Source organism: Nicrophorus vespilloides, unplaced genomic scaffold (assembly GCF_001412225.1).
Source record: "Nicrophorus vespilloides isolate i.1.1-1 unplaced genomic scaffold, Nicve_v1.0, whole genome shotgun sequence".
In the NCBI taxonomy this organism is placed as follows: domain Eukaryota; kingdom Metazoa; phylum Arthropoda; class Insecta; order Coleoptera; family Silphidae; genus Nicrophorus; species Nicrophorus vespilloides.
In genome coordinates, this window is record NW_017099628.1 from 1 (window position 1) to 111,319 (window position 111,319).

General features: G+C 28.6%; 2 protein-coding genes and 1 non-coding gene across 3 annotated transcripts; all 3 read right to left on the reverse strand.

The window, feature by feature from the left end:
- Positions 1-933: 933 nt before the first annotated feature.
- On the reverse strand, positions 934-106,810 carry LOC108564907 (Ca(2+)/calmodulin-responsive adenylate cyclase-like; the record flags this gene model as incomplete). The annotated part of the gene is made up of 6 exons (XM_017924105.1): positions 106,255-106,810; positions 79,647-79,725; positions 67,321-67,392; positions 36,465-36,532; positions 4,119-4,529; positions 934-1,266 (listed from the first exon to the last, which is right to left on the reverse strand). Coding segments are annotated over exons 5-6 (549 nt in total), but the record flags the coding sequence as incomplete, so codon positions are not given.
- Positions 58,083-58,154, reverse strand: Trnag-ucc. Its single transcript has one exon. It is a non-coding gene; the product is annotated as a tRNA-Gly (tRNA).
- Positions 106,811-107,353: 543 nt separating the features above from the next.
- Positions 107,354-108,001, reverse strand: LOC108564908 (uncharacterized protein C6orf203). Its single transcript, XM_017924106.1, has one exon. The coding sequence runs from the start codon at positions 107,952-107,954 to the stop codon at positions 107,379-107,381; it is 576 nt and encodes a 191-aa protein (XP_017779595.1). The 5' UTR covers positions 107,955-108,001; the 3' UTR covers positions 107,354-107,378.
- Between the last annotated feature and the right edge of the window lie 3,318 nt (positions 108,002-111,319).

The window sequence follows — 111,319 nt, forward strand, 5'->3', positions numbered from 1 at the left end:
CTGCTACTAATATTCGCGCCTCCCCTAAGACTAGTCCACGCCTCCCCAGGGAGGCGCGCCTCACAGTTTGGAAAACGCTGATCTATATCAAATAATAAAAGTTATTGTCGGGATTTTCAGTGTCCGGATTATGGTTGTCGAGATTGTCGGAAATTTGGATGTCGGGATTTTGATCCTAACTGAAATATATTATGCATTAAAAGCTGAATTCTTGTAGTCTATAAATTATTCAAAATTTAAATTATAAAAACCCTTAAATTATGTTTTTTTTTTGTTGAAAATATTATTCTACATTTTCTCACTGGTTGCAGTACGAAGATGAGCATATAGACGAAAGATAAAACGAACTGCGGTCGTTGCACCGAAGAAGGATGGAGAGAGTGCAAAATGTTCTAAGATTTATACGAGATTACACTTTAACCGAGGTGTGTCTGGATAATAATGCAGTTCACAAACATATTACGTGTCTTTAACCTCCTCCTCCTCTGGGACGTCGTGAATTTCAACGGTGCTTTTAACCATAAAAGTTCGACACCTTCTAAACCATTTTATAATGCTCTTCTCAAGTATACCATTAATATTATAGATAGTTTTTCAGTGTGTGTGAAGTTCGGATCTATATCGAAATCCCAACAATTGTAATCTCGACAATCAAATTCCCAATATTCGAAATCCCGACATAGTGACATACATAATACCGACAGTCTTAAAATCCCGACAGTATCAAATTTATTTGGAAGCCATATTTATTTGTATAATTTGGTGAAATAATCTATATACAAACATAAAGGTATACAGTTATGAATTGAGAACAACTCGTCCTCCCTTTAACACTGTCCAGATTATGGTTGTCGGGATTTTAATTGTCGAGATTTTCATTCGATTTTGAACCGATTAATATTATAGATATTTGAGTATGTGTGAAGTTCTTACCTGTTGCCATAGGAGATGTGGGAAGTCCTTGGCGAAAACTACGGCAACTGCGATGTGCGCGGAGCATAGAAGTAGACCGAAAAGCGCTGCAATCCATGCTTTTAACGGCATCATTGCATAAGCTAGGAACACCACGAAGACGACTTGCCAGACTCCTTCTGCTGCGACTCTTGCAGATCCTCCGTACACCGGTAATGCAAGAGCGCAGAATGTTGCCAGGAAGAAGAGGACCGCGTAGCATACCCACAGAAGGTAAGCGTCTTGCATGAGTCGAGTGTGCAGGAATCCGAGCAGCAGGATGAAGAGTATACAATGAGCCGCATGATAGACAACCTGAAAAACAAGAAAAATAAGTAAACTATAAATAAAGGGTGTCCACAAGATTTGAATTTGTCGCCATTTGTGCAATGAAGTGTCAAATTGTTTTCTTTTTTGCACAAATGGCGGAAAATTCAAATCTTGCGTTAATTTTGGGACACCGTTTATAATTTTCAATAAAAGAATAAAATTTTTGTTTAATTGATTAATATTTTTTGTTGACTTTGATAAGGTTCAATTAATGCTTAAATTCTCTAATATTACTATAATTATCTGTAAAATAATGAGACTAAATGAGAAAAGTAAGTTTTCTTGTTTCAAACTAATTAGAATTGACGATTTAATTCAAAGAGAATCAAAGAGAAAAATAAGTAGTTTATAATAGACAACAATTAGTCAAAAAAGGCGTGAGTTTCAACAGTAATTTATTAATTGATTCATATTAATTAGTAATTTATGAATTAAATTCTTCAAATTGTTGTTTTTCTTTTATAATTTTGCGATTATGTATGTTTTTGATTAACAAGTTTATGATGTGATTAATAATGTATAAATTATGATTCAAGGATTAACTGATTTTGATGTGAATTTACGTCAGTTGTATAAAAAAACGTATGATAAATTGGATTTTCGTGTAATAAATAATCGAAATTGCAAACTCACAAACGCATAAAAAAAATGTGACACGGCCAAACGGTGTGTTATTAAAACATAAAGTATTGGAAATAGGAGTCAGCTGTTGCCATGCAAAAAAATATTGGACTTTTCCCCATACTATAAATGAAATAATGCAGGAGTATTGAAAGCGATAGTGAAACTGTTTTCGAAAAGTATTCATTTTCTATTTTAATTCTTGAAATAATGTAAGGTTCAAAGAATTGATTGAAGGATTTGTTTAAGAAAATATTGGACGTTTCTCATAATCACAAAAAAATAAAATAATTAAGTAGGATTGAAAGTGATGGTAAAAAGGATTATAAATCAAAGCATCCTAGATATAAATCATTGATGGAAGTTGTAAATCATTGATTGAATGTTTGGTTAAATTTATTGCACTTTTTTGTTTATAGTTACTAATAAATTAAAGTAGTATAAGGATATAATGACGACATTTAACAGTTTATCGCAAGAAAATGGTAAATATATCTAATATTATAATAGACTCATTGGAAAGTCCATAGTTTTGTCTTTAATTTGCATATTCTATTATCTAATTAGCGTGTGTGGTTATCAAGTATTTAAATAAAAGATGTGATAAAGATTTAAACAATCAACAGCAGTAAAATACTTAATTTTCAACTTTGACAGTTTATCGCAAGATAATGGTAAAAGCCATACATTTGATAATAAGCTTATTGAAAAATCTATAGTTTTGTCTTTAATTTGCATTTTCAATGATGTAATTAGCGTGTGTGGTTATCGAGTAATTAAATAAATGATGTGATAAAGCATTACAAAATTAACAATTAATATTAAGTAAGCTGCAATTTCAAATTTGTCAGTTTATTACAAGAGAATGGTACAAACCACACATTTGACAATAGTCTTATTGAAAAATTTATAGTTTTATCCTTAATTTGCATATTCCATGATGCAATTAGAGTGTGTGGTTATAGAGTAATTTAATAAAAGATATGTTAAAGATTTATACAAATAACAATACTTCATTTTCAACTTTGACAGCTTATTGTAAGATAATGGTAAATGCCACACATTTGATAATATGCTTATTGGATAGACTATACTTTTATCTTTAATTTCCATGTTCTATGATCTAATTAGCGTGTGTGGTTATGGAGCAATTAAATGAAAGATTAAAAAAAATACAATTAAAATTATGTAAACTGCATTTTCCCCTTTAACAGCTTATTGTAAAGTATATATGTTTGTCCTTAATTTCCATATTCGATGATGTAACAAGAGTGTGTGGTTATCTAGTAATTAAATAAAAGATGTGATAAGGATTTAAAAAATTAACAATTAATATTATTTAAACTTCATTTTCAAATTTGTCAGTTTATTACAAGAGAATGGTACAAGCCACACATTTGACAATAGTCTTATTGAAAAAATCTATAGTTTTATCCTTAATTTGCATATTCCAAGATGCAATTAGAATATGTGGTTATAGAGTAATTTAATAAAAGATATGTTAAAGATTTATACAATTAACAATACTTGATTTTCAACTTTGACAACTTATTGTAAGATAATTGTTAATGCCACACATTTGATAATATGCTTATTGGATAGACTATACTTTTATCTTTAATTTCCATGTTCTATGATCTAATTAGCGTGTGTGGTTATGGAGCAATTAAATGAAAGATTAAAAAAAAAATACAATTAAAATTATGTAAACTGCATTTTCCCCTTTAACAACTTATTGTAAGAGAATGGTAAAAGCTACACATTTGATAATAGTCTTATTGTAAAGTATATAGGTTTGTCCTTAATTTGCATATTCGATGATGTAACTAGAGTGTGTGGTTATCTAGTAATTAAATAAAAGATGTGATAAGGATTTAAAAAATTAACAATTAATATTATGTAAACTTCATTTTCAAATTTGTCAGTTTATTACAAGAGAATGGTAAAAGCCACACATTTGATAATAGTCTTATTGAAAAATCTATACTTTTGTCCTTAATTTGCATATTCCACGATGTAATTAGAGTGTGCGGTTATAGAGTAATTTAATAAAAGATGTGATAAAGATTTATACAATTAACAATACTTCATTTTCAACTTTGACAGCTTATTGCAAGAGAATGGAAAATGTCACGCATTTGATAATAGGCTTATTGGAAAGGTCATAGTTTTGTCTTCAATTTAATTCATCAACGTCTTTAAGTATTAAACCTTACTTGTGCTGTTGCGGCTTGGGCGTAGACAAGTCCTAGACTCGCCAGGATCGCCGTCAGGATGACGAAGAGTGCGACGACGGCGGCGACGCTCGAATGCTGCAACTTGCAGATGTACCTCTGATAGAGCAGTTCCAGTTCGTCGTTCTCGAAGCGATGTGGATTGAGGACGCGAGACGCGATCCTCGGAGATGTCATCGCCTTCACGCTGTGATCCATGGTTGTCTGGTTGTGTCGAGGCGATTAAGCCTCAAACGCAAGGAAAAAAAAAACAAGGAATAAAACAAAGGACGAGACAATGAGGATACGGATTTGATATGCGAAAAGAGTATATATAGATATAGTATATAAAAAGGAAAGGATGATTCCTCTACGACCCTTCTTTGTGCTTCTGCTTTCTACGTCGGGCCATCACTGAAACAAACAAAAAAAAAATGAAATTAGCTTCGATATACGCATTATCCTTTTGTTGGATGATGAATATTTTTCTTCTTTTTTTGTTACTTTCATTTAGATCAAAAGCTGGACAATGCGGCTCAGAGTATAATAGTTTGTGATGTATGGAAGCGCTTCAATTTATAGTGTAACAACACTCAATTTACCTGCAAAGCTTTGACCTAAATTATATTCATAAGGGTGATATATTTACGTAATCACAACAAAATAAATACAATTTATATATAAATCTGTTACATAGACAAATTTAATAATATTAAATGAAATTCATCTTAGAATTTCAATCAACAACAAAAAACAAGTACAGTCATAACTCGGTTAACGTTACTTTTTGATAACGAAACTTTGATATAATGAAGTTTGCAATTATCAGAAAATCTTGATAGTTCTTGGAAAGAAGTTGTTAAAAGAAATGTTTGGCGCAAAATATGCTCAGAAGTTGTATTAAAAGAAGAAATAACATCCAACCATTAGAAGTACATACTGACAAAAGCAATGATCTTATTACAAAACTTTTTTTTGTATATGAATTAATACAAGTTATCAGCACAAAACCAAGAGTGGACAAATCGAAAGCAGCGACCTCCAAGTTTGAATTATTAAGAATAAACATTCCCGTGGGAAACGCTTAGTCGACACATATGAATCAAATCCTACTAAATCGCAATTAATCAACTAATAATTAATATTATTAGTTGATATCATAAAGCACTTTGCCTTTGAGCCCTAGTGGTATCATGACGAAACCACCTTTTAAATAATTTATATTGCAATGTCTTATAGGTAATTTACTGAAAACACACTCTTAAACGTTGATTGTTAGAACCAGAATAAATGTAAACCTTTGTGGACGAGAGGCGGATATGGTTGCCCTATTATTTACAAGAGAAATTAAGGATTGATGATCATAGCCACTTTATTTTCAACATTCATTTTTTCTGTATACCGTGTAAATTGGAAAACGTGTAAAAGAAATAACGTGTAAAAAGAGAGAAATGTATTTTATTGAAACCGTTTAAAAGCGAAAACATGTAAAAAATAACAGGTAAAACGAGGGATAGGTTTTTTTCATTTATTTTTTTTTAAACCGAAAAAGCGAAATCGTGTAAATAGAGTACCGTGTAAAACGAATGTTAGATGTAAATAAAAATAATTATTATTATTTTTTAAAAAAATTTTAATGATTTGGCCATAGGTTGTAGAAGCACATTGTATCAAAGAGACGAAACTTTGATATAATAAAGTTTGCAATTATCAGAATATCTTGATAGTTCTTGGAAAGAAGTTGTTAAAAGAAATGCTTGGCGCAAAATATGCTCAGAAGATGTACTAAAAGAAGAAATAACATCCAACCATTAGAAGTACATACTGACAAAAGCAATGATCTTATTACAATACTTATTTGTATATGAATTAATACAGGTTATCAGCACAAGACCAGGAGTGGACAAATCGAAAGCAGCGACCTCCGAATTTGAATTATAAAGAATAAACATTCCCGTGGGAAACGCTTAGTCGATACATATGAATCAAATCCTACCAAATCACAATTAATCAACTAATAATTAATATTATTAGTTGATATCATAAAACACTTTGCCTTTGAGCCCTAGTGGTATCATGACGAAACCACCTTTTAAATAATTTCTATTGCAATGTCCTAAAGGTAATTTACTGAAAACACACTCATAAACGATGATTGTTAGAACCAGAATAAATGTAAACCTTTGTGGACGAGAGGCGGATATAGTTGCCCTATACTTTACAAGAGAAGTTAAGGATTGATGATCATAGCCACTTTATTTTCAACATTATTTTTTTCTGTATACCGTGTAAAATGGAAAACGTGTAAAAGAAATAACGTGTAAAAAGAGAGAAATGTATTTTATTGAAACCGTTTAAAAGCGAAAACATGTAAAAAATAACAGGTAAAACAAGGGATAAGTTTTTTTCATTTATTTTTTTTAAAGCGAAATCGTGTAAATAGAGTACCGTGTAAAACGAATGATAGATGTATATTAAAAATAATTATTATTATTTTTTAGATTTTTTTTAACGATTTGGCCATAGGTTGGAGAAGAACATTGTATCAAAGAGAAAGAAAATTCATTCATCGTTTCACCGAACAATATGTATTTGCCCTTACGCAAGCATTAAATCCATATGTACGGTGGGCTTTAGTTCGCCCACCCCCGTCCTCTGGTCTCAGCGTGCCGTATCGATCCTTCCTCTTCCTTTCCTTCTCATGTATTATATAACCTATAGGGAAGAGTATGTGTGTGAGTGTGTATCATTCGACCAAGTTCAATTCGCAATTACGCGTTTTTTTGTGCGAAGTCTGCGCATTATTTAATCCACATTGTGCAAACTGCAGCGATTTGCAAAATTGTGTTCGAAGTTATTTATTTATTTTGGATGGATGATGCATATTGCAGCAGGTTTTTCACCCCCAAAGTCCTTTTTTTTATTCACACACACGCTCATTTCATGGAAAACTTCATCCAATTAGTGTTAAATAATTTAGTGGATTCACTTGTTGTCTGTTTCGTGCTCTAACTACACGAATGTCGCTTCTCGTGCATTACAAGATAATAATGAATGTAGTAATTCTATAAAAGAAATTCATCAGAAATTTTAAACTTAATTAATGAAATTATCATTTTTTCAATATATTTTTTTGTATACGAAAATTATATACAGAATTTTTTCAATTTATTTAATTTGAAAGTAATATTTGATAATAATTATTTCAATTCTAAACGCAAATAATTGAAAATGTATGCATTTTTCAATTATTTTTAAAGTAAAATTTGTATTGTTTGTGTTAAATAAGTCGTTCGTTTTTTCTAAGAAAAGATTCAGAAAATGACTACAACATATTCCAAACATTTAAATTATTTATTTCTTGTAAACACAATGAAAATAAATTAAGAAAACTTTTCTAAAAATTTTACATTTCCAACAGATTTTTTATTGTGTTTTTCATTAAAATAATATAAAAAAAACATAATTAAATTATAAAAACCCTTGTCTGTTTACACAATTAATAATATAAAATTATGTAATTAATAAAATTCCTAAAATGTTTCGTTATAATCCCTTTCTTTTAAGCTTAATAAATGTAATCAAAATTAATTTATTTCGTCTATGATATGAAAATTACTAATTATAAAAAACATTAATTTACAACTTTTATATTTTATCAGAATTTTTCATTCAAACAAACTTTGGTAGCTTAAGCAGAAGACTGATTACTCCTCCAGTTATATATAAAAAAAATTGGAGTAACTTTCCATAAAATTATTCACGAAGTTTTTTTTTACATTACATTATGTAAAAATAAATTTCAGAAGCAAAAGTTATATAAGTATTAATGTTTTCTGTATAATGTAGTGTTTTATGCAGGCGAATGTTAATTAACAGATATTTAGTTGTTAAAAACTATTTTTTTGCTGAAACTTTGTAATGGTTTTAATTGGCCATCAACAATTATCGCGTCCGAATATACGATTATTCGACCATGAAAACGATCGTTACTTTCGGATCTAAACACGAAATGTGTGTATTTCGGACGACGCGCTATTAACGTTAAAAACTATAAAAAGCGGACATTGTATTACCAAATAAAATGCAGAGATTTTCAGTTAACAGAAATATAAATTTCTATTCATATATATTTAACTCTTCGTTAAAAACGGATACATTATTAAAATTAATTAAAATGAAATGATTTTGTGTTATAAAGAAATTCAGATTTCTATTGATATTTGTTGAAAACGGATAAATTATTACTTAATAAAATGCTTGCATTTTCAGTTAACAGTTTAAAATCAGATTTCTATTGATATTTGTTTAATGCTTCGTTAAATTAGATAAACTATTACTTAATAAAATGCAGTTCAAATTCAGATATGATTGATTTTTTTAACGATTCGTTAAAAACAGACACATTATCAAAATGAAAATGCTTGGATTTTCTGTTAAAAGTTATGAAGAAATTCAGATTTCTATTGATATTTGTTTAACGTTTCATTAAAAACGGACAAATTATTACAAAATAAAATAATAAACAAATTCAGATTTCTATTAACATTTTTTTAACGATTCGTTAAAAATGGGCACAATATTACTAGAATACTGAGATTTTCGGTTAATATTTATAAATATAATCAAATTTCTATTGTTTCTTTTTAACGATTCGTTAAAAATGAACACATTAGTAAAATTAGAATACTTGGATTTTCTGTTAAAAGTTATGAAGAAATTCAGATTTCTATTGATATTTTTTTAACGATTTGTTAAAACACAGTATTACAAATTAGAATGCTGAGATTATCAGTTAACATTTATAAAGACAATCAAATTTCTATTTTTTTTTTAACGATTCATTAAAAAGAGACACATTATTAAAATAATAATACTTGGATTTTCTTTTAAAAGTTATGAAGGAAAACAGATTTCTAGTGATATTTGTTTAACGATTCGATAAAAATAGACACAGTATTATTACAAATCACAGGCAGTGATTTTCAATTGAAAGTTATGAAAATATTCAAATTTATATCAAAAAGCATTAGAAATATAATTTTCAGTTGAAAATTTAAAAATTAATCAAATTTATTTTCTTTAACTTAACGTTAAATAAAATTCAGCGATTTTCAGTTACAAATATATCCAAATTTATGAAAATGCAATTAACTTGAAACGAATCAATCGATGCAAAAGGACAAAATAGTTAAAACAGCTGACATTTGAAGCACTCATTAACTAAACTACATCAGAAATAAAGCAGCTCGGAATAATTAACGCATCGACCCTTAATTAATTAGATGTTATTTAATCGGCGCGAATTACAATTAAATCCACTTTTCTTTTCCATTCAGAAAAACACAATTAATTTCATTTTTTTTTATATAATTTTCCGCAGAGTTTTTGCTTTCAATTCCCTGCCGTAATTACACACTTCTTTTTGTATACTCTCATCAAAATCGTCGATTATTGTTTTGAAAATCCAATTAAGACTTTATAATTACACAATTAATTATTTCATTTATATTTCTGATTTGTTACCTCGTGCAAACTGAATTAATTAATTGAAGAAAGAAGAAAAAAAACATTAGGTAAGTAATTAATTTAAAATTAACACTAGTTACGTTCATTTTTATTGAGTTTCTTCATTAATTAGTTAAAATAAAAATTAATATGTTTTCATTAGATGAAAATTCAATACTAAGTTTGATTTTCTTTTGTACTTATGCCAAAGTTTGTTTGAATTCTTAACTTAATATACTTCAGTAATTTTTCTCTTCGTTTTATTGAATTATTTCAGTGTAAAACTGCTTTAAAAATTAATTAGATGAAATTGAGGTATTTTCTACTTGTTAAAGTTGACTAAAGTCTGTATAATTCTTAGATAACATTAGTTCTTTATATATATAAAAATATTTAACTTTTGACAATAAACAAACTTATATTATTTATTTTTTGTTATTAATGTAATAATTATAAAAAGTCGTGTTTTTAACGAAGACATATGAGTGTATATAAAAAAAAAACTTTCCAGTTTATGATCGTGTTTCGGAATTGAAGTGGAGGCAAAGTGAAATTGCCCTTTTGGCCACATTTACTGGTTAAAAAAGGGCTTTGAAATGTGCGGCATGCGGATGGAATTTTGTCGTACGGAATGAGAATTTACATATGTTTTAAGTGCACGCCACTCTGAAAGGACACTTCTTCGCTAATTCACGCAAACGTAATTTAAATTTTAATTAAAATATAAAAAACAAACCGTAACGAGTAAACGAGTGAATTGAAATTATATGAATTTTTTATATGAAAAATAAAAATAAGTAAATTAAAGTTTCCATGAAATTTTACTAATTGTTAATTAATAATTCTACTTCTTTTCTTGTTATTTCATGAATTAAAATCGATTAGGACCAATCAAAAATGTAAATAAATAAACTTAACGTAACTATGGTTTTCTTGTTATTTCATGAATTAAAATTGTAAATAAATACATTAAACGTAACTATGGTTTTCTTCTTATTTTATCAATTAAAATAGATTTGGACTAATCAAAAACAATAAATAAAATTAACGTAACTATGGTTTCCTTATTATTTCATGAATTAAAAGCAATTTGGACCAATCAAAAATTGTAAATAAATAAATTTTACGTATCTATGGTTTTCTTGTTATTTCATGAATTAAAATTGTAAATAAATACATTTAACGTAACTATAGTTTCCTTGTTATATAATGAATTAAAATCGATTAGGACCAATAAAAAAAATTGTAAATAATTATTACAATAAACGTTAACATCTTATTGTGTTAAAATGTCTCTTCTTTAATTATCATTACTAAAAGAAAGGTGTTCACTCTAAATTGAGAGACGGATAAAAAGAGAAACCGGTAACCGCACCGTTTGCGTTTATGCCAGTTACCCGGCGCATCCACCCGTTTCGGAGCGCTGAATTTTAATTAAATTTCCCGAATGAAAACTAGAAAACAGAATACATTTCCAGCGCGAAAACTGCAAATAGACGGAAGCATTTCCACGGAATTACTATTGATCTTCATATTTGTTTGTTCTTTTTTTTTGTACAAAAAGTTACCTTTAAATATGTTTCACGGATTTCCGTAGTTTCACAGCAAATTAATGAAGTTCTTTGTTTATATAAGATAAGTATAATTATTTTTGTTCATTGAATATTATTTAATTGCAATTGAGAATAATTAGATTTAGTTTGTAGAAATATTGGGAATTAAATGTATTCTAATTAAAATATGTTTGTTGCATTTCAGATATATAAACACACACAGAGTTCCAGTTTCTGTGATTTCAGTGCTAAATCGGGAATTCCCGAGACAAATTTCCCGTCAATTTTGGAAAAATATATAATCTGGAAACGTTTTTTTTTTTAATTTAACAGCTATTGATTGATGAACATTTTGTGAATAAAATTACACGACATAAAAAAATCTCTAAAAAATATAGAAATATTGTATATGCACGATAATTATAATTAATGTAATTATTGTTCGCTCACTGCAATAAATATTACAAATTGAATTAATGAATATTCAGTTTCAGTTTGTTAAAAATAATAATATTTCTGTAGGTAAATTCAATTACAAATAATAACAATTTATTGTCCAAACAAATTATATATAAATTCTACAATAATTCATTAAATTTCAATTGATTTTCTGCGAATTTGTGTTACGTGACCTACCTTCATCACCACGTACATACATGTTTTTCTCTTTCTCTTTCTTCTTTTTGCGCTCATCAGTTTTATGTAACAATCCGTGCCCATTTGGGTATGTGATCTGGGTATATTTCCTAGTTGGCAAGTTCAAAGCGGGGAATATCCGTAAGTGATTACACGATCCACTGGTCAAACGGTTATTATATCTGCCCTACACACGCTCACTCACAAAGTGCGGCGTTTGTGGTTTAGAGAGAGAAAGACAATGTTTTATATGCCCATGATTCGGATTATGTAAACCTCATAATCAATGTTGTATTCATACTTTATTAATATGTAAATTATTGAAATAGTTGCTGTATTGTCCCAATAGACTTGAAAGTTTTAAAGTATTTACAATTTTATTATTTCCTTCTGATCATGGAGTGTTTTCTAGAATTGATCATACTCGATACACGTGAAATAGTTGCAAATTACTTGACAAGTTAAAAGTATTATTTATATGTGTTTATATAACAAATTGCCGGTTGAAAATCACTGCAGCCGATTCTTCGTGACAGTTCGCGTCTATTCGTGTTTTCGTGTAGGCAATTTTTAAAACAATCGCCTGATTATTATTATCTATCTAGTGTGCGAAACGCCAGCCCTCTCGCAGATGTAAAAAAGCTTGAAGAACGCTGCTCTAATATTTTATTTCATTATATAATTGGTGCAACAAAACCTCAAGAAGATTTATTACCTGACTTGAAAAAACGTATTAATCTATTATGAAATATTTTGATCGTGGAGTGTTTTCTAGAATTGATGCTACTCGATACACATGAAATATTTGTAAATTACTTGGCAAGTTACGAGTATTATTTATATGTGTTTATGTAACAAATTGCCAGTTCAAAATCACTGCAGCCGATTCTTCGTGACAGTTCGCGTCGATTCGTGTTTTCGTATCCATATAAGGCGATTTTTAAAACAATCGCCTGATTATAATTGGTACAACAAAGCCTCAAGAAGATTTATTAAATGACTTGAAGAAACGTATTAAAATCTATTATGAAACCTTTTGAGCGTGAAGTGTTTTCTAGAATTGATGCTACTCGATAAACATGAAATATTTGTAAATTACTTGGCAAGTTACAAGTATTATTTATATGTGTTTATGTAACAAATTGCCGGTTGAAAATCACTGCAGCCGATTCTTCGTGACAGTTCGCGTCTATTCGTGTTTTCTTACCCATATAAGGCGATTATCTACTTATCTAGTATGCTCATGCAGATATAAAAAGCTTGAAAAACGCTGCTCTAATACTCTATTTCATTATATAATTGGTGCAACAAAGCCTCAAGAAGTTGTATTATGTAACTTGAAAAAAAGTATTAAACTATTGTGACTAGGCAAAACATATTAAATTTAATACCGTGAATTTATTTGCAATGTATTACACAATAAATAGGGTTTGAAAAATACAAAAAGACGGGGCACAAATGGGATGGAATAAAAAGTGAGGTCCTTCTTCCTATCTACTTTATCTTCTTTTTTCATGCGAGCCTCGTGTGTCATTTGTTACTTCTGTCGTCCTTTGTGACGATAACTCAGTTTTTCCTCAAAGCGAAACTCCTCTTTATCGATGACATGAAAATATGTCTGCATGTCGACTATTTGGCTACAGGAAGGACGCAACATTATTTTTTGTAAAAGATGACTCAATAATTATCACAATTGAGGCAACAGAACAGAAAGAAGAGGGCTTTGTTGTAACAACAATGATGATTGAACGCGTACGTGACGAGGCGCTTTCAAGGCTCCGATAATAAACGGTAACGAAATTTCAGGGGCTTTCAGTAATTGGCCGAACCCGAAAATTCCTCGCACGATACCGAACTTTTTGATTTATATCGAATATCTACACGATCACGCAAAATTCCTAATTATAGAATAACCTAGATTATTGCAGCTACAACACATAACAAAGCTTCGATTCCAGATCATAAATCTTTATAGTTTTCGATAATTAACGAACAAAAATTCGCAAAGAATCAGTAGAATATATTTGAAAATCACTCGGACAAATTGACTACTACTTTTTCGAATATTAAAATTCTAATAAATTAAAAATTTAAATACCATGAAAAACGCACACGACTAAACAGTATTATGAAAAGAATAACATAAAAAATCTACAACTAATACAATATGACGAATATGATTATGACTATCGACTATTTTGTTCATTAACAATTGCAGTAAAACCTATTTATGTGCAAAAACGCGCAAAAAAAAACCAAATTATATCATATATAGATATATTATTATTAGTACATAAATATCATAGTTTTTTAATGTTTTTAATGCAATTTACGTAAAACATAAAACGATTATATTCTTTTCTTTTTCTTTTATAATAAGAAGTTAACTTGTTTAATATATTTATTTACTTCATCTGTATAAGGAATGTTTGCTTGACAAAGAAAGAGGAGAAATGTTTCAAACAAAGGTGTGAACTTTTAAGATAATTAATTCGAGGAGGCTCGAAAGGAAACTTTGCCCTTGCAGAGAATGGAAAAGTACGAAGATGAAGAGAAAAAAATGTAGAAGAGAAAGGGTAAACATGGGCGCTCGTTAATGCTGCAGGAAAGATGAAGAAGAAAAGAGAGAGAAAAAAAAAGAGAAACAACAATAAAGAGGGAAATCCCCTTGTATGATGTGTGGGCGCTCGTGCATTTACCTTCTGCACTCATTATTATAAAAAAATATATAATACCGACGTAGACAAAGAATGGAAGAGGAAACACTGCTGCACTCGTCGGATGGAGAAGACGCAATTACATCAAACCTAGTCTGGGTGTACACTAATGGGGTTAATTAATTGCACTGCAACATCTTTCATGCACTTTCATACGTAAACAAAAGTCCATTCATAATAACACCTTTTGTATATATATATACTTTTTTTTTTTCATTATTTCATTAAAATCTATAGCAAAATCATGTTTTAATCAAATTCATTTCAGTAATTATTTAAATATAAAATACATAGAATTTATTAAAATCTATGTCTTATCTACTTGAAATGTATTAAAGAATAAGTGATCATAACAGTTTTATTGTAGATTTATTAAAACTAATGTTTTAATAAAATTCCTTTCAACATAAAAATTATGTCACTTCTAATTTGACTACATGAAAAAAGTCTATGTCTAGTTTTTATATTAAATTGTAGTTTTATTTTGGTATTCACTTAAATCTACTTGAAATTTATTACAAAAATAACTAATACTAATAGTTTTATTATAGATTTACTGAAATTTATAGCAAAATAATGTTTTAATTCAATTCATGCCACTTCTAATATCAATACAGGAAATTTATTAAAGTCTATGGCTATTAATAAGTCATAATAATAGTTTTTTTTATATTATAATTACAGAAATATTGAACAAAATCACGTTTTAATGAAATTGCTTTCAATAAATATTTCATTAATTATTGCAAACTGACACAATTTCAATATCTACATTTATTAAAGTTCCAGTGTCTTCTTTTTCTCTACTTTTAATTATATTTGGAATTTATTGAAATCTATAATAATTTTAATGAAATTGCTGTTTTTAAATGGTAATTTGAACTTTCGACTCCATATAATTATTTCATATTCATTCATTTCGTATAAATTATTTTATATTCATAAACACGAAATAACATTTTTTGGAACATTCACTCGATAATATTTAAATTTTAAAAAAAACTTCGTCTAATTATTAAATGTTCATAAACATAAAAATACTGAAGTTTTTTTCAGAAAAATTCATGATTCAATTACGAAAAAGATGTTTAGTAAGTAGAAAATTATTCTCTTTGATTGGATGGGAAATGAATGAATAAAATTGCTACAAAAACCAAAATATTTTAATCAAGTTTTTCTTATGGAATGGTAATTTGAACTTTGACTCAATCTCTAATTACTAGAATATTTAAATTTAAAAAAAACTTTGTCTAATTATTCCATATTGATAAACATGAAAATACTGAAGTTTTTTCAGAAAAATTCATGATTCAATCACGAAAAAGATGCTTAGTAAGTAGAAAATTATTCTCTTTGATTGGATGGGAAATGAAAGAATAAAATTGCATACAAAAACCAAAATGTTTTAATGAAATTGCTGTTATTGAATGGTAATTTGAGCTTTGACTCGATCTCTAATAACTACAATATTTTAATTAATAAAAAACTTCGTCTAATTATTCCATATTCATAAACATGAAAATACTGAAGTTATTTCAGAAAAATTCATAATTCAATTACGAAAAAGTTGCTTAGTAAGTAGAAAATTATTCTCTTTGATTGGTTTTAATGAAATTGCTGTTATTAAATGCTAACTCTAGTCAATATAATATTTAAATTTAAAAAAACATCGTCTAATTATTCCATATTCATAAACATGAAAATACTGAAGTTTTTTTCAAAAAAAAATCAAGTTTCAATTACGATGAAGATTAGTCTTTTACTTTTAGTAAGTAGAAAATGATGCGTATGGAACGGCTTGAAAGAATAAATTTGCATACAAAAACCCAAATGGAAATCGTAAGGGATGAATTCGTAATTGGAATATATTTATTTATTATTTAGCCCGATTTTTACGGGACAGTAAAAAAGAAACCTTTTTCAGGTGAAATCTCCTTTACATGAAAAAAACAAAAAGAGAGCAACAACAAAACGAATGAAGGTGGGCAAACTAAATGCGAAAGGTCGCCGGCATCGATTCGGACCGAAATAAATTTTACGCCCTCTTCGCTCCACCAACAACACACGTTTTGCTGAAGGGATTCGCATGGGTGGATGATGATGATGATGGTCGGATCACTTCACCGTTCACCGGCTTTTTGTGTCACACCACCCCTTTTCACGGTGAATATATATATATATATAATATTAATAAAACAAGTTCAACCCCAACAAGTTATTGATAAACCTAAAAACAACTTTTTTGTGTAGTAATTTTGTATTTATTTTTTTTTGTTGGTGGATGAAACGACCTTTCGCTATCGAATGGCGATTAGGTAGGTGGTCCTAATTACGGGAATAGATCCAAGGGGAAAATCCGCACACCGAACCGACGAACATCGTCGGTCGGGTCGATCTTTTATGCACGCGGATTTCATCTAAAAATAGAGCCCCTCGTTGAGCTGCTGCTGCTCGCACGTCCTTCGTGTTCTGAATGAAATGTTTGTATGGTATGCGTCTCTTTGGTACACTAGTTCAAGGTGGCTTATGTGCAGCAATGACTTTCCTTTGCTTCCGAGAAAATTGTCCCGAGTCGAGACGCAGCCGTAACAAACGTATTTCCACCGTCTCTTAATAATAATAGTAGTAGTAAAAACACTGTCTGCTACGTCGCTCTTTAATTATTATTAATTAAATCTAATGGTGTTTTTTTGGTAAAATTCCTAATTGATTTTTTACCATTATATTCTTCTGTAATTTGTCAGTTGGCTGTTGACTTCAGTAGTATATTGATGCTCTGCGATTCCACTATTTCCTTTGACTGTGAATCTGCTGCTGTCCTTAACACTGTCATTGTCCATCGACTTGGCTGAACCTTATTCATTTGACTGTCCATCTGTAATGAACGTTGGCCCTATTGCTTTCGAGGGAAAGAGATTCCTACTGGCACATAAATTATAGTAAAGATCATGTCCTATTAGATCCATTCAAGTTTAAATGTTAACTGTTTCAAGGTGATGCGTCTCCTCCATCTGTTTCATTTTGTTTTAATGTAACGTGCGCATTACTAAATTATATAATTTAATGATTAAACATGTAAAGCGTTTCTAATTATACGTGATTTAATATAGTTGTTCGTTATTTACCTGAACTTGGTTGAAAAGGAATAAAAAATGTCTTTGATTTTTTTTTTAAATACATTTAAATTAAGTTGCCTATAAATTTCAGCAATATTTTCAATGAAATAAAAAATGTTTTGTACTTTTTGGTAGAGTCAAGCAATTTTAAGCTTAAGTCGTATAATAAGTGAGTTATACTGATTTAGATTATAAACTTATTAAACTTATTTTGCTATGCAGTTTTCGTTACAACATAAAAAATAACCTATACAGAAGTGAGAAGTATTACTTGAATGTAGGTTTATACTCACTTTATGTTTCCAATTGCAAATTAAATCAATTTTGTATACAATATAAAGTATTAAAGTACCGTTAGACGATAAAGAGTTAAATTCTTTATTATAATGACACATCTACACTATAAATGATTTAATAGCTTTTAAAGTCAATCAAATTCGATGTACAAACATTTACTTGCTGCGCCGCTATGTACAAATGGAAGATATTTCAGAAGGATGATCGAAAATTTCGTGTGTCTTCAATACTAATGTCTTATACATAAAAAATACATATAAATTGATCATTTGAATAATATTATATAAAATTTATTGATTTAGATATATAGATTATATATAGTTGGTTCTCTTTTTATGCGGTAGATACGTTCCACAGGAAAACGCATAAAGATAAATCGCACAAAAAAGGACCAGACACACGTATAAAAATAAAGGATACGTTCCATATTTTTTTAAAACCGCATAAAACTAAATCAATGAGTTACAATATACCGAAAATCGCATAAAAAAGGGTTTATTAAATTTCAGAAAAATAATTAGTCTTAACATATTCCTTCTAAATTTATACGGAAAAGTTTTACAAACAAAAATACAGAAATTTTTTATGAAAGTTAATCTTTCTTCACATTTTTTTCTTTAGAATTATGGTCGCTATATGAGAGTGTTCGTCATAATTTGCGAACTGGTTCGAAATCACTTTCATCACTAGAAGAGATAGTCAGCATATAAGATCTATGTCCTGAAGATAATGATTCTTCACAAGTAAAATTATTTTAAACTTCGCATGTTGATTTTTTCCCTTTGACAATATAATCAGTGGTTAAACTTTGTACAATTCCTGATATCCAGAAATGCAATTCTGAAGCTTGAAACTTGAATGCTCGTTCAGAATTATCATCTTTTTCGATGAAATGGTTTGCCAATTTGTGTCAAAACCTGTCAAAATGGCCTAAAATAGTTATTTAAAAAAAATGCTTCTTGAAATAAAAAGAGTACGCAAAAAAGGACCGAGTGTATATAATATCTTAAAATTTAAAACAATTAATGTAATTATGTCCATTTTTTATGTATTACAAATTTAATTGGTAAAAATGACCCTGTTGTTTACTGTTTTAGCTTTTAAATCCAATTTTCAGCTATGTTCATTGCTTTATTAATTGACAACAATATTTTTATTTTCAACTATATTAATTATTTAATCATTAAAGAGAAAAACAAAAGTTACAGAAAAGTTCAACTATTTAAATTGTATTTTTAACGTTAATTAATACGAAATTACCTTTTATTCTGTAATTTATTGAATCTTTTAATTACGTAAATTTGTGTTTTCTATTCATTTCCATTTCAGTTTCGATTAAAATTTTTAAAATGTCCAATAAATGGTGTAAATGAAGGAAGTGAGAAAATATAAATTTTATAAAAATTTGAAGCACCGAAAGGGATCACAAAAGGCATGGCTTGAGCAGGATTCGAACCGGCTTAACTATTCGGCTATTAGTCGCTCTCTTCATTATTTGGGCCGTTTTTTATATAATAATCATAGTTTAAAAAAAACAACTTTGTAATTGCAACTATCTAATATTGATTATTCAGCAGATATTAGCTAGTGCCTTGAAAATAACATTTTAAACAAAGTCAAAAGGTGAAAAATATTATTGTTAAGTAACTATAAAATGGATGAAAATATGCTGGATTAAAAAGCTTTTTTCAAAGTATGATTTTATTATAGATTTCAGTAAATCTACAATAAAACTGTTATAATTTGTTATTCTCTAATAGGTTTCAAGTAGATTTAAGTGAATACCAAAATAAAATTAAAATTTAATAAAGAAAACAGACGTAGACTTTAATAAATTTCTTGTATTGAAATTAGATTTGGCATATTTTTTCTAATGAAATAATTATTGAAAGTAATTTCATTAAAATATGATCAAAACATCATATAAATTGAGTAACGTATTTCCACGATCTCTTAATAATAATAGTAGTAAAAAAATACTGTCTACTTCCTCGCTCTTCTTTAATTTTTTATGTTCAACTCTAACCGAAACGTTTTCCCATGAACTTACTGTAAAGTTACCCGAAGAAATATTAAAAGTTCTTCATAACGAATTTAATTGCGAAGGAGAAGAAGAAACTTTGCCAGTTCTCTCACGGAAGGTGAAAGCAATTCCAGGCGTTATTATCACACAGACAAAATAATAGTGCAGTAAATTCTCTATATAAATTTGTATACAGTGGAACCTCGCTTAACGAGTTTAATCCGTTCCAAAATTTCCGGATTTTTACTAGTATAGTGAAACATATTCAAAAATACACATTATATTTGTGCACAAGTTTTAAAACTGATACGGGACTTCTCTTCTCATCGTCACTCGTTATGCAAAACGTCATTCGTTAAGTTTACAATTAATTTTGGTCGTTAAGCGAGGTTCCACTGTATCTCAAAATCTTCAAAGTTTCAAAAATTAGTTAGTTAGAAGTGACTAATTAATAATCTGAACTTAATACTCGTTGCATCACATTAACTAATATTAAGATAATGCCAGTACATCATAAAATTAGATATATAGAATGCTTTCATCTTAAGGTTACGCAAGGGTTGCATCTAGTTAATAGACGGAAATTAGATTAATCTTATGGGAATATGCATGATAAATTACATCCACAACAAACTTGCATATTTAACATGATAGATTATGAACTAAAATTAATATTTTATATAATGTGACATTAAGTAATATTTAGGCAAAGCCAAATATTGTATAAAAAAATATTAAAATTAATGAAATTTTTTTCGAAATTTTATTTATTTTTTTTTTGTTAATATTTTCATATTAAAAACAGACAAAAATAATAAAATTTGATAATATTGTATTCTGTAGTTTTGTTGCGAATTGTTCACTTATTAAGTCTTCTTGTTTTTATTTTATAAAAATGCATTTTTTTGTTATGTTTTAATTAGAATATATTAGTTTTTTTTTAATAATTAAATTTCAAGATTTTTACATCAAAAGATGCAGAATTAAATGCTCAATTTCGTAACTTTTGATGATTAATCTACAGATTTGTAGGTAATATTAAATAATCAAGCTTTAGCTATTGAAATATGCCGATTTTTCATTTTTTTTTGCTTCTAATACATCAATTATGTTCATGAAATTTTAACATGATTTTATTATAAATCAGATATTGAAGTGTTAGTTAAGAAGAAAAAAACAAGTAACAAAATGTATTTAACGTATTTTCTTTAATAAATTATTAACTAAAATTGTATATGTAAGTAGTAATCAACTAATAACTAAAAGCAAATACAAACATCTTTAAAAAAAAATGTATAAAATGTTAAAATTAATGATAAATTTATCGAAACTTTAACAAATTAAGTCTCTACTAAATATTTTACGTTTTATTTAATTCTACATCTTTTGATATAAAAATCTGTAAATAATACTAATTATTAATCAATATTTTGCAATTATTAAAAAAAAATCGAGATTTGTCGATTTCTCATTTATTCTTAAGTCTACTCGTTTTATTTAATTACTCGAAAACCACAGATGTTAATTGTGCCAAAATTTAACATGATTTATGACAAAATCAAAGATATTGAAGTGTTTCTTTAAAAATATGATAAAAACGAAGCGACAAAAAGCGAAATATTTAAAGAATTTATATAAATTATTAAAAGTTAGAGAATACAAATTAAGATTTTAATATATAGAAATAATGTTATTTATTCTCTTTAAAAATTGGAAAATGGAAACTGCAAAAAGCGTATTTATATAAATTATTTAAAAAAAAATGTGATTTTATTATATTATAAAAGATATTGATTCTGATAATCGCGTGGAATGAAGGAAGACGACGACGCAGAGCTGCAGATCTATCAATAAAAGTGAACCGTGTAAATGTCATCGTTGTATACTTTTCAGTCTCGACAATGGACGGGGAAACAATGGGACGACGTCGAGACGAATTATCGACGTATTACACGTACGTATATATACATACATCTATATACAAACTGTATCCACGAGAGCTAAGCTTTATCTCTCTTCCTTCACCCATTCTCAGATCTTCAGATCTTATTGCAACCAGACCAAAACAATGAAAATGCTCTCTAAAATATTTACAAAAAATTTGTTTGAAGATTTCTAAACAAAATTTCAATAGAAAAAGTCACAAGTCTTTTTTTATTCAGTATATTTGTATGTAGTTTGAAAGTCCTCGATTAGTCCGGATTCACAAATACATAGTCCTTGTTTCGATCATTCCGGATTCACTACAGTCCGGTTTGAAAATTACTAAACAAAATTTTAATTGAAAAAGTCACAAGTGTCTTTTTGTTCAGTATATTTGTATGTAGTTTTAAAGTCCTCCATTAGTCCGGATTCACAAATTCATAGTTCTTGTTCCGATCAATCCGGATTCACTATAGTCCGGTTTAAACATTCCAAAACTATTTTTTAATTGAGAAAGTCACAAGTCTCTTTTTATGCAGTATATTTGTATGTAGTTTTAAAGACCTCGATTAATCCGGATTCACAAATATATAGTCCATGTTTCGATCAATCCGGATTCACTATAGTCCGGTTTGAACATTTCAAAACTATATTTTAATTGAAAAAGTCACAAGTCTCCTTTCGTGCAGTATATTTGTTTGTAGTTTTAAAGTTCTCGAATAGTCCGGATTATTAAATAAATAGTGCTTGTTTCGATCAATCCGGATTCACTATAGTCCGGTTTGAACATTTCAAAACTATATTTTAATTGAGCAAGTTACAAGTCTCTTTTTGTACAGTATATTTGTATGTAGTTTTAAAATCCTCAATTAGTCCGGATTCACTAATACATTGTGCTTGTTTCGATCAGTCCGGATTCACTATAGTTCGGTTTGAAGATTTCCAAAGTAAATTTTAATTGAAAAAAATCACAAGTCTCTTTTTGTGCAGTATATTTGTATGTAGTTTTAATGTCCTCGATTAGTCCGGGTTCACAAATACATAGTGCTTGTTTCAATCAGTCCGGATTCACTATAGTCCGGTTTGAACAATTCAAAACTATATTTTAATTGAATTCGGCAATTTTATAAAAAATAGTCTTTCGGTTTTGCTTTTTATTATTCATGTAAAGTTCTCGATTAGTCCGGTTAATTTTAATTGAAAAAGTCACAAGCCTCTTTTTGTGTAGTATATTTGTATGTTGTTTTAAAGTTCTCGATTAGTCCGGATTCACAAATACATAGTGCTTGTTTCGATCAGTCCGGATTCACTATAGTTCAGTTTGAAGATTTCCAAAGTAAATTTTAATTGAAAAAAATCACAAGTCTCTTTTTGTGCAGTATATTTGTATGTAGTTTTAATGTCCTCGATTAGTCCGGATTCACAAATACATAGTGCTTGTTTCAATCAGTCCGGATTCACTATAGTCCGGTTTGAACAATTCAAAACTATATTTTAATTGAAAAAGTCACAAGTCTCCTTTCGTGCAGTATATTTGTATGTAGTTTTAAAATTCTTGATTAGTCCGGATTCATTAATACATAGTGCTTGTTTCGATCAATCCGGATTCACTATAGTCCGGTTTGAACATTTCAAAACTATAGTTTAATTGAAAACGTCGCAAGTCTCTTTTTGCGCAGTATATTTTTATGTAGTTTTAAAGTTCTCAATTAGTCCGGTTTCAAACATTTTTGAAAATTTCGAAAAAAAAAATTAATTGAAAAAGTCATAAGTCTCTTATGTAGTTTTAAAGTCCTCGGTTAGTCCGTTTTGAAACATTTTTTTTTAAATTTATAACAATTAAAAGTTAAAAGAAAACTATTAATAATTCGCGTTTTTTTTTTGTAAATATTTCTATTAAAAAAGTTTCTTTCAACCTGTTTTACTTCTAAATATTTATGTGAAAATGTTTGTTGAATTAAATTGAATTGTTATCATTAATAATTTTAAACAAAATGAGGGAATTTCTTTAAGAAATAATGTAAAGAAATTTATTTTGTTGTTACTAATTTCGTTCTATTGTCTGATGTTGCAATTGCGGTTTTGTGTGGTAATAGGTCATTTTGGATCGTGACTGTCGGCTTGAGCGAGTGCACTTCGATCAATTTCAGTTATCCAATGAAGTGATCGAGGGTGTCCAGAATGCAGTTTGCTGCATATTGAACATCATCACCAGAGCAAATACACATTGACCGTCGCGACGTGCATAATTCATCTACCAAAACAATAGACGTCCACTGTTGCAATACACAAGCACCGAAGATCAATGCTAACACCTAATAATCAAAGCTATATAAGCTAAATATACATTTAGGTCATAATCAAAGCTATAACATAATTAAAGACAAGTACTACATATGGGTCAAAATGACCCAATTATTATATATTTATAAAATAGAACAAATCATTAATTTTTACAATAAACACAGAATATTTCTTATTATTTAATGAATTCAACACCATTCCTCATTCTGGTACATGAGAAACCAAAGTTATTCCACTTTGAAATACAAATATTGATGTATTTGCTATAGAAGGATCATTTTGACCCAAAATACTCCTACTGAAAAGTGCACTAGATAATACTAGAATAGCTACTAGAACTCCCATAATTACATTACAATAAAATGCGAAAACATCAAGTGGGTCACTTTGATCCATCCATGGTACTTACGGGTTTGAAACAAATTATATAATTCAAAAATACCGGTTTTCAGGCCTAGACTTTTAATATAGAAATGAATTAATTATTTTAATAATTTCAAAATTATGTCTTGTATAAAACAAGAATATTAGTAAATAGTAAATTTCATGAAACAAAAAGAAAGAAGTCTTAACAGACAAACGAGATGGCCATGATAGAAATATTTACATACATAAGAATGTTTCTCTACGTTTATCAATTGACTTTTTTCTATTTCTGGAAATTTTGTATGGAAAATAAATACATTTTTAAATCATATTTTCTGAGAAAATAGTCATTTATTGTTATTCATTTTTCTGTAATATTCTAGATTTTTATTGTCTGAACTAAGAAAATACGTTGTAGAAATCCATATTTTTTTGGGAAAATTCGAAAACCGGTTTTGTAGAGAAGCTGAGAATAGAAAACCGGTTTTTCTAAAAGTCTTGCTTTTTATATAAACCCTAGTTCAAAACAACAAAAGGAAACTTATAAGCTTATATTAATACACCTAAGCAAGCAGTAAATCGTAAGATTGATACAATTTAATGAAAACAATAAAGTTTATTACCATTCTTTTATGGCGACGTTACATCCTGATATTAGAATTGATTTTTTATTATAACGAAGCTAAACATAATTTAATTAAAAAATTGAAGGTCTCATCCTTGCGAGTAATCTCATACGGAAAAGCGTATCTATTTTCTGCGCTCGAGCACCTTTATATTTGTTCTCCTTCCTTCTTCTTTCATTTCGGTTTTTGTTTCAAAGTTTATTATACCAGACTACCTAGGATCACGTTTCTGCTGCCGCTCCTCTATCGACAAACATTGAACCCCCTTTTCTTATTTTAAAGATCTGCTTTTAGTGCATTGAAATTTACGACTGTTTATAAACTCGGAAACGAAACGAATACAGATTTCCTTTTTTTTTTTGGAGGATGCAATAAAAAATAAATTAACCACGAAAGATCCTTACATGAATTTAATCAGATGAGTACGTTTTTATTTTCATTTAAATCTTTACAATCTTCGGAAGTCTTTCATTACTTAATCACAAAATAAACATTCTTAATCCAAGAATATTTATATAAGTATAATCTTAAAAAGTATTTTAATACTCATATTTGATGATATAATTGAAACGTTAAAATATTGCCCTGATTCTTTTACTCAATTTTTGGCAGCTTATTAAAAGAAAGCAGTACATACCACAAATTTAGTAAAAATCTTATTGAAAACGATACAGTTTTATCTTTAATATGCATATTCCTTGGTTTAATTAAAATACGTAGTTATTGAGTAATTCATTAAAACATGAAAACATTGCCCTGATTTTATTACTCAATTTTAACAGCTTATTAGAAGAAAACAGTAAATACCACAAATTTGGTAAAAATCTTATAAATAACGTTATAGTTTTGCGTTTAATATGCATATTCCATGGTATAATTAAAATACGTAGTTATTGAGTAATTAATTAAAACATGAAAAAATTGCCCTGATTTTATTACTCAATTTTAACAACTTATTAGAAGAAAGCAGTAAACACCACAAATCTGGTAAAAATCTTATTGAAAACGTTATAGTTTTACGTTTAATATGCATATTCCATAGTATAATTTTAATACGTACTTATTGAGTAATTAATTAAAACGTAAAAACATTGCCCTGATTTTATTACTCAATTTTAACAGCTTATTAGAAGAAAGCAATAAACATCACAAAGTTGGTAAAAATCTTATTGAAAACGTTATAGTTTTATCTTTAATATGCATATTAAATGGTTTAATTAAAATACGTAGTTATTGAGTAATTAATTAAAATGTGAAAAAATTGCACTGATTTTATTACTCAATTTTCACAGCTTATTAGAAGAAAGCAGTAAACATCACAAATTTGGTAAAAATCTTATTGAAAACGTTATAGTTTTATCTTTAATATTGGTATAATTATAATACGTAGTTATTGAGTAATTAATTAAAACGTGAAAACATTGCATAGATTTTATTACTCAATTTTAACAGCTTATTAGAAGAAAGCAGTAAACACCACAAAATTGGTAAAAATTTTATTGAAAACGTTATAGTTTTACGTTTAATATGCATATTGCATAGTATAATTAAAATACGTAGTTATTGAGTAATTAATTAAAACGTGAAAAAATTGCCCTGATTTTATTACTCAATTTTAACAGATTATTGGAAGAAAGCAGTAAACACTACAAAATTGGTAAAAATATTATTGAAAACGTTATAATTTTATCTTTAATATGCATATTCCTTGATATGATTTAAATACGTAGTTATTGAGTAATTAAATAAAACGTGAAAACATTGCATTGAGTTTATTTCTCAAATTTAACAATTTATTAGAAGAAAGCAGTAAACAGCACAAATTTGGTAAAAATCTTATTGAAAACGTTATATTTTTTATCTTTAATATGCATATTCCTTGGTATAATTAAAACACGTAGTAATTGAGTAATTAATTAAAACGTGAAAACGTTGCCCTGATTTTATTACTCAATTTTAACATCTTATTAGAAGAAAGCAGTAAACACCACAAATTTGGTAAAAATCTTATTGGAAAGGCTATAGCTTTATCTTTAATATAAATATTCAATAATCTAATTGGTGTATATAATTAAATAAAATGTGAAGACGTGAAACAAATTTTAATTAATTAACGTTACGTAATAGCAATTATCAAAGTAAGCTCGATTGATAAGATGATTTATTAATGGAATTTCTTTTATATTCTATTCGATAAATTGAAAGTTATAGCAAAGATCTTGAAACAAAAACTTGCATTGAATGTAAACTACATTGTTTCGTGGAAAGCATTAAACGTTTCGCACATAAACTGCGTTTTGTATTTTACTGGCTATTATTATTTCAATGGATGTGACACGAATTATGAGAGTAGAATTTCCATGTGAATTATACGATGCACGCAGATGTCTTGATGTTGTCATAAATGCTCACGTAATATGAACACATGTAAATTTTGCTGCAGTTACATTTTCTTTGAACTATTTTCAGTGCATAATTCAAGTATTTTCAGTATAAAATATTCAGCTGAAAGAAAATTGACCAATCTTTACAGAATCAATTTAAATCATATTAAAATACAAGAAAATATTGGATAATTTCTACCAATTTTTTAATCTTTTATTAATAAAATTTAACTTAAGAATTTGTTGAACTATTTTCAGTGCATAATTCAAGTATTTTCAGTATAAAACATTCAGTTGAAAGAAAATTGGCTAATCTTTACACAATCGAATAAAATCGTATTAAATTATAAGAAAATATTTGATAATTTCTACCAAATTTTGAATTACTTAAGAATTAAGCTTATTATAAAATCATTTGACCTTAGAGAGAAACCTTGTGTAAGAAGCAAATGTTTTGAACGCATACGAAAAGTCATTATATACGATGTATTTCCTGGAAACGTTCCAAATCCTCGACTCGCCTTCTTCTTGCAAAGCAGAGAGGAAAAAAAATCTGAGCGATCTCAAACATTGCAAAATGGACCATTAATATCCGTCGCATAAAAAATGGAAATAAATTCCAACGGTGTATTGAATCGTGAGGGATAAGAAGCATAAGCACGTATAAATGCGTGAAAGGAAACCGTCTTTCTTTCTTTCTTAGCTTCTTCTTTGGTCTTTTCATCTTTCGCGGCTTCGAATTTCCCGGTTTCACATGTATTTCGGTCGTGGAAATTGCGGGGTTCTCTTGCGTTTCACCCGAAAGCGAATCTATATTCACGGCAAATTGCCACTTGGCTCTGGGTCTTGAAATATTCACAGAACTATGCATGGAATATTCGTAAACACATATTTTATTTCGAAAATAGAAAGCATACATTTATTAGTGACAAAACATTGACCAGACAATAGACTTATAGTTTTACGTCTTTATTTTCTCTGATGAACGATTATTACAACAGATTTATGTCTACAATTCAGTATTTAGTGTACACTTTTATTTATTTTGATAGCATTTTCATTGATTAATATTGAATATTTTGTATAGAATATGTTTGCAATAATTATGATTAATTTGGTCAATGTAAGTACAGTTAATAGCCAATATCCCCGACTATTCGAAACCGTACTAATCGAGGATTAATTGTAAACTACACTAAAAGATACTTGAATATATAAACGAGCATTTATATATAGAAAAAAATGTATATAAATTCAGTTTAATACAAGATTTTTTTGATTTTGAAAATTTCTATATTTTTTGTATCATAACTTTATGATTTTTCTTTCTTTTCATGGTTCAATTAATTAGACCAAATTTATAATGATTATATAAAAAAAATATTTTGTAAAATAAGTTTACAATAATTATGGATATTTTGATCAATATACATTTTTCAAAGTAAGTACACCAATATCTCACATTGTGCGGGTAATCAGAGACTGTTTGAAGAAACCGGACTAATCGAGGACTTTGTAAACTGCACTAAAAGATACTTGACTATAGAAACGAGCATTTATTTATTTAAAAAAATGTATATAAATCCATTTTTATACAAGAATGTTTTGATTTAGAAAATTTCTATATTTTTTGTATTTATGCAATAAATATTACTTTACTATTAAAATATATACAGGGTGTCCCAAAACACTATTTAATGAGTCATAACTATATGATTTTTCTTTCTTTTCATGGTTCAATTAATTATTAATAACGAGTAGACCAAGATTAACAAATTTATAATGATTATATAAAAAAAAATATGTTGTAAAATAAGTTTACAATAATTATGGATATTTTGATCAATATACATTTTTCAATGTAAGTACACCAATAACTCACATTGTGCGGGTAATCAGAGACTGTTTGAAGAAACCGGACTAATCGAGGACTTTGTAAACTGCACTAAAAGATACTTGACTATAGAAACGAGCATTTATTTATTTAAAAAAATGTATATAAATCCATTTTTATACAAGAATTTTTTGATTTAGAAAATTTCTATATTTTTTGTATTTATGCAATAAATATTACTTTACTATTAAAATATATACAGGGTGTCCCAAAACACTATTTAATGAGTCATAACTTTATGTTGTTTCTTTCATTTCATGGTACAATTAATTGTTAATAATGAGTAGACCAAGATTAACAAATTTACAATGATTATATAAAAAAAATATTTTGTAAAATAAGTTTACAATAATTATGGATATTTTGATCAATATACATTTTTCAATGTAAGTACACCAATAACTCACATTGTGCTTGACTATGTAAAAGACAAAAAAAAACGATCATTTATGGATAAGAAATGTGTACGAAGCCGCACTATGCGAGGTATTGCTGTTTATAAAATTCAGTATAAAATTTCTAATTTTTCGACACAAATTGACAAAATTATAACAATTTTTCATAACACACTAAACTTGAATTACATAAACTTATCAACGATCACATTATTATGATTATATAAATAAAATCAAGTTTTCTAATATCGATTGATAATAAATAGTCTAGCAATTCCATCGACAATTTGGCGCGTTTCCAAATCACGTAATTCTCTTGCAAATATTATTTAATACCTTCTACTTATTCACATTTTTTTTGTTGTTGTCGCTTTTGACAATGCTTGTGACGAACATTCGTTCATAATCAAACTAAATTTTACGCAAATGCACAACGTCTCAATCCACACACGAAACGTTGTCAGAAATCGTTAGAGCGAATTATGCACGGCGTTTAGCGCTATTACTGTAGTATTTACCGAACGCCTCTTCGCATGTGTAATTGAGAAAACATGTTTTCCGTGTAAATATTTCCACACAGTGATGCATCCAAGCAGAAGAAAAGAAAAACAAGTATACAAGAAAGCGTAGACAGTGGATTGATTTGTGTGTGGTTTAACCGATTGTATTAAATCCTATGTAAATTATTACATTGTTTTTTATTGAAAAAGAAACTGAATTTATTTTCAAAACTTTTCAATAACAAAGTCTCAATTTATCACAAGAACATCAAGTATTTAATTGCATTAAGTACAAGTTTTGGAATTCTGTAATGATTCATTTATTATTGTAAATAAGTCTGAATTTATTTATAAAATTTCAATAACAAATTCGCAAATTTATATTCGAAATCTCAATAAGAAAGTTTTAACTTATTTTCATAATCTCAAGAAAATCAAGTATGGGTGAATTTTGTAATTATTAATATGTTATTGCAAAAATGTTAATTAGTTGTAATTTTTTGTATTATTTTCAAAATCTTCATAACAAAATTTCAAAATCTCAATAATCATCAAGTATTTAAATGCACGAGCTTTCGATTTATTTCATGATTAATTTGTTATTGTAAATTGAAGAAATTTATTAGTTTTGAATAAAAAAACATTTACATTTCCATTGTTTTTATTGAAATAAACTTAATATATTTTTGATGAATTCATAGAATATGAATGAATTGTATTTTTTTTTAATATTAAGTAATTTTGATTATAAATTAAAGAAAAACATCAGTTTTCTATTACAAATAATATCATGCAAATTGGGATTATTGAAAGAATCATAATATTTTATGTTGGAAAGAAATTAATGAAAATTTAGATGATTTAGGGCAAAAAAATATGCTTATTAAACTTAAATTTGTTAGTATAAAGATTTTAATTACAAATATTATTATTTTAAATTATCACTTGAAATTTCATGAATTTGCTGTTACTATTCATTAAATTTTGATGTTTTTGAGTAAATTAATAGAATATTGAGGTAAATTATGAAAAATAGTGTAAAACTGAATAATGATTAGTAATTATGTTATTACATATTTGCTATTATACAAATATTAATTAAATATCTGTTCTATTTTAAATTATTGGAATATTTACTGTAAATCAAAGGAAAATATTAGTATTTAATATAAATATTAACGGTTTCATTGAAAAATACAAAAAGACAAATTGAGTGAATTTTATTTTGGAAAATGAATATTAATACATTAAAATAAATATGTTTGTTGAATTTGTGTAAATTAATAGAAATAATGAACTCAAAGAGAAGAATATTGAAGTAAATGAGAACAAAGATTGAAAAATTGAAAAACACGTTTGTTGAAATTGTATTTTGATTCACAATTCAGTATTTCTGAAGTAAATGAGAGTAAAGATTAAAATAAAATGAAAATAATTACAAATTTTTGTTGAATTTGGACAAATCAATAAAATTACTGAGGTAATTAAGAACAAACAATAATAAATTTAAATAAATACGTCAGTTATGAAAAAAAAGTTCATTTTCAACTAATAAAAAAAAAATTGAAATTGGGATTTTGTATAAATAAATTCAATTAATTCCTCGAACATCGTTGATTACATTAGGCAACGCACCGGAAAATATATGAAAACATCAACAACAAAAAAAACTTTACAAACCTGAAGCATAAATATTATCCTTCATTTATTTATTTTTTAATTAAAATGTGTCATTTGTAAGCATATAACATTTCTGTCCATTTACTTTTTTTTTCTTCGTATGTTCATTTGTTTTTTTTTTCGTATGTTCATGACCATCCCTTTTACGTCAATTTTAATTAAAAAAACAAGCACCGAGAGACACAGAGAACACGAATTATATTCACATCCATTTCATTCTATACCATTTTTTTGTATGTGCTTTAACCTTGTGTAAATTCTAATAATATATGCATTTAACAATGAGGAAATTTCATTAGAATTGCATAATTAATATTTATACAGTTCCTAATTCGTTTTTGTAGTTCGTACTGAACTTAATTGTCGTCACTCTCGAGGTCACAAGGTCCTTATCTATCGAACACTATTTATAAACGACGAACAGTAATGACATTGTAAATACAATCGGTTACGCCGCAATCGAATGTCGAACTTAATGGGTCAATTCTATGTTGTTGATATGCTATGCTTTTCGATTAATAATTAATAACTTATAGTTTCGTGTTTCATTGATTTACCGGGAAATTTAAGATTTATTTACAGAAACTAGAGAGTCTAACCGGAACCGACAACCGTAAACCGAAATTAACCGGAACGAAAAATTGCTTAATTGAAAAACCGAAACCGTAACGAAATTTTAATGTGAAACTTGTATAAACAATGTATAAGAAACATCAATGAAGTCTCTTTGAATACTCCGAATTCTTTTTTCAAATAAACAAAATCATCAAGTCCGAATTCCAAGGGAAGGCTTTATCATCAATATAAATAAAGCTTCACCAATCAACCAAAAACTAAAAAGAGAAAATTTGAAGAAGAAAGGGCAAGTACAACTAACATTAGAACAAACTCAAATTAAAGTGACTAAAAAAGGATATTACTGTAAACATGACTGAAGAAACATGTGCATGTGTTGAACTAGTGACTAACTAATTTTTATTTCTTTTGTATTTGCAATTTTATAATTGAAAACAATAGTAAGAATGGAATTTGGTAAATAAAATTAAATCAAAATTTGATATTGGACTCGATTTTAAATTTAACTAAACAATTTAAATTGCTTCTTTTCGATTTTAATTTCAACCGGACAAACCGAAACCGAATGTGGAACGATAAACATTTACTTGAAATGTAACCGTAAACCGGACCGAAATTAATTTCGGTTAAAGTCTCTGACAGAAACTCTGAATATTATTATTGAAATGTGTAAATGTTTTAAGTAGACTTATTTTTCGTAACTAATAACAACATTATTAATAAATGTTATAAATTTGCATTATTTAATTGTTAAGAATAAAGATTTGTAAGACTTTTATTACAAGTAATAATTGTAGTTCAACTAATGTAATTTTACAATTTCAAAAAAAGATTTATATAAATACAAGTGAAAATAAAACTTATACTTATTTAATTTTTGTAACAAATAACAAAATTATCGAAAGAATTAATTAATTAATTAATTGTTAAGTATTTTATTGAGATTAATAAATTTAAAATAAAAAAATTATCAAATTCGATCAAAATTATGTAAAATCATGTTTTGTGTTTCATTGATTTCCTGGAAATTTAAGATTTATTCAGAAAAATTATGAAATGTATAAATATTTAGGAAGAGGTTTTAGTGCGGTAAGAATCCCACAGTACCATGACTCGACCGGTGATCCCTATGTAAAATTTCCTCTCCTGTACAAAAACGGCTTATTTTTCGTAAATAATGACAATATTTTCAAATTGTTTCTTTTTTTTGAAAGAATTTATATAAATGTGTAAAAAATACAAATAAAATTATATTTGTTTAGTAAATAAACACAAAATTATCTATTTCTATAAACGTTATAACTTTGCATTACATAATAGTTTAAACTAAAGATTTGTAAGACTTTTATTGTAAGTGATACAAAAAAAATATCAATCAATTAATGTAATTTTACGAGTGAAAAATAAACTTTAGAACTTCTTATATTTTTTTTGTAAGAAATAACAAAATTATGAAAAAACATAATTAATTAGTTAATTGTTTGGTATTTTGTTGATATTAAGATCAAAAATTATCAAATTCAATGAAATAATTTTGTAAAACTTGTGTAAAAGTCATATTTCCATCTTGTTTTTTTTTGTAGTAAATAAATAAGGCGAAATTGAATTTGCTCTAGTTTTGTTTTCAGTGACTAATTGATTGCTGGATTTAGGAAGACAAATTTGTGGATGGTAAATCCATGCTCCGGCGGATGCAAATCCGTACACTAATTAATAGCGGATGAAATGTTGGTTAAACTAAGTTCTGCGTTTCCATCGTGCTGTAACGATATATTATGCATCTCCTTCGTTATGTTTTAATAGTACCGAAATTCAATTTGCCTTGAGGACTTGAGTGGGTATAAGAGGAAGTTGCGTTAATCCTAACCGACTTTCTGATGAAAAATAAACACGGAAATGAGATTTCTCATTTTTTTCTTTTTCTTTTAGGAAAATATATAATGTTAAGATTATGAAAATCGTTCTGTAATGCAAACAAGTAAACTCATTTTTTTGTAAACCGCAATCACGTTTTATTTATTTTCATGATAAATTTACAAATTAAAGACATAAAATGTTTCATAAAAACATGGGTATTTATTGACGGTAATAAAAATTTAAATATTTTATGCAATTTCTGTTCCAAATTTTGAAATTAACATAACTTTATAAAACATAAAAATATCTTTGATGTATTTTTTAATATGTGTTATTAACTAGTTAAAATTTATAACAAATTAATTAAATTTTTTGATATTTTTTTATAATTTACAAAAAAAAAAATATATTTATATTGTGGATTTTTTTTTTTAAATTTATAAATATTAAGGTCTTTTGCTAATTTTATGTTTTTTTTTTTTTAATTTTATGGTGATGGTAATAAATATTACTATGTTGTGACAGTTATATTTAGATATACGTTGCATTCCCCAACTATTTAACTATCATATGAATTTTTGGATCCATTCTATTAATTATAGTTTCTGAAAAAATCACTAAAATGTGAAGACACTGCTTTTTCGAGTGCTCATTTTCCGTATTTTCATTTTTGAACACGAATTACAGGTTAGGTAAAACTAGGTTAGCTTCGGATAGGCTTCGATAGGTTCGGATAGGTTAGATTAGCTTCGGATACTATTCGATAGGTTAGGATAGTTGAGGTTATCTTGGGATAGAATTTGATAGGTTAGGATAGCTTCAGATAGGATTTGATAGGTTCGATTAGATTTGCTCTGGATAGTATTCGATAGGTTAGATTAGCTTTGGATAGTATTCGATAGGTTCGGATAGGTTAGGTTATCTTCGGATAGGATTAGATAGGTTACGTTAGGTTATCTTCGGATAGGATTAGATAGGTTCGGATAGGTTAGGTTAGCTTTGTATAGGATTCGATAAGTTCGGATAGGTTAGATAAGCTTCGGATAGGATCCGATAGGTTCGGATACGTTAGGTTATCTTCGGATAGGATTAGATAGGTTCGGATACGTTAGGTTAGCTTCGAATAAGATTCGATAGATTCGTATAGGTTATTTTAACTTCAGATAGGATCCAATAGGTAGGCTCGAATTGGTTAGATTGGGTTTACACTCTACTTGACAAATAAGTAAATTTTTAATCTTAAGATAGTCGATACAAAATAAGAAATAATTGTATTTTGTTTTAATTTAAGAAAATAATAAATACATCAGATATACGAGTTATAAACAGACTTAATGTATTTTCTTTGTAATCATCAAAGGTCTAATTGCGCAATTCCATAAATAAAATTATTTCAAATGTAGACCATTAACCCACTAGCCCATAAAAAGATGAATATAAAGTCAAAATTTGCGCCCCTAATATAAGCGCGCCCGTGTCACGCGCCTCTCTGACCACGCCTTAGTTACGGTGCTGCTCAAAAGTACGTTATATTAAATTACTTCTAATAATTATTTAAAATATAGACCACTAACTAAGGTAAGTATGGAAAGTTATGAACTTGCGCCCTTCTAAACCAAAAAAATATATGAATATAAAGTCAAATTTTGCGCCCATAATATAAGCGCGCCCGTGTCACGCGCCTCTCTGACCACGCCTTAGTTACGATGCTGCTCAAAAGTACATTATATTAAATTACTTCTAATAATTATTTCAAATGTAGACCACTAACTAAAGTAAGTATGGAATGTTATTAACTTGCGCCCTTCTAGCCCAAAAAAAAGGTGAATATAAAGTCAAATTTTGCGCCCCTAATAGAAGTGCGCCCGTGTCACGCGCCTCTCTGACAACGCCTTAGTTACGATGCCGCTCAAAAGTACGTTATAATAAATTACTTCTAGTAATTGCATCAGCATGAGTTTAATTAATAATAGTACTTATTAATTAGTACTTACATATTAAAAATTAGCAACATTGTTTCAAATCCGAACTTCGAACGCCATCTTTCTCGAACTTCCAATACCTGAAATTAAAACAAATGATTAGTGATCATGAACAAATTATTAATTAATAATTAAAATAATGAAAAAAAATGTAAACTCTAAATGCAAATCCCTGAATTGTATGTATTTCCTCCTTAATTCAACAATACCTTACATAATCCGGCTTCGATTAGTACGGATTAATTATAGTATTTTTTTTAAAACAAATTAAGTTTTAATTCAGAAAAATACAAAAATAGTACTTTTTTTTTATAGAAAAACAATCGTATTTTCTTTCCTATTAAAGTCCTCGATTAGTCCTGCTTCAAACAGTACGATATATTGGTAAAATCAATCATTTCTATGTGTTAATGTATTTTTTATGTCGATATTGCAATAAAAAAATACTATTAATATTGCATAATATTGTTTATAAATCTATATATTCAATTATGAAATAAAGTATCTGAATTGAAAGATGTAACGTCTTTAAATCAATAAATCTTTCTGCTCGCTTCTGCGAACATTGATATAAAACAACTCAATATCTCTAAAGAATCTGATTTATTTGCTAAGAGGTGAGTAAAAAAAAAACAGAATGCAGCACGAAAGGTACGGTTACTGCGAGCGAGAAGTATGCAATAAATTACATTTTCCAATTAATTTTCGATTTAATAATGGCGATATTAATTGAATGCGTAGAATTCCTTATGAAACGACGCTGCACATACACACACACGTTCCAAGCACGTGAGAGTTAAAAGCAGATTTTATTTGAAATTTCAATTTATGTTAACCGAATAAATAAACTCATTATTATTGGAAAGAGTTTGAAAAACGAGAGACGATGATGATGATGATCATTCAACTGCAGTTCAGATCGATTTATCACCGTTTTCTCTCCAATGAATGCATCATTAATTTATTCATTGGACCACCACCGTCTGTGAGTGAAAGAGAATGACTGAAAGAGGAAAGATTCAAAGGGAAATACAGAAATAGAGAGATGCGTATTTATTTTATTGCCTATTAAATTAAAGTCCGCTTAATTGGATTTACATCCGTAGCTTAGAAATTCATTCAGCACGAAGTCTCTTATTGAATTTGCAAACTACCTGAGTCCTAGGTAGGTTAGGTTAGAGCTGTTCCAGGAAATTGTATAGGTAGTAGCATCGATGCTCAAAGGCATCCGTATAATAACTTCTGGTAATTGCATCAGCATCTCACAGATGGAACTGCTTTCTTTTTGTGCAAATGTATATTGATTCATTTACACTTCGCTGCATTTTCTTCATTGCATTATTTAAGCGGGCTGGAAAATGTCGCGGCAAATATGAAATTCAATGCGGCATGTTTTAAAGATTAACTTCATTACGGAATCATGTAGGTCGATAACCAATTATTGGATCGATGAAGACATTTAATATTTATATTATTCCTCTATTTATCATTTATGCATCACACCAATAACACAACATTTATATGACTCAAGGTTAAGAATTTTTTTTTTCTTTAAAGGCTTTAAAATCTGTATTGAAAGTTTTTGTATTAAGTTTTTTTTCAACTTTTTATATATTTAACACATGCACATATTTTGTCTTAATACAGTTAAAACTACTAAACCTTAACATATTATTAATTAAATAAAATATGTGACGTATTAATTGTCATTGTTAATAAACAAAACGTCCATGATATGACAGATTATGAATAAATAATTAAAAATCACCTGATCTTGTTATCGTTTTAACTTCAATTATTATTGCTGTTTTATTCAAATATAATCACTATAATTTTAATATAGTCTAATGTATCAGTAATTTTTATAAATATTTGTAACACATGAATATATTTTTCATTAATACAATTAAAACCACAACTTAATTAACGTTAATTAAAGAAATATTTTATATAACTTTGACATATAAATATTCGATATGTCAAATATAAAGAAATGTCAGATTGTAATTTGTTAATTGAAAATTTGTCCATGATATGAGAGATTTTGAATAAACAATTTGAAATGATTTTGTTTTTATTTTAACATCTATTAAATAATTTCATGAAATCTTGGCATTTTTAGTTATTTTTAATATAATTCGGTGTATCTGTAACGCCTTCAACACATGTAAATGTTGTTCAAAAATACAATTAAAACCACAACCTTTGAACTTTCACATATAAATATTCGGTGTGTCAAATATGAATAAATATCAGATTGTAATTTGTTAATAGAAAATTTGTCCATGATATGACAGATTTTGAATAAACAATCGAAATTCACATGATTTTGTATTTGTTTTAACATCTATTAAATAATTTCATGACATTTTCATTTATTTTTAATATAAATCGATGTATCTGTAATGCCTTCATTTTATTTATATCTTCAGCGCATGCAAATGTTGTTCAATAATACAATTAAAACTACAAACTTTGACATATAAATATTCAATGTGTCAAATATGAATAAATATCAGATTGTAATTTGTTAATAGAAAATTCGTTCATGAGATGACAGATTTTGAATAAACAATTGAAATTCACATGATTTTGTATTTGTTTTAATATCTATTAAATAATTTCATGAAAACTTGACATTTTTATTTATTTTTAATTTAATTTGGTGTATCTGTAATGCCTTCATTTTATTTTTAACACATCAACACATGCAAATGTTATTCAATAATACAATTAAAACCACAACCTTTGACATATACATACTGGATGTGTCAAATATTAATAAATGTCAGATTGTAATTTGTTAATAGAAAATTCGTTCAGGAGATGGTATATTGTAAATAAACAATTGAAATTCACATAATTTTGTTTTTATTTTAACATCTATTATATAATTTCATGAAAACTTGACATTTTTATTTATTTTTACTATAATTTTGTGTATTTGTAATGCCTTCATTTTATTTGTATCTTCAACACATGCACATGTTGTTCAATAATACAATTAAAACCACAACCTTTGAACTTTGACATATAAATATTCCATGTGTCAAATATGAATAAATATCAGATTGTAATTTGTTAATAGAAAATTCGTTCATGATATGACAGATTTTGAATAAACAATTGAAATTCACATGATTTTGTATTTGTTTAAATATCAATTAAATAATTTCATGCAACCTTGATATTTTCATTTATTTTTAATATAATTTTGTGTATCTGTAATGCCTTCATTTTATTTATATCTTCAACACATGCAAATGTTGTTTAATAATACAATTAAAACTACAACCTTTGAACTTTAACATATAAATATTCTATGTGTCAAATATTAATAAATGTCAGATTGTAATTTGTTAATAGAAAATTCGTTCATGAGACGTAATACATTTAAATTCACATGATTTTGTTTTTTTGATATCTATTACATAATTTTATGAAATCTTAACATTTTTATTTAATTTTCATATATTTGGTACATCAGTTTTTTTTTGGAAATATTGTTTAATAATACAATTAAAACCACAACCTTTGAACTTTGACATATAAATATTCGATGTGTCAAATATTAATAAATGTCAAATTGTAATTTGTTAATAGAAAATTCGTTCATGAGACGTAATACATTTATTTTAACATGAAATCTTAACATTTTTATTTAATTTTCATATAATTTGGTGCATGAGTTTATTTTTTTTGCAAATATTGTTCAATAATGCAATTAAAACCACAACCTTTGAACTTTGCCATATAATCATTCCATGTGTCAAATATTAATGAATGTCAGATTGTAATTTTGTCCGTGAGATGGCAGATGGTGTCCGGTGTCAAAGACCCGCTCTTTATTAGCTATGATCTCAGCAGCATTCTTGCAAATTCCACAACTCTTGACTTTATTATAATATATGAGTCGAGGAAAAGCGATAAAAACGACGACTTGGCGATGTAGGAAAATAATAAATTTCAATAAATTCTCTAGAAAACTATAAGGAAAAAGACAAAATCGATGATTCTACCACTTACATAATTTAATACAATTACAGAATATATTTGCATTGAAGATAAAATAAGATAATTACAATTATTTTCAATGTTTTTTTGTTATACAACAAATTTATTATTATTGATAATTCTTACATTAGATAATATTATGAATATTTAAAATAAACTTATCATTTCTATAGAAAATTTATAACGCTAAAACTATTCAGGATGAAAATAAATATTGCACTTTGCACTAAGTTAAGTATAAAAAAACTACGTTTTCCTTACACAATAAGCTTCGATTAATCTTATTCTCATGATTTCATTACGAAACTGTTTATATAACGCAATTCACTAACATTGATTGATTCAATATTTATACTTTTGATTACAAAACTTAAAGGAAATCCAAGTTTTCTCTAAATATAGATTGTTGTAATAGTTATGTGAGTGTGGACATGCACAGTGTGTCTCAATGAAGCAATATATTTTTGTAATATGTATAACGCCCACCAATATTTATAGAATTTTTGTTACGAAGGACGAGGCGGACCATTAATTGCTCGAGAACAACTTGGTAAATAAATTAATGCACATGTTTTCCTTCTTTGCCATCATTACTCTTTTACGTTTATAAATATTGAGTTAAGTTAGCAACTGTTGACGGTCAATCATTTAATAATCTGAATACACGCACTTATATTTATATACATACATAAATTTGTATTTATACGTGTTTTGAAAATATTTTTAACCTTGTTATTATTATATAAATATTTTTCTCTCTCGACCGCGGCGACACTTCATTAAAAATCGTGAAAATTATTTATTCCTGTCTCCAATCCAATGCCAATTTTTTTTTATTTATACCTGGAATATCTTATTTTTTATCATGTTTTAGTTATTTTTTTTTGCATAATTTATAATTTTATACACTTAACATAGTGCAAAGTGCAATATTTATTTTCATCCTGAACATTTTTAAAGTATTAAAAAATTCCTTAAGCGTTAACAATAAATTTGTAATGAAATATTCAAAAATATATTTATAAATTTTCTAGAGAAATGATGATTAATAAGAATTTTATCGAAAGTTTTTAAAGCAGAAAATAATGTAAAAATAAATTTTTCAACAGAAAAATTATGATTAATAATTTTAAATAAGTTTATTTTAAATATTTACAATATTTAATCTTTTAAGCTTTAAATATTTTATATAATTTGTCTTTTTTTTTGATTTATTCATTCACAATCTGCCAGAATTATGACAATGAGTTGTACAGTTTTTTGACATAGACAAAAGAAGAAAATAAATAGGCATGTAGCGGATCGATTTCTCATCGGAAATCTTCCTATAAACAAGTATAAATTTAACTAAAAGAATAATTCAATGACAATAACAACCCAACTAAAAATTGATTTTGACGACACTATGAAAATTGAATAAAAATATTCACTCTAATGGACAATAAAACGAACTTTTAGATAATTTAATATTTTCCTACTGGCGATGTAGTCATTTTTATCGCTCTTCCTCGACTCATGTATTATAATATAGTCAAGAGTTGTGGAATTTGCAAGAATGCTGCTGAGATCATAGCTAATAAAGAGCGGTTCTTTGACACCGGACACCATCTGCCATCTCACGGACAAAATTACAATCTGATATTCATTAATATTTGACACATGGAATAATTATATGTCAAAGTTCAAAGATTGTGGTTTTAATTGTATTATTGAACAACATTTGCATGTGTTGAAGATACAAATAAAATGAAGGCGTTTCAGATACACTGAATTATATTAAAAATAAATAAAAATGTCAAAGATTTCATGAAATTAATTAATAGATGTTAAAACAAATACAAAATCATGTGAATTTCAATTGTTTATTCACAATCTGACATTTCATGGCCGATTTGAATTCCATTCAAACCCCTGTTCTCGAACAACAAAATTTGTATGCAATTATTAATCAAAATCTTCCAAGTATCAAAATATATCAATTGTATCTATATCAATAAACAATTACCAATTAAAACTAAATAATCATAGAGAAGCAGATTTCTATACGTATGTTGAATCTCAAGAAATAAGCAGATTTTCAGTGTTGGGATTTTAACACTGTCGCATTTTTTATTCAAACCAGTTTTGCCACACGTACGTAGTAAATAAACTCAACATAATCATTTATTTTTATATTATTTACAAAAATGAAAGAAATATTTGTAATTAATAAAAACATTATTTATTTTTATTGATTTATTAGTAATAATTAAGTATTTGATTTAAAGTATAAAGGCATCAAATAAATCGAAATAACGTAAGTTAATTGAATACATGTGTGTGTGTATAAATTTTCAATTAAGTGAATTGTTTGTATCATTTTGTATCAGATGTTTAGTTGTGGACCGCAATTGAAATTGCGTTTAAACGATACGCGTTTAAATTGAAATTTCGACAATTTTGCGGCGATTACATCAATACAATTACGTGCGGGTTTCATACCAAAAGCGAATGCATTATTATTATTTTCACCATAATCAAATACGAATCTCACATCAATTTCCACTGTATGCTACATGTAATTGTGTTTTTTTTGTGTTGCTGTTATATCCACACATCAACACTTAAATTAAATAATTAACAATAATTACTGTGAATGTATTGTACTTTTTTATATAACAAAAAGTAATTTTCTTAATGATTAACAAGGAAATTAACTTTACTGATCTTTTTCAAACATTTAATTAACTGTTATTTGCATATTCAAGTTTTTTATGCTTTATCGAGGGCAACTAATAGCTGAATGGCAATTACTTAGGCCCATCATAACTTATGCGGCACCCGTCTGGTGCACAAAAATAGCGCTGAATCGCGAAAGAGACACTAGAATCACCGACCTAGTGCTAGAAGCTGGAATAGTCCCCATCGATCAGTACATCATTGAAGCCTCCGAAAAGTTTTACAGTTCGCAATTAAATAATAATAGACTGTGTTCAGAAATCACAAATGTGAGAGCTCACAATACTCCCCTACACCTAAAACATAAACTCCCATACCAAAACCTCTCTCTCTTCCACATGTAAATACTCTCCACACCCTCTCCCATCCAACACCATCACTCCTACATAAACAATTGATAAGGCCCTAGAGGTCTAATATATTTTTAATGCATTTTAGAAAAATAAAGGGTTTTCCCACCAAATTTCTTCTAATATAGAAATAGTTGTATATATGTACTAACAACCATATTTAAAATAAAGGGGTTTTCCCACGCAAATTTTCCCTCTAATATAGAAATATTTGTATATATGTACTAACAACCATAGTTTAAAATTTTTTAATCTTAAGTATCCTAAACACTCCAAATGTAAATAATTGCTTCGGCAATTATCTCCATAATATTGTTAAAAGTGTAAGAAATATAAACCGATGCAAACCCAAAACAACTATGTTGAAAGATTTGTAATAAGATAAATGCTTGTACCCTTGCAAATTTGTAAAAGGGTCAATAATTATGTTTGTAAATAAAGTTATTTTTGAATTGAATTTTGAATTGCCCTACCCACGATTTTGTGGGCGCCGGTTCGAATCCTGGTCAAGCCAGGTCCTTTGTGAGCCATCTTGGTGCTTGCAACAATAGGGCCGTCATTTATCACAGATGGACAGTCAAATGAGCCAAGTCGATGGACAATGACAGTGAACATTGAGTAAATTTAAGATCGCGGTTGACATTATGTAGGTAATCTTTCCCGGTGGATAGTTACCATTTTGATACCATTAATAATTACTTAAATCTATATACTAAATCTACTGGTTTGCAACGCTTCAGCCTGTTTGTGGTTTCACTGTTGTCGAGTAGGCCAATAGCCAGAACATTAGTATGTGATTCCAGTCTATCTTGGTATCTACTACTAAATGTTGTTATTGTATCCTCGACCATAGCTATATGAAGATCTTCGTGTATTTGTTTATTCCTGACGAAACATGAAGCACTAATAATATTTCTTTAGCATTTTGATTGGAACCTTTGTATATGTTCGATTTACTGGCCGCACCCCACAATTAGATAACATACGTCCATACTGGTTTCAGTATTACTTTGTATATAAGTAATTTATTTTCCACTAATAATTCCGACCTTTTCCCTAGAAGCTAGTCGAGTTTTCTAAATTTTATTTCTAATTGCTTCCTTTAAGCCTGAATGTGATCTTTCCAGGTCAGTCTTCTATCTAGATCAGCGGTCGGGGAACCGGGGTAAATTACCCAAAATGGGGTAAAAATGAATTTTTTTTTGGGTAATAGGGAAATTTTTCTAATTTCATCTTACGAAACTCAGCGAGCGGTTCTCTGACTACTTTTCAGATCTTGATGTACAAACTGTGAATTGGGTTGTAGATCCTTTTAAATGTGAAATTACTAACATACCAGAAGAACCTCCAGGTTTGGCAGAGGCAATTCTTGAACTTCGATCCAATACTGAAGCACGTATTCAATTTGAGACCAAAGCAAATCTGTCGTCTTTTTGGTTGTCAAATGCTGCAAGGGCTTTCAACATTGCACATGAGGAGGCGGTAAAAAATTGTTTCCATTTGCAACAACCTACCTTTGTGAACAAGGCTTTTCTACTTTAATGAACATAAAAACGTAAAACAGAAATCGATTAAACGCCGAAGACTGTATTCAAATTGCTCTTACATCAAAAAGTCCCAATTTTAAAGTAATTATTGGGGTATTTTGGGGTAATGGTTAATAAAGATTGCTGTGTCATCAGCGAATGTTGCAATCTTAGTATTGTTAGTTTTAGGAATATTTGCCGCGTATATAAGGTAAAGCAATGGTCCTAAACTACTTCCCTGCGGCACCCCTGATTCTATTGGGTGTAAATCGGTGTATTGTGATATGTCTAAAAGGGCAGCCGAGCAGTATCTTTTACTTTCCAGGTCTTGGTAGATGGTATTTACTATTCTGTTTACTTGCTCTATTGTCCTGTATTTGCAACGAAACCCAAACTGATGGTCTGGTATCAGCTTATTTGACGCTATAATAGGTTTTCGAAAACTTTTGATAATATCGGTAGAAGACTTATTGGTCTGTACTACTTGATTTCTTCGGCAGGTTTTCCTGGTTTAGCTCCGCGTTTTGATTAATATGTAGTTATAATTTCAAATTAACTTTTTTCATTGATTAATATCATAATTAGCACATTTTAACGTGAATTTGTAGAAATTAGGATAATTTTAATGGTGTAATATCATATTATTAATAACTAAACATGCGTTTTAGATGATAATGAGTAAGATTTCATGACAATTAGCAGCATTGGCAGTATTGATTTGATACACCGAGTTGCGCATATTGTTGGATGCATTAATAATATCCCAATTCGAGATGCAATCAATGCTCTGCGGATTTCAATAATATTATGACGTTCGCAAAATCCCTCATGGAATCAGAACAGCTTTTGATTTAACCCAAATACTCGACCATGCAAAGCTAATTCCGCGAAGAAGAACGATGAAATTACCTTTGGAATTGGATATCCGCGATAGCGTTCCAAAAAAAAAACTTTATTGATTTCCATAGCAACGAAAATTTAAAGCCGGAGGTTAGAGTTCGCCGTTGTTTTGGGATTAAAAACAAAAACATATTTCAATGGAAGAATGCAAACATTGTATACTATACTTGTTGCTTTTTCTCTTTCCTCGTGTAATTAAAAGGAGGCTGTGGGAATAGCACAAATTGGCCCAACTTTTCATTTATATCATGCATACTCGGCTTTTTTTTTGTTTTTTTAGGAGCTGTAATGTATATAAATTTAAATTTAAAAAAAGACATGAATTTGAAGCACGTAACCGATACGATCGGACAAAAATAAAATTGGAACATCGGTTTTCCAATTGCAATTGTTTCGAACCCCTTTGAAGTCGAACACGTGCCAATTTCGAACCCTTTTCATTACCTCCTGTTTCTGTCATTTGCGCTAATCAAAAAGGCGCAACTGAAAAACGTAATCATTCGATGCGTATATTGTAATTGAATTTCGTGTCTCTGCGATCGATTTTTTTTTTTTTGGTGAAGTAGGTTTTCATTGATCAGTTCGTTGCAGAATCGCTGCAAATCCATTGATTGTCCTCAATTCGGATAAACATTTATGATAATGCAGTCGAGTTCAATTTGTTGAAAGCCTTGTTAATCCTTTTAGTGGTATTTTACAATCGACAACTTTGATGCTCATTCAATTCCGTATACAATTTATTTGTGAATAACATCATCATTTCATTTATATGTATCATTAGTTCATATTAACGTAAATGCAGACATTCTAAAGTAGTAAATATGAAATGGAAAGTTGAAAAAACAATGAACCTAAGTTGTTAAAATTGAACAAAAAATTGTACTTGCTCATTAAGAATTGATATTAATTAGATCAGTTTTGATGATAATTAAAGATTAAATTGTAGCCTTTCCAATGTACCTACTGGAAGTTGTGTATTATTAACTAGTCTTCTGCTATGAGTTGTCAAAATTGAGCAAGAAAATTTGTGTTTGAAAAGTAGCATCTTCCGTTTTATTTAATTACTTGAGAGCCACGTAATGTAATTGTATCATTGACAATGCAAATTAATGACAAAACTATAGACTTTTTAATGAGTTTGCTTTATTTTCCATTATCTAATGCTGTGATTTATTTAATTTAGCAAATTCACGTTTAACCCTTTCACGTTTAACTGCTGTGTAAATGATAGGGCGGATATATCCGCCCGTCCGCAGAGGGTTAAGAAAAAAATGTTCATTAAATATACAAATTAAATAAAAATGAATTAAACTAAATGCAATTACATTTGATTTATGAAGCACGTAAATAAACATCATAAAAATTTGATGCTGAAATACATGAAAAAGTTTTTTGAAAAAAAATATACTGCGATACATTTTTATTTGTTTAATGTGTACGTACAGTACAATATGTTTCATACGGCTTCAATTTTATTTGCGAGTTTGTTGTCATGGTGATAAACCGTATCCCGGGGAGTTCGATAAATAAAAGCACGTAATGAGTTGTTACACACGAAGTTGATATAATAACATAACGGAAAGTTCTGCAAATACCAAAACTGAGCTCGTTGATAAGAATATTGCTCCGTGAATATAATCCGACTACCCTTCGCAGAGGGTGTGAGGGCTGTTGCATAACGACCGAACTAAATAACATCGTTTGTTTCGTAACAATGCAATCTGCTGTCTCTCTCTCTCTCTTTGGGCCCCCGCACAAAACGCCTTGTGTGTTGTTATTCAACGTGCTGCATGTATACGATGAGATAACGTAAAACTGCACGCATTTGCAGCACGACGACGATGATGCAGAAGAAGAAGAAGGGATTACGTAAGAAAGCGCCTTTCTTCGATGAGACTCGATTATTGGGGTCCACGAATCAATTCGGATTTTGCAAGTTTGTTTTGTTTGATAGCATCCTAGTGTTTTCACATAATACGGTTAAATAATGAGTTCACGTGTGCGCTTACGTAAGTCGCGATTGGAGAACGGTTTGCAAACTCGAGATTTTACCTCATTAAATTTAATGTCTTGCATCGAAAATGATAGAAATTTGATTCAATAATGGATGCATCAAATTCAATGATCATTAGATTCGTTATGTAATTCGATAAGAAACTGCTATTAATATATACGAAGAATTTAATTTCATCGTTCATTTATATAATGACTTTTATAATTAAACTTTTAAAATTAAATATTTGATAGGAAACGTCAAAATCAATCATATTCTCATTAAATACAAGAAAATGACAGATGACAAATATTTGACGGTAAACGTCAAAATCAATTATTTTTTAATGTCAAATATTATGAAATATTCATTGAAATCAATACACATTAGCTTTGATAAGTAATTCGATAAAAAATCAGCTTATAATCTCATCAATATGACAGATGACAAATATTTGACAGAAACGTCAAAATCGAAATCAATTAGTGTTAATTATTATTTTAAAAATAGTTTGTTTTTTTATGAAATTACTACTGAAGTTTCTCATTAAAAGCAGCAATACTACAGATGACAAATATTTAACAGAAAACCTCAAAGTTAAAAGGAACTAGTTATAACTAATATGAAATAAGATTCTCAATATGACATCAATATGACAAATGACAAATATTTGACAGAAACGTCAAAGTCAAAATCAATTAGTTTTAATTATTATGAAATATAGCTATTTTATGAAATTACCACATAAGATTCTTATTAAATCCATCAATATGACAGATGACAAATATTTGACAGAAACTTTGAAAGTTAAAATGAACGAGTTTTAATTATTACAAACTATAGATTTTTATATGACAGATGACAAATATTTGACAGAAACTTTGAAAGTTAAAATGAACAAGTTTTAGTTATTACGAACTATAGATTTTTACTTAAGATTTTCATTAAATCTATCAATATGACAAATATTTGACAGAAACGTCAAAGTCAAAATCAATTAGCTTTAGTTATTACGAACTATAGCTTTTTATGAAATTAACACTAAAAATTCTCATTAAATATATCAATATGACAGATGACAAATATTTGACAGAAAATTTGTAAGTTAAAATGAACGAATTTTAATTATTACGAACTATAGATTTTTATGAAATTATCACTTAAGATTCTCATTAAATCTATAAATATGACAACTGATAAATATTTGACAGAAACGTCAAAATCAATTAGTTTTAATTATTACGAAATATAGCTTTCTTATGAAATTACCACTTAAGATTCTCATTAAATTCATCAATATGACAGATGAAAAATATTTGACAGAAGCGTCAAAGTCTAAATCTATTAGTTTTAATTATTACGAAATATAGCCTTTTATGAAATCACCACATAAGATTCTCATTAAATCAATATGACAACTGATAAATATTTGACAGAAACGTCAAAATCAATTAGTTTTAATTATTACGAAATATAGCTTTCTTATGAAATCACCACTTAAGATTCTCATTAAATCCATCAATATGACAGATGAAAAATATTTGACAGAAACGTCAAAGTCAACATCAATTCGTTTTAATTATTAAGAAATATAGTTTTTTTTTATGGAATTACAACCTAATATTATTATTTAATCCATGAATATGACAGATGATAAATATTTGACAGAAACGTCAAAGTCAAAATCAATTAATTTTAATCATTAAAAAATATGGCCTTTTTTTATGAAATAACCACATAAAATTCTCATTAAAACCATCAATATGACAGATGACAAATATTTGACAGAAACGTCAAAGTTAAAATCAATTAGTTTTAATTATTTCGAAATATAGTTTTTTTTTATGATATTATCACTACAGTTTCTCATTATATCCATGAATATGATAGATGACAAATATTTAACACAAAATCTCAAACTTAAAACGAACTTGTCATAAATGATAAATATTTCTCAGAAACGTCAAAGTAAAAATGTGATTACAAATCTAATAAAAAAAATACACAAAAATTGATGTACCAAATGAGTTTGACCAATATTTGACCTGTGTGAATTGATCTATTCAAATTGATTATTCACCTATCGTGGTCATAGTTTAGTCCTAGCAAACAGTCGTTGAGTTAATCAATGATGACACGACCCATCGAACGTTTTAGCTTCATTATCATGTGTATCGCCAATTATAGAGACAACCTTCGAATGCGTTTGAATAAGGTCTTCGATGCAGTAAATATTAGAAGCATTATGTCGCTCATTAATATTAATAGTGAAACTATTATGATTGGTGTGACGCGACGACAAAAGACGATTCGGTTTTCAATTTGAAATTTGCGAAATTGTTCGCCCGTGGGAAACCGGCATTTCGGATAATTACAGTGATTACAGACACACACATGATATATATATTCTCGTAGGCCAACCAATTACAAATTTTAATTTCAGCCTTTGAATATATTTCAATTTCGAACGCAATTTCGCGCTTTAATTATTCACGGCCTCAAGGACACTTCGCTCGTTTAGCGAACTTCCAATACCTAAGTACTCCTCGTGTCGTACAGAGGAGAGTTCTTTGTTGTTTGTTTCCAGAAGTTGAATGTTGTTATTGTGTTTTCTTAATCAACCGCAAAACTCGTTAACTTCATTTTATACTTTCCAAACGTAATCTTCTCTACCAAATTTCTATAATTAAACACACCTCAACGACGTACTTAAAAGGATAAAACATTTGTACTAAATTTCTATAATTAATACACTTTATATAATGCTTTTCATAAAGTAAATTCTGTATCAAATTTCTATAATTAACACAATTTCAAAATAATTGTCTTTTTCCAAAATATATTTTGTATTTTTAATTAACTCACTTCAACGATACAAATGAAATTTGTTTGTTATTCATTAAAAACAAAATAAATATCACAGTTACCTAATTGTAAATAAAATTTAATTACTTTATTGTATACTTTCAAAAGAAATTTCATTGTCATTAATTAAAAATAAATATTTGCTTCATTTTAATTGCAAATAAATATTAATTTATTCGTACTTCATTTTATATAATTAAACACAATTAAACAATGCAAATAAATAAACAGACATTTTGTTGTTATTAAATAAAAAAACAAATATAATTTTCATTTCAATTGATTTTTTGTAATTATTACTTAAAAATTTCCAAACATATTTTTTATATAATAATTTCTATAATTAAAAGCATCTGAATAACATTAATGTAAGTGATAAAAAAAGGTTCTCATTAATTTAAAAATTATATCAGATATGTAAAAAATGTTTATAATTAAATTTGTAAAACTGCGCCGTGTAATGGAGGAAATAAGCAAAGTATATATAATTAGATGAGTTAATTAAGATGTTTGTCCATTTAATTATGAACTTGTTTTCTGCTGCACTCGCTTTAAAGTGAAAGAAGTCTTCTTGTAGTAATGGAAACAGTCGCCTCGGGGTAGACGGAATAAGAGAGGCACATCCTGCTACATGTGATGATGTTGCTCCACCGGAGGAATCGACCCTCGAGGGAATTTCGTTCGTTACGCAACGCAACAGAACTGAACTAAACATTGCTCACCTCCGCATTTGAATCTGGCGAAAGTCATCAATCAATTAATCGTTTCAAACAGTAACCACTAAAAATGTTTACAACTGTAATAAAGTTTGTTGCATTTGATTTGCACGAAATACATTCAACTTTCACAAAATATTTGTATTTCTGTGATAATGTATATTCAAGAAATGTAATACCATAGTCATTATCATTGCTAATACTATTAGTTTCATAGTCTTACTAAAGGGACGACTAATAGGCGAATGGTTAAGTCGCCCTACCCACGATTCCGTGGGCGCCGTTTCGAATCCTGGTCAAGCCAGACCCTTTGTGAGACCTCTCATCGTTCATCATGAATGGACAGTGAAATGAAAGAGGTTCAGCGTATGGACCTTCAGCCAAGTCGATGGACAATGACAGTGTTAAGGATAGCAGCAGGTACAAAGACAAAGGGTATAGTGGAATCGCATAGCATCAATATAATGAAGTTAACCTATAAGACGGCAGTCAACCAACTAAAAACTATAACCAGAATTGTTCGTTGATATGGTGTTGTATGTATTTGGAAGTCAATAATATTAGTTTCATATACTTACTAATAACTATAACCAAAATTACTATGGTATAACTTTTATCTGGAAGTCATTGATTATAAAAACTTTGAACTGAATTATAGGTTGCTATAGTATTGTATTTATTTGTATAACTTGGATTGTTAAAAACTTTGACTTGAATCATCAGTTGCTATGCAATTGTATTGGTTTGGAAGTCTTGGATTGTTAAAAATTAGGATCAGAATTGTCGGTTGCCATGGTATTGCATTTGTTTGGAAGTCTTGGATTATTAAAACCTATAGCTAAAATTGACCGTTGCTATGGAATAGCTTTTGTCTGGAAGTCATTGATTATAAAAACTTTGTCTTGAATTATAGGTTGATATAGTATTGTATTTGTTTCTATAACTTGGATTGTTAATAACTTTTACTTGAATCATCAGTTGCTATGCTATTGTATTTGTTTGAAAGTCTTGGATTGTTGAAAAAAACTATGATCATAATTAAAATTATGTCCAGAATTTGTCGGTTGTTGTGGTATTACATTTATTTGTTAGTCTTGGATTGTTAAAAGCTATGACCATAATCGTACGTTGCTATGGTATTGCGTTTGTCTGGAAGTCTTTGATTATAAAAACTTTAACTTGAATTATCGGTTGCATTGCTATTATATTTGTTTGAAAGTCTTGGATTGTTGAAAAAATGACCATAATAAAAATTATGTACAGAATTTGTCGTTTTCTATGATATTGTATTTATTTGCAAGTATTGGATTGTTAAAAAACTATTATTTGAATTGTTTATTTCTATAGAATTATATTTGTTTATATATATTGGATTGTTAAAAGCTATGAAAATTATTGTACATTGCTATGGTATTGCGTTTGTCTTGGATTATAAAAACTTTGACTTGAATTTAGAAGTCTTGGATTGTTAAAAGACTATAACCATAATTTGTCGGTTTCTATAGTATTGTATTTGTTTGTATAACTTAGAAGAGGTTGCTATATTTGTAGGATTACTGTGGATGTCTGTAGGATTCTAAGAACTATGGGCAGAATTCGGTGTAGAATTCTGGTCGTAGTAGCATATCCTACATAAGTATGATTGGAATGGATCCGGACGAGGGATTCCGATGCGGAGAGCAAAACCGGATCGGGGCGGCGTTTTGTTTGCCAACTCTCCGGCATATTTTCTCTTTCACCGAAGGAAACCCACTGGGACCAATATTTGATGAGAAATGAAAGGCATCATCGAAAAGAACAAGAAAAAAAACCACCGTATAATCCAATTGGAACGTATCATCGACTACAGTAATTTGTAATTGAAAAACCTAAAAGAAAAATTAAATTACATAACAAACAAAAAATCAAATATTTGCAGATTCAAAAGCTTTATAACTACTTATCATGCAAATGACGTTTAAAAATAAATATTTCAAATAACATGTAAATTCTAATTAATTACTAAGATAATCCTTTTTATTTATATAATTGTACGAGTAACGTTTCACATAACGAGTGACGATGACAGGAGAAGTCCCGGATTGCGCGCCTGCTACATCATTTTTAAAACTTGTGTATATATATTATGTGTATTTTTAATATGTTTTTTTAAATTTTGGAACGGATTAAACTCGTTAAGCGAGGTTCCACTGTACGTTTTACATTCTTGATGATTATTTGTTGATTTCAATTTGCAAATGTCAAAATTAAATATTTCACAGAAAACGTCAATGTCAAAACTAATTGAAGGTTAATGATTTTTGGTTATGAAACAAAGAAAAATTGAATTATTTAATTTAAAAGATAATATGCAAATAAAATTGAAAATAATTTAAAAAAAAAACGATCTAAATTAAATATTTGAAAAAAAAAATGATTTAATAGTGAACGTATCAAATTTAATTTTAATTAAGTTTTTCTAATTAATTAGATAAAAAAAACTAATTGTAATATGTAACAAGATTTTTGATTAAATGTTGAGAACATTGACAAATGACACTTTAAATTAAATATTTGACATAAAACGTCAATGTTAAAATTAATAACTTTTATAGATTAATCATTAAGAAATATGAATTTAATTGTTATGTATAACCGTTATTGTTTATATTTCGTACATGTGTATGTATGTAAGTCATTAACACTTAGTACCAATACCACATAGGAAGATCCCATAACTAAAAATTATGTAACGACTATTCTTAATCGCTATTGTTAATCACCATGTTGTGCGCAAATTCACTTAATGATTAGGGGAAGTTAGGTACTATAGAATAGAATATTTATGTAATACAAAGTTAGTCCTACATAGTTTTAGTCTTAGAGGAGTCCCCTCAGTCATAGTTAGACTCATAAAAAACCTAGTAACAATCCTAGCAAGTGGAATCTAGACATAGAAGTTTTTAATAAACTGATGTGAATAATAAAGTGTTTATTATCATAAAAACTACAACTTCACCTCTTGCATTCCTTAAAAACTCCACTAGGACTCCACAACGACATAACTACGAGCTATTCCAAAAATAAAACTAAATTAAACCATTGGTCTTTCTGCCCCAAAGTTATTGATTTTTCTGTTTTTTCAAGATGTAATTAATTAGAAATATTGAGTGGAAGTGCCACAATTGAGCAAGAAATTAAATGTTTGTGAATCAGTCAGAACTGTAACAATTTTCAACATCTTAAAAGTGAAAAGTTATACATTTTATGTAGATTATGTTGCAATTTAAATATTAATTGTATGCAAATAAGAACTGAAGTTATAATCAAACAAAATATATACACTTTTTTGGGACCGAAATTACTAAAAGTCTAAAATTAAGTATGTAAATCTATATGTATATTGCAATGATAACATGCAGTTAAACATTTGATTAAATTCGGTGTATGCAGGTCATTAACAATGTTTTCGTGTTGGCAATAAAATTAATGGATTCAAGTATAATCCTGGCGTTAGGCTGTGCACAGTTTGGCTGCGATTCAACTAAATCAAGTTCATGCTCAATAGACCAAGAGAAATACTGTAAATAATCCTAGATTTAAATCATGCTACCTAATTAAAGCAGTTTACTATATAAATTAAAAAAACAAAACACAAAATTACGAGTTTGTAATTAAACGCAAGAGATGATAAATCATTCGATTTCCTGTAATTATAAATTGGGAAAAAAAATATAGATGTTTCAGCACAAATAATTGTAAAACAACAACTTAATTATTTCGAATAAATTAATAGAAACAAATTTAATTATCAGCAATTATTTTATTTTTAATTGCAAAAATAGGAAAAAAATACATTAAAAATCATTATAATTCATGAATTCTGCATTAATTTATTTAGTCGTTAAAAAATTATTCGATATTAAAAAAAATGGAAAAAAATCGTAACACTGTGGATTGATTTGATCATTAAAGATGTTTTTATTTTGATGTATGTTTAGTAGCACATTCACAGAGATTATTTGGATTTTCATTGCTTCGTAAAACTTTATTAACGGATAAAATACGTCTATGATTTCAATGTGATTCATCGAGTTTCAACAAATCCGTAGCTGTAAAACAAAATTGTTAGTTTAGTTTTTTTTTTAATAAACTCGTTAAATTTTTCAATATTTACTAAAATAATTTATAATTAATTAGTTTTGTTTTTTCAATAATCGGTAAGTTTTCTTTCAATTTTAGATACAATTGAGAAAAAAGATATCTTAATTCATATATGTATACATTTTTAAAAGTAGATCAAGTTTGTTTGTAAGTTGTTAAAAAATAAGTTTATAGTTTAAATAGTTGGCTTAGCATACATTATATCTAACACTACAAGAAATGCTCAAATAACACGGTGTTTTAGTTACACAGTTACTTGAATAACACGGCAAAAAAATGTGCAAACCATCGTATAACACGATTTTTTTAGCATACATTTTTAACCGGTGACAATCGCAAGCCCGACAAACGAAATACCGTCAATCAAATTCCCGACGTTCGAAAACCCGACCTTTGAAATGCCGACTGTATCGAAATCCCGACAACCATAATCCCGATAATATCTAAATCCCTACTATATTAAAACCCCGACAACCATAATCACGACTGTATCAGAATCTAGACAACCATAATCCCGACTATACCAAAATCCTGACTATATTAAAATCCCGACTATCATAATCCCGACTATATTAAAACCCGGACAACCATAATCACGACTGTATCAGAATCTCGACAACCATAATCCCGACTATATCAAAATCCTGACTATATTAAAATCCCGACTGTATCAAAATCGGGATTATGGTTGTCGAGATTTTGATATAGTCGGGATTTCGATACAGTCGGGATTTCAATAGATGGTCTTTCGGTTGTCGTGCTTGCGATATAAACCGATTTTTAACAATTCCTATTCCCATTATATTTCGCTATTGAGGAAAATATTGTACTATTCATTTACAAAAGGCTCTGAAGTATCAAATAACACAATTTTGTAATAGCACAAAATAATTAAACGTGTTATATGAAGTATTTTCTTTCAATTTATAGTTATAAAATCACTTAATCAATGTCTATATTAGAGACCGCCACAATCAAAGAATTATCAGACTTACGTAATTGTATTATTTGACCACAGATTGTAATTATCGTTTCAGATCTACTACCTTATTCAATGTTATAATTGTTAAATTGATGGATTATAATTAACAAATAAATCCTGATCAAAATTCACATTAAATTTAATACGTCAATAAACCACTTTCTTATGCGCACATAAAATTAATTATCGACCATAGATTTCATTTTAAATGCATGACCAACTTCAATATGTTTATGTCATAATAAACAAAAGAATAAAATTTACATTGCTAATCATATACTTATATGCAAATACGAATCACACCAGTTTTGGAGATATTTCACTCAACTTTCTGGTCAAATACAGTGGAATCTAGTGTTGTGTCTTTTAACGAACTCGAGACATTCACGGCGTCTCTTAGTTGCATTATTATATAAACATATACATCAGCATAAAGGAATCTCTACCGTGATTCCAGTTCGATAAACAAAGTGGACTAAACGTAAACATTCCCATCGATACCCCTATAACTTAACTCCGAATTCAAGTCCTTATTATAAACACATAATGATCATTACACGTACAATCGTAATCGAACATCTTTTTCATATAAACAAATGCTTAGGATTTTGTCCCAGTCTTATAATAAATTAAACCACCAAAGCCGAATCCCGTGGGAACGCTTAATCATCAATATATAAAGGGTGTCCCAAAATTAACGCAAGAATAGAAAACACAGTTTTTAGTGTTCAGGTTGTGATTTTTTTTATTGAATCATAAAATACATAGGATAGAGTGTAAAAGTGTAGTTATCATGTCGCGATATCGAGTAACAGTCACTGCTTGACCAGTCTCATTTAAAAAAAAAAGTATGATCCAATGATGCCTCCAGCCCAAAATCCGCCCCAAACAGTGACACGCTGTGGATGCATCTGTTTTTCGACAATCATATGTGGGTTCTCCGGACCCCAAATGCGGCAATTTTGGCAATTAACAAAGCCATCGAGGTGAAAATGTGCTTCATCGCTTTGGATGATTTTGCTCGAAAAATCAGCATCCACTTTTCGATGCTCAATATCCATTCAACGCCCCATTTTTACTAACCCTAACCTCTCAGCTGTCAAATTGTTTATTTTTTTGGGGTTGCCAACACTTTACTGCACAAATGATAGCAAATGCGACTAAGAGACGCTATAATAGCTAAAATTGATCCAAAAGATGGATATTAAAGCTTGAGGAATGTTGTTACTGCAGTGTTATCCATTTGGCATTAAATCACGTTCAAAAAGGATAACTCTCTCGGTTATTGCTGTTGTGTCATCGTTTTAGCCTATACTTCACGTTCAAAAATGACACATTACTTCACTATTTATAGTATTTACACTTTATTACATAAATAAGATTATAAGATTTGGCGTTAACTTAATAGAAACAAAAGAATATGTGCGATGGCCGAGAATCGAACTCGGATCAACTGCTTGGAAGGCAACTATGCTGACCATTACACCACCAACGCCCTTGTAAAACTCTTTGAGGTTATTGCAAATTTGCTAATTTGTTTATAATTAATAATTAATAAAAAAAATATTCATAATTTTACTCTTTCCTATCCGAATATCGCTTTTTAAATGTTTATTTATTATTTAAACTCTCAAACTTATCACTTGTGCAAGATGCCCCAAATACGGCAATTTTGACGATTAACAAAGCCATCAAGGTGAAAATGTGCTTCATCGCTTAAGATGATTTTGCTCGAAAAATCAGCATCCACTTGTTGATGCTCAATAATCCATTCAACTAACAATCCCATTTTTACTAACCCTAACCTTTCAGCTGTCAAATTGTTTATTTTTGCCAACACTTTACTGCACAACTGGCAGCAAATTCAAATCTTGCGTTAATTTTGGGACACCCTTTACAAAGCCCTATTCCCAATCACAACTCCCACCCCGTATTAATAAGAATTAACTTTATAAGTAGAATAAGTATTTAGAATTAGTCTCAGAAAAACCTTCAAACCTCATTTAAATACGTGAAACGTAAGTTTATTAAGTGAAATACAAAGTATTAAAAGGAAGAATGATTTTACAAAAAATGAAAATAAATATAAAAAATAATAATATTACAATGTAAATTTCAAGGTAATTTGATTCGATTCTTGTATATATTCTCAAGCTTTTTGGTCATTAGATTGTGTTCATGACCCTTAACATTTCCTCAAAACAAGAAACGCAATCTTTTAAAATATCTACATTGTCTTGGAAAGGACCCTAAGAGTACCAATTATTATAATAAACTTGTTTAAAACCAATTGAATTATGTAATTCCTAAAACTGAGACTCCACAACGACAACACCAGACAATATTCCACTGTGTCCAGAATTCCATCCCTGGGATACGACATTAACTTAACGAATATTTCGCTTAACGAGTAAAATGAATTGTAAGAATGACTCGCTTAACGAGCGACGTTTCGCAGAAGTCCCGGATTACGCAATTGATACATCAATTTTAAAACTTGTGTACATATATTGTGTGTATTTTTGAATATGTTTCGCTATACGAGTAAATGTCCGGAAATTTTTCAACTGTATTTCATAATATTATCAACAAAAAAATCATGATTAATTTCAATGTTGATTGATGATGATTCAATTTACAAAACAAATTTAACGGTAATAGGAAACATTTAATAAAGAATTAAGAACGAAGAAGATTAAAGGAAGTTGTTTCTCTTTATATTTGTTTTAAGCAATTTCCTAAGTAATTATACATAGGAAAACGAAGACAGAATTGAATTTACTAAAGCAATTTGCGACTTCCAGCGACAATTTCCTCCTCATTAAACCGAGAGAGGAAAAAAAAAGAGACTCAAGAGTGTTTGTCTCAGAACAAAAACGAGAATAGTTATTTCTTTATACTATTCGTTTAATAACGTAATTTATTGTACTCAATCTGGATGAGACCGACGTTGCGTGAATTAAATTTAGATATAAATCTGTTGGAGATTTGTATCGTTTCGTAGCAAATGGAATCGCGGTGTAGACAAGCTTTTTGTTCCTCGTACAATCTCCACTTAATTAAAAGCACAGACTGAAGCGGAATGAAATTTAACAAATGTATAAATTCTGTGACTCGACAATTTCTATCACATTAAACTCTTTAAATTACATGAAATGTAATGTTTTATATAAGCTTTTGTCTATATATTACAGATTATGAAAACTATTGAAAAACCTGATTGTAAAATGAAATCTACTTTTTACTGTACAATATTAATTATCAAGTATATACAAACATGTTATAAAGATTCAGTTATAATTAAGTATACTAAAAGGTATAGATCATCCATCCAAATCCTCTTAGAAATGTTGCTTAACTTTTGTAAGAAGATAAAAATAAAGCAGTTGACATTTGACAAGTGTCATTTTACTTTTTTCAATAGTTAAGCAATGAGTGAGAAGGATTAAATTTAATTGGAAAACCGAAACTTATTAAATCAATTTAATAATACAGTGGAATTTCTCTAATGATGTTTATTTAGAGATAATCCCTTTCTACTTTCGTCTTATTTTCAAATCCATCATTCTGGTAAGATTTTGACAGTTTATAGTTGATATATTTGACAGTTGACGTTTTACTAATTATGTTTAACAGTTAACATTTTACAGTTATTGTTTGACGTTTGACAGTTGACGTTTTGCAATTGTTGTTTTATAATTGATATTTTATGATTCATGTTTTATAACAGATGTTTGACAGTTTCGTTTGACTGTTTTCAATAGTTAAGCAATGAGTGACAAGGATTAAATGTAATTGGAAAACCGAAACTTATTAAATCAATTTAATGATCCAGTGGAATTTCACTAATAATGTTTATCTAGAGATGTACCCAATTTATTTTCTTTTATTTTTATACAGTACTCTTGTAGGATTCTGACAATTGATATTTGACATATATGACAGTTGACGTTTTACAGTTGATATTTGACAATTGACATTTTATAATGTATGTATTGTAATATATATTTTACATCTGATTATTTAAAATTGATGTTTTACAATTGATATTCGACAGTTGATGTTTGAGAAGTGACGTTTGCCCGTTTTTCAAAGTTAAGCAATAAATTAAAAGGATTAAATTTAAATGGAAAACGGAAACTCATCAAATGGAGTAAAGTAAAATTAGCAAAACAAAAAACATTGAAACAATTTGAAATTTAGAAAGTATTAAAAGGAAGAATGATTTTACAAAAAAAAATGAAAATAAATGTAAAAAAAAATAACATTACAATGTAAATTTCAAGGTTATTTCACTCGATTCTTGAATATTCTCAAGCTTTTTGGTCATTAGATTGTGTTCATGACCCTTAACATTTCCTCAAAACAATTTGCTTACAAACTATTACATACAAGACTTTCCAATAAAGTACAAAAATCAAAGATCAAGATGAAATCGTAACAATTATGAATACTCGTATAAATTGTATTATAAAAAAAGGTCATTGCATTGTGATGGCGTTGGTCGCGAATCGCAATTAGATCGCGTTCACGTGCATTCCGTATGCAAATTAATGTCCATTTTTCTTCGGTGCGAATTAAAAAAAATGGACTTCTGCGGAACTGGGGAGAAAAATATTAATGTCGGATAAAGGGAGTGTAAAAAATGTGTATAAAGAAAACGTGGATTACGGTTGAAAGAAGTAATGATTTATGTAGGAAAGCCGGGAATAAATTAATCAAGAGCATGAGAAACAGAACGAAAATATGCTTAACATCAATTACTCCAACGTTATGTGAGCAACAAAGTAAAGAAATATTCGCGTGCTTCGCTAATTATACGATCAATTTTAGTTTATCTATAAGATTCGTTTATTTCTCAGTCATTAAACGACATTACGTAACAATTTTTTATATAAAAATTGACACTTTGAAATGAAATTAATTAATTACTATTGATATAAGATATTTTATATGAAAAGATGCGAAATTTTTAAATTTAATTAGTTAGATAAAGTATGAAAGCACTGAAATATTTCATTCCAATGTTCAAATATGACAAACAGTTCATGAAATTTCTAACAAAATCTTGTTTTATTATTTAAATAATGAGAAGAATCGCTAAATCTTGTTTATTAATTACTATTGCTAAGATTTTTATATAAAAAAAAATGCGAAATTTAAAAAAATTATTAATTAGATAAAGTATGAAAAACACTGAAATACTTCATTCCAATGCTTGACATTGACAGCTTATTACAGAAAAGTGGTAAATATCACAAATCTTCTACTAATCTCATTGGAAAGGCAGAAGTTTTGTCTTTAATCTGAATATTTGATGGTCTAATTGGCGTGAGTGGTCATTGAAAAATCCTAAAAAACGTGAAGGCTTGAAAACTATAAAAAATCACTCATTAATCGAGATTTCGTAATAATTGTTATATAAAAAGGTACATGATTGAAGTCACTTTCTTATAATTGTTAAAAACTGTATTTTTTTATAATTATTTAGTTAATCTGTAAAATAAAGAAAAATTATGAGATTTTTTTAAATATAAAAATAATCTTATGAAATTTTCAACTAAAATAACGGTTTTTCTTTAAATAATTAGATGAATCGCTAAATAGAATTTGTTAATTACTATTGCTAAGATTTGTATGTGAAAAGATGAAAAATTTGAAAACTTTAATTAGTTGGATAAAGTATTAAAATCCTGAAGTATTTTATTCCAAAGCTCAAATTTGACAGCTTATTACAGAAAAAAGGGAAATGTCACAAATCTTGTAGTAGTCTCATTGGAAAAGCCACAGTTTTGTCTTTAAATAGAATATTTGATGATGTAATTAGCATGAGTGGTTATTGAAAAATTTACAAAAACGTAAAGGCTTGAAAAAGGTTAAAAATTGCCTGAACTTAGTCATTAATGAATGTTACATAACTATTCTTATATCAAAAGATGACTAGTGGAAGATCCTTTATTAAGTAATCATAAAATATATAAGCAGTATAATCATTTCCGAATAATAAAAAAAAATTTACTGATATTAAAAAAAAAACTTAAAAATTTGTAAAATAATTGTAAAAATCGCTAAATCTCAATGCGTTCGTTAATTTTCAAGTAATTTCAGTTGAGAAATACAAAATACTAATTGATTTTGACTCTTATGTGATAAATCAATATTGTTTATTTGCCACGCCATCTATTGGTTCGTTCTAGAAGCTTTTCAATTATTTCCTTATTTATCGTCTATCTGTAACTAATGTATGTTTATATGTAATAAATGTGTGTCTTGAATGTAATTATTCTATTTGAAACTATATACATTGAGATTGAGTTAGCTTTAGTTCTGATCAAGTTATGAATTTGTGCAAATGATGTAACTGCATTCGTTCCATAAATGGTAATTCATGATCCCTCTTTTCACAGAGTGTGTGAAGAGATGAGAGAAGATCCGATGCTGAAAACAAAGTACTCTATATGTTAATGACGTCCGACCTTATCATCATGAATATTCCGCACTTGAACTTGTTTTCCAGCCGAGCCAAGTGCCTCCTGCTCCTCCTCCTCCTCTTCCGCATAATTGTTTCGGCCCGGCGCATTGTTGTTATGATTTTCCATGTTGAACATGATAAGCGTGCGATAATCCTGTTCGCATCCGGGCTTTGTGTCCCTCCCTAATTACCCCCCAACTTAACGATCATAATTATGATATACCTTAATAATATAACCGGTAGCTTACGTAATTTATGCATACCAAGAGCGGAGGTACAGAAGAAACTTTCAAAGGACCTTGAGATTTAATGCGGACGGGAATCGTAGTCCTTTCCCTAACTCTGCTCGTATGTAGGTAACAACAACAAGAGTTCACAATTCACATGCTTTCACGAGAAAACGCAACATCGTGCTTTCGATACTGAAGATAAATTGGCGTAATGTCCTGAAAGGATGGCTCCGTAATTGTATCGATATCACTTTGATCCAGTACATTCAATACGAGACATTTCCTAATACAATAAACGAACCGAAACCGCAAACGCAATTTAATACCATGACATCATGGAAATACATTTGAACTGTAATATCAGTATCGAATTTCTCGTAATTCCTAATAATTAAACAAAACTGGTTATTAATCAGAATTACATCAAACGTTACTTAAATTACATAATAATTATATTCAATGTGTTCATTCTATTGACGTTATACTATCAGAACTAGACTTTATATAATTTACCATAATACTAATCAATTAAAGAAACTGTCAATTCATTTGAACTACATCGAATTACGTTGTATCCTAGGTCACTTGACAATGACGTTTAAGTAACGTCATTTTGACAGAACTAGACTTTATCAAATTTCACATAATACCAATCAACTAAAAACAATTGTCAATTCATTTGAACTACATCAAATGACGTTGTTTTCTACGTCTTTTTGACAAAACTAAACTTTCTAGAATTTACCATAATACCAATCAATTAAATAAAACTGCAAATTAACGTGAACTAAATCGAATGACGTTGTTTCCATTTAAAAATGACGTTTAATGTCAACTATTATTTTGACAGAACTAGACTTCATAAATTAATTTGAAATACACCAAATGACGTTGTTTTCTAAGTCAATCACAATTACGTTTAATTAACATATTTTTGATAGAACTGAATATAATTATAATTTACTATAATACCAATCAATTAATGTCGAATGACGTTGTTTCCTAGGCCGTTTAACAATGACGTTTATTTGACATTATTTTGACAGAACTAGACTTTATAGAATTTACCATAATACCAATCAATTAAAGGAAACTGACAATTAATTTGAACTAAATCGAATTACGTTGTTTCCTAAGTCACTCAATTACGTTTAATTAGCATATTTTTGATAGAACTGAACTTTATTTAATTCCAATCAATAAAATAAAACTGCCAATTAATTTCGAATGACGTTGTTTCCTAGGCCGTTTAACAATGACGTTTAATTGACATTATTTTGACAGAACTAGACTTTATAGAATTTACAATAATACCAATCAATTAAAGGAAACTGTCAATTAATTTGAACTACATAGAATAACATTAATAATAATATCATGAATCCTTTTTTAATTGGCATAATTATATTAGAACTAAAATTTCCCATAATAATCAATTTATGGAAACTTCACAGAACTGAACTTTATAGAATTTATCATAATACCAATCAATTAAAGAAAACTGTAAATTAATTTGAACTACATCAAATTACTTTGTTTCTTAGGCAGTTTAACAATGACTAATTGACGTTTTTTGATAGAACTGGACTTAAGAGAATTGACCACAATACGAATCAATTAAAGGAAACTGTCAATTAATTTGAACTACATCGAATAACATTAACAATAATGTCATGAATCCTTTTTAATTGGCATAATTATAATAGAACTAAAATTTCCCATAATAATCAATTTATGGAAACTTGACAAAACTGGACTTTATAAAATTTATCATAATACCAATCAATTAAAGAAAACTGTAAAATGATTTTTTTCCTAAGATACCAATAATAAACGTCATTTTAACTGATAATACATTCTAATTACATGAAATGACATTAACAATGAGGTTACGAATCTTCCTTTAATCGACATAATTGTATTAGAACAAAAATTTATTAAAATAATAAATTTATCAAAACTGAGAACATATTTGAACTACATTAATTAACGTTGTTACATAACAAAAATGTTATGGAGAAATGTTATCCAAACTACATTTTGTCAAATTTCTCATAATAATAATAATCAATTCAACAAAACTGGTAATACATTTGAACTACTTGCTAAATCTAATTAAACCTAATTGAAAATATATTTGAACTATTTTTTGTTACCTAGGTTATATAACAATAACATTATTGAACTTCTTTCTCCTATCGATTACTGTCATTTTTTTGTCGTTTCTGATCTGATCTATAACTGAACTGGACTTTATATGCAATTCAGCGAATAAATAGACTTCGCCATACGTTGTAAATCAAAGAAATGGAATTCATTAAACCGGACGACGTGGAATTATCGCTCATGAATAACAATTATATCCATACATCGGTTAACAGATTTACGAGCGGACAGAACAAAGACTTTAAATGAAAGCACAAAAATAAACGCTGGACTGGGTAATAAAGTTTTCCTGAAAATTATTTGCACCGTGATTTATCCGGCCATACGTTATTAGTGCGCACGTTTGCTATATAGTGTATGATGTGTATACAGTGTATGTAGAGTCTACATTGTAGACCACATATGTAAAATGGCATGTAAAAATATTATCCGAACGGAACGTTAAATAGCGCATCGCCGGAGACGTGAAGGAGGAGCAGAAAGAAGGAACGTTCGAACCGTGTAATTTATGTAACGCTTTTCGCGTACGATTTATATGTTAGCTTTAGAAAACTTTGATATATCCTAGTAACAATGTACTTAATGCGAACTAAATTATTATGAATTATTGCATAAACACGTATAGAGCGGATTTAGTAACAACATCTATAACTTAATTGGAAAAACAAACAAATTAAATTAAAATAAACACCAGAAAATTTAGAGTTTCGTTTGAAGTCAATTGCTTATTCGTTATTACCCATCAAAACTTAAAAAAAGAACACAAGTAAACAATATGTATAGAGACAACTATAAATAGAGGCTATTCCCAACACGATACTTGAGTTACACGGAATCTCGAATAACACGGTCAATATGAGTCCAAGTGGACCACGTAGGGATCTATAGAGTTTATAAAGGGTCTATAGTATTCAAGTGGTTTCAAAGAGCGCAGTATGATAATTGGGTCATTTTGACCTATAGGAAGTACTTATATTTTATTTATTTATTAAACTACTAAAGACGGTCGATGAAGAAAAAAAGGTTGGGAAACAATATGTATAGAGACAATTATAGAGGCTATTCCCAGAAAAAACACGATACTTGAGTTACACGGAGTCTCGAATAACACGGTCAATATGAGTCCAAGTGCACCACTTAAGGATCTATAGAGTTTAGAAAGGGTCAATAGTATTCAAGTGGTTTAAACCGATAACAGCGCTCAGGACAAAAGCGCGCAGTAACAAAAGAGCGCAGTATAATAATTAGGTCATTTTGACCTGTAGGTAGTACTTATATTTCATTTACTTATTAAACTACTAAAGACGGTCGATGTAGAAGAAAGGTTGGGAAACAATATGTATAGAGACAATTATAAATAGAGGCTATTCCCAAAAAAAACACGATACTTGAGTTACACAGAGTCTCGAATAACACGGTCAATATGAGTCCAAGTGGACCACTTAGGGATCTATAGAGTTTAGAAAGGATCTATAGTATTCAAGTGGTTTAAACCGATAACAGCGCTCAGGACAAAAGCGCGCAATATAATAATTGGGTCATTTTGACCTATAGGTAGTACTTATATTTATTAAACTACTAAAGACGGTCGATGTAGAAAAAAAAAGGTTCGATTTACGCCGCTGTGAAATAACGCTTATTAATTGATGATTTTACACTTATATAGAACTTTACCACAATGAAAATATGGGTTCATTTTACGCCGATTCGATTTGCGACCGTTTTTGTAGGAACGGATCCTTGGCGTAAAACGACGTATACCTGTATATAATAAATAAATAGGTCAAACTTACAGTTCAATTCCATGCGTTCTTTGGAAGAAGTAAGTAAACTTTGCACTCTTCTTTCAATTTGTTCCTCCAATCCTGAAAAGAAACATATGTTAATAAATAAGCTTTAACAAATTATACTTTAACGTCACGTTAATAAATGTTAATCACTGTTGATTTTATTAGTAAATGTATAGTAGATTTTCGCAAAATTAATTAAACATTTCTACATCAAACAAAAGTGACAATGAACCGATGATAGAAGAGGATTATAATGGATCTTATCAGCTTAACTAATCACTGTGCAAATGCACAGAGACCCTATTTATTTGTATCTCTTTGTTTTTGTTTACACTACGAATCAAAACAATGCATTCCACACTTCAAAGCACAATATAAATCTATACAATTACTATTATTAACTAAATCCATCTAGACTTAATGAATGCTTAGGTGAAACTCCATAAATACGGTTGTAAAATGTATGGGGGGGAAGAGTTAAATTTAACCATTTACGAGTATGTACATCATCGCAGTCTTGATGAAATTGTGTTTAAACTGTACCTCGTAGCTTCGGTTTATGGCATTCACGTGTTGGCTATCAAAGACACAAGGATTATTGAAGAGTTCCTCCGCTCCTGGATAAAGTCACGAAGTGTGAGCGCACACTCATCATGAATATTTTAATCATAATCGGATTTCAGTCGAAGCTTTAAAACTTCTTTCTTTTGAGCCCAGACATAATAACATACATATATGTATTTACCAAATAAGAAAGTTTCGGGTTTTAATGTTGGGTAAATTATGGTTTTTGGCACATGAAAATTTTGGCAAACTGTACATTATTTCCCCATTCACTTTTATGTATTTATCCGATTGATTTATTAATCTTCTTCTCGAGATTGAATTGACTTTTCAACTGTAAATTTAAATCAATTTGGGTGTATAAATTTCAAAAAGCTAAATTAATATAAAATTAAGTAAAGTCTCATTTAAAAAAAAGCAATTACTTTTTGGAGTTTACATGAAACGAAGTGAATCAAAGCCTATTAAGGTGGAAAGGAACTTTGGTAGGAACACGAAAATAATGAGAATTTGCTGCAAGTGGAAGTCTTGGCTTTATTAACATTAAGGGAGGAAGAGGTGTAACGGCTTCCGGTCCCACGTCTTCAATTAATACAAACGTAATTCTCTTTTGGTATAATTCTTTATGACAGCCTTCACGTTTCGTGACGTGGAGGAAGGATTACGTACATCGTTTTAATCCGTTTCAGATTCTCTGATTTTGACAGGGTCTCATGAATTTTTATTAGCAAATATGCAAATCGGATCAATGCTACTAATCCCACGCATCGGCCTTCGGATAATCCCGAATAAAAAAAACAGAAGTAACAACAAAAACAGTTCAAGCGTGGAATGATCAGAATTGTTTGGAAATCAATCATGAACATTAACTTTTACAGAGTTTTCCGTCTGTTATTATAACACTGAAAACTTTGTGTGTGTGTGTGATTTTCTCATTATTTTTAGATTTATGTGCGTCACGTCAGTTGGAGGCGTTTTTGGCAAGGGATCCGCGATTTTCCGTGTTTTGCGGGAAATAAATCATGCGAAGGCCGTTTTGGCCAACACCTCGATGTCATTTCCAGAGATTCTAGATGTCTATCATTAAGTTAGCTTTAGACTTTTTTCCTCATCCTGAGCAACGTATATAAATAAGTACATTGTTCACGATTTCACAAAATGATTCAACAGTCGCGTTTTGTATTTCATGAAATTCATGAAAACACACTGAAAAATAGCACAATATTTCTTTTTTTTTCAAGAAAACAGCACATTTTTATACTGTAAGTAGGATTTAGTTATGGAAGATCATATTTTTTTGAAGTAATATCAAATTTACATAAAAGTATCTTAATCTAAATTTAATACCTAAAACTTTAAGATGAGTTAATTCAAGACAGAATATAAGAAATATCATTTGTATTTCATGAAAACACCTGAAAAAAATGTGCTATTTTTTCAGGTGTTTTCATTTTCTCATATTTCACAAGAAAACAACATATTTGTCCATACTCTAAGTAGCATTTAGTTATAGAAGATCAAATTGTTGACGTAATATCAAATTTACATGAAAGTGTCATAATAAAAAATTTAATATCTGAAACTTTAAGACCAAAACTTTAATTCAAGGCAGAAATCAATTGCATTGATAGATCATATTTTTGAAGAAATTTTGAATCAAATTTACATCAAAGTATCATAATCTAAATTTAAAATATGAATAAAAAAAAACAATTTAACAAATTAATTAAATTGTAATTAGTTAAAAAATAATCTAAATATTAAAAAATAAAGATTAAATGATGTTAAGACAAAATTAAAGAAATATCAAGTTACTTACAATATTAGTTCTTTAATTGTAGAAAACATCTAACTAATTGACTTTAATTAAAAACGTCTAGTTTTAATTCAAAATTGTAGCGTTGTGTAGTAGTAATACTATAATATTTATGTTGAACATGTTTTTGAAATTATTCTTCTCTTATCGTTTTTCTATGCTCCGAAAACAATAATATTTGTTTAGAGATTCCGAAGTTAGTATGTTCTTTGTTGTTGTCCTTGTTTGTTGATGTTCGGATAAACGTTCGGTTCCGTCACGTGGATTTGCCAAGCTAAACACTTTACGATGTTTGCGCTTCGCTCCGTTTGATCTTAATCCGAAATAGTAGTCACCGTAAGCACCAGAGCATTCATAGAATGAACATAGGAATAAATGCAATTTGACGTTTCATTTGTAACAATTTTGGAATTAGAATTATGACATTCAAATGTCAATTATTTCAACGTGTCAAAATTTGACATTTCAATTATAACAATTTTTAATTATAATTATCATATGGAAACGTCACATGTTCATCAAATTTTGATATTTAAATTGTAACAAATTTTTAATTATATTTATTATATCACATATTTCTTAAGATGAATTTGTGAAAATTTGATATTTCTATATCAATTATTGAAGTAGAATTAGCAACACAAATGTCCATTTTTGAATTATAATTATCATATCAAAACGTCACAATTCTTTAAGATAAACTTGTCAAAATTTGACAATTCTATATCAATTATTGAATTAGAATTAGCAACATAAATGTCCATTTTTGAATTATAATTATCATATCAAAACGTCACATAAATCTTAAGATGGACATGACATAATTTGACATATCAATTATGTCCATTTTTAATTATAATTATCAAATTAAAACGTTACATAATTCATAGGTTGTCAAAATTTGACATTTCCACTATAATATTTTTTTTTTAATTATATTTATCATATCAAAATGTCACACATTCATTGAATGAACTTGTCAAAATTGGACATTTCAAGTATAACAATTTTTAATTATAATTATCAATTGTGTCCATTTTGTTTAATTATAATTATCAAATTAAAACGTTACATAATTCATAGGATGTCAAAATTTGACATTTCCATTATAATATTTTTTTAATTATTTTTATCATATCAAAACGTCACATATTAATTAAATGAACTTGTCAAAATTTTACATTTCTATATCAATTATTGAATTATTAGCAACATAAATGTCCATTTTTTAATTATAATTATCATATCAAAACGTCACATATATCTTAAGATGGACATGTCATAATTTGACATATCAATTATGTCCATTTTTTAATTATAATTATCAAATCAAAACTTTACATAATTCACAGGATGTCAAAATTTGACATTTCCATTATATTTTTTTTAATTATATTTATCATATCAAAACGTCACATATTAATTAAATGAACTTGTCAAAATTTTACATTTCAATTATAATAATTTTTAATTGTAATTACCATAAGGAAACGACACATGTCCCATAGGATGAACATGTCAAAGTTTGATATTTCAATTGTAACAAATTTTGAATTATATTTCTCAAATCACATATTTCTTATGATGAACTTGTCAACATTTGACATTTCTATATCAATTATTGAATTAGAATTAGCAAAATAAATGTCCATTTTTGAATTATAATTATCATATCAAAACGTCACATATATCATAAGATGAAAATGACATAATTTGACATATCAATTATGTCCATTTTTTAATTATAATTATCAAATCAAAACGTTACATAATTCATAGGATGTCAAAATTTGACATTTCCATTATAATATTTTTTTAATTATATTTATCATATCAAAACGTCACATATTCATTGAATGAACTTGTGAAAATTTGACATTTCAATTATAACAATTTTTAAATTAAAATAATCAATACAAATGTCGATGATTCAAATAAAAATTAACATTATTTACCAATTTCTTCAGATTACTCCCACACAATTTTCTTAAAAAAAAACGTATCGATCATCTCTTACAAATATTGAAAGTTAAAAGAGAGCGAGGCTATGAACTAAACGATCGGATTGATTTAATGTTTGGATCTTTAATGTGGGAGAACAACGGACGCATTCATATGTATATATATATCATTTAGTACTTAGCAAACGTTGAGCCTAAAGAGTGCAAATCTTGGATAGTGTCGGTAGGTGCGACCGAATCCCATAAATCTTGTCCGTCGTGCGTGTTCAGTTACAAGGACAACCTCTCCTTATTTATTGCACGGCCACATTTCAAATTACATTTACATGCACAAATCAACGCAATTAAACAATTTCGCAGCGTCTATCACACATCAGATTCAATCTTCAATCTACGAAAGCAAAAAAATAAAACATTAAGATTCAAATCTTAAGAAATTCCTTATTTATTTATATTATTGACCAATAAATGTTTCTTTTTACCGTAAGATACAAATTTATTTGTATTTATAATAAATTTTTTGAACTACTTTTTGACAGTTTGAAAAAATAGTTCAATTAAATTATCATTTTTTATTATTCAATCAAGATTACAATTAGTTTTTTTTGGAAATCAATCATTTTTGAGTAAAACTTGAAACAACTTTTCACAATTTTGAAAAACATGACTCAATTAAATCTGTCATATTTGTTAATTAATTAATTATCAATTTGCTTTATGTGCATACAAATCTGTTTATTGTTTCCATAGTAATTAACAATTTTTGTACTCAATTATCAATACAAATTTCATAGAATGAACATGTCAAAATTTGACATTTCAATTATAACAGGTTTCGAATCAGAATTATCAATAGAAATGTTGCATCATAGAATGAACATCACAAAATATGATATTTTAATTAAAACAATTATTTAGTTAATATTTTCGACACAAATGTCATATCAAAACGTCACAAAATTCATAGAATTAATTTGTCAAAATCTGACATTTTAATTACAAGAATTTTTTAATATTTCATAGAATGAACATGTCAAAATTTGACAGTTATAGCAGGTTTTGAAATAGAATTATCAATGGAAATGTTGCATCATAAAATGAACATCACAAAATATGACATTTTAATTAAAACAATTATTTAGTTAATATTGTCGACACAAATGTCATATAAAAACATTACAAAATTCATAGAATTAACTTGTCAAAATCTGACATTTTACTTACAACAATTTTTTAATATTTCATAGAATGAGCATGTCAAAATTTGACAGTTATAGCAGGTTTTGAAATAGAATTATCAATAGAAATGTTGCATCATAAAATGAACATTACAAAATGTGACATGTCATATCAAAACGTCACAAAATTCATAGAATGAACTTGTCAAAATCTGACATTTTACTTACAGCAATTTTTTAACATTTTATAGAATGAACATCACAAAATGTGACATTTTAATTAAAACTATTATTTAGTTAATATTATCAACACAAATGTCATAATATAAACATGTCATATCTAAACGTCACTTGTCAAAATTTGACATTTCATTTATAACAATTTTTGATTATGACATCAAAACGTCACTTATTTCATAAGATGAATATGTCAAAATTTGACATATCAATTTTTTAATTAGAATTATCAATATAAATGTCCCATATTTCATAGGATGAATTTTGACTATTATATAACAAAATCAAGTCGCCTGATTATAAACTGTAAAAAATGCGTAATTACACCTGTGTCTCGTAAAGCAACAAAAAATAAGCGCTTTTGTAAACATAGATTCCGGTGATGGTAAAAATAAGTAAACTTGAACTAAAAAAAAATATACGAGCAGTCGAGTTATCTTCCTGGTGCATCCAAAAATAGATCGTTAATCTAGAAACAATCTAAATTCGTTTCGCGTTAGGTGAGAGCATAGCTAATCTGATCCATCCTAGTGGGATCAACGAGGTGTATACGCCCAATCCATCTTTCACCATGGTGTTAACAAGTATTAATTAGAGATCTCTCTGGAGATGACGAAGAATCTATTTTTTTTCTTACACTTCATCTCCACAGAATCCGTTTACGTCGGCCTCCCTGTGCAAGTAATTAAAATTAGAATTTCCCGTTTGTTTTCTTAACAACTCCTTCCTCGGATGAACAAAACACGATCGTGCACGTTCACGGTTTGATAATACCTAAAAATAACCTCAAAAAGAATATGTACATTTAAAATAAAAAGGGCGATGAAATTACGACCGTAAATCTCTATACTTTATATATACAACAGAGATACCAGATCTGCTCATTATCAAAACTTATGTTTCCTGTTCTATAATTAATTTTGTATTTTTGCCCCTCAATGAACAATACGTTTGTAACTATTGATGTTATGCTGTATTTATCAGTGAAAAAGAAACGTATTGGAATAGAAACAATAATGTTGTAAATCAAGTGTAGACTAAACACGAGTCGAAATCTAAATCCAATTGCGCCAAACAATTAAACCGCGAACGAAAATAAATGGTATTTAATGGAATCGCAAGTGAAATATTCATCAGCAATTGCAGGAAAATAAATAGACTTTGATTACGAGCTGAGTGCGCGCCGCAATTAAGCGCCAATTGAAAGCGCCTACATGTACCATATGTTTGGCTATAAATAGTTTCATAATTGGAGCGGCATCTTTTTTTTTAAATAGTTTTGAGAGTTCTTCTCAACTTCTCGACATTTGTCAATCTCATTGCGTTTGTCAAAATTTATCAAATATGAAGGGTTTTAATTGTTACATAATCAAATTACATTTGAAAATATGCCAAAACTGCGGCTAATAGTCCGCTGTATGTAGATATACAAAAAGATACGAGTAATTTGTTTTTGTTTGATTTTAGTTTCAAATAGTTAAATTGTTGTTTTGAAATTACCGCATTTCGTAAAAATGACATATGTCAAAATTCAAGTAGTTAAATTAATTGAAAATAAAATGTTCTCTTGAAAATAACGAATTTCATAAAATTGACATATGTCAAAATTATATCAAGAGGGAAGGTTTTTAGTTACGATATGAACAAATTTAAGTAGTTAAATTAGTTGAAAATAAAATGTTGTTTTGAAAATACCGCTTATCGTAAATTTGACATGTGTCAAAGTTTGATCAAGTGGAAACTGTTTTAGTTACGATATAAACAAATGCAAGTAGTTAAATTGATTGAAAATAAATTTTTGTTTTGAAATTACCGCATTTCGTAAAATTGACATATGTCAAAATTATATCAAGAGGGAAGGTTTTGTTACGATATGAACAAATTAAACAAAATATTGTTTTGAAAATACCGCTTTTCGTAAATTTGATATATGTCAAAGTTAAATCAAGTGGAAACTGTTTTAGTTACCATATAAATAAATGCAAGTAGTTAAATTGACTGAAAATAATTTTTTGTTTTGAAATTACCGCATTTCGTAAAATTGACATATGTCAAAATTATATCAAGTGGGAAGGTTTTTAGTTACGAATGAACAAATTCAAGTAGTTAAATTAATTGAAAATAAAATCTTGTTTTGAAAATACCGCTTTTCGTAAATTTGACATGTGTCAAAGTGGAAACTGTTTTAGTTACGATATAAACAAATACAAGTAGTTAAATTTGCTAAAAATAAATTGTTGTTTTGAAATTACCGCATTTCGTAAAATTGACATATGTCAAAATTATATCAAGGTTTTTAGTTACAATATGTGCAAGTAGTTAAATTTATTGAAAAAAAATGTTGTTTTGAAAATACTGCTTTTCGTAAATTTGACATGTGTCAAAGTTTTTAGTTACGATATAAACAAATTCATCTAGTTAAATTGACTGAAAATTAATTGTTGTTTTGAAAATACCATATTTCAAAAATTTGACATGTGTCAAAATTATATCAAGGGAAATTATATTAGTTACGAAATTCAAGTAATTAAATTGTTTTGAAAATACCGCTTTTCGTAAATTTGACATGTGTCAAAATTTGATCGAGTGGAAATGTTTTTAAAAGAAGAGAAATAAAAAATGAAAATAACTCATATTTCAAAAAATTGTGATTTCCCTAAATTTGACATATATCAAAATTATGTCAAGTAGAAAGGTTTTTAGGTATGACATAATGTAAATTACAATAAAAAAAGTCACATTTAAGATTTGTGGTCAAAAAACAAAACAAATAGTGAATCACAGAAATGAATCACCAAGTTTAAAAATTCTCTAGGTTTTTAGTCGGATTACTTTAAATAAAACAAGTCGTATTAAAATTACCGCTTTTCATAAATTTGACATGTGTCAAAATTATGTCAAGGACAGAAATGTTTGTAATGTTTTTTTTAATAGCCCTTTTGGCATAGTTGACATATGTCAAAATTACTTCAAATAGATAAGTTCTTAGATATGAAAAAATCCAAGTACTACAGAGATATTGGTTTTAAAAGTTGTGATATTAAATGTAAAAAATTTATCTAAAATAGAAGTGATGTAATATTAACATAATTATTTAGTTTTGAAACTAAATTTGACATAATTGTAACTTTTGTTTTGAAGAAAATTATGTAAAAATAAAAATGAAAATTACATAAATATCACAGAAATGAATCATCAAGTTTAATAATGACATGTGTCAAATTTATATCTTTAGTAGAAACTTTATAATCTAGAAAAAAAAAATGAAATATTAGTAGTTTTCTTTTTAGTTTGAAATCACTGAAAATAAACCAAATTGTTGTTTTGACAAATGTCGCCAGAAGTGACTCAATTATATTTCATTTCCATTTTAAAAATGTGTAAAAAAGCTGTGACATAATTAAAACAACGTATATGAATACGTTTTTTTAGTCTTGAAAATTAGTTTGAAATCACTGAAAATAAACCAAATTGTTGTTGTTTGAAAATAGGACTTTTCGTAAATTAGCTTCTATTCCCGTCTTACGTGTGTTTAATCTGGAGCAGTTTCACGGTCGCAGATTGATGGAGGAAAGAGAAGCTGTTTAGTGCAAAAAGCACAAACACGCGGAGGAGGAAGAACAAGAAAAAAGAATACCGTGGAATTGGCAAGTGAGGAATAAACAGAGCGGCGATTCCGACTAATCGTTCCTCATAATTTCCTTAATTCCGATGCCTTTTATCAAATATTTACGGAGATCATGACGTAAACAGTCGTTTCGAGAATAGATCGTAGTGTTTGCCGAGCTGCGATGCACAAAACAAAAGCGAAAAAACAAAAGAAGGAAAGGTGCTCCTCCGAGTGTAAATAATGTAAAGGAAGGCTTAATGTGTTTGCATCAGATGCGAAAACAAATCACATGAAAACACCAAGGTTCTGTTTTTATTTTTTGGGTAAAAGACATGCTGATATGCACTTTCAAGAGATTTATTATGACTACCAAGAGAAAACAAATAAAGTTACAATCTCAATGTTTTCAAGTTTTAATTAAAGTCTGGTAGAAAATGTATTTATAAATTGAAATAATGTTTGCTGTGTTTTCATTCAATTTAGTTATATTTAGTAATTATTAAAATATGCATACTTAAGACAAAATTATGACCTTTCCAATGAATCTACTAATAAATTTGTAGTTATTATTGTTGTCCTGTAATTAATTGTGAAAGATGATCAAAGTCAACTTCGAAAATTAAGTTTCTTCACTTTTTGACTAATTACTAAATACTGATTAGATTATCGATAAATGCATTTTAAAGACAATAAGCAACTATCCTATTTCTGATGTTAATCGATCTCCTCCTTTTCAAAGAGCCTACTAGCAAATTTGTGATGTTAGTCATTCCCCTCCAATAGACCGAACAAATTTCTGCAAGGAAAATCTACTTCGGCTATGAAGATTATTCACGTTTTAGTTAATTATTGTATAATTAGGTATGAGATCTAGATGATCGATAATGCAAATTGAACAAAATACTAAGGCCCTTTCAATGAACATACAATCAAATTTATGATATTAATCGTTCTCCTATAATTATACAATAAAATTCTGCTTTGATTATAAAGATTCATCACGTTGTAATTAATTACTAAATAACTATGAATACCAATTAGATGATAGATATAGCAAATTGAATACAAAACTAAAGCCTTTTCAATAACCCTACTATGATTTTGAAAATTCATCACGTTTTAGATAATTATTGTATAATTAGGTATGGGAACTAGATGATCGATAAAGCAAATTTAACATAAAACTAACACCTTTTCAATGAGGCCATTATCTAATTTGTGATGTTAGTCATTCTCCTATAATTATGCAATAAAATTCTACTTTGATCATGAAGATTTTTCACGTTTAGTTAATTACTAAATAACTACGAATACCAATTAGATGATGGATAATGCAAATTAAGCACAAAACTAAGGCTTTTTCAATAAACCTACTATCAGATTTGTGATGTTAGTCGTTCTCCTCTAATAGACTGTAGAAATTTGCGCAAGAAAAATCTATTTCGATTATGAAGATTCTTCATATTTTAATTAATTACCTGATAATTGCGAATGCCAATTAGATGATAGATAATGCAAGTTGAACACAAAACTAAGGCCTTTTCAATAAACCTACTAGCAGATTTGTGATGTTAGTCGTTCTCCGCTAATAGACCGAACAAAATTGTGCAAGAAAATTCTACTTCGATTATGAAGATTCTTCATATTTTAATTAATTACTGGATAACTACGTATACTAACTAGATGATCGAAAATGCGAATTGAACAAAAAACTAACGTCTTTCCAATGAGCCTACATTCACATTGGTCATGTTAGTCGTTCTCCTCTAATAAACCGTACAAATGTGTGTAATAAAAATCTACTTCGATTATTTCGATTCTTCAGGTTTTAATTAATTCTTGGATAACAACTTTTGCCAACTAGATGATCGATAATGCTAATTGAAGATAAAACTATAGTGTTTTATACCGTTTTCCTGTAATAATCTCTCCAAATTGAAAATGCATTCATATCAATTTTAATTTAATTACTCAGTAAATACAGTAATTAGAATTACAGACATTTATAAACTATCTATAAGTTATTACTAATTAACAATTATTAACTAAAATTGATTTTTTTTCTAATAAGATTTTATTTGTTACATAAAAGTGTTATTAATTACATAATTTATTTAATTCCTCTATTAACTTCTGTAACATGATGTTAATCATTAGTTTGGCTATGATTTATAGTCTTCGAAAGTTCAAATATGTTCGTTTCTAAAGGTAATAGGTTTTATCGATCGAAAATGGAATACATATCAGAAGTGAGCGTGCATTTGGGTTTGGAATATATCCAAATAAAATATTTGAAATTCAAGGATTTTACCCCAAAAAAAAAAAGGAAACCTGAAATCTTTCAACTGACAAACTGAATAATAAATCAGCGAAGCTCGGATGGATTAAGTGCCAGCATAAATATGCAATCAATTTCGAGGAAATAAAAAAAACTTAAATTTCGAATAATTCATGAATAAATGATGATTTTAGATGAAGTTAATTAATTGGTCAATAGAACTAAATGATAATTGGTGTTATTTACGTCGATTCTAAAAAGTAGAAGAATTAATCGTAATCCGTGCTTCTGATCGAATCCAATTAATTGCTAAATCTATTCCCAATCTCCCGTTCCGAACTGGATGTACTCAAAGCCAGATTTTATGTGTTCATTGGAGAGGCCATCAACTTAATCCATTAATTGCGTCCAAAATAATAAAAAATTGAGATTGCTGCATCAGGACGAAAATTAAACTTGATTTATATTACCGGTTTAAATTGAATTAAGTGCGCTTAAATAACGGACTTATCTCCCCTTCACCTCTCCTCTTGGGAGACGATAATTCAATTTGCGTTACGCATTTGTTTCATTCTTATTTTGCAGAGAGAAAGGTCTCTTGATCACGTTAAAAAAAAAACATTATAAACGAACAACAGCTTTTACATAATTGATGGAAGCAGTTAAAACGAAATATTATACTTACTTTATACAAGTGAAACCCACGAAAATAAAACTGCACTGCACTTTTCAATTCCTCGTTTCAATCAATTCCTCTTGATAATCTGAAATTCAACAAAAAAACAACAATTAAAGATTATTTATAAATAAGTTTGTTAATTATTAATATTAGAAATAATTAGACTAGAAGTTTTCAAGTTTATTGAAATTCTATCTGTAAATTGATTTGTAATATTTTCAGATAAAATGGTTAAAAATACGTTTGGATTGTGTAAATCATATTTAATGGTACATCTAAGTATAGATCAAAGATATAAACAATTTATAATAGATTTTTTTTAAACTGTGGTTAAATGTGGCTTTCCTAGTGGTTACGTATGATACATCATGATGCGAATATATTCGTCATATGCGCAATATAATAGACCGTGACGAATATATACGACATAACCACTTAAGGAGTTAGTGCTTTTAGGAAAATCACTATTCGCAAACATTATGTGCGTCAAAAAATGCAGTTATGTAATCATAATCAATTTACAATGTAGATGTCATTTGTAAAAGTTGAAGTAAAAACAAAAAATGTTCATAGAAAATTGAAAATTTTACAATGATGATTTATCAAGTACACATTTTACTTATGATGTAATTAATGTGAAAAAACGGAAATGGTCTAATATTAACAGAAGTTTTAAAAATGGGACTTTTCAAAAAAAATTGGCATGTGTCATGATTTTAGTTCTAACAAAATCAAAATTACAATATAGATGTCGCATGAAAAAGTAGAAGTGGAAACATAATGTAAATATTCATAGAAAATTGAAAATTTTACATTGATGATTTGTTAAGCACACATTTTACTTATGATGTAATTAATGTGAAAACACGAAAATAATGTAATATTAACACAACTTTTAAAAGAAATTTGTTTAAATTCACTGAAAATGATACAAGTTATGTTCTAAAAGTGGAACTTTTCAAAAAAAATTGACATATGTCATGATTTTAGTTCTAACATAATAAAATTACAACATAGATGTCGCTTGAAAAAGATGAAGTGAAAAAAATAATGTAATATTGTTGAAAAATTGAAAATTTTATATTGATGAAATGTCAAGTGATATAATTAATGATATAATTAATATGAAAAACGTCTAATATTAACACAAGTTTTGAAAGGAATAGGGTTAAATTCACGGAAAATGATACAGGTTATGTTTTGAAAATGGGTCTTTAAAAAAAATTGACATGTGTCATGTTTTTAGTTCTCACAAAATCAAAATTACAGCAGATATCGCCTGCAAAAGTTGTTGTAAAATGAATGAAAATAAAGGTTTTTCTAATGGTAAGCATCTTCCTTTGATCTTAGAAACATTGTCTGATGTTTAGAACGGAAGCCTGATTTACTCGTGCTTACTTCCACAGACGTTCTTAGTTCAAAAAACCATACGAAAGGCATTCTAAATCCGACATGAACATAGAGAGTACGTCCAAATAAATCAAGCTGTAAATTCCTACGTAATAACCGGAATGCGTCACGTCGAATTCACTTCTTTTTTCCGCTTTTCATTCTCCCCCTCGGCGTTTCCTTATACTTTTTCTTTTTCTGTTCCCCCTTTTATACGTGCATCGAGTTCATCCACGGAGCGTAACGACGCTGTCTCATATCTAAAGAACGATTCACACGCATGCGAATGCTCATAAGACCATGAAGTTTATACATACACGTTCATTTACACCCATTGGATAGGTCATAGTGCGCGATGAAAACAAGAGAAGAGAAAACAACGCATGACAACCATCGCCTTTCAAGGCTCAACTTCTATTAATTCGACGCATTCACAAAGCGTTTTAAATCTGAAGATTAATTATTGTTTGGTTTAGAAAACGATTTGTATATTATTTTATACGCGTAAATCAGATTACGTGTTTTATGAAGTAATATTGTATAGTAAAATTTTATGAATGCGCGCTTCTCACTGTTATTTATATAATAATTCATCGTAAATTTGTAGAAGCTTTGGAAATGAATTAGGATTAAGTAAACCGAAGGAAATTAAAAAGGAAATATGAATTCCTCGAGAGATGCAGATGCAGAAATAGCATCAAGAGATGTCTTGTGTAAATATAGTCAGCAAGCTCCAATATCATCTAAGTTCAAGGCTTTTCCCTTCTTCTCCTTCTTCCTCTTCACTATTCGCGAATGCCATCTTATTAATCGCGCATTAAATGCGCTCGCATAGTTCGAAGTCCTCTTCTCTTCAATCCAAACTGCAGTAAGTTTAAATTAAAACCATTGTTTTTCTTCTTCCGTTACCGCCGCCGCCGACGCTGATGCTTTTAAGTCGAGTAAAGTTTTCCGGGAAAAGTGGGATGGAGGTTGAGGAGACGCACGTGTGCATCCTCCATGCTATAGTTGCAACGAGGTTTCCTAATTAATTTTAGAACTTGTTTACATTTTAGCATGACTTTGTGAAGGCACGGTGAGAACGCGGCGTAGCGTACGCTGTTATTAATGTTATTATACCGAAACTCTAAAACTGTCTACCTTTTCTTTATTGAAGAAGCATCGAGCATCAATTTAACTTCTGCAATAGTTTTTTTGATTGATTTCTACACGAGCTAAAATTTAACTTGCTTTGACACATGATGACAGCTGTCATTTCAACATATTTCTTTGTTGCAGTACGACCCAATTGTTTATTACTTGCTTTGACATAAGGTGACAGCTGTCATTTCAAGATCTAATACAAATAATAATTATTTTTGGGAACGAAAATTGACTTATAACCACAATCATTGATGTCAACATTTATTTTAAAAACAAAAATTGCTATGGTAACCAAGAGAAACGCACATTCATATTTTTCCGATCTAATTAGAATTATTTGTCTACAATTATAAAACAGAGTTTGTCAACATTTTTGTCGCATGATCCAACATATTCGTTTGTTGTATTACAAATGTTTATAAGTTACAATTAACGTGGTTTGACAGAAGTTGACAGCTGTCATTTCACGAACCAATACAAATAATAATCATTTTCATACACAAAAATTGGCTTATAACCACAAACATTGATGTCAAAATTTATTTCAAAAATTAAAATACAAATGAAGTATCACTATGGTAACCAAAAAGGTGACATCTGTCAATACACAAACTAATATAAACCCAATTGGATATAACTTAAAATTGAATTGAATTCACTCTTAGTACAGAATTTATTATATCACATTGAAATATATATTCCGTTAAAAAACTTTATGATAGCTTCTCATAATTGAAATCATTCAGATATTTAGTCTGCAACCCAATTGTATATATTTAAAATTGAATTTGGTTTGACAGAAGGTGACAGCTGTCATTTGATAATGTAATATAAACTCATAGGTTGACAGCTGTCATAAACCAATAAAACCCACATGTTGAGAAACTACTTTTGGATAAAAAACATATTCGTTCATAAAACTTTATGATTGTTATTAATAATTGAAATTATTCAAAGATTTAATCTACAGTTACAAATTAGTTGTTTGTTGCAGCGCAACCCATTTGTTGTAACTTTAAATTGAATTTGGTTTGACATAAAGTGACAATAAAACCCACACGTTAAAAAACTACTTTTGGATAAAAAAAAACATATTCGTTCATAAAACTTAAAGATTGTTACTAATAATTGAAATTATTCAAAGACTTAATCTTCAATTACAACATAGTTATTTGTTGCACAGCAACCCAATTGTTTATAACTAAAAATTGAATTTGGTTTGACAGCTGTCATTTGACAATGTAATATAAACCCATAGGTTGACAGCTGTCATGAACCAATAAAACCCACATGTTGATTAACTACTTTTGGATAAAAAACATATTCGTTCATAAAACTTTATGATTGTTACTCATAATTGAAATTATTCAAAGATTTAATCTACAATTACAACATAGTTGTTTGTTGCACTGCAACCCAATTGTATATAACTTAACATTGAATTTGGTTTGACAAAATGTGACAGCTGTCATTTGACAATGTAATATAAACCCATAGGTTGACATCTGTCATGAACCAATAAAACCCACATGTTGAGAAACTACTTTTGGATAAAAAAACATATTCGTTCATAAAAATTTATGATTGTTACTCATAATTGAAATGATTCAGTGATTTAATCTACAATTACAACATAGTTATTTGTTTCACTGCAACCCAAATGTTTATAACTAAAAATTGAATTTCGTTTGACAGAAGGTGACAGCTGTCATTTCTATAAACTACTATAAACCCATAGGTTGACAAACGTTGTTCTACAATATTAATCACATTACAATTTACTATTGGATAAAAAAAATCAATTCGTTCTTAAAAATTTATGATTACACCTAATAATTCAAATTTATATATTAACTAACCAGATTTTTTTCACTGATTTAATTTAAATGTATTGGCGTGGTAATATTTTAAACTATTGATTAAAAGTGTTGAATAATACGAAAAAACATTGAATAACCTTCAATGAAAACATTCTATTATTTCAAAATTTAATCAAGACCCAAGATATAAAGAGCAGACTTGAAGTGTCCAAATCAGGAACAAGAGGAGAAGAGAAACGGTAACAAAATTGCTGATATTTCCAAATGAAAACGTTTCAATCCGACGTCTCGAGTTGGGAAATGGAACAGGAGAAGTAGAGAAGACATGACGTCTTTTCGTAATTTATTTTCGTTTGTAAGATATATATTCAATATGCCGTGGCTCCGAGTGTTTCTGAATGGACTCACTTCTTCATCGAGATTCCAATTACGTACAGGTAATCTCGTCCGCCCACTTTGCGACGTAGCCTTTTCATTTCTCTTTCTTCTCTCCTAACACATTTTCAGAATGCAGAATGCTAAAGGTTTGCAATTGACGAAATGCCACAAGCTTTATTTTATTGTTTTTGTATTATTATTCATCGAAAATGGGTCAATTAGAACAGCAAACAATGGTAATTAATTCGAGTCGCGCCGCGCCGCGTCACGTATTGCATACACATACACAAAACGTTCGTACCTCTTTACCTATATACTCGTGCATGTGCAAACACATGGAGATATTAACGTATGCGCAAGAACGCGCTGTTGTGTAATTATTGATAAACTATTATGTGTCTATATCGAAATCCCAACAACCGAAATCCCGACAGTATCAAAATTCCGAAAGTTTTAGCGGATTCTCATTCAACTTTGTCAATATTTATGATTATAATTTGGCTGTATTCTAGAAATACAAAAATCTAGCTTAGAACTGTTGAAAGGTATACAGTTGAGATTTTCAGTGTCGAGATTTGTATACTGTCGGGATTATGGTTGTCGGGAATTCGGTTGACACGTTGGATTTGAATAAATCCGTTGCTTAGCAAAGAGTTTGGGTTGCCAAGGTAACCGATCGTAAATTCACGGACGACCCGATTAAATCCTGGCCTGGTATAAATAATAATTGTAATGATCATGTAAAAAAAACTTATAACGCGAAGGAAGATTGAAGAAACGAGGAGGATTCGAAACAGGAAAATCCGGTTCCGCAGGATGATTGACAATCTATGATGTGATCCATTTTGCTCCTTCTTTTCCGTATGTATAAATACAGTTACAGTTCTCTCGCAATTACGCAATAAATTTATATATATATATATATATATAAAGCCGGAGATTGAAATGCGAAAAGTGGCAAGAAGTTCTTCTCTTTGCACTGAGAGAGGAGATTCAATCGGGTAATAAATAACCAAGTACAAATTGCCCTGCAGATGTGTATGTACATATATATATACAGCAGAGTGTATACGTAATGCGTACGTTTATAACCGAATAAGAATATAATTCATACACTTTACCGCATTTTATTTACTTCGTCCTAAGCGCAATCAATTTGTCCCAATCGTCGTTCTCCGATCTACAAACGTACCAATTTACATTTCACGTGTTTATTTTCATATAAATACTTACATAATGCATGTTTTATTTATGTTGAAACACTTAAAGTTACCACACGAAATAATTCTAGGAACCGTAACCCATTTATTTTTAATATTCATCATTTCCTGGAGGGAAAAACTAAATTTCTTCAAACTACATCAATTCTAACCATTATTTGATAAGTGAATTAGTAAGTGAAAATTTATTTATTTTATTAATTGCTTCATTCATAATTGCGTTAGTAAACAAAATTCTTAGCAACAATTGATTGGTAGTTAATCACTAATTAGAATCTTAGACTTGTAAATTAAAGACAAAATTATGACCTTTTCAACAAGCCTACTAAAAAATTTGTGCTACGCATCGTTCGTCTGTTATAAGTTGTCAAAGTTGAACCAAATTTATTTAATAAACTTTTCTTTCTTTTATAATAACTCTAAATCCATGCATTTTATTTATTACATAAGAAACGGAATTTTATTGCGGATCTATTGATATATCTAATGTTAATTAATGATCGAGATATGACGATTTTTCGATTTGTTTTTAGGTCTTCATTTCTTATTTATTTAATTAATTAATCAATACCCGCGCATTGTAATTAGATCACTTAAAATACGTTTTAAAGAAAAAATATGATATTTCCAACAAGCTTAATTACTATTTTGTAATGCTTATAGTTCTCAAGTAATCAAATATCAAAGATGAGACCTAAATAATATTAAGAAATAATCAATATTTAGCAAATTTTTGTCTAATTTACAATTACAATTTATCTGATAAATCTATAACCGCACTTTCTAATTAGATTATTTAAAATACGTTTTAAATGAAAAAATATAGCCTTTCCAATAAGCCTAGTTAATAGTTTGAAGTGCTTATAGTTTTCAAGTAATCAAATATCAAAGTTGAGAGCTTAAGAATATTAAGAAATAATCAATATTTAGAATTTTTTTTGTCTAATCTACAATTACAATTTAAAAAAATAATAATTATTTTATTACTTCTGAAGTTTATTTCGTTGTGCATCTTTTAGTACAAAAATTGTTACATAATATTAATTATTAACGAAGATATGATTAAAACAAATCCAAATGTTCACGTCTTCACGTTTTATCTGATAAATCTATAACCGCACATTCTAATTAGATTATTAAAAATACGTTTTAAAGAAAAAAATATAGCTTTTCCAATAAGCCTAGTTTGTTGTTTGAAGTGCTTATAGTTTTCAAGTAATCAAATATCAAAGTTGAGAGCTTAAGAATAGTCAATATTTAGAATTTTTTTGTCTAATCTACAATTACAATTAGAAAAATTAACAATTATTTTATTATATCTGAAGTTTATTTCGTTGGGCATATTTTAGTATAAATATTGTTACATAATATTAATTATTAACGAAGATATGATTAAAACAAATCCAAATGTTCACGTCTTCACGTTTTATCTGATAAATCTATAACCGCACATTCTAATTACATTATTAAAAATACGTTTTAAGAAAAAAATATAGCTTTTCCAATAAGCCTAGTTCGTAGTTTGAAGTGCTTATAGTTTTCAAGTAATCAAATATCAAAGTTGAGAGCTTAAGAATAGTAAGAAATAATCAATATTTAGAATTTTTTTTGTCTAATCTACAATTACAATTAGAAAAATTAACAATTATTTTATTATATCTGAAGTTTATTTCGTTGTTTTAGTACAAAAATTATTACATAATATTAATTATTAACGAAAATATGATTAAAACAAATCCAAATGTTCACGTCTTCACGTTTTATCTAATAACTTGATAACCGCACATGACAATTAAAAACTGAAATATGTAAATTAAAGACAAAACTGTGGCCTTTAAAAATGTGTATTTACTAATTATATAATGTATTCCAATTTACAAAAAAAATGAGTATTTTAGTCTAGATAAAACGAAAAGTAATTATGATTTCATCTTGTTTATTTTTCTCTCCGCGCAATACGTTGTTTTTGTCGTTGACGACTGCAGCAGCTTAAATTCCTGCGAAGTTTTACCGAAATCAATTTACCCTGATTGCTTATGCAAACTAAAACTGTTTTTCGGAGCGGAGCTGAATTTATGCGCCGAAGGAAGAAAAAACTTTTTGCACTAAAGTTTCGTAACTGAGCTGCGCTGCTCTCCTAAAGATATCGAGTATATAAGAAAGAAAAAAAATAAATAATGATAAAGTAAGAGCTAAAAACAGATTTGCAGGTAAAGAAGAATGGCCATGAACAACGAGGGAGTCACTCAGGAAAGTCTTCGACCCGATGCGAAACGGAAACATAAAATTTGATACTTTCGCTTTCCACGAATTATACTTTGGATCCTTTCTTAATGGGACGTCGTAGCATTTCCAGACACAATAAAATAAATAAATAAAACAAGTAATTGAAATTTTCTCCACTTCAGTTAAATAATTTAATTAAACTTTGATTGATTTTTAATATTCAATAATTTTTTTAGTATAATTCTTTGATTCTTTAGATGTTTTTACGTTATCATTAAGAGAAAAGTAATCAAATTTAATTGATAAATTATTTAAATATTTGTAAAATTAAAGTAAAGAAAATATGATCTTAGCAACAATCCTACTACTAAATTTGTTCTACGCATAGTTCGTATCCATATATATTATTTAGTACATAAGAAAGGGCATTTTATTACGAATCTATTGATATAATTCGTGTTATCTAATGTTAATTAATGATCGAAATATGATGATTTTTCAATTTGTTTCAATGCTTTCACTTTTTATTTAATTAATCGATAACCGCGGATTCTAATTAAATCATTTAAAATGCTTGTTAAAGAAAAATATATGACCTTTCCAATAAGCCCACTTACTTGTTTGTAGCACTTAAGGGTTCTCAAGAAAAAAGTTTTGCAATTGCAAGAAAATGCACATTTTATCCAATCTAATACAAATTTTGATAATTTTACTTAAATTCTCTAAATTTCGATTCTCGTGTATATATTTATATATAATATTAAGAAACAGTTGAGATTTAACATTTTTATTACAATTATTTCCATTTTTGCCACTTAAGAGATTTTTGTTTGAATTTAAAATAATAATTAGAAAACTTATCAAATATTTTATTATTATATCAAAATTTTTATTTCGTTGCACATTTTTTCATACAAAAATTGTTACATAATATTAATTATTAACGAAATAAAACAAGTAATTGAAGTTTTCACTACTTCACTTAAATAATTTAAAGAAACTTTAATTGTTTTTAGTAAAATTTTATTGATATTTAATATTAAATAAAAATTTTAGTATAACTCTTTGATTCTTTAGATGTTTTTATGTTATCATTAACTAATTACAATTCTTCACAATGAGAGAAAAAACTAATCAAATTTAATTGATAAATTATTTAAATATTTGTAAAATTAAAGACAAAAAATTATGATCTTAGCACCAATCCTACTACTAAATTTGTTCTACATATAGTTCGTATCCATATATTTTATTTATTACATAAAAAGGGCATTTTATTACGAATCTATTGATATAATTCAGGTTATCTAATGTTAATTAATGATCGAAATATGATGATTTTTCAATTTGTTTCAATGCTTTGACTTTTTATTTAATTAGTCGATAATCGCGGATTCTAATTAAATCATTTAAAATGCTTGTTAAAGGAAAAAATATGACCTTTCCAATAAGCCTACTTACTAGTTTGTAGTACATTTTACACAATCTATTAGATTTTTTGGATAATTCCACATGATTTTTTAAATTTCTCTTCTCATGTTATGTATATAAATAATATTAAGAAATAATTGAGATTTAGCAAATATTTTCCAATTATTTTGATTTTTGCAAGAAATTATTGTAAAACTTATAAAAAATGTACAAATAAAATATCTATTTTTTTTATAAATTAATGAATTGAGATAATGTTGTAATAATTATTGTAAAATATGTAAAATAATTTAATAAGAATAATAAAACAATAAAGTTTGTTCCAATTATACGTTTACAACAAGGATGTAAACTGGAAATCTCAAGAATGCACAGTTTACTTTATATACTTATTTATTTATTCACGGTTTATTGGAAACGCATTGAATGGAAATATCTGTACATTGGCAATTGCAGGAAATCGTTGTTTTGATCGGCAAATAACAATAACAGTAATGGTGCAGCAAATATTGTGATCGAAGAGTGAAGGAGAGAACGAAACAAAACGACAACAACAAAAAACTGACCTATTGCGTTACGCCTTTATCGGTCGACGAGTAATGCACTTTGCTAGCGACACGCAACAGAAAGAACAAGAACAAGCAATTACGAATGGCATCAAACGTGGACATGAAAAGAAAACAAGTGACCAACCTTTGTTTCTTTATGTTTTAAGAGTCGTGTGTCGTATTATTATTATGTACACTTTTCGCAACGTCAATTGATTCGTGGCGAAGCGTGCATGTACGTACGTATGTTTGTAGACGCACTGTAATTGATCTCTGCTCTATTTCTGTTATCTAAACTACACATGGTGCTTTTCTCAAGCTGCAGTTCTGGGAAACTGTTTGTTTATTGACATCTTTCATTAAAAAGCAAAACGTTTTCACTCATCTGGTATTGTTATGATACGTGTGAAGTTCTGTTTTTAAAAGAAAACTATACTTTCTTCTTTCCATTCATATAAATTTTAATACACAATGATTCTGGTAAATATAATATTACAAGCTACAAAACATTCTGAATATTTTTGTAATTAAATTATTTAAATTTATATTACAATTCAAATTAATTTTGACGAATATTCAAGAATAACAGGCATTACATTTTTTAAACAGAATCCGTATGCAAATAAATATGTAAATTATGAAATCTCCATGGTAAACAATAAATATTATTGTTATTGTAACAAATCTCCATGGTGATTTATAAATATTGAATGACGTAAAAAACGTAAATCGAACAAAAAAACTAAATTAAAATAATTAATTAATAATGAAAATCAGAAATGAAAATTGTATTTCTATCTTATTTGTTATTTTTCTCTTATATAAATTGTGCTGTAAATTGTCAAATCTCTATGGTAATTAATAAATATTGTTAGCTATGACTTAATATTGAATGACGTAAAAAACGTAAATCGAACAAAAAAAATAAATTAAAATAATTAATTAATAATGAAAATCAAAAATTTAAATTGTATTTCTATCTTATTTGTTATTTTTCTCTTATATAAATTGTGTTGTAAATAGTCAAATCTCTATGGTAATTAATAAATATTGTTAGCTATGACTTAATATTGAAAGACGTAAAAAACGTAAATCAAACAAAAAAAAAATTAAAATAATTAATTAATAATGAAAATCAAAAATGAAAATTGTATTTCTATCTTATTTGTTATTTTTCTCTTATATAAATTGTGCTGTGAATTGTCAAATCTCTATGGTAATTAATAAATATTGTTTCAATTGTAACTATGCATTAAGCAATTAGAAAATGTTGACAGTTTCGCTTGTTGTTCTTGTTTACAAACAAATGAAGAAAATTGAATAAAAATAATTAGATAAAATATTTCTTTCTATTTGTTATATACTTGGGGTCTAACAAAAGATTTTATCCTTTTGTAATTTGTCTACATAATTTCCATTTATTTCAATACATTAAGACGGTAGAAACACCTTTCAAAACATTCCTCAAAATCGGCTTTTTGGAGCTTTTCAAGTTTTAATTAATGATCTCTTCATTGGAACTGAAGACTCTTTACTTCAATTTGTTTTTATTTTCGGAAACAGCCAGAAATCACAAGGCACTAGGTCGGTTGAAGAAGGTGATGGGCGAATTTCATTGATGCCAGAGAGCGTAAGAAAGTTGTTGGTTATTTCAGTAATGTGAGTGGACGCATAATCGTGATGTAAAAGTAGCGACAAAGTTACCCTTTTTTCTGGTTTCCTAACAAATTTTTTAAAACTTGTGGTAAGCAGGTATCTGTATACCACTTAACAGTTACTGTCTGGCCAGTTTCCAGTGGGATAGCAGCTACCACTTTTGCCATGGTAAAGTAAATCGACATCATCACTTTTGTTGCTGATTTTTGTTTTCTTGCTTTAACAGGGAACATTTGCACCTTCTGCCTTCAAACCCAGTTCATCAACTACCATTTGCTGTGTCACTTTTGGATCTTCGTCAATGTTTGCCTTCACCAGTGCTACATTTGTATCAACGGTCGAAGATTTCGGGCAACCTTCACTATGTTCGTCCTCAACAGAAAAATGTACGGTCTGAAATCTTTGAAACCACTTGTAAATAGTCATAAGGGATGATACATTCACTTCATATATATTTTGGCATTCTAGGAAACTTTGCATAGGCTTCAGTTGACGTCAAAATCCGTAGAGAATGACAAAACAATTTTTTTCAGTGTTGATGGTGGAATGTCTACCAACAGTACATCACTAATCTTGCATTTTCTCGTATCCATTCTTACCAATCTTCTTGAAATTTGACACGAATTATCATTAGATTTTAACAAATTGAGAAACAGCTTTTGTTTTTTTCAGAAACAAATGAAGTAATGCCAACTTAGAGAACTTTTGTGTGTAGTTTATATTAGATATTTATTGTTGTGTCTTTTACTTGTGTCGTCGCTCTTGCACACAACTGACGCAAATTCGAACAAAAATAAATCTGTTTATAAACAAAACACACTCACACACAAAATTGGATTGGCTTCTACTATCTGCTTGCTAGATGTTACGAAACTTATTTATAAATAGCGCATCATTATATGTTGTTATTTGTTTTCTCTTTTTTATTCCTAGTGATTAATCATTTGTTGACAACAAATCTTTGTATTAATAAGAAAAAAAAAACTTTTACATCTAGATTCGAATACACGAAATAATTTGTTGACATTAATGACGTAACAAATGTCACTTTTCTTTTTTTTTTTGTTATAAATTGATCCAATTAATTTTGAATTATTGCGAACGCGACTTTTATTCGACACTTCGTTTCTTTTTCTTTTTATTATTTATCTATAAATATCGAAGCAACAACAGAAAGTTATTATATATAACGCAAAGGTAATTGGATTACAAGCGTTTCTATTTCTATTTTTATTTTCGACCGTCTAATGAAGCTGGTTTATGGGAATGTCCATGAAGGTAGAACGAAAGAATAAAGAAAGAATACGAATACATTTGTAACTAGACAAACCGCTTTGCCTTATTTGCTCCACTTGATGAAACAAATACATTAAAAAAAATGAAGAAAACAAAGCTGCTTTATTTTTATTATTATTACACGCATTTCCTGTTTGTTTCAATTTTATTTTCTAGTTTTGGAAGTATTATCATAACTTTTTTCTATAAATGTTTCTTTTTTCCTATAATATTCTTGTGAAAAAGAAATCCTAAACGAATAATTTATTATTTTCTTCAATTCACATTACGTTTTTAAATCATCGAAAATTTTGTAAATTTTCTGAAATTATTCTCAAAAAAACAAATTAAATTTTATTTTCTTGTTTTGGAAGTATTATCATAACTTTTTCCTATAAATGTTTCTTTTTTCCTATAATATTCTTGTGAAAAATAAATCATAAACGAATAATTTATTATTTTCTTTAATTCACATTACGTTTTTAAATCATCGAAAATTTTGAAGATTTTGTAAATTTTCTGAAATTATTCTCAAAAAAACAAATTATTAAATTTTATTTTCTTGTTTTGGAAGTATTATCATAACTTTTTTCTATAAATGTTTCTTTTTTTCCTATAATTTTCTTGTGAAAAAGAAATCATAAACGAATAATTTATTATTTTCTTTAATTCACATTACGTTTTTAAATCATCGAAAATTTTGAAGATTTAATAGATTTTCTCAAATCCTTAAATTAAGAAATTGCTTAAAGTTTTAAACGTTTTTGTTTCTTTTTTACTTTAAGTTTACTGTGGATAAGAAAACATGAATGAATAATTTACTAATTTCTTTAATTTTCATGTAGTGCCGCAGGGAAGTGTTTTAGGATCACTGCTTTACCTTCTATACACGGCAGACATTCTTAAAACTAACAATACTACGATTGCAACATTCGCTGATGACACAGCAATCTTGGCATCAGATAAGAATCCAACAGTAGCATCCGAATATCTACAAGTAAATTTAGATAAGCTACAAGAATGGCTTAAAAAATGGAGAATAGCAGTTAACGAAATAAAATCCGTGCATATCACATTCACTCTAAAGAAAGACACATGCCCAACTGTAAGACTTAATGGACAAGATCTGCCCAAAGCAACAAAAGTCAAATATCTAGGCATGCATCTAGACATAAGACTAACCTGGAAAGATCACATTAAGGCTAAGAGGGAGCAATAAGAAATATAGTTTAGAAAACTCTATTGGCTTCTAGGGAAAAGGTCGGAATTATCAGTGGAAAATAAATTACTTATATACAAAGTAAAACTGAAATCGGTATGGACGTATGGTATCAAATTGTGGTTTGCAGCCAGTAAATCGAACATACAAATTATACAAAGGTTCCAAGCAAAATTCCTAAGAAATATTATTAGGGCTCCATGGTTCGTCAGGAATAAACAAATACTTGAAGATCTTCATATAAATATGATCGAGGATACAATAGCAACATTTAGTAGTAGATTCCAAGATAGACTGGTGTCATATACTAATGTTTACTCAATGTTCACATTGATGAACAGAGTTTGAATAAAATTATTACGACATAAAAAAAATCATCTAAGAAAACTTCAAATTACTTTTTTGAATCATCGAAAATTTTGCAGATTTTCTCGAAATTATTCTTAACAAATCAAATTAAAAAATTGCTTAAATTGATGAGTATTTTGGATAAAATCAATGCTTTGGAAAGGACAACGTCCTTACTGAATTATTTATTTTAATAAATATTATTACCACAATCGTCCATCCGCATATACGGGTTTTATTCTTCTTCGCAAGAAAATAAATCGTCGACCGTTAGGAATGAGGGAATGCAAATAATCAGATATGAATATGATATTAAAGCCATATTATGTCGCTTTTAACCAGACGCAAACATTTATTACGAAAATGCGCAGCGTGCATCGCGAATCCCCGACCCATTGTTCTATGTCGTTCCTTATTCTCTTTGGTATGGACAGGTTGTTGTAATGTAATAAATCCCTGCACACTAGACCCGGCATCAATTTCCAATGAGTTCCAATTACATCAAAGCAACTTCAATGACAACGGATTACATTTGAAATCGATATGTAAATAATTTACTTCTATAACATATATACACATTTTGCTTGCAAATGTCTCTGTTTCAAAATTGATTTATCACAATTCTTTCAGAATCAATAATAAGCAGATAGAATGTTTTAATTCAGATATTAATTGATATTTCTATAGTTAGTAATAGTTAGTAATCTTAGGTGAAGTAAAAAGTTCTGAGCGTTTTTGTTAGATGGTTTTAGTGAGTCATATCTCACGATGTATACGTTACATCTTATTATTCTATACTGCGACTTAAAGGCGACATAACGCTTTAAAAAAAGTTCTTGACAGTTTTGTGTTTAGTGAATCCAGTTGTATGTTAGAGCGTTCCAAAATTAAGGTAAAAAAGAGAAAATTCGATACATTTTTCAGTACCACTACGTCCAAGGGGAAAAGCGGCTGCCAAAAAAATGTGTGTGGTTTATGGATACAATACAGTATCAAATGCAACAGCAAAGTTGGTTCCAAAGCTTCCGTTCTGGTAATATGGACGTCGAAAACGAGACACGCTCTGGTAGGCCAATCGTCAAAAATGTTGATAAAATCTTGGAAATAGTCGAGTCAGACCGGAATGCGAGCACTTATTCCATTACCCAAAAACTGAAGATTAGCTAAAAAAACGTTTGGAACCATTTGCTTAAGGCTGGTCTCAAGAAGAAGCTCGATGTATTGGACAAAACTTTTTACTTCACCTAATGTTGATTTTTCAATTAGTACAATTACAAACAATAATTTAATTTGCTTATTGTTTTTTTGATAAAATGAATTCATTTTTAGAAAAATTTTGTTTTGATTCTTCGAAAATATTTCTATTTCCATTAATTTCTTATAATTCTTTCCAATAAGAACAATAACAAATAAATAAAATGTTTGAATTGAGAGATTATTGATGGTGGGAATTCGTATAGTAAAGTAATAAAAACAAAAGTAGAAATTGTATTTATACATGTTACGAATTCAGTAAAATGGAAATAAGTAAAAGCACATGCAAAAGGCTGATGACCTTTGGTAAGTTAGATATACCACAAAAGTGATAAGTACTGTTATTAATAATACATCAAGAGAAAAGAAAGCTAATGAATCATGATGTAGTTTGTTTAAAAAAAAAAGAAGTTGTATACGGGTGTCCGAATAAAATGTGGTGCTGCTGTTTGTTTCTGCAGAAAAGCAAATATTTGCATACCGCACGGTGTAGAATTTCGCTGCGCAAACATTGTTGAATCATGCCTATTTATTGATTCGTACAGAATTCTCTCTTCTCAAGTTGTGTCGAAACTTTAAGAGTTGTTTTTTTTTTAGATTATTTATAAATAATAAAAACATCTTTGTTTATTTGTAATTGTAGTTGAAAAGTACGAAGATTGCAGTTGGAAATGCGCGCAATTCGAAGCATGAAGAGAGGATTGATTGAAACTGGTTAGGATCGAGCGGGACGGATACAATGTATCACCAGATATCAATCAACGCAATTCAATCTGATCCTCGGCTGGAGTGTACGGAGTATAATTGCTCAGATGTACGTGCACGTATGTTCAATACATCAAACGCGGTCATCCGTTTTATTCCTCATCCCAAACTATTACAGACACACCGAAATTGATTCGAACCATCAATAATAAGTAAGAGATTGAACGAACAGATTTAAGATTTATAAAGAAATAACGTTTGAATCTTTACATTAATCCTCACAACAAATCGAAGCAATAAAAAAAAATCAATCAAAGAACTCTTGTATCGATTTTTTTGATTGACAAACAGTGAAGATTACTTGAACATAACCTAACCATAAAACCATAAATTGTAGATTGTCAAATCTCCATGGTAATGTATAAATATTATTGTAACTATGCATTTTGCAATTAGATAATTTTGACAGTTGCTATAAATGTAATGACGAAATTAATTAAATATTTAGAATAATTAAAGAAATCTAAGTATTACCTAATGAATTTTTGTAAAGACAAACGTGTTTCCATTCATTTAAATGGAGTGGTGTATCTAAAAAAAATAAAAGTTTTGTCTTTCCTTTCGAAACTGGATGTTGCAACCAACTAACCAACCAACACATAAAACGTTGCACGCTCGTTGTTGTATTCTTGAAATTCGTTCAAGTTCAACATCCACGGCTTACGTAAAGCGTTTTTACGCAACGAGACGCCAACCAACAACATAATGAGACGAAATGGAAAAGAAAGAAATAAGAATGAATACATAAACCTAAATGAAATACACGAGATGCAATTTTTAAACAGACATTAAAAACCAGTCTGCGAATGTTATGAACATTATTTACTTGCAGACAGACAAACGGACATAAATTATTTCGTATTTAAATTAAAGAAATATTAATATTTTCTTTTGTACTTGCTTTTGAAATTTGTTACATAAGTTCTATTTGTAACTTGATGATTCTTCATGATCAGTTGTATTGATCATTTATCTAAGAAGTTATGATTGACCTCAACTTTTCAAATCACTAAAGTCAAGTAATTTGTACAAGTTTTTACAGTATAATCTAAGTAACAAATTACTTGTAAACTATAGAAAAATATACGTTAGTATAGTTAATATTGAAATATATAAACTATATATAAATTTAACCACAAAATTTATATTTAAGACAAGTAACTTAGTCATGGAGATGTTATTAACACATGGCACACTTGACAAGTTACTTGACAGCTTTCAAAATCGACATCTAACTGCATCTCTGAGATAACTTCTAGGAGTTTTAAATAAACAAAGCTTGATACTTGTCAAGTTACTTGGTAGCAATCACGAGAAGGTAATTTATTATATGAGTTTTAAATAAATAAAGCGTGATACATGGCAAGTTACTTGGCAGCAATCCCTAGAAGGTAGTTTACTTGACAAGTTACTTGGCAGTTGAAGTAATCGAAATCTAATACAGACAAACGATACATTATGTCGTATTTAAATTAAAGAAATATTAATATTTTCTTTTGTATTTGCTTGTGAATTTGTTACGTAAGTTCTATTTGTAACTTGATGACTCTTTATCAATTTTATGTGATACTTAGATAAATGATCAATACAATTTAGTAAGCGTAACTTTAGATTTGTTTATGTATTTCTTCAGCTGTTTTTTCAATTATGCCTGGTACTTTGTCAAGTATGACTTTAGATTTTCTTCAAGTCTATGCTTTAGTTACTTGTGAAACAAATGATGTAAGTAATATAGGAAAAAAAAAAGAAATTTTTGTTTTCGGAAGTTATGATTAACCTCAACTTTTCAAATCACTAAAGTCAAGTAATTTGTACAAGTTTTTACAGTATAATCTAAGTAACAAATTACTTGTAAACTATAGAAAAAAGTACGTTAGTTTAGTTAATATTGAAACATATAAACTATATATAAATTTAACCACAAAATTAATATTTAAGACAAGTAACTTGGAGATGTTATTAACACATGGCACACTTGACAAGTTACTTGACAGCTTTCAAAATCGACTTCTAATTGTATCTCTAAGATAAATTCTAGGAGTTTTAAATAAACAAAGCTTGATACTTGACAAGTTACTTGGTAGCAATCACGAGAAGGTAATTTATTATATAAGTTTTAAATAAATAAAGCGTGATACATGACAAGTTACTTGGCAGCAATCACTAGAAGGTAGTTTACTTGACAAGTTATTTGGCAGTTTAAGTAATCGAAATCTAATACAAACGATACATTATTTCGTATTTAAATTAAAGAAATATTAAAATATTATTTTATACTTATTGATGAAATTTGTTACATAAATTCTATTTGTAACTTGATGATTCTTTATCAATTTTATGTGATACTTAGATAAATGATCAATACAATTTTTTTATGTATTTCTTCAGCTGTTTTCTCAATTATGCCTGGTAATTTGTTAAGTATGACTTTGAGTTTACAGCATCTCCTTGACTAACACAGCTTAGAAATAACCAAATAACCTAAACAAGATACTTGCCTTAGATTAAATTTGAGATAAATTAAAGCTTACATACTAAAGTTAAAATCTCGTTGCAATTATTACATAATAGTTTAGAAACTCTATAAATTAATTATGTTTCGAATGCATACGTTTCTGATCAAAAAAAAAATAGTAAATTAAGATGAAAATCAATGATGATGAAATCTAGACTTTGGAAAGTAACGTAATCTGAGATTATAATTTTGTACAGCGTCGAGTGAAATATAATTAAGAGACAAGAAGAGAAAAAAAATAGGTGCTATAGAAGGTGAAACGTAATTTGTCTCCGTTATTAAATAATAAAAGGTAATCTTAATTAACGTGCATTAGCACGTAATATTCAGCGGCGATTTAAGAATCAAATCCGCAATTTAAATTTTATGACCTCACGCGTTTATGAAATAATAATCGCGACCGTTAAAAGTAATCGACGTTTAACGGTCGAAAATCGTAATGTTACGATTGCAATATTAAAAACGTATCAAGTAAAATAAGAAAGTAAACTACTTGATTTTATATCAGGAAGTTAAGATTTGATTCAAGTTTATGCTTTAGTTACTTGTGAAACAAATTATGTAGTAATATAGGAAAAAAAAGAAAATTTTGTATTCGGAAGTTATGATTAACCTAAAGTTTTCAAATCACTAAAGTAAAGTAATTTGTACAAGTTTTTACAGTATAATCTAAGTAACAAATTACTTGGAAATTATAAAAAGGAAAAAGTACTTTAGTTTAGTTAATATTGAAACATATAAACTATATATAAGTTTAAACTCAAAATTAATATCTAAGACAAGAAACTTTTACAAGTTGTTTAAATATAAGCAGTAGTAGTCATGGGGATGTTATTAACATAATGGCATACTTGACAGCTTTCAAAATCGACATGTAATTGCATCTAAGATATATTCTAGGAATTTTAAATAAATAAAGCGTGATACTTGACAAGTTACTTGATAACAATCACGAGAAGGTAGTTTACTTGACAGCTTAAGTAATCGACATATAGTTGAATTGCTAAGATAAATTTATGAGTTTTAAATAAACAAAGCGTAATACATGACAAGTTACTTGGCAGAAATCACTAGAAGGTAGTTTACTTGACAAGTTACTTGGCAATTTAAGTAATCAAAATCTAATTGAATCTCTAACATAAATTGATTCAGTTTTAAAGCGTGATACATGTCAAGTTACTTGGAAGCAATAACAAGAATGCAGCTTACTTGACAAGTTACTTTGCAGCTTAAATAATCGACGTCTTAATGAATCTTCTATGAGTTTTAAATAAACACAGCGTGATACATGACAAGTTACATGACAACAATCAGTTTAAGTAATCGAAGTCTTATTGCATCTCTAACATAAATTGTATGAGTTTTAAAGCGTGAGACATGTCAAGTTTCTTGGAAGCAATAACTTGACAAGTTACTTTGCATCTTAAACAATCGACGACTTAATGAATCTCTAAGATACATTGTATAACTTTTAAATAAACATAACGTGATACATGACAAGTTATTTGGCAGCAATCACAAGAAGACAGTTTACTTGACAAGTTACTTGGTAATTGAAGTAATCGACATCTAATTGAATGTGTAATATAAATTATATGAGTTTTAAAGCGTGATACATGTCAAGTTACTTGGAAGCAATCACAAGAAGACAGCTTACTTGACAAGTTACTTTGCAGCTTAAATAATCGACGTCTTAATGAATTTTGTATGAGTTTTAAATAAACACAGCGTGATACATGACAAGTTATTTGGCAGCAATCACAAGAAGACAGCTTACTTGACAAGTTACTTGGCAGTTGAAGTAATCGACATCTAATTGAATCTCTAATATAAATTGTATTAGTTTTAAAGCGTGATACATGTGAAGTTACTTGGAAGCAATAACTTGACAAGTAACTTTGCATCTTAAACAATCGACTACTTAATTAATCTCTAAGATACATTGTATGAGTTTTAAATAAACATAACGTGATACATAACAAGTTATTTGGCAGCAATCACGAAAAGGAAGTTACTTGAAAAGTTACTTGGCAGCTTAAGTAATCGAATACTTGACAAGTTACTTGGCAGCAATCACGAGAAGGCAACTTAAACAAACGTAAACTGATGGACAGAAGCTGTTGCCAAAATAGTTCTTCTTGAACTCAAAAATTGTTCAGCAATTATCCGCGACTTTGACTGCAAGTCATCAATATGAAATCATTGCGAGTGTATTTTTAGAAAAGCACTCGCAACGCGCACACATACACACAGATCTAGCATATGCGGCATCCAAAACAACCGGACTGTTGTAACCGTAACACAAACATGCATACAAGATGGTTAGTATGTTGGGCGTGATTTACGTTCAGCAATAAATCGCGGATTATTTTGATCATTGCGAACGCACTTCAAACCGCCGCGGATCATCGTATTTATACAATCCAGAATAGAGAACCACAGATGGATGGATATAACACATCACACTTTATTCTTAATAATACCAAATTTGCACACAAATCCTATTATAATTTCAAGATATATAAATTGTTTTATAAATAAATAATTACTCTAGATGTTCTAAGATTTAGTAATTAGATATATGATTAAAAATAAATTAAGGATCTTAGGGTAAATGAGTTTCTTTCCTTAACGACCTTACGTCCACGAACGTCGATGGGGGAGAGAGAATGCAGGTTTTAACGATGGTTTTACTATCGGAAAATTCAGCGGATGAGTCATCCTGGCCAGGAGGAAAAAGCTTCGGAGTTTTCCGCGCGCGAGTTAATCAATAACATTGTTGCAAATAACGGAAGATACAACTGGGAAATGATAGCCTTAATACATCACGAATTTCGTAACATTAATCATTTCGAAGGGAACATTTCAAGAAGTAAACGAAACGTAACCAAAACATGATTAATCTGTCAGTATCAATCTCGTTAGAGCGAATCTAATTAACATATTAGTGAGCCTTGTTTAGAACACCTTTGAACTCGAAAATGATTGATCGATTCGTTAATCTATAAATTTTATATAAGAAAACGTATTTACTCTTCTAAAATGAGTATAATTAAGGTGGATATGTAAAAATTACAAGTAACTTGTACAAGTTATTTTTAAATAAGTTTTGGTTGTCAAGGAAATCTTGTAAACAGCATTCGATACTTGACAAGTTACTTGGTAACATTTATGAGAAGACAGCTTAATAAATCGTAAAATACGTTTGGATAATAATTAAAGTAAACTCATTACATCACAAGTTACTTGCTAACAATTATAAGAAGCCAACTTAAATTATGTGTTACGTTTGGTTAATAATGCAAAATATCAAAGTAAACTACTTTATTTGTTTTTAGAAGTAACCTTAATTTAATATCTGAAAGTTTAACCTCAAAGTTAATCTTTAAGACTAGTAACTTTTACATGTAATTTTGAAATATGCTGTGGTAGTCATAGAGATGTTATAAACATCATTCGACACATGACAAGTAACATTTATGAGAAGTCTGCTTTATAAATCGTAAGTTACGTTTGGTTAAAAATGCACAATATCAAAGTAAACTACTTTCTTTGTTTTTAGAAGTAACCTTAATTTAATATCTGAAAGTTTAAACTCAAAGTTAATCTCTAAGACAAGTAACTTTTACATGTTATTTAGAAATAAGCTGTGGTAGTCATAGAGATGTTATAAACATCCTTCGACACATGACAAGTAACATGAAGTCAGCTTTATAAATCGTAAGTTACGTTTGGTTAAAAATGCACAATATCAAAGTAAACTACTTTCTTTGTTTTTAGAAGTAACCTTAATTTAATAACTGAAAGTTTAACCTCAAAGATAATCTCTAAGACAAGTAACTTTTACATGTTATTTTGAAATATGCTGTGGTAGTCATAGAGATGTTATAAACAGCATGCGACACATGACAAGTAACATTTATGAGAAGTCAGCTTTACGTTACGTTAGGTTAAAAATGCAAAATATCAAAGTAAACTAGTTTAATAATTTAATATCTGGAAGTTTAACTTCACAGTTAATCTTTAAGACAAGTAACTATTACAAGTTCTTTATTTCATAAGCAATGGTAGTCATGAATATGTTATAAGCTTGATGTGACACTTGACAAGTTAATTGGTAACATTTATGATAAGACAGCTGAATAAATCAATACATTAGGTATAATAATTCGAAATTAATTTCTTTATTTTTGCAAGTTAAGATTCATTTTATTTTAATATCTAGAAGTTTATCCTTAAAGTTAATCTTTAAGACAAGTAATTATTACCAGTTCTTTATTTTAGAAACGGTGGTTGTCATGGATATGTTGTAAACACGATGTGGCACTTGACAAGTTACTTGGTAACATTTATGAAAAACTAGTTGAATAAATCAGTACATTTCAATAATAATGCAATTTATCAAAGTAAATTAGTTTCTTTATTTTGGGAAGTTAAGATTCACTTTAATATCTGGAAGTTAATGTCTAAGACAAGTAACTGTTACAAGTTATTTAGATACAACAGTGGTAGTCATGGATATGTTATAAACACAAGTTACTTGGTATAAAGAAAACAAATATAAACAAATATAAAGAAAACAAATTAATAAATTGAAATTGACAACGAACAAGAAGGTTGTAGAAGAAGTTAGAAAACTAATACAATTATCGGTCGGTGTTTCGTGTAAGATCTCGTAATAATCGTATTTGTTTTTGTTGGAAATGCCTGAAGTTTTATCTACAAGTATTCCATCAATTAGCATAACCGGAAGTGTGTCGTAGATATGCAGTGGGGAACAACTCGCACGACGTGCTTATCGTTAGACGTACGAGCTCGTCCCTTCTGCTCTTCGGAGATAAAAGTATAAATCATGGCACATTAAGAGGGTCCGGATAAACCGGAGGAAATACCTAATGAATACAAGGGGCATTATGCCATATTCTTATGACCGCAGACGCATTTATCGAATATGCGCTCATGCAAATGAGTACTACTTGCCAGACGATGCCAGTGATGATGATGCCAGTGATGCCAGTGATGATGATACGAGAAACGAGAGATGGACCAAAGGCTATTTTTACGGTTATCGCCTTTCTATAAATAGTGAACTAAAAATGTTTCCCCGTACCGATGGAGTTAACGCAATTTTGCGGTCCACCGAAAGAAAACAAAAAAAAATACAATGCGAATTCAGAGATTCGTGTGTGCTTTATTCATTGTTAACGCTTTGTAACATTCGTTTAGCACTTCAATGTTATTATATAAACTAGTTTTGTTACAATTGTACGTGTTACAAAACGAGAAAATTACTTTGCTCTATTAATCAACACTTCATCATCAAAGATTTCCTTCAAATAATTTAACTTGCAACTTCCTAAAACATATACAATTTGAATAGTTTCTTTTTTTTTGCAAATTACATTAAAAGTTTAATTTAGAAACGAGTTTGCGTTCGCGTAAATCATAGCTTTTGCGTTCGGATCTTCGCAACGGATTAGAGCTCCATCGCGTTACATCAATCCCTCGGATTACTACTACCATATGCAGCATTCGCAGTTATTTGCATGCCCAGACTCCGTGTCGCATCCAGAAATTAAATGTAACTCGGAGATTTTTATCTTTAAAGCTAATACGACCACAATATGACTCAACGGAAAAGTCTAACCTTCTTCTTTCCACGAAATAAAGAATCAAAAGATAACATTTCTCAGATTATAGAAGTGAACCACTTATTCGTCATCTTTATCTTAAAACAAATTCAAAGTAAATGTGTCGGAAAGTTAATGGATTGAAGCAGATGAATGTTTATTTACTTGAGACTTAATTAAAAACGATTTATCAATAACAGCATAGCTTAATTAACTTAATGATATTTCGATTAGATTTTGATTAAGTCTTTGAAGATTTGTCTTATTTCTTAAAACAAAAACATAAGATAAGTAATTAAAAATCTTTTTTAATTGTATCTTAATGTTCCAGAAGAATGGAGTAAAAAAAGATGTTAATTAATATATTGTCTTTTAATAAAAAAAAATCTTACAAAAGAAATTGTTCTTGTGTAATTCTATAGACATTTAATCATGACAATTTATCACATATATACAAAGTAGTTAACTAATAATGTATCAATTTTGCAATATTAACTCCAAAAAATAGAAATTTAGGATTTTCTGGCCCTTTAAAGAGTTAAAGAATGGAGTAAACAAGGTGTTAATTAGTATATTGTCTTTTAATAAAAAAAAAATCTTACAAAAAAGATTGTTCTTTGTAATTCTATAGACTTTTAACAATTTATCACATATATACAAAGTAGTTAACTAATAATGTATCAATTTTACAATATTAACTCCAAAAAATAGAAATTTAGGATTTTCTGGCCCTTCAAAGAGTTAAAGAATGGAGTAAAAAAGGTGTTAATTAATATATTGTCTTTTAATTAAAAAAAATCTTACAAAAGACATTGTTCTTGTGTGATTCTATAGACATTTAATCATGACAATTTATCACATGTATACAAAGTAGTTAACTAATAATGAATCAATTTTACAATATTAACTCCAAAAAATAGAAATTTAGGATTTTCTGGCCCTTCAAAGAGTTAAAGAATGGAGTAAAAAAAGATGTTAATTAATATATTGTCTTTTAATTAAAAAAATCTTACAAAAAACATTGTTCTTGTGTAATTCTATAGACATTTAATCATGACAATTTATCACATGTATACAAAGTAGTTAACTAATAATGTATCAATTTTATAATATTAACTCCAAAAAATAGAAATTTAGGATTTTCTGGCATTTCAAACAGTTAAAGAATGGAGTAAAAAAAGGTGTTAATTAGTATATTTTCTTTTAATATAAAAAAATCTCTTAGAAAAGACATCGTTCGTGTGTAATTCTAGAAGAATTTAATCATGACAATTTATCTGTCAGAAATCACATGTATACAAAACGGTTAACTAATAATGTACAAGGTAAATACTCAAATTAACTGCGAAATAAATGTGTTTATAATTATTGGATGAAACAGGTTTGGATGAAACGAGTTGCTTTCTTTTTGATATTCGCAATATCCGAAAACACAGAGTTGAGGTGTAGAAACAGCTTCCTTCTTGAATGAAGTTAGATGATAGATGCTGAAACTAAATGTAATTGAACGTCTTCTACGTGTGTAAGTCAGATATAGAAGTCGTGAAAATAAATTGGAATTGCAATGTGTTTTATTTAAATGAACAAAGCAAAAGGCCTCGGAATAAATTTGCTGATAAATGAAAACAAAAATACCTGTATGTAAGCAACAAGCTGCAATAAGTAGGTAAGGAATTAAAACAGTAAACATTGGAATTATTTAAATGCCTTTATTTTTTTTGCTATGTGGCATAACAAAATGTTTATGATGAATCCAAATTTTAAGTGTATTGGATAGATTGTGGGATTGGAACTTACCGTTACAGTATTTGGTGAATGTTTATACCGCGGAAGATGTGTAATGTAATCCTTCGGAATTCCTCCAGAGATTTGAGTCACACTCGCGATCATCAAATCAAAGTCTCAAATCACAATGCACAGAACACACTCAACATCGTCAGCATTTTACACGCGCAACTGGAACGGTTTTCATTCATGCCGAAGATCTAATTGAATCTCTTGTGTTCGGTTTTTTTTTTGGGGAGGAGGTGTGTATACTGTTGTGTATCGGGGGTGTGGGTGTACGGAACTACTTGTATGTTTTATATATATTTAAGACTTCACCGGAATCGAAATTTATCCTGCTTGTATAGTGGGCCGTTTAGAAAAGGATTGTTTTTTCGATAGGATTACGCGACGCCGGACTATCCTTTCATTTAGTTTATTGTTTGCAAATGCATTCCGGCGTGGAAGACTACTCGGAGCTGTGCAGCGACATCGAAGCAGCTCATGACGGCCTGTACTGACAAAAACAAAATGCTATGCGGCGCACGGATGCGGCCTGCAAAGGACGAGGCATACGGGTTCTGTGCGTCGGAGGAGGATGGTGTCCTAGGTGAAGTTGGTTGTAGAACTTACATAACGCGCCATCTCTTGATATCCGCATACATCCTTTGACAAGAGCTCTGTAATCCTTACATCACAGCACTAAAAAAGTTAAATTAGTTTAATAAACACTTAACAATTGTATCACAAAAACCTGATACAAAAAGTCGTTGGTTCGATTCCCAAAAACCAACCAATTTTGTGAGGGCTGTTAAAGCCCGAAAGAGATTTATATCAATTAATCAATTACAAAGTTTATAACATACCTGTATTAATATTAGTTTTAAACTAATTATTTAAAAAAAACAACTATTTAATAGGACAAAGACTGTTCTTTAATTATAAATAAAAGTTAAGTTTAAACAAACTAATATATAAAATTTAAATATGTTATATTAGGCAACTTTATATACACTCAAAGTAAATAAAGTTGCCTATTCTCAAGTTTATATAAGTATAACATTATCATAATTGTCTGCTTTATAAATAATTTACATAATACACACAAATAACAAAATTTATTTAAACAATTGGTAAATTAACTAAATAAACAAATGTTAACTACCTTTCCATGGATCTGCGTAATTCTCAATAGTTAAAGTCTTATACCTTCTAACTTTAAGACTAATATGATCCTCTTTATTAGCTGCATTCAGCACTTCCACTCTTCCAACTGTTAAGAACTTTGGATTATCAGTGTTAACACCTTTAACAATATCAATTTCATCACCCTCTTGCACTGTCGCCCCTTTCTTGAGCACCTTTTCTCCATTCAAACGAATTTTGCTCTCATAGAACATCACCTCAACCTTACTCCTGGATATGCCCAAACCTGATTTCAGTATACCATCCAATCTCATGGAAGTCACCTTAAGATTCATCAGTTTTGTGCTCTTATCATTGAGTTCGTCATCAAAATCCTGTTCGTCTGGTTCATCTTCACTCTCTGATTGCTGTTTGCTCTTACCCTTGGATTTGTTGCTCTTGTATCTGCATGGAGTTAAAGAAGTTTGTTGTGTTGTTGTCAATGGCAATTGAGTGATGGTATTTAAACATCTTATGTTTTTAACTGTTGGTTTTCTAACTTCTCTGATTACTGCACGAATTAAGCGTTGTCTTGCTAAATTGAACATTTTATTTAACTTTTAATAAAATTGTAGGTTATAAGATTCTGACACAAAATTATGTAAAAAAAAGTTTCTGGTGTTTCAGGACTATGCAAATAGATGGCGCTACATTATATAAGATGTACGTGTAATAAAAGTAGTATATATTATTAATATAATCAACAATGCAAGGATAATTATATAAGATTCTAAGAAACAATTGAGTTTTCAGTATAATGTATGGTATTATATAACATATTCATAACTTTAAAGCTTGTGTGTTAACTTGGTTGCCTACATAAGTACACCATCATCGTTCAGATATTCAAGATTCTACACATTTACGCAACAAATTCAAATTAAAAGTTACAACTTAATTATATCTTAATAGCTTTTTATTAGGTAAAAACTGAATTAGTACACTTAATTATTTATTTATCTAACATTAATTATTCAATAATTTAAATTGAAGACTAAATACATAGCATACTTGATTTATAATTTATATACAAATTTAGGACTAACGAACAAAGTCTGACCTAGCAATACTAATCATTACAAGTTTTTGCAACTTTCGAAATTACTTCTAACAGATATATGCTTATAATTAAACAAATTTCTTTGAACTAAAACATTGTAAATTGAAGATAATTTTACAATATGAACCTAATTTAAGACTAACAACCAAAGTCCTTAATCCTAGAATCTAGCAATACTAATCATGACAAGTTTTTGCAACTTTCCAAATTACTTCTAACAGACATATGATTATAATTAACCAAATTTATTTGAACTAAAACATTGGAAATTGAAGATAATTTTACAATATGAACCTAATTTAGGACTAACGACCAAAGTCCTTGATCCTAGAATACTGATCTAGCAATATTAATCATGACAAGTTTTTGCAACTTTCCAAATAACTTCTAACAGACATATGATTATAAATAACCAAATTTCTTTGAACTGAAAAAATGTAAATTGAAAATAATTTTACAATATGAACCTAATTTAGGATTAACGACCAAAGTCCTTGATCCTAGAATACTGATCTATCAATAGTAATCGCAACAAGTTTTTGCAACTTTCCAAATTTCTTCTAAAAGACATATGATTATAATTAACCAAATTTCTTTGAACTAAAACATTGTAAATTTAAGATAATTTTACAATATGGACCTAATTTAGAGCTAACGACCATAGTCCTTGAGCCTAGAATACTGATCTAGCAATACTAATCATGGCAAGTTTTTGCAACTTCCAAATTACTTCTAACAGACATATGATTATAATTAACCAAATTTCTTTGAACTAAAACATTGGAAATTGAATTTAATTTTACAATATAAACCTAATTTAGGACTAACGACCAAAGTTCTTGAGCCTAGAACAGTTATCTAGCAATACTAATCATGACATTATTTTAACAACTTTAGAAATATAATTAATGATATTTCTTTAAACTAAAAAATTGTAAATTAAGGATCATTTTGCATCATATTTGATATACAATTATGAAGAAATTGTCTGTATTTCTGCAGTGTTAAATTGATTGGTACAACTTTAAAAATTGCTTTTAACACACATATAATTATAATTAACTTTATGTCTTTGAACTAAAAGATTGTAAATATGATGCAGAAATAGTCAGGATTTCAGCAGTGTTAAATTGATTGGTACATGTAAGAATTGTTAAGAAGATTGAAAAACACACACTGAATCTTTGCCATCTTGTTTACACAAAATCACATCAATCCTAATGACCCGGGGTGTGCAGCCGCTCACGGTTTTTGGGCTCGTGAATTCCGAGTGACCGCATTCCCGTTCGCCAAGGCCAATTCCACCCATTTTTATTGCAGAAGAGGCGCAACACAAAAGCCTCAATATGGAACAATGTTACTGCATTTCGTAGATATGCACCTGTTTCAAACGCAGATAACAAATCAATCCAAAACTCCCTTGTTCTAAATTACACTCATTATACATGAGGAAAAAGAAAGCCGCAATCCGGTTTTTTTTTATATAATTTATAAAGAGACACTTAGATACACAAATTGATTTGTTTTATTTAATGTAATTGCATATTTTCATAAATATAATAAAAATATTTTTTTAAAAGGAGCCGCACTTGACTGAAGGAAGAGCCGCATGCGGCTCTAGGTTGCCCACAAATGCATTTTACCATTGATTATATCGGATTTAACGAACACGAGAGACGTACGTGTGAATGAATCGGTCCAACGTATTTTCCTAGCAATTCACACATCCACAAATTCACAGAATAAACAGGTTTATTTAAACAACAAGAACGAAACGAAAAAAATAATCATCTTGTTGCGACAAAGGAGGCAAGTGCGGTTTTTTTCGCGCTCGAGGACCTCCCAAGTTCGTACCAAGAATTTCGCGTTATTCACTCCGCAATTATCATTATATAAATCATCGATTTCCTGACTTTAATGGATGATCATCATATCCGTTCCAGAAACAATCTTCGAATACTTCAAACAACAACTAATACTAATACAATTTTTAAACAGAATCGAAGAAGGACGTGCCCCGATTTCGATTTAGACATTAACTTCTTCATTCCTATTGTATTTACTTTTTTTTGTGTTGGTAGGCTTTCGGGCATCGCTGTTGACGTATGTAAATGGACCACACACTGTTCGTAATTATGTGGTCGAACTTCTTATACTCATGCCACGGGGGTACGTTTCGGCTGTATCAACAGAGACCTACATCAAACTTAACTAAAACAAGAAAAAAAAAAAGGCAAATAAACGCGTACATAATGATGAGAAATACGAGTAGGATAAATTTATCTAAAATATCTTTCTTGTATCTTCATCGGGTCTATAATGAAATTCCGACCACTGAAATCCCGACATAGTGAAAATCTCCCGACAAATATAATCACGACAGTGTTAAAATCCCGACATTATCGAAATCCCGACAGTATCAAAGGAGTCTCGGTGGAGGTTTCTTAGTACTTATGTATTTGTATATACAATAAGACGTGTGGACTGAAAGACTTCATGGATGTCATTTCTATTACGTCTATATTAAATATTAAAAGGTGGTGTCGGGATTTTAACACTATCGGGATTATGAGGAAAGTGTTAAAATCCCGACATTATCGAAATCCCGACAGCATCAAAGGAGTCTCGGTGGAGGTTTCTTAGTACTTATGTATTTGTATATACATTAAGACGTGTGGACTAAAAGACTTCATGGATGTCATTTCTATTACGTCTATATCAAATAATAAAAGTTGGTGTCGGGATTTTAACACTATCGGATTATGGGATAGTGTTAAAATCCCGAATTATCGAAATCCCGACAGTATCAAAGGAGTCTCGGTGGAGGTTTCTTAGTACTTATGTATTTGTATA

Coding starts and splice junctions, on each gene's coding strand:
- LOC108564908 (XM_017924106.1), bottom strand. CDS start 107,954: ATGTTCAATTTAGCAAGACAACGCTTAATTCGTGCAGTAATCAGAGAA.